At 39.5% G+C, this 143109-nt stretch overlaps 1 protein-coding gene across 1 annotated transcript; it reads right to left on the reverse strand.

Moving 5' to 3' along the window:
• Positions 1-5262: 5262 nt before the first annotated feature.
• On the reverse strand, positions 5263-106903 carry Frk (fyn related Src family tyrosine kinase). The gene is made up of 8 exons (XM_036168967.1): positions 105921-106903; positions 60165-60286; positions 27380-27543; positions 25789-25957; positions 19807-19965; positions 10600-10781; positions 8394-8559; positions 5263-8015 (listed from the first exon to the last, which is right to left on the reverse strand). Exons 1-8 carry the CDS (start codon positions 106283-106285, stop codon positions 7804-7806), a joined length of 1539 nt encoding a protein of 512 aa, XP_036024860.1. The 5' UTR covers positions 106286-106903; the 3' UTR covers positions 5263-7803.
• Positions 106904-143109: the final 36206 nt, after the last annotated feature.

A 143109-nucleotide genomic window follows, 5' to 3' on the forward strand; every position in this document is an offset into this window, starting at 1 on the left:
CCACACTCCACACTCCCGAGAGAAACTGGATTTCTTTCAGTTCTTTACCATCTTCTTCCAGTAGAGAGTCTATATGTCTTTGCCATATCTACTGTCTCCTGACAGACATTGACATTTTTTCTTCCTTCAGACCACAGAGAAGCATAATTTCCCTCCTTTCTTCCCAAGCCTCAGGTCTGATTATAGGATCTTGTTATTGACTCCCACAGTATGCCACATAACTTCTTTGTCACACTCAGCACACACTTAGTTATTTTTTGCATACCTTTTGCTTCTTTTCCCTACACAGCAGGTTACTACTTTAAGACATCATTTGACACACCTCCTAGGTATTGTGTGTCATGCTTAGGGTCTCCCTCCACAAGCTAATAGAGCACAAGGAACTATTATGCAAAATAAGGTCATTATAGTTGAAAAATAGGAAAACAGAAGTCAAAATCTTGTCTTAGAAGTTTTAAAACTAAGGCTCCTGAAATGCAGCCTTCAGTCTTTGAATCCACCCAACCCATTCCCAACACAAAAGGCTGAAGATTCCAAGGATACAAGGAAAAAGTGAGTTGAAGGAAATCACAGGTTGTCAGGGTCCTGTTCTGAGAAGGAAGAAGGGAAAATGTGAAGCTCTCCATGAGTGAGACAGGGATTTCCTGGTTAGTTCCTAACTTGGGTCCTTTCTCCTCTTAAGGGACATTTGAGTGCCTCTACAGGGGCATCATCATCACCAAGAAGGACCAGCAGAGGAGAAATATTCCAGAAGGCTTCCCCACTATAGAAATATTGTGGAGGAGAACCACTCTGGGCTGTGTAACATTTAGAGAGAGGGATCAGTTCCATGACACCATCCTTAGAAAGATGCATCATTAGACAAGGAAAACCCAAGGCAAGATTTCCTCCAATGGGAAGTAGATATGTAAGCAGATGGCTACATGGTCAGAAAAATAAACAGCAGTACCACAAGACGCATTCTTCCAAAGCTACACTTAGGGATTATAGGTGAAAACACAGAGTCAACTAATATTTGTTTAAAAGCAATCTTGGAACACAGGTTTGAAGCAGACAGGCCATTATGAAGAAATGAGCCCTGCAGATCCTTCACAGCAAAGATTAGAAATAACAGCTGGTGTAACACATTTCTATTTTCCCACAGTGCAGCCCAGGCTCCAGGGCACAGTAGCATTTCCTGTCATCAAACACCCAGGAGTAACTTCCATGTCCAAGTTTTCTTCATGGTTTAAGATGGCTACCCAGTTTCATGCTTCAAAGGTGCAAAAGAAAGGAAGACCAATGCTCTCTTTTGTCCCTCTCTAGGTCTTCCAAAGGGCATCCAAATGTTCTCTTGTATTTCTTTACCAATATCTATCTATAAAGGAGGCTTAAGATGTAATGTTTCTGTAGTTAATTTGTGGTTAAATGAAGTAGGCAGGGAAATGGGTACCGCACAGCCGATTGCAGATCACAATTTCATTCTCAGAGGGAAAACCAGAGACAAGTTGTATATATAGATTTGTGAGCTGAGACTCACAAAGCCCACTCTGATTCTGTGGCAGATTGAAAACTGAAAGAAAACAGGGGCAATGTCACTGCTGTTCAGTTTGATCCAAGTATATAGCCAATTGTCTGCTGTTCACACGCAATCAATAAATACTTATTGAAAGAATAATAAAATTATTAATGAAAAACAATGGATGATAGGGCTCAGAGAGATGCTCCATGAATAAAGGGCTTTCAGCACAAGTATAAAGAGCCAAGCTCAATCTCCAGCACCCATGTAAACACACACACACACACACACACACACACACACACACACACACACGCAAAATGAATGAGTACATACAGCAGTTCACCAATTGGTATCACTTGAAGTTTACTAAATGCCTTAGTGTATTGTGACAGTCTCTTGTGTTGGTCACTATAGTGTTGCTGAAGTCTATTTCTGGACACATAGTGGGACAGCAAAGCCATCTTTTTTGTATGTGGGCAAAGCCACTTGAAGGCAACCAATGAACTGAGCAAAGGTGAGGTATGTATCTTCTGAACCTATGGGTATACCTGCTGGTGTGTGGTAACCAAAGCCCTCATTCCTACCACCAGAGCAGCTGGCCACCTGGGTGGTGGTTTCCCCCATCAGCCAGACTTCATGCCCTGCAGTGCATATTTGACGAAGACAGCATCACATATCCAGGATTTCTTGGGCTTGCTTTCCATCCTACAAACTCTTTGAATGTAGACAACTGAGGACTCACCTTGCTTGCCAGGAAACATGTGAAGCTTATGTGGTACAACTAACTTAATTCTGAAGCACTTGAGTCATCTTCTAAAAGTCGAGTTCAAAATCAGCAATTTGATGTGACTCCCATATTAAACAAATCCACTGTAAACAAAGAACAGGTAGCATAAAAAGTATTTCCAAGTCAAGTGTTTTTCTTAGTGTTTTAGAAATCCAGAAGTGGAAATTATCATTAAATAGTTGCATTTGAATCAAGGCTAAATAATAACAATCAAGGCATTATAAGAACAGTACAATTAAAGGGGGTCTTTTTTATCTTTTCATTACATATAGAATCATATGTAAAAAATAATCATATTTAATTATGTAATGAAAGTACTAAAAGGTACTATTAGAGATACAAATGTTTTTAAAAGACAAAAAGCTCTCTTCCTTCTTTAAAAACAATAATCTGGTCAGCTGGACTTACTTCAGCTTCTCAATCTATAAATAAGCACATATTTTGAAAAGTGATGAAAAACTGTGAATATGTTTTTATGTTATGCTTTATACATTTTATACTTCATAAAATTTAAATGTAAAAGATGGTACAATATAAAGCCCACATTCTAATATCTGAGGAAATTATTTTAAATTAATCTTTTTGCTTCTTCAAAATAGAATAATTTAGTTGCTTTTAGCCATTTTTCCCTAACATGCAGCTTTGTGATTACTAGAGTATATGAGGTGAAGCCATGTACAGAAATACATTTAACAAAATGCAAAAGGCGTATCCGAGCTGGTTTCCTTTTCTGGAAAAGCTGACTACTTTCCATCAGAATGAAAAAGGTTTTATATTTGAAATGTATTGCCTTAGATGACTACTGTTCATAAATTAACCACTCAGGTAAAAAGAGTAACTAGAAATAATGAGGCATCTCTTTCCTTACAATCTACATAGATAATATCATCTGACTAAAGACTTCTAGTAAATTTGTTAAAGGCTCACAGATTCAGGGCTCACATACATTGTTGTTGTAAATGCACATTAAGTAAATTAATCAGCTCACTGGGACATTGCCATGGATGCAAATACCATGCTTTGAGCATGACCACCCTTCTCTCTACTTTCTTTCACCTTTTTCTCTCCGGCTTTTCTCCTTCAGACCCCTCCTCCTCTTTCCTACTCTATGTCTGTCTTTTTATTGTTGTTTGTTTTTGACTTTCCACGTAGCCCTAGCTGTCCTGGGATTGGCCTTGAACTCACAGTGATCTATCTGTCTATCTCCCTTCTTTTCTATTTTTAACATTCTCTCTTCTATGGTCAGGTCATTTTGTTAAACTTCTATGTATGACAGACAACATGCCATTATTGTCTTTCTGCACCTGGCTTGTGTTGTCTTAACATGGCGTCAAGCAACTCCATCCATTTTCCTGCAAATAATGTCATTTCATTCTTCTTTATGGCTAAATAATATATTCTATTTTCACTCTCTAGTTTATTTCTGAATGGAATAAGTAATTTTAGATATTAAGCAATACTCTTAAAAGAAAAAAAAAAGAGTCTAGGTTTGGTGATGCACATCTACAAGTACAGTATTCCAGAGGTAGAGGCGAGATGATTCAAGGACTAAATATAGCCTGAGCTACGTGAGAATCCCTGTAACAATAGATACATGGATGGATAGATAGATAGATAGATAGATAGATAGATAGATAGATAGATAGATAAAATGAAAGATCAAACTCAGAAAGGGTTAAGTAGGCAACTTGGGTAGTGAAGGATGGTACTATAGGCATTAAAATATTGCTGAGGTCAAGGGCTTAAAATATTTATGGGTATTCTCCATCAAAATTTCTGGCTTTGTTTTCCTATAATTCTGAGTTTTTACATCATGCTGATGATCATAACCAAAGCTTCCAGTAGTGCCATGAAGTACAAGAACCAACCATTTCCAGTAAGCCCACTGGTAGCATTTTCGCTATATATTGTCAGGTATACAAACACCTTTACTTTAACAGTGACGAGAGATAGTGATGCAGTTTGAATAAGAGATTAACTCATCACCATTCCAGTTAATATCCAATGCATCTGTGTAAAGAATATTGAAAAGTCACTAATAACAAACTACCTGCAAGGTGATTTGGCCCAAATATTGTGTGTCCAATTATATCAAGAAAAACTTGACTTCAGGTATAGCATGTGCTCGACATGGAGCACCACCTGGGTCCTGCTTTCTCTCTGAAATTGTAACTGGGTTACAGCAAGGTTTCCAGGGAATTATTTCCTTTAGACAACTAGAGTCAAAGAGTTAGTGTCTCTCATGGTACCCTAGATCCATGTGACTATCATGAAGACACCTGTATGTAGTGGTTGTGAGTGCAGTGGTATCTATCTACAAGCTTGTTCACTGGTGTCCTTTCAGGCTACCCATTCATACAGCGTGGTGGTACATTCCCAATCACTGTGGACTTGACTTTATGTTTGATGACAAAATATTCAGCTCTGTACAACTGCTAGGACACCACTCTGTGCCTCTTTGACCCTGAGTAATTTAAACCGATTTCCTTCCTTATGCTCCTATGAGGAGGCTTAATGGAATTGTGAATTTTCCTATCACAAAATTTCTTAAGGTTTTGTCAAAAACGATTTGAAATACCACATAAAATGTTGTACTCACATCCCTCACTACTACCTCCAAATAACTGGATTACATAAATAAAACATTCCACGAAAAGTGCTTGGCTACAATTTATGGGAGGTAACTTGAACAACAGCTGGCTCATTGTGGAAAACTCTATCTTTTTCCTGACCCTTTTATTCTATACAGGGAGAGAAATTTATGTCAACTTAAAAAAAATCTATTACTGATTCTCATAACTGAATCCATTCTTTTTCTCCATGATCCATCAGGGTAAAAACAGGAATAATAGATTTCTTTGACGGAACTTGAACATAAATGTCCCCGAGAATCAAACATAATGAGTTAAACAAGTTTCACACAGTATTAAAACAGGAAAGGATAACCACTTTATATTTCAAAACCAGATCTTACTACAAATTTATTATCAGCTACCACAAAAAAAAAATGTACACAGCATTTGAATTTGCACAATGAAATGGGAATATTTCCATTCGTTTATACATATGCCCCAAGTAGAATCTGCCCTGGAGGAACTAACTCAGAAAAGGGAGTCCTTTCATTCTATTATTTTAACCAACTAGTTGTTGAAAATGATCTCCTTGGTTACATTAGACCAGATAACTTGAATAACTGAAGTAACTCCATGTTCTGTCATCTGATTTAAATATTAATACTTTTACTTCTCTGAGTGCTTCTTTAGCTTTTATCTCTACATGATCCAGACTGCAGTCTTCAGAAATGCTTGAGATGATAAATGGATGCATTCATGTACATAGATTAATTCCAACAGTTAATTCATCTTAAATGGTTTTGTTAATGGACACCTATCCATCAACTAATCTCTAATTTTATTTGAATAAACAGCTTGTCTTGGAGAAATTCATATCCCCAGCTTCAGTGAAGACTTTCTTCTAAGCCAATCAACACACAACAGTCACATTCACTGTACTGTTTGTTGTCCAGACTTGGGTATAGAACTTGTGTTTACCACCCGCTTCCCCCCAAAAGATGTTTTGGTTTTTTTTTTTTTTTAGGAAGCTTAGAATAATGCCTAAGTGTGAAGCCATTTTTCTCTTGTTGGCTACAGGACAAGAAGGGGCCTCAGTTACTACTGATGGCTGTCTGTGACCACAGGAACACAGACAACAAAAAACACCTGTGGTAGATCAGAAAGTTTGATAGGCTTTGAGTCTTAAGTGGTGTGATGGCTAGCTGTACTTGACAGCTTGACACAACCCAGAATCACCTGGAAAGACAGATCCAATGATGGGTTGCCTATATTGGATTGGCCTGTGGGCATGTCTGCGGAAAATTGTCTTAATTAAGTTAATTGATCTGAGAAGATTCAGCCCATTGTGTAACATACTGTTCCCTAGGCAAAGGGTCCTACATTTTTTAAGTGCACAGAAATTAACCTGAGCACAAGTAAGCAAGCAAGCCACACAGACATGTACTTTTTTTCTCTCTCCTCTTAGACTGTGGATATGATGTAACCAGCTGCTTTAAGCTCGTCACTGTGACTTCCTGCAATGACGAAATGACCTGGAATTGAATGATAAACCCTTTCTCCTCTAAGTTGCTTTTTGTAAAGATTTTTACCATGGCAACAGAAGAGGGCCTAGAACAGTGACATCACCAAACCGCTAGTGGTTAGTCCCTGGAGCCCTGCCCCCTAGGTTCTAGTTAAAATAACTGACTTTTTTTAATTGCCAGTAGATTTTTGTGGCCATCTAGATATTCTCTTCTCTCTTAAGGAAGGATGAAAGGTAAACATGATATGCCCTGTTTCCTTTTGTTATGTTCATTCAGTGCTGTGCATTAGAAGGTCTTGAAATATATAAATCTTGACTTTGACATTACTTTGGAGAAGTCTTGTTAGTCATTCATGAGGCAGAATATTTGATACACTCATTGCCTAAGCAAACAGAGAAGTTCTTACCAAAGTTAGAAAAAAATTAAGATACTAAAAAACTCCCTGTCTTAACAGACAAACGCTACAGTTCATAACCAAGTTCAGACATTATCCCAAGACTCGAGAGCTGAAGCAGTGCTTAGCCTGTTTTGTAGCCAATTTAAAACTGGCCTGTGTGCCAAAGGAACTTTTTATTATTACTTAGGAAGCGGCAGCAATTCTCCATCTCTCTTCTAGCTCCCCTAAACCACGTTAATATCTATTTTTCAGACCAGGTGGGCAGTATGGTGGTTCCCTTATATTCCCAAACAATAATTCATCAGCTTTGCAACCTGATTCCTGACATTAAGAGATTAAAACTAATGCAGACGATTCTCTGATGGCACATACTGAGGTATAGAAAAACACCATCATTTCCTTCTACAAAATGAGAAAGATTTTCATTCTTTTTCTCAACAGCTGCTTCATTTACTTATGCATAGGAAAAATATGTGCAATTACTTCAAGTACAATCAAGTCATTTAACATGGCTTTGCCATCATTGTAGTTACAGGATATTTTAAAAGAGGGAAAAAGCCTCCAAGCACAGGTCCTGCTGTGCTGCAGAGCAATCAGATTCCTTCATAATAACAGCCTGATGGGATTCAGCGATTTGAAGAATAATGAATAACCATTCTAATCTGTAAACAGAAAAATGCTACAACAGTTACTGAGTAAAAACTATCATCTGTTGATTCTCTTGATCGGCATTTCCGATCAAATGTGAGTAGTTCTTACAAGGAAAAAAAATAACTTCATTTAGTGTGTTTGATTGTACCAGGCAGTGAGAAAATGACATACATCTTAGACTGTCCTGCAGTGTTCCCTAGTCAATAAAATACACAGATAATCTTTTTTAATATATAATACATGGCTGAGTTCACCCCATCACCTGAATATGTCAAAAGAAACTGATTTCACAGTTGGTTTATGACATTGCATTTATGGATTGATGATTCTGATTTTCTTCACATCTTTGTTGTATTTCTTCTTTTTGGTGCTCATTTTATGAAATTATTTGTATCTGAATATGAAGTGTCTGTTTCAAAGTAGTCTTCAAGTTTCCAGTGCAGGGTTTCAAATGTTGGCCTTTGCTTAGGCTCTGCATTCCAGCACTCCAGCATGATGCCATAGAATTGCTGTGGACAGTTAGATGGCTGTGGTAGTCTGTAGTTTTGACTCAACATCTGAATTACTTGAGCACCTGTCATACCTAAGAAACAGAATAGAGCAAAAAAATGGACAATCAGAGTCTTCAGTTTATAGACACTGAACTCTAGGTTACAATGCAAATTCTTTCCCTGGATAAAGCCATAAGATCCACCATCCACTTCCCAGGATGTAGACATTAAACTAAAACCTGCAGAAAGTAATGTCTATAAGACTGCAATTCAAGAGCAAAGGAGAAGAAAGCAATAAACCACCTCATTAATGCAAATTATCATCATCAAATTTTATCTGCCGAGCTCCTACAGGCACCTAGTATGGTCAGCCTCATAATTCTGCCCTCTAAGTCTGGGCAAAGCAGTTAAAATCACATCTAAGCAGGTGATCTGCAGCGGAAAGACCCACTTCTGAATTAATCACTCACCACTGTAAGGCATTTTGCCGTAAGTAATGATTTCATAGAGAAGGATTCCAAAAGACCACACATCGGACTTAATGCTGAATTTATTAGTACGAATGGCTTCAGGCGCAGTCCACTTCACTGGAAGCTTTATTTCATGTTTAGACTCATAGATGTCTTCATTCTCTACCTGTTAACACATCAAGAATTCATGCCAAGTTAGTGATTGGTTGTGCTGCCCTTGTTTAGTTGTGACTTGTTTCACATGAAAATTTACAGGGAAATATTCAACATGAGCTTAGATAAATCTCTATTGCAATATCACATATTATGAACCAGACATATAAAATTAGAAGAATCAGTGAGAAGTCATTAGCAAGATGTTTCTTGAGAACAGACTGTGTGCTAATAATAGCCTTGGAAGGAGCATCAATCTATTGCATACAGGAGAATTTCCGATAACTTGCATTTACATCAATCCTTGTAAATCCTTTACAAACTGGAAAAAAAAAGAAGAGGAGAAAGAAGGAAGGAGAAGGAGGAGAAGAAGAAAAAGAGGAAAATGAGGAGGAGGAAGAAGAAAAGGATGCCTCGTTTTATTTGCTCTTGGTATAGAAGAGCTCCTGATATTAAGGCTAGAGAGATGGCTCAGCAATTAAGGGCATTTGATGCTCTTGAAGAGAACCCACATTTGGTTCCCAGGACCTATATGGTGGCTCATAAATATCTGTAACTCCAGCTCCAGAGGATCTGGGCTTTCTGGCTTCTGCAGGCATTGTGCCCATGCATATGATACACAGATATACACACAAGCAAAAATATGTATATACATCAAAAAATAAATAAAACTTTTTAAAAGGCTAGCACTGATTATCATTTAAACCACTTGCTAATACCAAAAAAAGCAGTATCTAAATAATTTAAAATTTTATCAACAGAGTGTGTTTCTAATTAATTTCTAAAAAAGAAAAAGTGACATGAAAAAAGAATCTTTACTCGTTGTGTTCCATTTCTACAGTCATATTATTAGTAGATAATGTGGAAATCTAAAGTTCAGACTTAAACACCTCCTACGGTACCTTCTTATTGATGTCACAAAACAGGGTGAGTATGGGGAAATGAAACCCCAGTGGTTCAGTTTTGGAAAGGTGGATCAATGGACAAACTACTTTCTGGACAAGCATGATTCCCAGCACCCAAATTAAAAAAAGAAAATCAGGTGATGTGATACATGCTTGCAGCCCCTATGCTAAGGAAACAGGTGGGTCCTGGAAACCTGCTGGCCAGTCAATCTAGCCAATAGGATAACCACAGTTTCTATGAGAAACTCTACGCCAAAAATAAGGTAAAGCCCAGCTGGTCTCAAAAGGTTTGGAGAGAGAGAGAGAGAGAGCTCATGGAACATGAACATGACAACATGGAGTTGGATGGGTAGAGAGATGGGAGATAGACCTAGGACAATTTGGGGAGAGGATGAATATGATCAAGATACATTGTATGAAATCCTCAAAGAATTAATAAAAACATTTCACTAAGTTAGAGAAATGATTGAAGAAGTGACCTCAATGTCAACTTCTGGCCCCTACATTTACTCATACAGATAAGACCACTTGTACACACATATTTATAAAACACACACATGCCCACATACATATAAACATATACAGAGTTTATGACTGCTGCAGAATCTTGGTAGCAGCATGTATTGTCAAGTGAACAAAGGCAGATACAGTCTACTACTTTCTGTAAAAGATATGCTAAAGTAAATAGATGTGGCTGATAGCATTTGAAAAATAGGCCATAAATTCAACCACAAACTTAATTACATATTTATTAATCTACCTGATCATTGTTTTCCTTCATTGCCCCACCCTTTGATGAAGAAATAGAAATAGAAAGGTACTCTGTTGGTAAGATCCTAAACTACTTTGCCTTTATCCATGAACCATAGATAAACAGCACAGCTGTGCTTACTTGCTTGTTTTGTACATGTGGCTTTGTTACTTTCGTTGCAGTTATTATTTGGAGACCAGGGTCTCACTGAAATTCAAAGTCTGACCTTGAACCCAAAATCCTCTTGCCTCACCCTCTTGAGTGTTGGGATTCCAGCTTGGGTACCACACCAAGCTGAGAAATATAGTTTTAAATAATAATCATGAACTTGAGGCTCTATTAACCTGTTTGGTGTTTAACCCCCTATAAGAATTCATTAAAGCAAAGGTAAATCTACCTTAAAAACTCTGGCAAGTCCAAAATCTGCTACTTTGTAGATATTATGTTCACCAACAAGAACATTTCTTGCAGCCAGATCCCTGTGGATGTAGTTCTGGGACTCCAGATAGGCCATTCCAGAAGCCACCTGCGCTGCCATGTCTACTTGTTGAGTCAGGTGGATTTTTGACCCACCATCATCTAAACAAAAAGAGAAAATGGGAGGTTATTTGGGAAAATATTGAACTACCAAAGTGAATTCTGAGAATTCTGATAAATCAGTCATATGTGATATGACACCAATTTACCAGAAAAAAAAACAAAAAAACAAAAAACAAAAAAAAACCACCATCACAATACAGGTGCCAGTCTGTGTGTTTTCAAAAGCACACATGATTGATTTGCCCCTTTGTGGAAACTGTCATTTGGGAACTTCTGCCTTTAGGAGTTTGTTTTTGGTTTTTGGTTTTGGTTTTTTGTTTGTTTGTTTGTTTTTGTGTTTTTGTTTTTTGTTTTTTGTTTTTTTGTTTTTTTGGTTTTTTTTTTTTTGAGACGGGTTTCTCTGTGTAGCTTTGTGCCTTTTCCTGGAACTCACTTGGTAGACCAGGCTGGCCTCAAACTCACAGAGATCCGCCTGCCTCTGCCTCCCAAGTGCTGGGATTAAAGGCGTGCACCACCACGGCGTGGCGCTTCTGCCTTTTTAAAGATCATTTCCAGGATAGAGAGGTGGCTCAGTGGATGAGAGGCTGAATTATAGATTTCCAGTACCAATATAAAAAGATCCAGTTGCCGGGCGGTGGTGGCACACACCTTGAATCCCAGCACTCAGGAGGCAGAAGCAGGCGGATCTCTGTAAGTTCGAGGACAGCCTGGTCTACCAAGTGAGTTCCAGGAAAAGGCACCAAGCTACACAGAGAAACCCTGTCTCGAAAAACAAAACAAAACAAACACACAAACAAACAAAAAATCCGGTCATGGTTGAACATGCCTGAAATCCCAGTGTTGGAGAGGCAGAGACAGGAAGAGCCCAGAGCTTGTTGGCTAACCAGTCTCATCAATGAATGAGCCCCAGACTCAGTGACTCCATCTCAAGTAATAAAGTGGAGAGTTATTGAGGAAAGCACTCAATATTGACCTCTGACCTACACACACACACACACACACACACACGATACATAAACACTCAATTTTTTAACAGGAAAACAAACCACATAGTTGGCTTTAGTCATTGAGCTGATGAAGTGGCTAAGCCAAAGAAAAGTTTTCATCCTTCTACCATATTTTCCTTAAAAGTCAGATCACTAATAAATCTTAAGAGTATACCACTTAGAAAATGTATACATCCCATTTGTACCCACATACATAATGTGTTTTTAATTTCCATGCTAGGTTTGCTATTCCCAGAACTAGTTGTACATATCTCCAGTATAAAGATGCCTTAAATGGACAGAAATTCACCTATCGCTCACTCTATACAGCTAAGTACAGAAATTTACATAGTGGAATAGGCTTGATCGTTAGTAGAAGTGCCAGTGCTATCCTTGGAAACTCTGAAATTTCATAAGTCATCCTCAGGTTAAACCATACTGTGGGCTAGTATTCTGAGACATAGAGAAAGTCAGTGTTATTTCACAAAAGGGTAAACTCCTGCTCCCCTTGCCTTCCTAAATCAAATATTATTTCATATATAGTTTACTGGACTTGCAGTTATTAGAGTTAGACATAAGCCCTGACTTCAGAGATAGCTATACATAGGAAGTATGGAGACTGATATCAGGGTATCAGATTTGATGTCAGAGCTATTCTTCATATTGCTTTGTAACTTTGAACAATATGGTTAACATCCTGAGCCTCAGTGTCTTCATCTACATAGTGATAGCAGTAATTATCTCAAAGTATCCATTGTTAAAGTGGAATTTCAAATGAATTAATACATGTAAAGTACTTAACACGATGTCAGGTACCTAAGAAGAGCCCAATAGATCCTAGATGTTAATATTATCATTGCACCTATGCAAAACTGAAGCCATTTTAATTCCCCAGTGATATATGTGAATTACCCATGTGGAACTGGCTGGAAGAAGATAAGCCTGTGAGTCTGGAGCTCAGGATTGCAGCTAAAGGTACAAAATGCAATGGCTGTGTTAATGACTGGGAGCAAGTGTGTTAGATTCCTAGGAAGGAACACATTTCATGAGAACATCAGCGTTCAGAGTCAGCAGAGAAAAGTGAACCTGAAAGAAGAGTCATGAAAGACAAACACGCTAAGTTACTGTGTAAGATACATATACTTCCTACAAGTCAAAGGTGTGAGAACTACCATCATAGTCAAATTAGATAAACACACTCAGTAAGATGAAGGTGAAAGGCAAGGAAGGAGGAGCCATTGATGAGCATGGTCGCAGAAATAACAGTATTCCTAGTGGTGATGCACAGGGCTGAGGAAGGTGTGGAGACAGCCAGATGAAACAGCGAATCCCAAAATGCTTGTCTGAAAACTGGCCTGCAGTTCAGCTCAGTGGCAAAGCTCTTGTCCAGCAGGACACAGAGTTCAGTCTTCAACCAGGGATAAAATAAGGAGGCAAAAAGGGTCTGGTAAATGCTAAGTCAAGAGAAAAATAACTACTGTAAAAGGCAGGACAGTAAGAAGTTATGGGAGCTAGAATATTCAGACATTTCTGGGATGCTTGCTATGTTCAAATTCTTTGGGAGAGAGCTGCATACTTTCTTACTCAACTATTCATGTTATAATCACATGCTAAGTTACTGTATAAGATATATATACTTTCTACGTTTGTTGTGACTTTTCCAATAAAAAGGAGAATAAATAGAATTAAGAAATAAATAAATTTGAGAGTTAAATATCATGAGCATTTGTATATTATATATGAGTGTGTGTGTGTGTGTGTGTGTGTGTGTGTGGTGTGTATGCACACACAGGGAAACACACACACACATTTCATGAGACAAGAACCATTATTATGTGACTGATGATTCACTAATCATTTGAGTCATGATTTCTTTTCATCCAGGACACACACAGAAAAATCACATATAAGTTGGGCCACTTTGCTAATTTGGAACAATAGGATACATGCAGAAATCAACGGGGTCTTCAGTTCTGACCCTTAAAACCCCCTCAACTATGAAACTACAGGGATGAATTTCATAATGTAAAGTCATCCAAATCCTTGTGTCACTTCTCAGAGAAAGATACCTAAAGAACAATTTATCCATGTTAAAAATGGTTAATTTTGTGTGTGAAGTCACAAAAGCTTTAAATTGTATGTTATGGTCTCTAACATCAGTTACTCGGTTGAAAACCAAATAATATCATGAAAATGAAATAAAGCTCAGCATGGAGCATAATTACTGCTTGGATGGCCACAACAGCCTGCCTTTTGGTATCAAATCCACTCAGTAAGGAAAGAGAGGTATAGGCAATAGGAGAAGCTGGTGACTAGCCATAGGTGGTGGTAATGCTGGAATGGTTCCCACTGATCCTCGCTTCCTAGTCATCATCACCTTCCCTTGGGCTGGACTGGACCCAGTTACACATTGAACTGAAGCAATATGGAAACCAAGAGCACAGAATTTCCAAGATTAAGTCACAAAAGGCTGTGGTTTTGTCTTACTGATGCTCACTACTCTCTTGCTTTCTCACTTGCTCACACTACTGTGACAAGCTGCCAAGTTATGAGTCCTGTGTAATAAAGAAGGCAGAACAGCCTCTCTCCAAAACCCAACAAGGAACTGTCTTCCTCAATACAATAGCCCAGGATAGGCAGCTCCTGCCGACAATATGAGTTGGTTTGGAAATAGATGCAACCCTATTAGAATTTTGAGATAATTTTGTCAAATTCTGGCACCTTAGCCATGAACTATGACCCCTAAGCTATGAAACCCAGTTAGTCACAACCACATTCTTGATTGTCTTCATTGGGGACACCATTGTAGTGACAAAACACCATGACCAAAAGCAACTTGAAAGAGGAAAAGATTTATTTCCCTCACTGTCCCGTATAACAACAGTTCATCATCAAAAGCAGTGAGGGCAGGAACTCATACAGGGCAGGAACCTGGAGGCAGGAGCTGATGCAGAGACTGTTGAGGGGTGCTGCTTACTGACTTGCTCATCATGGCTTGTTCAGCCTGCTTTCTTACAGAACCCAGGCCCACCAACCCAGGGATGGCAACTCCCACAATGGGCTGGGTTGGGCCCTCCCCGATCAATCACTAATTAAGAAAATGCTATAGGCTGACCTACAATCTGATCTTCTGGAGGCATTTTCTTGACTGAGGTTCCCTCCCCTAAGATGACTTTAGCTTGTGTCAAGTTGACATAAAACTAGCCAGCACACTGACTACAGCAAGTAGCATAATAAATGTTTGCAAGATAAAAACAGACAACTAATTCAGGCTAGGGAAACAATATCAACGCTATCCATGGCATTAAAGCAGAAACCATGGTCCCAGACATTCACTTGAAATGGGTTGTTAACCTTCCCATGCTTGTTTCTTTAATTGTAAACTAAGAATATTTGCCTCATAAGATGTTAGAAAAATGAGTTAAGTTCATGTTTGTAAGCAATCTGGATAAACATCTGAAACATAGAAAGTACTACAGTATTTTTTAAAAGAAATAATGTACATGTCCTCCCCTGTTATTACCTCATGTACCTGATTTCCAGTAAATAATCTAATTAAATGCACAGACCAATATACAAACTGCTGTTTACTATTATTTCTACTTCACAGGGCTTCTGACTACCCATGGGAGCAGGCTGTAGAATAGACGTTCTAATCCAGGCCTGTTTGAGGCTGAAATGTTATGATCACAGAAGCTCTTCTGTGCTGCCTGCCTAAGCATGCCTTGCCTGTGACTCTAAACACACAACCGTGGAGGAGTATGGAGAGACCTCCAGGCTTCCGAAGGACAACAGTTACGCACTTCTGCTTGACTAAAGGTGACACTGATGAAAATAATACACTTGCCTACTGCAGTCCACTTCCACAAACTGGGCGTGAAAATCATGAACCATGAGTGGGAACCCAACTTACGAAAACAGAAAATGTTGGTTATTCCTTGAGGGGTACATAGATGCCTGATGTGTGTCAGATCTTTTTGTATGTATTTATTGAGAAAAAAGGAAGCTCAATAAGCTAAATCAAATACAGATGTTTACTTTCTTTAAGTTTCAGTAAGATGTCATTAGTAAAATATGTATGTAGGTAAACACATTTTGCTATATGATGGCCTGGATTACCTGAAATACCCAGGTTTTCTTCAATGGTATTTATTAAAGGGCCAATAAATCAGTCATTAAGTATTTATTTTGCCCCCCCAAATATAACATTATTCAGTTTGTGGATACCTGATATGTGAAGATTTCTTTTATAAATATTAATTCTTTGTTTTTCTACATGACTCCTCCTAAACGCTTGTGGCCAAACACTGGAAAGGACATCCCAGCTCACACGGATGCCATCCTGTTTGTCACATTAAACTGTCTGGTTTCAGTCTATAAAGAAACCTGTGTAACTTAGAATATACTCAAAACATAACTTCAGTAGAAAGCAATATAAAGCTAATATCCGTCATAGTGTCTTTTTTTCCACAACCTGTATGAACACCCATGTTCGTTTAAGTTTGTGTTACATGGGTTGAGTGAAAGTGTGAGACCCCTTTTTCCCCGAGTTCTTATCAGCAGAGCAATGCGGCTGCTCATTCTTGAAACCAGACATCTATCTGCCTCCCCCATGTTCCAGATCAGTGCCGAGCGACCCTGTCATGCAGAGAAATGCTATCACTTGATCATAGTGTGCATCGGGTGTGTTCTACGTCCTCCCCTCCCTCTGATTAAACACACAGTTATGAGCGAGACTGTCTATGTGTTTAGAGGTTGTTTTTTTAGAACGAACCAAGTGAAAAAATGGAGTTCTGAAATCTACCGCTTTCTCATATGAAGATGCAAGGGTGCCTTTACACTCTTCTGTAAAAGCCTTTAGACCAAGCTTCCCTCTCTGATTTCTTTCATCTCCATACTTATTGAGAGGTCTGACTGACATGAAATTTGGTACTTTAAGGTAGTCTTTTTCTCACAGAGTATATTTAATAAAAATGGTATATATGTAAAAAATAATGTCAGTAAGATATATAAATAGATGATAGATTAATTGATAGATAGATGATAGATAGATAGATAGATAGATAGATAGATAGATAGATAGATAGATGTTACCAAATATTCTCAATGCTAAAGTATTTTAATTGGCTTCTCCCATTTTGAAGAAAGTTATTACCAAAACAAATCAGCTAGAGACTACAAAGATTGTTATATAGAAAAAAAAGTATACATCCTTTCAAACATGCATTATACTGTAATTCTATTACAGGGGGCATGGAAGGTTTTCACCAACAAGCCCAATACTGGAAGACTGGCTAATAGGCTTTGCTATTCTGAAGAACTGGCCTACGAATCACCTAAGGTCACGGGACTTCCACGACCACCATGCATCAAAACTAGAGCAAAGTTCACAAACCTGCAGCAATTTATAACATCTTTTACATTAAATCTATTCTATTAAATCTATTACATGCTATCACTAAAGAGTTTTTTGGCTCAGCAAGAGTAATAGTATCCTTCAAGGTTATTTTATTGAGTTTTTACCTCCTGATTGGTAAAGACTTAGATGTAATAAATATACACTCATTACTCCTATCTGCAAAATATCCTTGAGCACGAAGGCCTTAGTAAATTTGCCCCTAGTGGCCAAATCCAAAGACAGGGCAATCCTGAGTAAATCGCATCAACAGGCCTAAGACATTCTCAAAGTCTGAGTTTTGGATGGACCGATCCGAGCTCTTCCAGTCGGTGCCTCAGTCTCAAAACTTGCTGACTCTGGATCCCAATCTTTTTAGTTGATGGGTAACCTCAACTTAACAATTCAGTCAGTCACCGTGTAAGAGTAAACACACCCCCGTGCATCAGACATTGCTCAAACACTGAAACAGAAACACCTTCCGGTCCTTGTGGGGTTAAGTTTAGGAGATGCTACACATAAGCGAGATAAACAAATCAGTAATGCTCTCAGATGATTAACAACTCAGGGTTAAATAGCAGAAGCCGGGAAGAGGAACATGAGGAACCAAGAGAGAGAGATGAAATGTCAGGATCTGACAGTTGGCCAGCCAAGGCTTTGCTTAGATGGAAATGTTTGTGCAGACTTCCAGGAATGGAGAAGTAAGCACAGCCTAGTCCCATCCACCAGATGAACATGCAGAGTCCCATGCATCACTGTCAAGCAGTAATGTCCACCCACCCTGGAACCCAGACTTCAACCCTGGCCACTTTAGGATCACAGAGATCCTGCTGAGCCTCCCCCAGCTAGCAGCACTCATCCCTGTCACAGCCCCAGCCACTACCACCTGAGAACTACCACAGACTTGCATACCTCCTACAAGTAGCACCACCCACTCCCACTATGACCCCAGGCCCTGCCACCTAAGGACCAGCTTCATAATGGCGCAAGCCTTCCATAGACATCTGAGCATCTGCAACAAGCACCTGTGAATTTTTGGGAAGGCCTGTTGCTATGCTCAGAAGCTGCAGCCAGCACTAGATAAGACTACTTCTGATACCTTACTTGCACATCAATACCTGAGTGGTCCTGGGATTGACTCTCAAGCACCATTCGACTGGCCTATAACCTGACAAGTTTGGGTAACAACAAATAGGGATCTTAACAGCCAGTCAACAAAGCTGGCACAAATACACATACCAAAAACACGACCAACAACCTAACTCCAGATGCCTAGGTCCTACCACAAAATAGAATGTGAAAAACCAGCACAATATATCTCCTCCAAAAATTAGTACTACTACAGTATTGTTCCCTGGGGAAATAACTCAGATGATACACATGAAAAGGATTTAGAAGTAACAATCATAGATATGGATGAACACAAGCATTCAAACACCAAGAGTAGGTGACAGTAACTGGAAAATAAATTACAGTTTATCTTCTAAATCTTAGAAGAACTCTCATTTGCTGGGAAGTCTGAGGATGGGCATCACAGAATGAGAAGAACCAAAAAGGAAAGCTAGGCCAGACAAAATAAATTGGTTAATTAGTTAAACAGGCCTACATATTGGGAATTCACAATTCCACCTCATGTGGCTGGTATAGGTGATATTTGCAACACACTTCATTGGATATGACGGAGAATCGCTCTTTGGCATTGTTGTAGGAATAAGACAAGTGACTGAAACTAATTCTTCTGTGGTAGGCCCATGTTCTGAGGCTGCTAATTTTGGTGAGCTCATGCAAGGGAGCTGAGGATATTTCAGTTTTTCACAGCACTATGTAGGACACATCATGATCTCTGTTCTTTTTTTGCTTTGTTTCTCAACCTCCCCCTTGAAAGCACAGTGCTCGTGTCTTCCTGAACCCTCCCCTCCCCTCTTCTCACCTGCTCATAATCCTCTCAGTTTACTCTGATATTGCAAAAAAAAAAAAAAAAAAAAAAATCAGAGGATGGCTCTGTTGTCCAAGCATGAATTATTCTCTCAGTACTTTATCTCAATTTTGAACATCTTGTTCCAGTGCTTATTGTTTTCCTATTTATTGAATTATTCATTTGTGATAAACATTGCAGTGCCCTTACTGTGACTACAGGGATCAAATGGAGCAATACAGTAATACTATATTTCTGCTGTTTAGCCCGAAAATTCTAATGGTGCCTAGTCTCGGAGGTAGCTTCAAATAACCACCACCACCCCCAGACACACAGACACACAGACACACGCAAGTACAAACTTAAGAACAAAGAGCCTAGGATACCTTTATCTTTTTTCAAAGTATTCGATGTCCACCAACTCTCCTCCATAGAACATATTGGTCTATGGCTAATAATATTCAACTAGTTGGTGAAGGAAATACACAAAATATCCATCCACCAATTATGCACACTATACTGAAGTATTCTGATATGTCTATTGTTAACAATTTCATCTTTCACTACATAAATATTTTCCCCCTTTTGAATACACAGAACATATTCCATTAAATAGTAGTTGAGCTGGCCAATGTTACAACATTCATTCCTACACATACACACATTGTAAACATCTTTTGGGTTATAGAAGGCTTGCTAAATTGACATTTATGGGACTAGCTAAACGAAATTCCTCCTTTCCTTCCTTTTATTGAGTCTTCAGCTTACTTTGGAGATATTCTTGCAGACTTCCATGTCTCATCAACTCTGTAATAATATAAATTGGATCTTCTAAAGTGCAAACAGCATACAGCTGGATAAGCTTTGGATGTCTCAGGCTCTTCATTATCTGTGCCTCCCTCAGGAAGTCATTTGGATCCATCGAACCTGAAACAAGAAGAAATCACTTCATGTCACTGAGGCATTTCTATCCCCACAGCAGCCTGGTGGGAATCACCGAGATTGCCTCTTGACTCTCAGTAATGTAAGAGCATCAACATCACAAATCTTCAGAGTTATCAAAGAATGGAATCAGTTCAGCCGGAGCAACCTAATTACTACATGCGCCGTTGTGTCAGGGGTATGTAGTTTATGTGCCACGATGTGTCAGTGGAGAGCAAGTGGATTCAGGTCCATATGAAAAATGAAAAGACAGAGAGGTACTGACAGTGTAATTGATGACATAAGGTGGGCATCTTCACGTAAGGAAAGAGTGCCTGTTAACACAAACACAGGCAGACATGGAATGTTTAATTACTCCAGGCAGAGTGCTTGGTTTCAGATCCAGAAAGAACTGGCTGCTGCCCTATCCTTGGTACTCACTGTCCACTCCAGGAACAGCTGGAAAACACCTTAATACAATGACTTTGCTGTATTCCATTGTGGAACATGCCTTTGTGGAAATATAGAGGATAGGCCAAATAAATGTTCTGGGACATTTCTAAAAGCTAACAGTTGTATTTTATCATTGTATATGTTTAGTGTGAAACTGATACTCAACATTTTCTCCTGCGTTATCCAGTTCCTCCATCAGACCCCTAAATGTTTGAGGCTCTGAAGCCTCCTTTGAAAATTCATTAACAGTTAAATTGATTTTGAATGACCGAACTCTAACTCATAGGCAATGCATTAAAGAGTTAATATCAAATAAAATGGAGAAGGAACGATGCTTGGAGTTTACATTTCAACAGTCATTTTTAAATCTCTTGTTTTTAGTATATAACATTACAGAAGTATCACTGTAATTGGTCACATCTTGATATTTGCTCAGGACACCATTCCATTCATCATTTGCACCAGACAGAGACTTCACAGTGGACAACTGACCCCAGATGGAGATACTTTTTGTAATGTATGTCCTGTAATGGTTGTCCTGCAACCAGTTTGTCAATGTGATGTTATGTTATACTACATGGTGAAACAGTCCACCCTTGCAAATTCTACAAGTTCAGCCTCCAGGCTCAAACTTGAATTTGAACCCATTTCAGGTCTACTACTGGTTTGCTTTGTAGTCTTAAGCAGGTTGGCTGATCTCTCTAAACTTCCGGATAATAGCAGTGCCCAGCACACTTGAACCCAATAACTGCTGCTGCTGCTGCTGATGATGATGATAATGATGATGATGATGATGATAACTATGATGGTAATGACTTCACATACTCTTGGGAAAACCAAACACATTAATTGTGGTTTTTGTTGGCTAAAGAGAAGAGAAAAGATTTTAAAGAGGAAAAGAAATGAACCTTTTCTGTTTTCATGACATATTTTTTAGCTCCCTCAATGTCAGCATTACCACTGGTCAGGAATATTAACATGTGGAATCGTAGTAGAAAAATGTAATTGGGAATAAAAGAGACACATAAATCCTAACAAATCGCCTGGTTCTTGGTGGTTAGAAATAACCTATAGCAAATACAGATACAGTGTGAACCTCTCTTCAAGAAAAAGTTAAGAAAGATGGATCTGACTCATACAGCAGTTACAATCATCATTCACACCATTTCTGCAGCACACTTAAACCGTCCCCAAGTCAGACTATGTACTAGGTGACGCTGCAGCACTCTGGGAGCCCTTGCAGCTGAGGGCCCCTCAGATCACTCCTTCATGACCAGGCCCACTATAGCTGACCAGAAATGGAGTCAGGCAGGCTCAATCTCCAGTCAGCTAGGAATGCAGCATTAAATATTAATTTTTGCTTGTCAAAGCCAGTGTGGGAGTTGATTTCAGGCTCATCTTTTTTGTGTGGTAGTCTGCTAGGCAATAAATACCTGCTAAGATTGATTAATGGCCCCAGGAAAGTGAAGACATTTAACCAATCACCAAAGCTGTTTGCTGCTATTACACTGTAAATCAATAATAATTATTCCTGTTGGGGAGCAAACTATCATGGCTTTTTCTTTTTGGTGTAAGAAATAGGACTTTTTTGTTATTGTTGTTCTCTTTTGACCTCTAGAGAGCCTTCCATAGGAAGTAATGTTAGAAAGGATAGCTTGCTGTTTATCTTTGGAAAAGAATAATTAGGTTGGACAATAAAGTTTCATGTCTATGGAAAACAAGATTAGCATTTAGAAGTGCATGTGTGTAGTAACTCTGAAAATATCAATGCTGGAATAGATTGTCCTCACTAACAGCCATTAGGCGGCTTCTAGCCACAAACAAATGTCTCTCTGATGTTTCACCTGGCAGAAGTGATCGATGGAACTGAATCCCTGTATGATCAAGCCCGAGCTCGGAAGCTGCATCTGCCTGCAGCTGGAAGACAATACTTCACTAAGAACTTGGAGCACAACCTTTGTGCCCACTGACCTAGTCTGTCCTCATAAAACTCTACTAAGTTGGACCTGTGTAGATTCCCACATGGCGATGAGGAAATACAGGAAGTTTAGTGAACTGTCCAGAGGCAAAGAAGGACAGAGCCAAGTTTGAACTCAGGGTTATCTCACCCTAAACATCTAGCCCTTACATGTTACACCACCATACCCCAACATTGTCAGTTCAAAGCACCCTTAATGACTCAGGTGGCTTTAGTCACAATGCCCCAAGTCACAAACAATATTGAACACTTAATTGCATTGTCAAGTTAGAGCCGAACAAATGCAAGCTGATGTCTTAGGAAGCTAATAGCTATCGGAGAAGGTGATGCAGGGGCGTAAAAAGGGAAAAGGGCAATCTATATTCCACTCTTAACTACAATACTTCCTAAAGTGACACAATTGGTGTACGATATTGTATAACTTCTCAAATCTTGCCATCATATTGAGTCCTGTTACCCTTTGTGCCCTAGTCCATGTTGATTTTTGTGTGGACTTTGCATTTGACGGTGGCAGTCATCAGCATTCAGAGATCAAACTGGAACTAAGATGGAAGATTTCCTCCACTGGCTAGCTATGATAGTATGGAGGATGGGGAGAAGATGTGCTGCCAGGATGCTGGGGGAGAAAAGTCACCATCTGTCTTGCTCGGCTATAGACTCAGTGGGCTACAATGCTGACCTGCCAGGAGGTATGCCTACTCGTGCAATAGTGGCAGGACTGTTATGGGGATAACCAGATGCTTTTTTTAAATTAGAGTTGAGGTCCTCTCCATGAGAAAAGATTCATGCATGTACTGGGAACCGTATAAAAACAAAAACAAACAAACAAAAACTATGGCTAGTAGGGTCATAGGCCCTAGGAAGAAACCTACTACTCTTGTTTTACTAAAAGGACATGTTGTCAAGTCACTCCTAAATGTTTATGTCTGTACCCCTAGATTCTTGCTGCTCTCGGCTGTAGGGAAGCTTCTTTTTGTAGTGGGTTATAGTTAATGCAGAGACTCATAAAATGTCAAAGTACTGAGATAAGTGACTGCTAAGAGACATCTAAACAGGACATTCATATCTCCCTCCACACCAAGGCTTGGAGAACATTCTAGAAGAAAGAAAGAGCGGAGGGTAGGCAGGAATCCTGGGAAACAATATCTTCTGAACATGCCATGGTTGTTGCTGCATTCACGGATTCACAGAAACTGTGGTTGCCTGTATAGGACCTGCTCACAATTGGGCCTGTCTATATTCCATTACAGATGGGGAAGGGGTTCATCTTTACCCCCTCCTGGGGAGCTACTGACAGCTACTGGCTTCTGGAGGAGAGAGAATCATTTTCTTCAGTTGTGTAGCCACTGGTAAGTTTCCCATGCTCTGGGAAATATCATCCCCACCCATGTTTTTTTAAAGCAATCCTGACTAAACTTAGTTGATCATCATATACACACACACACACACAAAAAAAAGACATGAAAATAGGAGATGTAGTTGTGGGAAGAAGAAACAATTCAATGGGAGAAAAGCGGGAAATGAGAGCTTAGTGGGGTATGTGAATATGATTTAAAAATACATCATATATATCTATGAAATTATCAAGAATATACCAAAATACGTTGTTTCACAAAAATGTGTTGTCAACAACAACAACAAAAAAATAACATTATCAAAAGCCGAAACTGAATTTCTTAAATGCAACAACTTAGTATTATATCCAAGATGTTACTTCCAATGTCCCTCAGCTCCTCTGGTCAATTCCCTGGGGTTCTGCAAAGGGTCTTGACACACAGTTTGAGAAGTGTGGTACTACACAAACTAGCATCTGAGAAATGCCAAATGCTCAAGTCCAGTCACTAGGAGGCTTCTGAAACTTTTAAGCATCATGGACTAGGAAACAACGAAGGTCCACAGAGCATGTAGTCTAGCCAGGGATCTTTGCAGTGTTATTAGAGGTAGATACGAGGTGGCCAGAGCCTCAGGTTGTTCTTCCACGGAATGTCATTTCTATGGAGTATGATACAACTGTGACAATGCGGGTCAGAAGCTCTGCCGCTACTCACGATATAATAACAATAATAATTTTTTTTCATTATTGATTTTGAACCAGACACTATACAACGTGTCTCTATTAATAACCTAATTTAATCTTTGTAATAACTATGCAAGAGTGGCCTCAGCATTATCTCTATTTCTCAAGCAATGTAACTGAGGAATGCAATGTTTCTAACAATTGCTTCGTTTATATAAGAATACCAGTACATGCTAGGAAAGTTACTTACTCTCTTTAACGTACCTAACCTCACCTTTAAAATAGAGAAAGCAACACCTGCATGACTAAATATTGATCTCATTCCACTACAGGGAAAATGGAAATTGAAGAGAAAATGATTTCTTTCCAAATATGAGGTCTTCTAAGTGGTGCATAGTAGCAAACGCCTTTAATCCCAGCACTCAGAAGGCAGAAGTAGGCATATTTCTGAGTTTGAGGCCAGCCTGGTCTACCAAGCAAGTTTCAGGAGGCCAGAGCTACACAGAGAAACTCTGTCTCAAAAAAAAAAAATATATAAAAAGAGGTCTTTTAGATGAACTATTTTTATTTTATCCTTAATCATGTACAGTTACTCTTTAATAAAAAAAAATATTCTTTCAATAACAGTAGTTTTTCATTTGACTGTGTGAGCACGTGCGTGTGTGTTCCTGAATGCATGTGAGTGTATTTGCACATGTACACGGATGTGTGTAGAAGTCAGAGGCCAACATCAAGGGGCTTCTTCTCTCACTCCCATCTTATTTTTTGAAACAAAATCTCTCACTGAGCCTTGAGTTCACAGATTTAGCTAGATTAACTGGCCAGCAACCTCCAAAAGTCCTAATATGTCCCTTAACAGTGTACGACCATACCTGGCTTTTCACATGGATGTTAAGGGTCAAACTAAGGTCCTTATGCTTGTGTGGCATGTACTTCACCACCTGAGCAGTATCTCCAGGCGCCACATCTGATTTGTATGTTTAGTCGGTGAGTTGTGTTTTTGTTTTTGTTTTTGTTTGTTTGGGTTTGTGGTTTTTTTTTTTTTTTGTTTTTTTTGTTTTTTTTTTAGCAAGATGGAATCCTAACTTTTGAAAAGACATGCATTGCCAGGGTCTTACACTGGGGGTGTTTTAAGCTTCGGTGACATGAGAGCATGCCCTTGCCTTCCTCTTTTAAAGTCACCTTTATATGCTTTACAGTCACCTAGTTCAGAATGATGGCAACATCTGCTCACTGTGAGCCCTGACTGTCCTATGAAGTCTACAGCATTTACCAACAGGAATCTGTCACACACACACACACACACACACACACACACACACACACACACACACGCACACGCACATCAGTGTATACCATTTAATCTCTGATGGTCTCCTACCTGGTTTTAATGTTTTTACAGCCACGGGAGTGGTATTATTCCACAGGCCTTCCCAAACTTCTCCAAACTGGCCCGATCCCAGTCGCTTCAGAAGCTGTATGGAGTTACGATCTATCTCCCACTGGTCCACAGTTTTATAAGACAAATCGAAAGGAGTTGGGACCTGTATCTGTGTCAGAGAATAATGAGAACACTCATCAAAACTAAAGATAGAGGACTGGCCTAGAGGGTAAGGAAACTTCTCACGCGAGTGTGATGACATGTGTTTGATTCCCAGAATCCACATAGAGGTGGACGGAGGGGAATGGCTACACACAACTGTCTTCTGACTGCTATAGGCACACTATGGCACTTAAGTGTGTGCGCGCATGCGCGCACACACACACACACACACACATACACCCAAAAAATATATATAACATTTTGATTGAACATGATAGTTTTGGACTTTTAAAGGAAAATACTGGTTCTAAGAACCAAATATGGTAAATTAAAATCTATACTATTGACTCTTCAAACCGACCCTCTCCCATATCCTACAGCCCTATGTCCATCCACCCCAGCACCCAGTGTCATCCTCACAGGAGTCTGCAGCAGCTTCTCTCTGCCTCAATGAGTCCTCGAAGTGAGAAACTGAACTAGAAATTCTGCCTCCCTCACTTGCCTTTCCTGAACTCTCGGCTGCAGTTTTTATTATATGCATCATATCTTTTTGCAAAAACAAAACCGTCACTTTGCAAATCCATCTTTGTCATTTCATTTTTTTTCCATTCACTCATTTACTTCATTTAATAACTAACTTTTAGGCACAAACTATGCACCATTCAATAAATAAAACTGACAAGGTCTCAGAGCACTGTAATGGTTATCTGGGTGGTCAACTTGATTGGATTAAGAAACACCTAAGAGATTAGTTCATCAAACCTCTAGGTACATGTGTGGTGGCATTTCTAAGGTCAATGAAGTTACAAGAGCGTGAGTCTAATCAAAGGCTTCATCCTTGGTGTTCTTATAAAACGATGGCATTCCTAGCAGGGTTTAACACAAGGACTAGAGTCTATTCAGTGGAGGCATCTCCTCGGATCTGTGTATCTCATCCTGGTCCTCTCCTGTATTCTCCGCTTTTATATACTTCCTGATCACCATGAAGGGAAGAACTTCCTCAACCACAAGCTCCTGTCACCATGATGCAGAGCCAAGAGCCCACTGCCTGAACCCTCTAAATCTGCATCCTTGGCTGTCTTTGTCCATTTGGTTAGAGGAACACTGCGGATAGTAAAACTCACTGTCAGCCTTACTGCATGCATTACGTATGTCTCTATTGCAACTACCAAACTCTATCTAATATAAGGGCACAAAACAATAAAATATAGTAAATAAATTGGCACATCTCCCATAAAATAAACAAACAAGCTTTCTTTAAAAATGAGGATGGGTTAATACTGATTTGCAGCCCATAATTTCCCTATTTCTGCTCTAAGCAACCAAGTGATTTTTTTTTTATGAAGTGACAGCAAATGGCATATGCTGGAATGTCTGAGAGGAAGATGTTAACTTTAAAGATGGATGAACTTAGCTGAAATCATTTCACCTTTAAGCATGGCTTTTCCAACTTGACGCATAGGCCGTCGCTTGTTGTGGTATAGTAGCTCACAAATTCATTCAAGGTTGAAAAGGCTTTCCTCCTGGTAAGGAAAAAACTGCCCCCATCCAGCCTTCGGATCCTGTAGTGCTTTACGACACCTTCATCTAAAACTAGAACACAAAGGGAACCCTATCAATAAAGGCATCACCAAACCCAGACCATCTTGTGGCCGTTTGTCGCCGCATGGAATGAAATTTTCACAAAACAGTAACTTTCAACTTTGTCACAGAAAATATGAAATGTACAGGGATACACACCCAAAAATTTGGTAGTGGGGACACAGGAGTACTCAGAGATCAGACCGAAGGAGAGAGAGAATAAAAACTAAAGAGTGAGGTTAAAACTCAAACATTCCAGGCTTGGAAGGCCAACACACATCATTGAGGAAAGCCATAAAATTAAGTCTGTCATTCTATCAACAGAAGGAAGAAAATCCTGATGTAGCTTGGAAATCACAGCAGCCAGAAGATAACAGCACCAGCTGTTGAAAAAAGCTCAACTTATGCTGGTATTTTGTCCCAGGAAATCTCATAATGGGAAGACTGAAAGAGAGTAAAACGGGCCCAGGGCATATCTTACAATATGATAAGGAATTCCACAGAGCCACTCTCTGTATAGACTCCCGTCTGTGAGGACTGATAACAGAAAGTCCCAGAACAATGTAGCAAGAGTGGCTAAAGCGTGGATTGAGTGTGCAACTCTGCAGCAGTATTGTTTAATTCACAGGCAAATCCTACGGTATCGGCGGCACAATGAACTGCATTACTTTCCAATAATCCGAGTTGCAAGGATAACATCATTCTCTTGTCTGCCACTAACCATTCTCTCTTGCTGACAGCATTCCCGTGTTCCCCAGAAAGTCCTTGCTGCTCTACTATCGTGAGATGCAGAAGGACCCCAAGCCCACCCTAAGTTCAGAAAACAAGAGCTATCAAGAAGCTCTGATTCTGCGGCATATAAAGAAGCCCAGAAAGGCAAGAAGAGTTTTGTTCCCATTTTTTCTGGGCTTGTTTGGCTTTTTATTTTTGCTATGGAGGTTTTGAACGATTGATATAATTTGTGTGTCCAGCAGGGAGGAAACTGACCTGAGAAGAGACCCAACCCAGTGGAAAACAGTGTTGATTGAGAAAGTAAATCTTTGTCCTTGGAGTCAGCCACACATGGCTTTTCAACCTTAAAAGTAGGTCTGAAATTAATTTGAATCAGGTTTTCTACAATTGTGTTCAAAACATTGACCAATACAACTGCTATCTTCCCTTCACCCAGCAAAGGCATTGACAGTCCTTGAGGAAAGAAACACATAGCTTTTTGGAGCTTGTTCCAAATACAGAAGCTAGGCTTGGAATAAGTAATCAAACAGCAGCAACGTTCTCATGAGAGGACAGAAACCTAAGCAGCCTGGGGGTGAGCTGAAGGCATGCCGTGGCTAAAAGATTTGTTCAGAGAACAATTGTTGCACACCAGGTCACCTAAGTAAAAGATAAAACCTTTAATTTCAAACAAATATCAAATGTTGAAAATGTTTCTCAGAAACATTGATGAAAGTATAATTTTGACAGCCATTTTGGAAACTGCTACTATCTAATAAAAGCACCCATAGTTATCATTACTTCTAAACATCATGTTAATAAAAATGTGGAATGTTCTCATCCAAGCACATGTGTAAGAATGTTCCTGGTGCATCAAGAAAGAGCCTGTACTTCAGAGCTGAAGAAATGAGTCAACAGTTAAGAGCATGGACTGCTTTTGCAGAGAACCAGTCTTCGATTCCCAGCAACCCAAGTTGGGTACCTCACAACTGCTTCTAACAGCAGCTCCAATGGGATCCAATGCCTTAACCTACACCCATGTGCACATGCACACACATACACATAATTAAAAAGAATAAAAACAAACATTATTAAGGGAGCCTATATCTCAAAATAACCCAAGCAGCCATCAACCAATAATAGAATTAACTAATAAATTATTGCTTATTTTCCCAGTGGAATACATACAAATTTATAATTAAATAAACAACAACTATTTGGTATAAGCAATTCTCATGAACATAAAAAGTAGGGTTCATCTTGAAAAGGTCTAAAAACAAGGAAAACCCCTGATCCGAGGAGTCCAAGCAGGAAATGATTGTCAGCAAAGTTTCATCCTACGACCTGGTGTTGGGAACATGGATTCACTCTCTCTGCCCAACTGACTTACTGTTAATGATGCATCACACAACAATTTAAATGAAGCCAAGGAATGATTATCTCCTATTCACATTCAAATACTCAAAACTGCTGTGTTCTCGGCTTGCTGAAATATCAAAGCCTGGAAATTTCATGCAATGATCTAACTTTAACCTTGGATGTACAATTTCTCAGTGAGGTGCTCAGAGAACATTAATGCTATGCAAATGAATGTTCTGGTGATGACTGTGAGAAACCTGGTTACAAGACATCCTCCTTCGTCACTAAAGGAACCAGCTTGGGATACAGAGCATTTGTTATGAACCAAAAGCATCAAAAGAAAGATCACACAAAGCTGAGAACCATCTGAATGCCATGCTGAAGCTGAAGTTGGAGATAGCCCTTCTACAACAGCATTACCCACAGTCATGTACCCAACGCAGCAGACCAGCACAACTGATGTTCGCTTGTATAGCTTTAATTTTCTTCCTAACACACTTGTAGAAATACCTGAATTTGTATTCAGCAAGGATTGCACAGCTGAGTCCCTATAGAAAACCCTGTACAGTTCCTCTGCTCACTTTTATCCATCACAAAGTGCTACTTTCAACTAAAATAGCATTTTCATTCCAACTTAAATTGCCCTTTCCAAGAGAGTACCGCAAGGTCCATTCCTTGATGCCTGTTTGTCTCCCCTCCCAGCTCACAGGTCTGCTTCAGGCTGAAAGGCAAGTGTGATGTGAGTGATTTCATCTCTTTTTCTACCTAGAGTTTCTCTTTCCTCTACCTTCTTCCTAATGAGCTCTGAATGGTCGGGTTTCAGGAAGCGGAGAGATAGTGAAGAAGGAAAGGTGGATGGAGATCTCATCAAGGCTAACGGGCTTCACAGTTGACCCCCGTGGCTCATTCCTTGGACACTCTCCCGTGTCCTCTGAACATCACATTCCTGCATGCTATGCCACTGCAGTGGAAGGGTAGGCATTCCCTAGGCTTGCTAGAATCCATAGGCTCTCAGCTTCTTCCTTTGTCAGCTTCTTTAACCATGTTCTCTTCTGAATGTGACCACTCATCTTCCAGTAGAATCCTATTGAGATGGAGCCCGAAATTTCCTCCAGACCTATAGTCCCTGGCACATTTGTTCAAGGAAGAGGATCATGTGTGTTTCTAGGAGATTATTCTCAATGAATGAGATGGTGCTTGTCTTCACAACTGATGATTGGGAGTTGCCAGTAATGCCACAAGGCACCTCTAATCCCTGGACACAGCCTGTGTTGAGAACCTGTGTTAGGAACTGCCAACTCCGCAGAGCATGGAAAAGTTCCAGAGTAGCCTTTCTGAAGATCCACAACTAGATTTGGGATCCCCATGTGCTCTGGAAAAAAGGGGGAAATGTATAATGTGCCCATGGCTATCCCCACAACCAACATGTCAAATTTCCTTTCTTCCACTCTGTGTACCCTTTTAAAGTCTTCAGCAAGCCAAAGGGCCCCAGAGCAACAGTGCCTGTCTTTGTCTCTAGCCAATTCCTTGCGAAGTCTATGTGAATCTGACTTTTGAATTTTACTTCTATTTTATCTGACATCCTGTCAAAAATTCCATTTAAACATTCTGTTATAAGAACATTTATTAAGTCAACAACTAGAGTAAGCTCCATTTTACATCATGGGGTATCTTTCCTCACAGGCCTATCAGGTAGAAGCAACTTGTTAGTCATAAAGAGAGGCACAGCCAAGATTCAGATTTGGGGCCTTGCTTCAGAGATTCTCTATACCAATGGTTCTCAACCTTCCTAATGCTGTAACCCTTTAATACGGTTCCTCATTTTGTGATTACTCCAGCCATGAAATTATCTCACTGCTACTTCATAACTGTAACTTTGCTACTGTTATGTATTATAATGTAAATATCTGATGTGCAGTGTATTTGCTATGTGACCCCCAAGAGGGGTCGCAACCCCCATGTTGAGAACCACTGCTCTATTCTATTTCCATAGAAGATCCAATTATCTAAGTTCATGATAATGAAAGGGCATCATCTGAATTTGGGAAAACTTGCTTTCATTTCTTTTTATTAAAATACAGAAGGCAAATGTACAATTAGCTCTCTTAAAAAGAATATCAGTATCTTAAATTATAAAGTATATAGCACACATCCTTATGCCCTGATCTGTCAAATTACCAATGCTGTTGACTGAATCTTGGGTCAAGGTTAATTGCCCTGTATCATCATCTCCAAGTAGAAGGCTTTTAATACCATGGAGAGGTTAGCTCATAATAGATTCCTGTATCTGGATTACAAGGCTAACAAAAAAAAAAAATCGAAGAGAGCTGTAAACAATACCATGTCAATCCCAATTCATTTCTCCACAATGTAATAAAAAATATCAAAAGTGGAAGCAAAATATAAAGTATAGCTGGAATTTATATAACTTATTGGCCTGAAAATTTAAGCTTTGCCATTTATCAAAACAGAAAAGTGCATCAATTATAGCTGTGATGTCTAGCAAGACACCAGATCTGTAATAGGAAATGATGAAAAGCAATTCTTTTAATTCCCACTTTTAAACAAGATGGACCATCTTGTGGCTCCAAATTGAAGTGGACTATGTGTACACTAAACACAAATTTATGGATTTCTCTTTAATGAGCCACAAAAGATGGAAAAGATTCCAAGCAAGAGATTTAAAACAATTGATGAATAAAGAGTTAAAATACTCTTATGTTATTTTCTTAATCAGGGATGAAAACCAGGATGATTAATACAGCTGTGGCAACTTCTATTGATTATAAAGAATGCCTGAGTAAATGTTTGCTGGATTTTTGTTAATAGAGGTTTGAACTCTCAACTTACTTAACCAAATACTAATATTTGGTCATACAGGAGAAGTTTCAAGCTTAGTAAGAATAATTTTATCTCATGGTATAAAGCATCACTGCAAAAGATGGGAGATGCAGACTAAAATTAATAAACAAGCAAAATGTGTGCCGGTCCCCACTGGGCCTTGATGTCATCAACACTGAATTAAATGCAGACTTTAGAAAGCTCTGTGTTCTCAAATGTTTCTGCATTAATGTTGAAATCTTTCCGATGCCTGTTGATTTCTCTCCCTGGATCCTGTCCTTTTTTTTGGTTTTCGACAGTCTTTTCATGAAACGTAATTCATACCTTAAACTTTTTGAATGTCATTTGAATGAACCCTTGTATGAATGGCCTAAAACCCTCGAGATCTTCATTTAAACCCATCAGCAAGCCTGTCCTGCCCACTCACGCTCCTGGCTTAGATCAGATCGCCTGCTTAAATGCAGTGGTGTGTATCCCAGTAAAGGTATCCCCTGCAGGGCAGAGCCTGTGCTGTGCACATCCAGTACCTAGCAGAGCGTGGGATGGAATGGCAACTCACCTAAAAGTCTCTGAAATGAACAATGTCATCAACCTGTTAATTTTAAGTGAAATGTAAGCAACTGAGGGGTCTGATTCAAACTTAAATGGGAAAGTACACAAATAATTTCAAAACATAAGAAAATTTTGCTAGAGTCTTCCTCTGTGTCTGTGAGTGTGTGTTGTCTGTGTGTGTTGTGTGTGTGTGTGTGTGTGTGTGTGTGTGCAGAAGCTTTGCCAGTGTGGGCACAGGCAGAGCGGCAAAGTCGATAGCATGTCTTCCTCTTTCCCTCTCTGTCTTATTTTTGAGACAATGTCTCTCATGTCACTGAGACTGGAATTCACTGTTTTTGTTACACTGACCAAAGAGGACCAGAGATCTCCCCAAATCTGTCCTCCTACACATACACACACACACACACACACACACACACACACACACACACACACAGGAGGTTACAGATGTGCACTGCCATGCCTGACTTTTACATGGGTGCTAAGAATCAAAAACCCAAAGTACAAGAACCACTTTATACACTACACTGAACTATCTTTCTAGCCCTGAAATCTTATTTTTAAAAGGAAAGAAAACAGACTAATAAAATACTATTAAAAGAAAGCTCTATTCAAGACAGCGTCTAATTTCTTGGTTTTTGAAAAACAGTGAAGATATATCATTATCCCATATTTTCTGGCAGCATAGGCCACATGAAAACTCAAATGTGAACCATTCATCTTCAATCTGAACAAAACTGAAAGATATATATTATTTTTTAAAAAGGCCACTGAAGTTACAGCAGGGAAATTCAATACATTGTAGTCAGAATGAAGGCACTTTCGATATTATATGTATTCTTGAGTAGTAAGATTAAATTAAAAAATATGTAACTGATTTCTAAAAGTAATTTCAATTTACTAGAGGTACAAAACTTACTAATTCTCATTCCAAATGACAATGAATCAGGGCTCTTAGAAGTAGGGGGGGGGGGGGGGGATTTAGCTCAGAGGTGGAGTGCTTGCCTAGCAAGCCCAAGGCCCTGGGTTCAATCCTCAGCTCAAAAAAAAAAAAAAAAAAACAAGAAATAGGGGGAAATGATTTTTATATTCCTTTTGTTTCCTGTGATTTGTCTTACAGAATCAACTCTATTCTAAATTCTGTTGCCTATAAACGGAGACTCAGGATTGGGCCATTCTCAGTGTGAGTTGCCGTGGGTTCAGAAAAATAAACACTTTAGTAGTTGAACTGCAAAAAAATATAATGAAGGTCAACGATAAAGCATAACGGAAGCATCCATCAAAAAGTCTGCAGTATCGTGACGGAACTGAGTGATTACAGATCCTGTGTTTACCTCTTTGCTCTCATTTGTGCTATTAGACCTGGGGAAATGTTCACCTGTCAACTGATTAATCTACCAGAACATGTCTAGGAATTTGGATCTACTGAAAGTTAGCATGTATGAGAAGTACAGGAAAGGTTTGGTGACTGTTGAAAAAGTTATATTTCTGCACCTAACTGCTGTATGGGCCACACCACAGACCACCCAGCTGCCCCCTTCATCCGCAGAGTAACCGACTAGGGAGTGCTGGGTATCAATGTGATTTACATGGTTTGCCACAGCCAGGTGCATTTATGTGTAATTGCTGACAGACCCAGCTCAGCTCTGTCCTAGCAGTGAGGTCTTTTTTTACCCAGTCACAAACAGTAGAAAAGGGTGGTCTGGTTCTAAAGGAATGTTGTGAGATTGTATAATTTAAAACCTACAAAGGAAAATCTGTCCCAACTCCATCACACCGGTAACATGGCATTCAAACAGATCAGGTAAGCAGGAAAGTGAAGACACTCCAAAATTAGATTTTTGAAAGATAGAGGTTCCCAAAACTAACTTTGGAACAGAACTTAAATAGAGTGAGAGGCACAAAGACGTCTAGTCATTTCAATGAAATATACCAGCATGGAAAGCAGTTTGTTGCTTTATGGATAAACCAATGGATGATTGAGCCAATTCTTATTTTTCAGCATGTCTTCTAGCATCATGTGGGTGCAGCCTTATCCCTTCTGATGATAGTAATCAGTTCCCACACTGAGTGAAACAATATGACCTGCTTGCTTGAACGAAGGATTGAAAATCAAGAACTCTCTACCCTAATCTTACTCTGCCAATGATTTGTTCTTTGACCTTAGGCAAGGAGTTTCATTTCAGCTTCCTTATCTACAAAATGAGAATGATGATCTTATCTATATAACCCCACAGGGCTAGTTCTAGCGTCATTGTTCACAAGGAATGATAGATCTTTGCCATGTGCAATGCATGGGCACTGTATTACAGTATCAGTAATATCAAATAGCCTTGTCAACAACTCAGGGATGCTTCTGGAGTAACATTTTCTACTCTTTGCACAAAGATACCTGCAAAACACAGTGGCTCCCCAACAGATTTGGTAAAAAGAAAAATGTTGTTAATTCAAGGTGACAGAAACCTGCACTTAGAAACTGCTTTTTTGGTTTGACTACAGAAAATTTGCCTATAAATTTTCAAAATTATGCCAGAGACAATCTTGATGACTCTTCCTGTAACAATGCCTCAGAGCTTAGGCTACATTAGCACTGCACCAATAAGTAAAGAACGTATAATTGAATTATGATGAGGTATCTCCCATCAAAACAGAATTCAAAATACACAGTCATTGCTTTTCTTGAGGACCTGGGTTTAGTTCCCAGCACCTGCATTTGGTGGCTCACAGCTGCCTGTAACTCCGGCTCCAGGCGATCTGACACCCACTTCGGCCTCCACCGATACCCAGCAGAAACACATACGTATACACACAGATCAAAATAAAATCTAAAAATTAAAATCACACTCATTGTATAGTGAAATCTTACTCTACAGAAAAGGACTAGGGCTTGGGAATGGGAAATTGTATCTGTCTTAAAATATTAAGAGGGATCATGTAAAATAATTGTTCTCTCTTTTGGAAAAAAATACAGAACAAAACTGAAAAGAACAGCGACAGCTAGCTTATATTATGGATATAACTTACTTACTGGGTCCCCAAAACACCCTGTGCTAGGAATTTTCAGTATGCTGTGGACATTAATCACTCAGTTTTGTTGTTAAACTGGTATTAGGTGAAGATTCTGTGTTAGCTGACTCAGAAAAGCTTGCTGAAAATGCTCTTTAAGGAAACAGGTGGTCACTCAGACATCTCTGGAAACTCCAGGATTATTCTGGTCTACGGCTGTGCCTAGGTTGCGACTGATCTTCAGAGGCAGCATAGCCAATAACCAGTATACTCAAACTCAGCCACCTTTCCCATGCTGTGTAACACAGAAATCATGATCCTGAGCCATGCAGCTTCTAAATGCTTATCACATGTTGAAGCTTATTCTGAAGAACCCTGTAGAAAAACCCCATATAACAGAAATAGCCCAATTCTCCTCCTTAATTTTCTGGCTCCCTAATTTAACCAACTCTATTTTAAGAAGAGATTGCTAGTTTTATTGTTTGTAATCTGATACCTAAAATAAATGAATATATTTTTTATTACCAATGCAAATTTTATATTCACTATTTAAGCTAATTCTAATGAAAATTATCTGTTGCATAAAATTTCACATGACAATCGCCCTTTCCGTGTTTGGTATTATGATGAAACCCTCCACAAAGCAACGAGACTCTTTATTCCTCTTGGGACTCTGACTCTTCTCTTGGTATTATGTCTGCAATAAATCACCAGATATTAGCATTCTGGCATTATATCAGCTCAGTTTCCTGCAGAAACTCTTTCACTAGGCTAAGATATGATAGGACAGACTAGCCAGTGCTTCTCCTTCCCAAAACTTACCCTAAGGAAGTGATTCAAATATTGATATGCTTTTATCTAGTTATGCCTCTGCCTTGTTTCAGAAAGGGCTAACGTCTTACATCTCAAAATAAAGAACAATTTAAAATAAATGGGGGGGGGGCTGGCATAATATCTCAGTTGGTGGCATGCTTGCCAGGCAAGCATAAGCCCTGGGTTCAAGCTCCATTACAGCACCCAAGATGAATAAAGAAATAAAGAACATAATGTTCTAATTGTAAAAAGAATATGAAGGTGAAGGAAATGGGACAAACAGAAAGGAAATGCCAAGATGACTCTGGCAATAGTGGTACCTTCAGTGGCCCATCCATACTGGTAAAAGCTGGGTCTAGGCTCTGACTTTGCTCCTTTTGAGAAACTTACAGTAAAGACAGAACCGCATTCAGCTATATGATTCCATAAAGCATTTAACAAACTATTTGTCCAAAAGACACACACACACACACACACACACACACACACACAGAGAGAGAGAGAGAGAGAGAGAGAGAGAGAGAGAGAGAATGAGCTAAATATGTATGATGTTAAAATGAGAAATAAATTTCTAGTACAGATCACATAAAGCAAACATGAAAAACATGGCAGTCAATAGCATCAAAGACATCCTGAATAGTAAGTATAGCAACACAAAGCAAAGAGGAAATTCTTATAAAGTCTATTACTGTGGACTAATTTGAAACCTGAAATCCAATAAAAGCATGTGCATGGGAAACTTAAACAGCAGTTAATCACCCCAAAGAGGAAAAGCAATATGAGTGAGAATGTTCACTGCATCATTTTATAGGACTAAATGATTGTTAAATTGCAGTGAATCTGGGAATTGAGACTTAATTGTAGAAACTGAATAATTGTAAAAGTTATGTAGCAGGGGGAGAAGATATGTATTTACTGTAATAAGTGAAATAAATGGCATCTACAATTAAGAGAAGATCATAATTACAAACCTAAGGATACAGCTGGCAGCTCACATGTTCCAGAACCTCTTCACTGCTGAAGGAATCCAGCTGAGGTTCCTTGCGGAAATCATAATTGCATAAGGACAAAGATGATTAAATTTGCCAACATGAAGATTACCCTTTGATTGGCAAATTTGTGGGTGTTTTAGTCCATCTGTTTTCCATGTCAGCTATAATAACAGTACACAGCCTTTAAAATAAGAGCATATACATCATGCTTCCAGTCGGGTTTTTTTCTTTTTGTTGAGAAACAATGTAAAAATTAGCCATCTAAAGCTAATTATCTATACCTTTGGCTCAAAACATTGTCTAGTGTGACACATAATGTTCTTTACACAAAGAAACAATGAAATCCATTTCTCTTTGACACTGAAAGTCATAACCCATTTTCTCTTTAAAAAGCAGCATTTCGGGTTTTGCCTCATCTCCTGGAAAATCCCTGGCTGAAACCATTTCTAAATTCTTATAATTATCTCCCATTACAGACTCAACAAGGGCCCATTCTTGTTTCTTCTCCATTGATTTTTTTATATTTATCTGTATTTTAAACTGTTTCAGCACTACAACTTAAATGATCACTCTTTTGTAAGTGCTTGCACAAGTTAAATGATAAACAATGAAATGGTGCAGTCCACTTTTTCATGTCAGGAAGAATTTCTTCTGTGCCACAGCGTGTTTCAACAAATAGTTTTTTAATGAAGGAACTGCCTGGTGAATTAATAACTTGGTTTTTTGTTTGTTTAGTTTTTTTTTTTTTTTTTTTTTTTGAGAATTTCTACTCATGGAAGTTTTAAGACTCCAGGGTATGAGAGGACCCTTAAAAGGACAACTTTAACTAGACATGCTTTGGAATTCTAGTATTCTATTAGAGATGAGACATCAGAGAAACAGAAGATAATATATGAAATAAAATTCTGTTGAGTTAGTGTATTTTTAAATTTTTAATAATGGAGAAAATGCCTGGATGTCTAAAGTAATGCCTACATGTCTAGAGTAATGTGTTAGTTGCTTGCAGGGCTGGGATCCAAGTCAACCCTGCAGCATGGTCTCCAAAGGCCAGCACAGGCAATGAAACCCACCGATCATCTACTACCCATTTCCTGAGTAAAGAAAATGTGATAATGTAGTAACTTCCAGACAGCATGTTACATCTTCCAAAGCTCTCTGTGGGATTTCAGATCTCCCCCAGAACTCTCAGAAAACCTTCCCCACGGTGAGGAACTCAGACTAATTCTTACTCGCCCTTAGAACTCATATTTTATTGTTACTTATTCCCTCTTTCCCCCATTGTATTTCAGTTAAACAGAATGAACATAAAAATACTGAGGGAAATGCAATCAATGAATAGCAAGAAAACTACTTGAAGTCAGTTTTGATCTCATTAATCAATGTTTCTGTCTGTTGGGATTTAAATACGGAAACATCCTCCAGAGGCTCATGAATTAAATGATCGATTCCGAGGAGCACAGTGTACAGAGGTGGAGACACTGAGTGGGCAGCTGATCATGAGGGTCCAGATATCAACCGTGGATTCATCCCTGATGAGCGAGGGGATGACTAGTTGGATGGAAGTCACCGGAGGTAAACCTTTGAAGGCTGTGTTCTGTCCCAGGCCCTGGCTCTCCTTTCTCCCAGATCCCTGAGTGCTATGAGGTGGGCAGCTTTCTTCCCTTTTGCCCTCATACATCCTGTGCTGATCCTGACCACATCTGAACTGAAAACTCTGAGACCAGGAGCCAAGTCAAGCCTGTGCCCCTTTATGTTGTTTCTCTTGTGTGTTTTATCACAGCAGAAGAGCTAATGCAATCTCCTGAAAACTCTGAGACCAGGAGCCAAGTCAAGCCTGTGCCCCTTTATGTTGTTTCTCTTGTGTGTTTTATCACAGCAGAAGAGCTAATGCAATCTCCTTTCAAAAGACTCATTTTTGCATATTAGCTCACTTGCTTTCACACTAGAACGCTGTCCGGTTCCGTTTTCAACCTTGGTTTTTCTATAGTTGTTAGTTATTATGAGGCACAATGTTATTCATTAAGCAGCGCTGTTTACCACGTGAAAAAAGCCATGTGAGGCCTAACAAAACCCACTACAAGAGCTTATAAGGGGAACAGAAGGGAGTGTTTAGGCCTATGGAAATGGTCGTGCAGGGAGAGAGGAGAGGTGTCCGTGACCTGCTTTTTATGAATTCCCCCACGCATGCGCATATGGGCTTAGTTAGCCAAACCAAGCATGTGCATAGATTACGTGATCACGCTGAGGGCAAATTACATGACCACTCAGTGCATGTATGGCCCCAAAAATGACTAAGTGTCTTGCCAGGTAATTTCCTAATTACACATTCTTAGCTATAAAATCATATATGTAAAATTTTATTTATAGTGGAGCCTTCAGGACATAGAGCCAAACCAAAGGAAGCTAAGCCTCTGGGGCTCTTGGAAGACATACTGGGTTGTGACCTCTTCTGGGCTTTCTTTGCTTCCCAGATGCTATAAGGGGGGGGGGGGGGGCAGCTTTACCCCAGCCCATGTTTCCCACAGCGATGCCTGGCTTGGAAAAGGCCCCCAAAACAATGGGGACCAATCATCCATGCATTGAAAGGCATGAAACCATGAACCAAAACAACCTTACCTCTTTTAAGTTATATTTCTCTAGTGTTTTACTGCAAAGACAGAAAAGTAATTCATGCAGACAGTAAATAACTTGCTTCTGTATCCAGGACAGGTAAATTTTGATTTTAATGGTTTGGTTTAAAACCAGCCAGTGCCAGGCAGTGGTGGCACATGCCTTTAATTCCAGCACTCAGGAGACAGAGGCAGGTGGATCTCTGTAAATTAGAGGCCAGCCTGATCTACACAATGAATTCCAGGACAGCTGGAGCTACACAGTGAAGAAGAAGAATGAGATGGTGATAAGGTCCATTTCTACCTCTGATACCCGCTCGAGGAAATGAAGGGGTGTCAACTGAGCACTCTTGGAAACATTGTAGCCATTTAATACCAGGATCCTACTCTTCATTTAACATCTCGGGTAACATCTTGGGCTGCTCAAAGCTGTCTTTATTTATCTTCTGTATCCCTTTAGAGACCTCAAATAAGACAGGTAAATATTTAATTCAAAGGAAACCATCAACTACAGACAGCCTACATAATGGGAGAAATCCCTGCCAGCTGCACATCTGATGGGGAATTAATATTGAGAGTCTATAAAAAAAAACTAAACACAAAGTAAGCACATAACCCGGGACTAGTAAAATGTAAAAATCGTTCTCAAAAGATGAAATACAGTATTTTCATGCCAATAAGCATGAAAAAATAGTCAGCCTCAGCAGCCATCAGGAAAATAGAAATGAAAACTTCATTGAGATTCCATTTCATCCACTCGGAGTGGCTATCATTAAGAAAATAAGTAAGAACACATGGTAGTAAACATGAAGGTAAAAGAACACATGTAATGTAAACTAGACCAGTCACTGTGGGGAGAGGGTATGAACACAGGACCAATACACGACCAAAACTAACACTCCTGGGTAATTTACCCTCACAACCGTGAGGCAACAAATCACAGAAATACTTGCACATAGATGTTTACTACAATGCTATTTAGGTTACAGAATCAACCTATATCAGTAGAGAAAAGGGTCAAGAAAATGTGGGATGTGCCACAATAGAGTTTTACTGAGCCTAAAAGAAGAACAAGGCTGTGTTGGATTCAGGAAAAACAGAAGCAACTATAGCTTGTCTTGGTGAGCAAATGAAGTCAGACTTAGGAAGACAAATGTCACATGTCTTTCTCATTGGTGGCTCCAGATTTTATTGAGATACATAGAACCCTGTGTGTCCATATGGCATAAAAGCAGCAATTAAAGTGTCTAGAGGAATGGAGGCAACCCATAAGAGTGAGGAGAGATCAGAGCAGGACAGGAACAGGGTCAAAGTACTTTATAGAATTGTATGAAAACATCCTTTGAAACCCACTCTGTGGACAGTGACCCCAGAGAAAAATTAATTCAAAATCATATTTTCTTTTCTTTCTTTCTTTTTTGTTTGATTTTTTTGAGACAGTGTAGCCCTGGCTGTCCTGCAACTCACTTTGTAGGCTAAGCTGGCCTTGAACTCAGAGATCTGCCTGCCTCTGCCTGCTGAGTGCTGGGATCAAAGGCATGCGCCACCACCGCCACCGCCGCTGCCACCACCACCCAGAATATTTTCTTATTCTCAAAGTTTCCTCTTAGCTGGAATTCCCCACAATCATTCTGAAAAGAAGACCTTCAAGCTAGAGACGTCAGGATAAACGCTAGAGGCACGGGATCATCTCTGACTCCTGTCTTTTCCTGATCTTCTAACTCTGTGAGCACTATGTTCCCCCATCTGTCCTTCCCACTGTCACTCTCTGGCTGAGGGCGCATCAGTATTTTGTTCCTGGGTTCACCAGTAAGGTCAAATGCAAGTTGTCTCCCGCCTCACTGTGTATCTTCCACCATCAACACCAAAATGCAAATATTAACTAATTGCTCTCCTCCATAATGCTCAAGTGCTTCCCATTGCCTGAAGTGCAGACCCCCTAACAGTATTTACTCCCATATTCTCTTCAAGGTTTAAATGCTTACTTACCATTCCAAGACGATAGTATTCTGTTTCCTATCCCCGTTCATTTGCATAAACTATTCTCTACAGTTAGAATCCCTTCTATTTATATATTATATATTAACTAATTTTTCAAGACAAGGCCCAGGTATCTCTTCCTTCCTTAAGTTTCCTATTAGCCTAAGTAAACCGAGTGGCTCCCTTGACTCCAAGTCTCCCACTGCATATCAGCCTCTAGGGCCTAGGCATTCCATGGTGTTGCTATTATGTATTTTCACTGCACCTGTCTTAAAAGGCTTTGAGCCATTTGATTGCAATGATCACGTCTTCATTGCTTTATCAGCCTAGTAACAAGCACAAAACTGTCTCATCATCGTAACAATCATTGTTTATTGAGCTTTTATTATATATCAAACTTAGTGCTAAGGGCCTAATATACATGATATCAATGAATCAGCCCTGATGCAGAAAAAAAATGAAGCTAAATTGGCTTTAATGATGTACTCAAGGTCACTCAGCAATTATGTGCCAGAGGCGAAACTGAAATCCACATAGGTTCAGATTGGTTGATGTCTTAAGCCTTTCATCTTCTTAGACCAGTCAGAGCTCTTGGAAGGACTTATCTGGCCCAGACTCAATAAAGATCAAAATTACAGGGCAGCACACCACACCTGGGAATTTAGGTCAAGCAGTGAACCTCAGTAACACTTTTCCACTGGTTTTTTTTTTTTTTCAAAGTTACTGCAATTGTCTAATACAACAAACCTTACAAGATATCTAACATTTATAAATCAATCAAATTAAACTGAAAGTTGATGGAATGTAACTGACTTTATACATTTGACATAGTGTACAAACAACCAGGTTCTCAGCACAGTTGAGGAAAAGGTAGGTACAGAAATGATGAGTCTATAGAAGACCCAAGTGTGTTCTTATATTTATCATTCTTTGTTCCCTGTATTCCCAATGGGAAGACCCTACACCTTGCTCCAACTCAGACAAAATCTAAGTGGCTAACATCTCCAAGAGCTGCTGAGTCAGAGTTAAAAATCACATGGCCAATGCCCAATCCTACTGTGAGCATGCTGAAGGCCAATAAATGCTTTAGTCTACTTTTTGAAGAAAAAGTTGTTTTAATGTGTTGACTCTGACTCAGTGGTAAATTAGAGATCCTCACAGAGAACATTTTGATATTTGGTAAACTTATTTATTGGGGTTTGTGAATGGAAACTACTTGGTGATGATAAGGAATTCACCTGTGCCTTACAAGCCTCTTCCTTGTGAGTCAGTTTGGGGTAAGGACAATCTTGGGCTTGGTCTCAAGAGAGTTGGTGTGGAAACCACCTTCTCTATAAGCTTGCGAAGGATTTTACTCATGTCTTCTAACTTCCATTTCCTCCTCTGTAAAGCAGAGTAGAAGATTCTCTGCAGGACCATTGTGACCACTATAATAAAGATACTTAAATTTGACCATATTTCTGTGCATAATAGCCACTGTACTGCTTCCAAACCCCAGGCAGCTGACACCTCTCAGGCTCCCCCTTAAGTGGACACTCAAGTCGCTTCTCTTCAAGACCCCTCCAGGAGAGGAGAGGGATAGAAGTCAAAGTATGATAAAAATAGGCAATGGTGCCTTGTTTATATTTAAAGAATAACAGATGGAATTTCTACCTTACATTAAATCTAACACCGCATTTTTGCATCCTTTTTTTCTAACATGAACTATATGTCATAGAAACCTCTGAATCCAACTGCCTGACTATATATATATATGCCTCTAGATTCTTTCCTTTCAGTCTGTATGATTCTGGACAAACTGCTTCCATCTCTCTATCCCTCGGTTTCTCCATCTGTGAATTGGTAACGGAGTGCAGTTCACAGAACGGTGAAGGCTAACTGTGTTAGCACATAAAATATGCAAGATGTGTCTGCCACATGGTGACCACCATCTAGCTCACTATCATGAATGGCAACGCAGCCAGTGGGGGAATCCGGCTGAGGCTCTAATGGCCTTGCCCTTCCAACCAAGAGGATTTTATCAGACAATTCTGCCTTCCAATTTCTTCCAAATCCCCAGTGTAAAGAAGCAATCTCCATTTCTACTCCAGCTCAGTATTATTACACAGAGAAAAATATCTTCTTTGACTGCGATGATTTGCTTACTGAGCTAGAAGTCAGAGAAGCTCAACAAATAAGTAAGTATCTCTCCAAAACGAACATACAACTTTTATCTATTTTGCATCTCACCTCTATTGCCAACTAAGATATAAGTTCATGAGTCAGGGACTATCTTATTTTCCATTGTCGCTCACCCCTCTTAATACTTCCAGGGACATGAAAGACATTAAACAACCATTTGATGAATGAATCGCATGTTCTCTTCACTCAGGATGGACTTACAGTGCAGATACAGAAAGTGCCTCTCACTATAATTACGTAAAAAGGGAGGCATAATTTTTGCCTATTTATTCTTCTGTACTGCTTTTGCCTTCTCCGTGTTTTAGTTTTCATAAAACTATTTTTTATGAACATCTGTAGGTGGGAAGAAGATAGGTCTGCGAGGAGAAAGGGGAGAAAGGAAGTCCCTACTCCGCTAAGCAACTAGGAAAGTAAATTTAGTCTCTGTCAGGAATAGGCTTTTAAGGCAGCAAAAGGATTTTTAAGAGTCTAGTTCCTGTGCCGAAGTTTCTGACAGATGCATGCAAAGCATGTTCTTAAAATGCATTAGAAATTACTTCCTGATTGATGGGACATTAATAAAGAGCTATAAATTATCTGATGCGCATGTATCACTTTAAATGCACAGTCTAACATTAGAACTCCTGTACTATTAAACTGGATTGTGTTTATTTTGGTCCCTTTTTATATAATGAACATATTTTGCATTCCAATCATGATCTAGACACTAGATGCCATAAGAAAATTTAAACTTTGGCCAGTCTTTCAAATAAAGCCAGATAATTTTAACCTTCCTATAAACTACTGGGTCATGAAGACTGAAAATACATAAAAAAATACGTTTAAAAAAATCCATACATTCGCATGGTGGCAGTGTATGGGAAAAAGTCAGAGTAGCTTTCAGTTGCTATTCCGTGGAAGAAAACACTAAATTTGGTGGGTCATGCACACACACAAATAAAGATAAAAATGATAAAGGATTTGTGAGAGAAAGGAAGAGATCCAATGGAAGAGGGGGAAATGGGATCGAGTGGTGGAGCTGGAAATGGTGTACATATTTGAGAAAATTAAATGAAACATATTTAAACATCATCTGGGAGTTTTATTACAACGAAAGTTTAGCAACTTTGTAATTTTGACAATTCCCCATTGTGGTTTATATTATTTGTCAACTATCTATGTGGGTATGCTTTCTCATTCTAAGAATGAAGATAGCGTTGTGGGGGCCGGGGGGGGGGGGGCGGGGAGAAAAAAATAAAATAATAAAATTCATTTTCTAGCTTCATAGCATGTGATTTCCTGACATACCACTAGAGGGAGTATGTGGTCAAAAGTCGGCCAATGGCAGCATTTCAGAAGGGAGCGGAGGAAGCTTTCAGAGTTTGGGCTTTTTTATTTTATTTCTTTCTTTCCTTTTTCTTTTCTTTCTTTTTTTCTTTTTAACGAGGGGGTACTCGTTCATAGGCTGCATACAGAATAAAGGAGTAACTGTCCAGCCTGTGGCTGGCATCTCAGCTTTGGCTGTTCATCTCTCTTCGCTTCTCTCAGTCCAGCCGTTCACCGCTCAAAACTTTGGTCCTCCGACTTTTCACCAACATGAGATCTTTAAGTTTACAGTGAGATGTGGGCCTCCAAACTAAGGAGATTGTTAGTTTTAATTCCTGTTGCTATTCACAAATACAGGCCATACTGACCTCAGCATGGCCACATTAGTAACACACACGATGAACTATCTTTGTTATTCAAGTGTGTTGCTGGTAATGGATAAACAATATACAGACCTATATTTTTTTGGAGTGGTGTTCAAAGTAGATTGAAGAAATCATTTTTCCATTCTCGGTTTAAGGAGCATGATATATATTTTAAAAGTAAGGAAGTCCCACTGCCTGGGTGTCTCCCAAACATTTCAAGCTATTCAATTGTCTCACTTATCCAGAGTGCCTGATCCAGCTGGGGGCTCCACAGCTTTTGGTTCATAGTTCATGTGCTTCCATTAGTTTGGCTATTTGTCCCTGTACTTTTTCCAATCTTGGTCTCAACAATTCACACTCTTACAGCCCCTCCTCTTTCTCCACAATTGGTCTCCTGGAGCTCTACCTGGGGCCTGGCTGAGGATCTCTGCATCCACTTCCATCAGTTAGGTTCAAGCACGACAGTTAGGGTGTTTGGCCATCTGATCACCAGACTAGGTCAGATCAGGCTTTCCCTCAACCGTTGCCAGGACCTGTCCTCAGTGCATGAGCTGGCTGCTTGGAACCTGGGCCTTACGTGGGGACACTTTGCTCAGCCTGGAAGGAGGGGACTGGAATTGCTTGTACTGAATCTACCAGGTTGAGTTGAATCCCCAGGGAAGTCTTTGCCCTGGAGGAGATGGGAATGGGGGGAAAGGGCTGGGGGGAGGAAGGGGAGGGGAAGGGAGGGGGGAGAACAGGGGAACCCATGGCTGATATGTAAAATTGAAACACAAATATCTGTATAAAAAAAAGTAAAACTTGAAATAAAAAAAAAGTAAGGAAGTCTTTAGGAATGGATATTATTTGAACAGAAAAACTTTTGTTTTAGGGTTTGTTTTTGTTTGTTTGTTTGTTTGTTTTTGTTTGTTTTTTATTTTAAGACAGGGACTCTACATAACCATGGCTGTCCTAGGACTCATTATGGATACCAGGCTGGCTCAAACTCACAGAGATCTGTCTGCCTAGTCCTATGTGCTTTGTTCAAAGAAAGTAAAAACAAACATTGGGAAGACCAGACTAGAAAGTTTAATCACAGTAGATGGTGTAACTCTAACAGGAAGCACAGGATAATTTAAGGTCATATGGAAGATTATCCTAGAACTATGAAGACTTTCAAAAGTTCACAGCATCCTTATCCATCAGAAAAAAGCAAGCTACTGTGAGATTCCACCCCACCCTTGTCAGAATGGGTACGAACCAGAAAAGAGGCAATAGCATGCTGGTGAGGACTTAACCCTTATTCATTGCTGCTGAGTGTGACTTAGTACATTTATTATGGGAATCTGTATGGAGGTCTGTCGAAAATGAGAAGTAGAACTACTCTGTGACACAGCTATACCACTCTAGGAAACTCAAAGGACTCAGTTCTACCATAGAGATACTCTGTACATCCATGTTTATTGCAGCATTATTCACACTAGCAATGGAAATAGAACCAGCCCAGACATCCCTAAACCGATGAGTGGTTAATGAAAATGTAGTATATAGCAATGGAATTTTGTTCAGATGTAAAGAAAAACAAAATTGGAGAAACATGGATGGATCTGTAAAGTGTTCTATTTAGCAAGGTGAGTCAACCTCAGAAACACAAAAATCACACGTTCTTGCTCACAGGCAAACTCTGACCTAGAGTCTCCACATTCATTGTGTATAGTAGGGGTGTGAGCACAGACTGTGACATGGGAGGGGATGCTACAGAGGTGGGAAGAGGTAGAAGGAAAAGGAGGGGACGGCAAAGCAGAGAGATGTGAAGGCAGAGAGATGAAGAGGAAGGGCTGGAAAAGCACTGTGGGGGTTGGTGAGATGACAAACAGGAGGGTGAGAATCAACAAAACCAAACTTAGTTTTAAAATGCTAGAAGAGGGCTGAAGAGGTGGCTCAATATTTAAGAGCACTGGTTGTTGTCCCAGAGGACCTAGGTTTACTTCCCAACACCCACATGGCCACCCACAACTGTCTGCAACTCCAGTTCCTGGGGAGCCAATGCCCTCACAGAGACACACATGCTGGTGAAACACCAATGTACATAAAATAAAAATGAAAATGATAGAATGAAAGCTGATATTGTATATGCCAGTTTAAAAGTAAAAATATATATATATACTAACACTGAAAAACAAGTCAAGTGGGATATTTCTTAGGTGAAGCCATGAAAGACTAAAATGGTAAGATAAGCAGGATTGTGTGTGCTTGTAAAGCGGGGCTATTGAATGCCTCTTTGGGGATCTAGAAAAGATTTAGTAATGCAGTAAAATGTGTAATGCTCTGTTGTATGAAAAGTAAACAAAGAACTTAAGGAAACATTTGAAGATTCTTGAGTAGGCATCAGTGGAAACCCCAGAGTTTAATCCTAAGCCTGCAGTGAAGGGTAATATGTGAAGGAGTCCTGTAGCTAAAGGAGGAAGAAACAGATGCACGCAGACAGACAGACAGACACAGCGGAAGAGGAGGTGACTACTTCAGTGTCAACAGCTGGAGAGCAAAGGCAAAACTATGTAATTTATCAACTTAATAAAATTGGACTAAAAAAATGCATGCTTTGGAAAATCAAAATTTATATCTTTATAGTGATCTTTTCTGTAGTTAATGGTATAAAAGGGAATTGTGAATTTTTTAAATCTTTTGAAATTACTTTTTTCCTGGATTCATGTGAAAATTATTTTCTGTTTATTTTTTATATTGAAGTACTTAGAAAATATATTCATATATAGAGAGATGTTTTCACTTATCTTACATGTAATCCTGAGTCATTTCTTCCTGAAGGGCAAGGCTGTTATTTTTTTTTTGGGGGGGTGGTGTTAAATGTTAGGGAACTTTTCCTTCTGTTACTGAATTACTATCACTTCATTACATCTAACACTTCCATTTAATCTAACAATTTTGGGGGATGTGCCTGCTTTCATGTGATGCGCGTCCTCACACCCTCCATCTGCTTCCTTCTCTTTCCACTTCGAGGAGACGCTTTAAGCCACCAAATGCTATCCACAGGGACAATTTTCTGCCTATCATTGTCTGTCATCATATCCTGGTGCGTCCTGTGCCTGGTTGCACAGAATTTTTGCTTTCTTGTATTCCAATATTTCAGATCAAATGTGCTCAAATTTTTCTTCTATTCCTTTTAGTAAATATTGTCTCTATATTTTCATAGGCTACTATTTTCTTCTTAAATTCTATTTTATATAAAAAGGAATTATTCTATGACTAAGAAATGTGAAAACCTTTACACTAAAATGTTTCATTTTATTGCCGGAGATCCCCCTTGCCCAAAGGCACTCATTTTTATTTGAAATTGTTTTGCTGCATACTTATTGTCTTTCTCTCTCTTTTTTTGAATTTTTTCTTTTACTTTGAGATAACAATGTTGTTATATCATTTTTTTCTTCTCTTTCCTCTGTCCAAACCCTCCCATGGATTCTTTCTTGTTCGATTTTGAATTCATGTCCTCTTTTTTCATTAATAGTTGTTATACACATATATGCTTACATATATCCATATGTATTCCTAAATACAACCTGCTTGGTCTGTATAAAGCTATTTGTATGTACGTTTTGAGTACCTTTTGGAAGTGGGCAACTATTTAGTGTGCTCTTCCCGGAGGAAGACTATTTCGTCCACTCTCAGCATTCCTTAGCTGTCTACAGTTCTTTGTAGAGGGTTGAGGCCTGGTGGTCTTTCCCCCTCCACTTGGGCATGTCTATTGCTATTGTCCTTCCTCAGGCCATGTCTAGGCAATCATGTTGGTGAAGCTTTATGGGTGCAGCTCCTGACATTCCTAGGACACACAATCTGACATCAAACTCCCTGAGCCTCTGGCTCTTCCAATCACTCCATCCCCTCTTCTTCAACTAATGTTCCTGATGCCTGGGGTGCTGGTGTAGTTTTATAGATGTCTCCATTGGGACCGGGCTATACAACTCCACATTTTGATTGGTTATGGTTTTCTGTAATGGTCTCCATCTGTTGCAAAGAGAAGTTTCCTTGACAAGGGCGACTACTTATCTGTGGGCCTAAGAACAAATATTTAGAGTATAGTTTGGCATTATCCTGGTTTGGTATTCTATGAAGTTTTTAATACAATTTGTCTATATTTCCATACAGAGGGAAGTAATATAGGGTGATTTAAATACACTTAAATGCTGACCTGTGCTCAATATAAGAATGTTGGCTAATCACGTTTTAGAACATAAGTTGGGAAATTCTTTCATAAGTAGCCAGAATCTTAGGCAGCTGTTGGTACTGAGTGAATAAAACAATCTGAAATCCAGGCAAAAACAACAGAGACACCATCTGCCCTCCTCTTTCCATTAGATGAGTGCACAGCTCCTCCATATGCAGCAGAGCACCCAGCCTCTAAATACATGCCAAAGGAGAAAACATCAACCCTCACTTTGCTAGGTGGATTGGTCTTCTACTTCACTGACATGAATACTAGCAATAAGAGGAGTTGGGGGACGGGTGAATAGGATCAAAACATGTATAAAATGCTTAAAAACTAATGAAAAGTTAAATTAAAAGGAAATGTAATTCAATACATTGCAACAGATATGACCAGAAGGTTTGCCTGTTGCAAATCAAAAAATTTGTACCTTGAGGCTTTAATTCCCCAAATGATGGATTTGGAGGTGAGGCCTTTGAGAAATTATTACAGGAACTCATGAGCATGGAGTCCTTTAAATGCTGTGGTAAGAAGAACCTAAGGGCCTATCTCTGTCATATAAGGTAGCCATCTGTAAAGCAGGAAAATAGCCCTTCCTAGACACTAAATATCCCAGCCCCTTTATACCACATTTCCCAGCCACAAGAACAGTGAGAAATGAATGGTTTTTTTTGTTGTTTTTTTTTTTTTGTTGTTGTTTTTTTTTGGTTTAAAACCACCTTAAATCGACTATGATGGCAATGATCAACAGTTAACATTTAACCAGACAAATGTGTGAGAACAATCCCAAGAGCCTTGTGCTCTTGCTCTTTTCCTGAAGATCAGCTCCTCAGACCAGTGTGCACTACACTGTTGTTATTTACCTGTTTGCTGGGAAGAAAGCTACTGTCCCACTCAGACATAGGAAATGAGGACACTACACATAGACAACTCCAGAGCCGTAAAATTGCTGCCACACAGGAGACCAGCAGCTGCCTGGCCTTTGCAATACAATGTCTTCCCTCTCTAAGACAAGGGTACATGCTGAGCACAGGTCAAGGAACCTTTCCACCTTCCTCCTGTTTTGCCCTCCTCTACAGCCACTTACATATCAACTCATCTTTGCTCCTGTAAGAAGGGGGTTGGTGGGATGTATCTAACATCGTGACTCTAATAAGTCACTATGAATGGATAGAGCTTACAGGGCTGCTAAGAGTCTGTCACTCTTAATGTGTTCCAGAGCAAAATAGAAAGTAGGATGGTGCTTCCTATAGAAACTATCAGCTAGCTACTACCAACTTGTGAAGGCAACATGAGACAAAATGTAATAAAGGAAAAATATAACTTTCCAGAAATAAAAATTTTAAAGCAAAGGAGTTCATTGTATCATGAACTACAAAAACACCAAATTCACTGACCTCCATAGGGTATCAGTTTCTGCTTATTTAATAATGGAAGTTGATTCTTATAGAGTTCCACTCAAAGAGCAATAATGTGGATCATTTCTTATGCTTTCCTTCAAGTAGCTCAAAATGACAACATGGAGAGTCTTTTAAATAAACATTTCAGGGTATTCAAAACAAGAAGACTTCAATGAATCAAACGTATGGCTTCACAGAAAAGCAGAAAAAAAGAAAAAAGAAAAAGTCCTGTAATGAATACCATAGCATCCTGAAACACAAGAATGAGTTTCCTTAAGAGCGTCCTCCAGGAGTCAGCACTCTAGAGAGAAGGAGGGTGTTTGCCTGTGCATCTGCATGTGTGTGCACACCCACACAAGCACAGATCCATGGGCTGCATAATAAAATGTTAATTTAACTTTATAGAGTATTTAAAACATTGGCAACACAACTTATCTGTAGTAACATTAGGAAAAGGCAGCATAAACCATAACTCACAGAAAAGTCACTAGCTATTACAGTCAATGATATTTGCAATTAAGCTGAACACAACTAAATTACGACTTTAATTAAAAGGCATTTTCTGAGATGGCACCAACATGTTTAAAATTTAATACATTCTATATGAGATAGTGGAGTTATTAACAGAAGATTCCCTTTCTGCAGTGTGTGCACTTTTTAAAAAGCAAAACATCTTTAACCAGTATCAAATGCTCCCAGAATCCATAGAAGTTTCACTGCTTAATAAATTCAAGGAACAAATTTTTTTCCAAGTCGTTTAATACTTGTTCATGCTTGGGATATACAATTGTATTTACATTCATGGTTAATAGTAACAGAATTGATGTCAAACTCTAGTGGCCACAAAGTCCACATTAATTTTAAATAAAGAATGAATAGATGACTCAGGAAACTGCTAATGAAACACAGAGCCCTTTGCCATGGGGCAAGAGTTGGCCTTAAATGACTCAGCATATCTGGAAAGTTTGGGAGTAATAACTGTGGTGGAGCAGGGTGTGTGGAGTGGGCTTGAGTCTGGACCTGGCAGGGTAGGATGCAAGGCAGGGGAACCCTGAGGAACGACATCTTCCATTTTTTTTTCCTCTACCAGAGCTATATTACTTGGAAAAGGCTGACCTGTTAGGGTATGAAACCATGCTTCTAAAATAATCTAAAACATAAAAGAGAAGAGGATTATCTGTGATCTTACAAGGCCCAGGCTTGCTAGTTTAAGGAAGTGTTGCTGGCCTTGTTTCTTTGTTCAAGAGACTACAGAATGAAGAAGAGAGTGTTCAAGTGTCTACTGACAGTTTTTTACAAATTATTAGGAAAATGTGGAGGGACAGAAGAATCATGAAACAGAAGCAACAACAAAGTTCCTCTGCCCTTTGCAATGCACTGGGAAAAGCACATTTTTACACTTAATAAGAAGGCTGCTCATAAATCAGTATGCCTTTACCTATATAAATTCACCATGAAGGATACACACAAGGTCAACATGAAGGACACACACGAGGTCATCAGGAAAGATAAAGACAAGGTAAATGTGAATGATACACACGAAATCAATGTGAATAATACACACAAAGTCAACATGAATGACACACAAGGTCAACATGAAGGATACACACAAGGTCAATGTGAATAATACACACAAAGTCAACATGAATGACACACACAAGGTCAACATGAAGGATACACATCATTTTCAAGGGGACTGCTTTTTTCCTAATTCTCTTTCAATTGTCTTTAACATTACTTTATAAGGCATGTGTAAATACTTAGTATATTAACATCACTCAGATTAATCCTCTCTTACAGTATTCAGGAAGTCACTTCACATCATGCTGGCCTCTTCCACATGTGGACATTATTCTCAACGAACATACATGAGATGATACTCTTCTTGCAAAGGCAGTTCTGTATTTATGTGATACTTCTAATAATGGCAACAAATATTTTGAAGGATAAAACAATTTGATTCTAAGAATTCTAGTGTATGTGTGTGTGTGTGTGTGTGTGTGTGTGTGTGTGTGTAGATATATCTGTGTGTGATATGTGTATGTATGTGTTAAAAATAGGCATTATTTTTACTAGAGAAGTATATCTTATAGGCTTCACAGCAACCATAAATAACCATAAGTAATGCCCGCATACTCCATGTAATCTACATGGTCAAAAGAATTACATTTTATCATAGAAAATGTGCTACTCAAAGTTGGTTTTTAAAAAAAGGTCTGAAACACTTCTGGTTTTGAAAACTTCTCAATTATTCTTTACTCAGTTAAAATGACTTGGTTTTCTTAAATAAGCAACTCAAAAAGGAGATACTGTGAGCCGGAGAGATGGCTCACTGGGTAAGAGCACTGTCTGCTCTTGCAGAAGGCCCAGCATACACAAGGTAGCTCTCAGCTGTTTGCAACTCCAGCCCCAAAGGATTCAATGCCCTCTTCTGGCCTTCTCGGGCATCAGACACACAAGTGGTTCACAGGCATATGTATAGAAAAAAAACACCCACCTACACATAAAATAAAAATGCAAAATTTTAAAGAGATGATGGTTTCTGCTAAATTCACCCAAAATTGTCCCTAACACCTCTGAGGTAATCCTCCTTCTCTCCACTTTCTCCCTACAAATCGGCCTTCCTGGATCAGGAAGCATAGGTTAGCTTGGCAAACCAGGACTCTGCTACTCACAGCCCTTTTCCCAACAAATTACTTAGAAACTTGATACCAACACCTGCATTAAACTTCAAGCACACTGCTTTTCAAACAGAGCCACTGATCACTCTGATCTATAGCGGCCTATAAATCTTTAGTAATTCTCCTGTCACAGCCAATCTTGAAGCATAGCCTGTGCTTGAGGTACATGAGCAGGAAGGCAAACTGTGTCCTCTGAATGAACTCTTAGTGAAAATCCATGATTTGCTTAAACTCTATGCGTGACTGGGCATACATGAACACACATATCCTTAAGGTCAGATGCATTGTGAGAAAAAAGATACTTGATAATCAAAGGCTTACATAACCCAAACCTACCAATCAAAATACAAACTACCTACACCCTAGCTACCAAACTCCTCTTCCCAGACCTACAAAAGGAAGCTCCTGGCAGTGACCAGACTTTTTGAACTGCATGCTTTGCTCGGGACCTGCAGCTCCCTTGCAGAACATCTACTCTGTACTTTCTCTTTGCTTCTGAATGAAATCCTTAGCTATTCAGCTTTCTGTGTGTGCTTCTTCAATCCTTCGGACAGAATACCAAGCACCTACTAAGCGCAGATGGAGAGCACCAATACTACTCCTACAGAGTTCACTTAGCTTGCCAGAGATCAGACAGGCATTCTTCATCTTTTTTCATTCCATGTCTGATTAACCACCAGCTCATCTTCAGATAAACCCATATCCTTCTTTCTAGTTTCCCAAACTGTCCAGGTTGGTATTTGTGGAGAGAAGGAGAACTACTTAAGAGTTCTTTCTAGATTACATCATAAAGATCCCACTGGGCAAGACCCAACATCAAGATAGGATACCCTTTAACTCAGCTTCCTATGGCCCCATGCTTACCTCCTCTAAGCCAAGAGGAACTGATATTTAATAGTGTGTGGAGCTCATAGGTTCTGGAAATTTTTAAACAACCCTGGAAATAGATGACACTAAATCAGACTACTTAATACCAAAGGATTTTTTAATCCCTACTTCTAGGTCCACTCCTCTACTCACTCTACAAAAAAGAAGAAGAAAGCAGGGAGTTTGTTGTTAGGGCCATGCAGCCCACTGAATCTAGGGCATGTCACCCACATCTGCAGAACATTAATGGGCATGGCTGGCCTTCCACCTGTGACTTCGGATAGCAGCAAATGGTGCCCCGGTGTTCACCTCTCTTTCCTCTCCCCAGACAGCTGTCTATTATAAACATCACTCACACATCTCACCAAATTCATTGTGAAGGTTAATATTCATTGACCCTTTGGCTGGATTTAGAATCAGCCAGAAGACACACCTCTAGGTATGTTGTGAGGCCTTTTCCAGAGAGATGTTACTGTAAAATAAAAACCCACCCCAAAAGTGGGGTTGGAATGGTCTCATAGGCTGAGGTACCAGTGTAGCTAAGAGGGAAAAGAGAGAAAAAGAGCTGAGTGACCGCAGTCATCTCTCTCTGGTGCAGATACAATATGACCAGCCACATGACACTCTGGCCACCAGGCCTTCCCCATCATGATGCACTGTCCCTTCAAATACAGAGCAAAATAAGCCCTTCCTTGCTTAAGCTGCTTCCTTTCACGTATTTTGGTCCCAGCAATGAGCAAGAACTAACGCGTTATCTATAACACAGATCAGGTCAATCATCTTCTATCTAAAACGTCTCTCTATAAAGTCCAAAAGTTCTCAGCATGGATACATGATCCTGAACAACATAAGGCCATGTACACACACACACACACACACACACACACACACACACACACACACACACCTGTACTATTCACCCTACCTACAAATCTAAAAATACAGCTCTGACCTCTGGTAGGAATAGTCCTTTGGACACTGCCACCTTGTAACACAAACTGATACAGAGCGCCGGGGCAGCCTCTGCTTTCCCTGACTTTCTCTGGGTGACTCAGCCTCTGCAGCCTCTTTTTTCATAGGACAACTATATTACAATCCTCCTCTAGATTGAATTCAAGGATTACTCCTTGCTGAGCTCTGCTGTCATCCACCTAGCAGAGAATCTAGTGTGCACTGTCAATATGCCCATTCAAAGAAAGAAACAAGAGCATAATTAGTAACATCATAAATAATAAAGAAGAAAAAATAATAGCCTTTGATTACCTTGTTTGCCTTATGCCTTTAATCTATTACTATTTTCTCTTGAAAGAATTTCAAAAACCATGAGTCTGATAGTTTGCTGCAGATTCCAAAAGCAAAACTACAATGTGCAGTGCAGAATCTCTTCTAAAAAACTCATCTGCAGCTGAGTGTTAGCCCTCAAAGCACACATCCTTTAAAAAGCACATCAAACAAGACTGTAAATGCTTTATAAGACACCAAACATCAAATTAATATTAATGGTAATAGCAATAACAATTTCCTTTTAAGTAATTGATTGATGTGGAGAAATAGCCAAACCAGTTGACACGCAGTCCAAATTCTATATTTTTCTTCAGAAAAACAATTCACCACCAATGACAAATAACAATAGAGCCACTAAAACTACCTGTCATGTGTCTAATGAAGACAGATTCTCTGGCTACCACGTATAATATGTAATATCCAAAAGCGCTGCTGGAATTCATAGCTAATTAGTGTCTCGACTTTATGAGAGGTGTCATGCCCTAAGTCTCTTTTCTGATCCTCTCAGACCTCACAAGATCCGACAACCATGCGTAGATCACAACAACCCAATTAGCACCCATCCCAGCCTTGGACCACTGCTTCCCAGAGCTGCCCCAGCCTCAATAAATCATGCTTTGTCATGAAGCTCTTCTCTGATAGCTGTAAGCCATTGCTGCCCCAGGAATAAAGACAATACTTGTAAAGGAAAGTCATGCGGGAGAGACAAAGATAGAAAAGGGATATTGTTTGCCTTCCTTTAATGGCAGAGCAGTCAGCAAAACTGAAGACCATCAATTCTGACCGATGAAGAAGACAAGTGCCCGAGGAAATAAATCTATGAGTGGTACATCTGACGCTCCTTAGTGATAACCAACTGTCAGCAATTGGACTGTTTGTTTGTCTTCGGTGGATCGACTGAGCCTTTTTCCTTTCCATTTCCCATTGCATAGTCTTCCCTCTGACTAATAAGAGAATTTCCCTTTCAGCAAAACATAATCAGATGCATTCACTTTATCCCCTGTGAATACCCAGCAATCAGATAATTTGTTTGAAAGACTCTAACTTGTTTGACTTCATTGAAAAAAGAAGCTATAGTGATTTTCTGGTCTCCAAAACAGTTCTACAGAGCTTCGCAAGTCCATAAGCAAGCTCTGGAGTATTCACAGCTCACGGCAGCCAATATCCTTGTAATTCTCTCCTAAGCCTGTCAAGCTGTTTTTTGTTCCATAATACTCATAGAGAATGTTCTGAATAGTCACTGGAGCTTCAAAGATATGTGTGAGTGAGATGACTCTACTTAACAGTTTGCTTTCCTCATGGCAATATGCTTCTAGATCTTATGCTAATCGGAAACATTTCATCTAGCTTTTAATAAACAACTGCAGCCAAACTGGATATATAAATAATGATAAAGGCAAGTAAACAAATATGGATACATTAAACAACAAACGCTTTTATACCTCTTTTTATTAAGTATCTAGACTTCAAAAGGATTTGATTTTCCTCCCGTGAAAATAATATTCTCATGGAAACATTCAAATATTTATCTACAGAGACTCCCGGTGCATCATTTTTATAATAGAAAAATAATTGAAAACAACAATGTATGGAATATGAAACAAGTCAAATAAAGTGATGATTCCCCTCATACAAATGTAAAGTTATGTACCTTCTAAAATGGTAGTGGAGAATAAACACTAAGGGTATGTAGGAACATTCACAGCATACTGCAAATAATAGATAAGAGAAATGGAGACTGGCTTCACATCATACATATGTAATTATGTGTGTCCATATGTTTATTATACACATACATGTTAGTGTTATAAATATAGATATATGTAGGTATATATTTCATGATTACCAGATCATCTCTGTTTTATTTCCTGTGTATGGAAGTGTATGTGTATAAATATATATACATAAATAAATATAGGCTATTATAGAAAGAAGCTGGTAGGAAGAGATTTCCATATTAAAAATATATCTCCAGTAAGTAATGTTCAAGATCATTCTTTATAAAATATTTCTGTTTACATATATTTGTTTCATAACCAGGAGAAAAGCCCTTATATAAAATATTGGCATTTACTTCAATCATTTAGATTTACACAGGTCTATATTAGTGTGAAGTCCCATCCTGCCAGGGGATCTCTTCCAAGTGACCAACCCCAATATTCAATAATCTCATTACCACCGTGAGTGTCAGCAACGTCTTAAAAATCTAGGATCATTATACTTAGACACAACTCAAGAATGAAAATCAGAGCAGCATTTTCGTCCTCTTATCCATGGAGCTGAGCAGGGATGAGGTAGTGTTCATCTAAGTCTCAAATACCATGTAAATTCAGTGCCACAGTCGTCAGGAGTACAGACCCACCACCAACCTGGGTCTGCATCACTTACATCATTGCCCTTGATTCTTCCTAGTGCCAGCCCATCTTCCCAAACTTTGGGACCACAGGTTTGTGAAAGGATGAAGGGTGTCACATTTGCACAACCTGGCCAGAGTTCCTGTCTGAATTCTTAAAAGGTGACAGTGTGAAGGTCACCACAACTTCTAATGAGCCAAGAAGACATCATGAAATACCCAAGATCTTGATTAACATAAAACAGGGAAACAGAAAAGAAGAGAAGCAAAATCTATCCCCCCCCCAAAAAAAAACAGGTTTTATCTAGTCAAAGAAAATCAGAATACATCCTTAAAAGGATAATAACATGTGTGTGTGTGTGTGTGTGTGTGTGTGTGTGTGTGCGTGTGCATGTGCGTGTGCGTGTGTGTGACATATAGAGATCTAGACAAGGCAAGAGAGAGAGTTTCGCACTTAGAGGTGGGTTGGTGTGGGAACTCTAAGCAGAGATATTCTGCATTGGTGCATCTGGCCTGGAACACAGCCTTGTGAAAGCAAACATGTGTGTCTGCAGCTCTGGAAATGCCTCTCCAGTCCCCCAGGCTTCTGTTCTCTTAGAACAGCCCAGCAATGCATTTTGTCTTGAACTGAAAAACCTGTATTTGACAAAATTATGCATCTAGTAGTTGACTTAATGAATTTTCATTCAACGTTTCAATTTTTTTCCTTCTTCTCAGATAAAGACAAGTGAAAATATAGAAAGAGGAAAGGGAAAGAGAAATTGAATTTTTACAAGACTGGTTTTGATAATAGTGCAAAAGGCTACTAGGTAATGCAAACCCCAACCACACGATGCCTGGGCTTTTCATTTCTTATCTATAGTTCATATACTGGGAATTGTAGAAACTTCTAGCTGTAGGGGTTTTATCTATTTTTTTTTAACTTCTGAACAGTTCAGAAGGTTTAATTTTGGTGAAATTGTGAATAAAAGAAATTGGGAAACTTTATCATTAGCATCCTCGGGTACACACAGCAAGCTCCTGACCACGAACTTCCAAACTCCTACTCCACCTCCCCACCCCACCTCCACCACCACCACCCCACCCCACCCCCCCACCCCCCACCCCACCCCACCCCGCCCCCAGCAGCGCCCTACCTGAGAGGGAAAAGTCTCCCTTCTGACTTTCACTCTCTCTGATGAGAAAGGCGCCCGTCTGGTTTTCCGAATACAGTAGCTGCTTTTCTGCATCTGCTCTTTTGATTGCTCCAAAAAACCACCTGAAAAGGAAAGAGACGTTAGCCCCAATTAACCAATCAGAGTCATTTTTAAAAGGCCAAGAAGAGAACAGTACAACACCAGAAGCATTTGATATTGCTTCATTGAAATCATCACACATGTAGATGGTAGCTTTTGATACTTGAGATGACTTTTCAGGCATCAATAACCCACTCCAGGATTCCTAAAAATGAAAGTGCAAGCAGAAATCTGATTGATGCCTGCTCCATACTCTTCCTCACCCTTAGTTATTTTTAAGATCTTATGCTTGTATAAGCATGGCCCCAAAGGGCTGTGTGTTACACTCACCACCACCATCAAATTTCCACCACCATTAAGGTCAGAACAACTGAAAACACTTTCTCCATTCATTAATTCTTCCCCCCGCCACCTCCATTACTACCAAAGCCCATGGCAATATGGAATTATTCCATATGCTTCTGAGAAACTTATTAACGTAAGGAAAACTTTGATCAGTAAGCAGACTATATAAAGATACTTCTGCCTGGCAATATGTTCTCTATACTCTGCCTTTGTATAAGCTTGGCCCCTTACATTCTCACACACACATTCTCACAGATAGATACTGTGAGACAGATACTGAACACACAAGCTTGTGAGTGTGGTCAAACTAAGAATTACAGATCATCAGTGTCTCAATCAGTCTAATTCTAAATACAACTGTAAAAATTCAAACTCAAACACACAGTTTAGTGCTAGGGATGAATGATTTAGTGAATGATATTGGGACCATTAAAAATTCATGTGAAATAAATTTATTTACACACACACACACACACACACACACACACATACACACACACTGCCTCCAGAATATACAATAATTTCACACACACACACACACACACACACACACACACACACACACACAAACTAATACAAAAGGTGAATTTTAAAACTTTCTGAAGATATTGGGCCAGAACAACACCACTCCCCCCACAAAAAAATCTATAAGAATGAATAAGCACAAAAAAAAAAAAAGATTAGCTGGGTGGTGGTGGCACATGCCTTTAATCCCAGCACTCGGGAGGCAGAGCCAGACGGATCTCTCTGAGTTCGAGGCCAGCCTGGGCTACCAAGCGAGTTCCAGGAAAGGTGCAAAGCTACACAGAGAAACCCTGTCTCAAAAAACAAAAAAACAAAAAACAAAAAAAAACAACAACCAAAAAAAAAAAGAATAAGCAGTACTATTTGGGAAACCTGATAATATTTTGAATATTCATTACAACACACCTTAAAGTTCAATTCCAAAAAATTACTATAAAGTAAAAGTAAAAACACACCCCACAAACCTTTGAAAAAGTATTTACAAAGTATATAACCAAAATGTGAGTGGGATTCATATTATACTGGGGGATAATCAATAAAAGACAAAGCAGGAGAAAATTGGCAAAGGTTATATGTGGACAATTTACAGAAACAGGAAGCCCAAGAAACTAATCAAAATAAGCAGCATGGCCAGGGCCTGTGCCATAACTAGGTATTGTACATGAAATCACAATGAGGTATAAATTTGTACTTTAGAACTGGAAACTTATGGTCCTCATATTGTTAGGTACTGGGGAAAATGTCAGACAATGTTTATGCAATTACAGTGGCACTATAATTTGATATAGCCTATTCAGAGACCATCCTGGCACCAGCTGGTGGAACTGGGTATTTGTAGGCAGCTCAGATTCACTTCCTGACTCTGTGTGTAATGTGCTCAAGGAAATACGCAACAAGAAAATCCACTGAAGAATGTTAGCATTGGCACAGAAAACAAGTGTGGGAGTGTTGCTCAGTGATAGAACACATGGTTAGCATGCTCTGGGGCCTGGGATGGATCACTAGCACCAACAAGAAGGAAAAAATAAAGAAGAAAGGAAGGAAGGAAGGAAGGAAGGAAGGAAGGAAGGAAGGAAGGAAGGAAAGAAGGGAGGAAGACGGACAGACAGAAAGAAAGAGAAATACAAAAGACAGAACTGAATATCCATCGCAGAGAATGAACAGTTACAGGAATTAAGTGGAATTCTACACAGATGTTAAACTAAGTAAATCGTAAGGGCACAAAAGGAAGCTGAAAAATGAGTCCCCACTGTGATATCATTTGTATAAAACTTAAACAAGCACATTTTCAAAAACTGTACACATATTTATAAATATGTACGAGATTATTGAAAATGAATAGTTAAATAGCCAAGCATTTCCAGAAATGGTGAAAATTTTCCATGTATTTCCAGCAAAGAAGCAACACAAATGAAATATACTGATCAGTTTGGTGCATTTCCCTAATTCTAAGTGCATTGATCATTCATCAATTTGTGTAACAAGATACATTTTTTTAAAATTATGGTATCTCCTATATTTTATTTTCATGCATAAATATTCCATTATATAAGTTTTATGTGCATTCATTACATTTGTATTTGGGATACTTGTCTATGAGTGATGTGTTTCTTCTGCCCAAGATACACACAAGCAAGAAACTTGTGTAAATCCAATGATTAAAGATAAGGCAATCTTCATTTGTAGAGAAACTTATTCACTAATTTTCAGAACTTCTGTCTCAGCACTTCTGGACTTTTGTTTCCTACATAGATACAATTTAACTGTTTGACTGAATGTATCCGTTTATGTCATACTTAGAATTTTGCTTGGCTTCACTCCCATCAGGAAGGGAAGACTATAAATAAAAAGCTATTTGCTGCTTGCAGTGGCATTATAATGGCATCCTTCATACTCAAAGATGACGCACCTGCTGTGGATTGTGACCTGTAGAGCATGTGATGCTGTCGAGCCTAACGTGGGACCAGTAGCTCATCCCACCCTTTGCACCTGCAGAAACTCTTCCTGAATTTGAAGTTGAAGCTCCTGGCAGGGCTATTCCTGTCATCGGCTCTGATTTTTAGAGACCTTGCTGGCACCATTTTTGGAAGGACATGAACATCAAAGCCATTTCAACCCTCTTCAAGGCTGTTGTTCTGGGCAGTGAACAGGGGGGACCAAGAAGGGATCCAGACATCACAGGACATGTGAAATGCCAGAGAGAGTCATGTACTTCTACAGACCTCAAAACAAGGTCTCTAGGCCAGGAATATAAGCTTTGCATGGAAACACTAAATGGGAACTCTCAGGCCTCACTCCCAGACCTGCTCAAATAGAGATGCTGGGGATGTGGTCCAGCAATCAGGAACATAAGAAACCTTCTGGGTGAATTTGATGTACCCCAAAATCTGATAACTATGAATATGTAGAAATAGTGAAGAAATTAGAAAACTGTACATGATACCTGAAAATAAGTCAGAAGTCTGACACGTAGCTGTGAAAAAGGATTATCGTGCAAATGACATCACATACTTCCAAACACATATGCTTTATGACACTTAATGAAAATACTGTTCTTATTACACCATGCCACAGCATAGAGGAGACACTAACAGAAACCAAAAGAACAGATCAATACTAACTTGGATACTGAGAGAAATAAGTGCTTCCTTGAAAAAAACCGAGAAAATAAATGCCTGTTGTGGAATTAAGACATATATGACCAGAGCCTGAAATGTGTTTTGCAAATAATTGTCAGGCGTCTATCACACTGACATCAGAACATCTGGAGACCACTGTTGGATGAAAAGGGAAGACTTCAGAGCGACAGGAACATGATATTTGTTTGTATTATATAAACTAGTCAGATGTGTAGACATCTCTGAGATTAATGAGAGATGACAAAAACAATAGCAGAGGACCCTCTGTTTTCCCTCTGTACTCTTTATGATGGGGAGGTTTCTAATAAGATGTAATTGTAGAACTCGTTAGTGTCTACTTAAATATAGACAATTGAAAGAAGTCACTTATGAGTATACTACAAGATTCAAAATGTTGACCATCAAAACTGATAGACATAGCCAGGTGGTGGTGGCCCAAACCTTTAATCCCACCACTCAGGAGGCAGAGGCAGGTGGACCGCTATGAATCTTCACTGCAACCAAACTGGTAAAAGTAGGCACCTAGGTCACTCATAATTCTAAACAGATGTATATAATTTCCTGCTACAGTTTAAAGAACAGCACCACTCATGAAATGCTGAGTGAAGTGGATAGGTGTTGACCTCTACTGTCTTATTCTGTCTCCCTAAAGGCTAAGGCAGCTGGTCTCCAAATACCACAGGCAGATCCTGGAGGTGAAGGAGGAACTATGTGTCATGAGCAAACAAGAAAAGGAAAGTCCAGGTCGACTTGGCAAACTGCATATGTGGAAAGTAGGTTAGAGCAGCATGCCAATGGAGTCGGGGTTAGAATGTCTCGGCTGTCATCATCTATCACTACTCATACTACCATGAATAAAGTCAACTACTGTCCCATACCAGTGTGGCTGAGGAGGCTTCATGGCACTGTTACAGAACACCTCCAGTTTGCAGGGCACACTCATCCACATCTAGTCACTTACCATATCTAAACAGAAGCCTTCAACCTAGAGCACCCTGGAGCTATTGTGGTTCTGTATCTCTGTATCACTCACCTGCATCTGTGTTTAAATAACACTGCTGGGAAGGCCTCTGTCAAGTTCCTGTTCCAGGTAATTAGGCCTGCCCCTTCTATGAACTCTTCCTGGATTCAATGTCCCCTTGGCTCAGGGGCCGCTACCCTTGCTTCTCTTCCCCCTCACATGTTACGATCACAGCTAACAGAAGAAAGTAATTCCCAAAGGGATTATGTTGCTCATTCCTTCCTTTCCTCCCTCCACCCCCATACCCACCAGAACCTTTCTCTAATTGGACCCATACAGATCATGGCAGTATGTTATTATCTTTTCTCTTTAATCTTAATCATTTCTACTTCTTCCTCCTAGGCAGGAGCCAAGTATAAGTGTCACAAATATCATATGTAACCCCTGTCTCTTCCTTCCTCACACTAACACCACTGGATTCAGCCTCTGAAAATATGACCAGGTACATCTCATCACATGGACCAGGTTGTTTATTGTAGTTGTTGGTTGGTGAGTTGGTTGTTTTGTTTATATTCAGCTGGCTGTCTTGTTCAGAATGTTTATGGAATGAAGCCTACTGACATGGAATTTCAGGCCTTTGCACACATGGACATCAGCCATCATCCTGCTTGTCTCACCTACATCTGCTGTACTTAAATTCACACTTAAACATACTTCCCCAAAATACCTACAGTATTCAGCAACTGAGCTTCAGGTTTGACACAAAGCATGACAAATTAGTGCAGCAATTTTTAAAATTTTTATTTATTTATTTTACATCCCAACCACAGTTTCCCCTCCCTCCTAGCCTCCCGGTTCCCCACCACCACCTCCCTTCTGCCCCCTCCAATCCACTCCTTCTGTTTCTGTTCAGAACAGAGCAGGCCTCCCATGGATATTAACAAAACATGGCATATCAAGTTGAAGTAAGATTAGGCGCCTGCCCTTGTATTAAGGCTGGGCAAGGCGACCCAATATGAGGAACAGTGTCCCAAAAGCCAGCAAAAGAGGCAGAGACAGCCCCTGCTCCCACTACCAGGACTCTCAAAAGAAGACCAAGCTAGGCCAGGCAGTGGTGGCACACGCCTTTAATCCCAGCACTCAGGAGGCAGAGGCAAGTGGATCTTTGTGAGTTCGAGGCCAGCCTGGTCTACAGAGTGAGTTCCAGGAAAGACGCAAAGCTACACAGAGAAACCCTGTCTCAAAAAACAAAACCAAACAAAACAAGAAGACCAAGCTATACAACTATCAGGTATAAGCAGAGGGCCCAGGTCAGTCTCATTAGTGTGCCAATTTTTAATTTACTTGTTTATTTTAGGTAAGTCACTTGTCGCTAAAGAACTATCTAGGCCAATGACCACATATAATACTCTCACAAACCTCTGGTGGCAAATACTGGCCATATGTCCTTTGGAGCTGTTAACTAAATACTTGATAAACTTATCGATGCATTGAACTTTGACATGGGATTTATAGTCATGTTGATTCTGAACATTGAACCTTAGATAATGTGTTTTCATGTAATCTTCTGTGCTTGTCAAATAGCCTGCAGTATAAAATGCCTATGTGCTATCATCCAACGGCAGTGCAGGTCTGATGTTAATTAGCCTTAGACCATAGATTCCTATTTGAACTCCTTTTTCTTAAACAGAAAAAAAAAAAAATCGGACTTTTGTACAGGGACGGGAATATAGAAAATGAGGCTGACTACTCCATCCTTCGAAAGGAGCCTATCGGCTGCACACATGTAAGAATGTCAATCGGATGACATCACTCAGGGTCAGTGTCTGAGGTAGCCCTTGTAGTCACATTTGAAACTAGGAAGTTCATTCTTGGGTCACTTAATAAAGCATTTTTTGTTGCTGTTGCACACCTAACAGTCACCACCAAGGGGGAAATTTGGAGGAACTGAACTGTTTCCTCATTGGAGGAGGTGAGTGCTCATTAAAGAACCTGGTTATAACCTGAGCCCACTTCCCTCAGTGGTTACAAGATCAGGGAATACAACAACGCTCAGATACACATTTTGGAGGGGAACTAGGAAGCTAAGAGGTACTACACTTTCAGAAAGTAATGTTCCACACATCCATGAAGAAATACACTGCTCTGAAAAGTCTAACAGGAACAATGAGAATAAACATGGGAGATACTTTGTGAAATCACACATTGCTGGAACATTGTAACATCATGCCCTTCATGAAACATGAGGAAGAAACTAATGATTAGGGCTTCTATCTATTCTTCTAGTTTCTGGAGTATTGGGACCACACAAATACAAAAAACTAAGCATATGCATTAAAATTTACATTTTTATTTGGGGATTGATGATTGCTGGTATCGTTATAGATGGGCACTTGACTCTTCAGATTTGTGGAATTACAGGCAAGCTACCTAACTTTTTATATGGCTGGTGGAAATACAAACTCTGATCCTCACTCTTACACAAGTGCCGCTTCAACCACTGGGCCCCTTCCCCCGGCTCTCAAGAGAATGTTTTAATTTATTTAATTTTAAAGAAATCCCAGTGGTATGAATGTTATCATTCAATTTTAGCTAAAGCATTGAGTATGCTGAAATGATATACAAAAATAGTCTCTTCTTTGAGAATTATCATTAATAACACCAGTCTAAATGTTGAGTTGGACGAGCCAGTTAGCAAGCACACCCCACCATGAGTGCAGACAAGCCCCAGGCTTTGAGGTATGCAGTGGTGCCTACCATGTCAAAGCTAAATGACAGCATGAGATTTCTGATCCCAAATGAAATACTGTAAACAACTTGAAGGCACTGCAACCGTTTTTTAACCTGAAATACCTTGTTACCTAGATAACTAGTAATTTTCTCATTGTCCATGTATTTAACATGCTGGGATTCATTAACTATTTCATCCTAACTATATTGTGAAAAGATGAAAACGCAAAGGGCCTGTTAACCATTTCTTTGAGACTCTGAAAGCATCAAGGAAGAGATAACAATTTCAGTTTTGACTTAAGTAGTAAGTCAAAGGTGGGGCATGTAATTGTAAGGATGCATAGTCAGAGAAATTCACAGTCAGTGTGCAGGGAGAGATAGGAATAAGCTGGAAAAAGAGGCCCGTTAAGACCCTCTGGAACGATACAGGGTAGAATATTCTATTTCCTATTCAGTGATCACCATTCAATTGCAGCTTTAAAAATGTCTGTGGATTAAATGAAGGGGAAGAGTGAGCAGATGTAGGTGACTAACTGAGAGAAGCCAGAAAGACTGAACAAAAGCCCTGATGAACTGCACAGCGTGTGTGAAGGCAGCCTTTGTGAAGGCGTGGGTACGAGACAGAGACAGAGAGAGAGAGAGAGAGAGAGAGAGAGAGAGAGAGAGAGAGAGAGAGAAAGGGAGGGAGGGGGAGAGGGAGAGGGAGAGAAAGAGAGAGAGAAAATAACCAAGAAAGGAGAGGAGGTTTTAAGATGGGGGAGGGGGGATGTCGGAGAATCACAAGTAAATGCCTACTGTAGGGCTGAGGCCAGGATCCAGATGCCTCAGCCTCAGTTTGGACCTCTAACAGTATTTGTCTCTGATTGAGAAATAAACCAAGGCCACACCCTCACATGTTTCTACCACTGATGTGTGTAGAAGTGTGTAGAAACGCAAGACAACAGAAGCCGTGGACTTCTCAGGGGAGTTCCTTGGGCTCTATGATTGTTTAACCAGGGAAAGGAGGAAGCTGTTTAAAAGGGAGGGGAATGTTTTATGAAAACTAACTGTACACGGGATATAAAAAGTATATTGAATTATAGTGGAATAATTAAAGTAGGATTTTTTTTCATACATCTGCTTTAAACATATGAAAGTCAAAATATTTAAATTAAATTATGTATGTAAGTGTATGTGGGGGGGGTGTATACATGTATGTGTCTATGTTTATATGTTTGTATGTATCGTGTGGCATATATGTATGTGTGTATGTGTAGTGTCCATATGTGTGTTCATGTATGTGTTTATGTATGTATATATGTGGCATATATATGCATGTATATATGTGGTGTGTGTACGAGTATGCTTGTATGTGTTTATATGTGCATATGTGTACCTCTGTATGTATGGCATCTGTATATATTTGTGTATCTCTTTATGTGTAGTGTGTGTATGATTGTGCATGTATGTGTTTATGTGTATATGTGCACTGGATATATACATGTTTATGTGTGGCATGTGTGTATGTATAAGCAAGTATGTGTTTATGTGTATACAGGGGAGTATGTGTGATGTCTGTCTATGTGTGCATGTACCTGTTGTGTATATATATGTGTGTGTGCATGTATGTGTGGTATATGTATGTGTCTATGTTTATATGTTTGTATGTATCGTGTTTGTATGTGTGTATGTGATTATGTGATGCCTGGTGTGTGTGTGTGGTGTGTGTGTGTGTGTATGTGTGTGTGTGTGTGTGTAGGTCACAGCATAAATGCACAGATATGTACTTTTTTCACTGATCTTTAAGAGTACATTAAATTATGTTTCCCAGGCAGCCAAGAAAGCAGACACAGAGTCCACTAAAGGGCAGAAGAGGTTTACCAGTTCTCTCTTTTTAAAATATAATTTGGTCCTGTGCAGCCAGATACTCACTAAACACCTTTTAATTAATAACTACCCATTCTAACCTTCCCATCAGTAACTCGAGTTGTTTATGTCCCATGAAAGTGCAGCTCACAAGACAGTAAAATATCAAACACTGAGCAGGTCCAGAAACTCGCTTGTCCCTGTCAGACCACAGAGAGAGCTGGTGCCAGAAAGTTCACCCTCTGTTTGGGTGTCCACAAGCTGTTTGTCAGGACACAAAAGACCGCTCCCCAACGCTGCTGGGTTGGTGGTTTCTTTTGTTTAGTTGACTGATTAATTTTTACATAGAATTGATTGAAAAGAGAGCTTCACAAAAACAATATACCCCACTCCTCAGAGCTGCCATGGGAAAAGCACTCTGAAAAGTAACCCACTCCAGTCCCCAGTGCCCCTCAGTCAGGGCTAGATGTCGGGGGCTAACTTCCCCCAGGTCTCAGTTCTCAACCTCCAGTTTCTGAACTTCATCTCAGAAAGAGTGTGTACAAGGCAAACATTGCTAACTGGTCTGCTAACTGAGGTGGTGCTCAGGGTATGCTCCAGGTCCCAAGAGCAGTGGGGAATTCTAAACCAGGTCACCCAGGGACTGCATTCTGAACAGCATAGCCTTGTTTATGGAAAAGAGGGCCATGGGCATATTTTCAGGAAATGGAAACTGTCTCTTTTCATCTGCTATTAGTTAGCAAACCACAATAAAGTGAGATTTGATTCCACAATTTTGGTCATTGGTAGAACAACTTCTCTGAATACTAAAATGCCATGCTAACCTCTTTATCTAAGACTGAGGGGCAAGAGGTGTGGCCCTCAGCAGCCTACATAGTAGGCTTTGACCAACTGTTCTTCATGACCCATGAAACAGATGTCTATATCTTGCAGTTTCATGTCACCTGCTGTTGGAAGATGGGCATGCAGAAACCGAAGATCCAAGAGCTTTGGAAATGGGAATCAAACAGGCCAGGGGAAAAGATTCCTGCAAGGTTGGTGATGGCAGGTTAATTATAAAAGAACATTTTCTTCCCACTGATGTCCACTCACTACAGGGCTACAAGGTGTGGCAAGGAAGCCATCAGATCAGGCACACCTGAGCACTGTGAGCCTTCTCTTCGTGTCATATGCTTTTCCCTGATTTACCTCCGTTTGGGTAAGTTTGATTAAGTCCTGCTCTCTCCTACTACATTTGCAAGCTCTAATCAGCTATGACTTTAGCCTGTCACTCTAATCCCCAGGCCCAGGACAACACCAGACATTAAATACATTCTCAGTACTCTAAAGTGAATATATGAATGATGAGCAAATGGGTGTTTGGGGGTTATGAATCTTGTAATCAAAACGTAAAGCTGACTAAATAATTTAAGATCGTAGAAGCTGAACGCAGAGAGAAGCTTCAAAGTATTCATACAGAACAAAGCAGCAAATCAGACCTGCCAGTCATGAGTTACCCCTTGTCGGTCACGTGATCACAGGCACACAAGCACGGTGACTAAAACAGTCACCAGATGAGTTCCACTTCAATTCTACTTTAGACTTCACAGTGCCATCATCTACACCACGGCCTCATTCTCATGGTGAGCACAGGGCAGTTGGAGCAGGGGCCTCAACCTCAGATGTTACGGAGGGGGAGTCGGGGAGAAGGAGCCGAACTGTTTGTCATGCAAACAGCAAGCAGAGCCCATGTTGGCACATGCACAAAGCGTTTTGTGTGGCCTGTTTAAACTGTGCAGACTGGGGACTGAGAAACGCGGGTTTGTCCTCAAGTTTTCCAGGGTAGGTCTGAAATAATCAACAGTTTTGAGCTGTGAAGAGCAACCCTTGGGGTTCTAAACATGCTTCTGGAGAACAGCACAGTAGGATTCTATGATGCTAAACATTAATTTCTATCTGTTGTTTAGATGTTGGTTTGGCTGCATAAGAATCTGAATATGAAAGTGGGAAGTGAAATGGCATTGAATAAACATTCGAGCAACCTGAAAGTTACAAATTATGCTGCATAGAATCCATGCCAACAACTCAAGAAGCTTTTCTAAAGTCCTAACAACAATAAAAATATTAATCAAATCTTTCAAACCATTCTTCAATTTTTTTGATTAAAAAAATTTTTATTGTCGGGCTGGTGAGATGTCTCAGTGGGCTTGCCACCAAGCTGAATGATCTGAGTTCAATCCCCAGGACCTCCATGGTGGAAGAAAAAAAAAGTCTCATTCTTACAAGTTGTCCTCTGACCTCCACACATGTGCTATGGCATGGTGCACTCACATGCATACACAAGCACACACAAAAAATAAATAAATGTTAATTTTTTTAAAAAAAAATATTGCAAAACCATTGTCATGTGAGGAGTCAAAGAGAATTAAGCTAAAGACAATGGAATACTGTATAGAGTGAAGTTAACCAAAACCTTCTGATTATTGTAATAGATGTTACTAGTCACCTTCTCTAGATGATATGGAATGATTTCTTCCACGAGTCTACTATTATCTTCTGATATGGTTTGAGTATGAAATGCCCCCATACTCATGTTTTGAATATTGGATACCCCTCCTGTTCTCCTGTGTTGAAGGCTATGGAGTCTTCAGAAGTGCTGTCCACTGCCAAGGGCTGCTAAGTACAGGACTTTCACAGCAGTACCAACTCCTAACTCTAGACATCATTATGTCACCAATCCACCCCTACATTCTCCCACTGCCACAGAGGTGCTCATACCACAACAATATCACAGTCATCTGACAACCTGAAATCCCTCTGAAACTGAGAGCCTGAATGAACTTTTCCCACTTACTTCAGTGGGGCATTTTTGTCTTGGTAATACAAAAATAACACAGCCTTCTTATCAAATTTTCAATATACAACTTTGTATTATTTTTCATAAAAAGAATGTCCTTGCCATGTTGTCAATGCTATAGACCCATAAGATCTTCTGCTGTGGAGAAATACTTTGATAGACAAAAAAAAAATTCAAGGATAAGATGTGGTTTCCCCAGCTTCCTGAGTTTCCATGCATGTGCTTACCACAAACATTTATAAAGTTTGTATTACAAGAATTTTTTAATATATTTTAGTTAAAAGTAACATATACATGTTTGGGGCTGGAGACATGGCTCAGCAGTTGGACCAGGGTTCAGTTCCCAGCGCCCACATCAGACAATTCACAACTGTCTGTAACTACAGTTCCAAGGGATCCAATATCCACATTTGGTCTCTAGGGGTCTGCAGGGGTACCTGCACACATGTGGCATCTAATCACACCAATACTCACACTGGGGTACTTGTACACACATGGCATTCATTCACACAGACACTAACATGAGGGCACTTGCACATAAATGAGGCATTCACTCAGACAGACAGACACTCACATAGACACATAAATGAAAACAAATAATCCTGTTTTAAATATGCTTTTCCCCAGCACCCAGATTCAACAATGATATCTTTCTAATCTTACTTCTCATAAATGTCTTATAAGTTTTGTAAATGTGAAAAATCTCCCAAAGAAAACTGTAGAGTGTGAAGAAAGCCCTGAGTGAATGTGTATTGTTGAAATGAGCTGGCCCGTATCAAGAATCCTTAGAGCCTCAGACCCATGGAAAAACAGAGAAGCTTTGCCCCAGGGTGAGGCTTAGAGGGTTGGCAAAGCCTTGCTCTGGTCCAAGTGTGGATGTTGACAGTGTGGGCAGGAAATATCCACTGTAGCTTTCTTTTCTGTTCCTCCTCATTGTCAGCCTGAAGAAGAGTGCTCCCCCACAAAGACTGCATCTACCCAGATTAGCCAAATTGTCTCCTTGATCCAGCTGCACACTGTAAACCTGTCTCCTTGTTTATCTATCTGTAATAACCCACCTCCTTGATTAACTGTATCCAATAGCCATGTCTCGTTGTTCAACTCTATATAAAAAGGACCACACTGAGCTTCCAGAGTACTGTGGCTTCCTCATCAGAGAAGCCAGACCACTCAATCCCAGCTTCTATCTATATGTCCATCTTTTTCCTCTCTGCTCTGGATATCTGTATGCTGTGAATGTGTTGCTCTGATTGGTTAATAAATAAAATGATGATTGGCCAGTAGCCAGGCAGGAAGTATAGGCAGGACAAAGAGAGAGGAGAATTCTGGGAAGTGGAAGAATGAGTCAAGAGATGCTGCCAGCTGCCATCACCATGAGAAGTAAGATGTAAGGATACCAGTAAGCCACAAACCACATGGCAAGGTATAGATTTATAGAAATGGGTTGATTTGGGGGATGTAGGAACTAGATAACAAGAAGCCTACCACGGCCATACAGTTTGTAATTAATATAAGTCTCTGTGTGTTTATTGGGATCTGAGCAGCTGCAGGCCCAGGAGGGACTGGAGAAAACTCCAACTATACCTCACCACTCTGAGACAGCTGCAAACCCCTGCAATCCATGCACAGACTCCATAGAACACATATTTAATACATAAATATTCACTGAGGTTTACTGTGAACTAGAGCAGTAATGACAGCACTGTGCTCACTTACACATCCACACTAGTACTGGGAAAACACTCCTTTAAAAAGGACAAAAGAAGCTACTGAACTGGGCCATTCATCATTTTGTCAGATCATTGGAGAAGCACACTTCCAGAGGAATGTGTCACAAGGAAATGCTTCATAATTGACGTGTGTGATCAATATGCCAATGGTGTGGCCACAACCTCACACAGCAACTGGACAGGCAGGGGCTATGAGAAAAGGCCCGTGCAGGGCAACAGGCCAAGACGCATAACTGTGCCTCCAGCTCCTACTCAAAGCACTAGTTTTAGTGATCTAGTTTGGCAAGAAAGGAATAAGGATTTTCTGCCGTGTGGTCTCTCTGTGCCCCTTGCCATCTCCATTGCATTGTATGAAATCAGTCAAAAGTCAGTTTATACCCATGGTCACGTTGCTTTTTGTGAAAACAATGATGAGAAGGTTGCAAAATTTGTGCAGCATACATGGCCTAAGACTATCCTAATGCAAATATCTCTGTTACTTTTTAAAAGCCATAACAGATATATCCCTTTGAATGAATTAAGGAAGAAAAAATAACATTGAATGTAAAGGAAAACTAAGATAATAATGAAGAAGGGTCACAGGGGAAAATAGAGGCTAGAAGTTGGAGAGATGAAAAGCCAGAGTTAGGGAGTGATGCTGTCACAGAAGCAAGCAGAGGGGTAGAAGGAGGGAGAGAAGCACAGAGATGCTAAGGTCATAGGAAAGTTCTACATGTTAACTGTGTGCACAGTATACGCATCTACCAAACTTCATTGCAAAGCTACCTAAGACCTGTGTCCTTCACTGTAGTAAACTGTGCTTTATAAAAGTTAGGAGGGTGGACAGATGTCTCCATAGTTAATAGTGCTCAACTTGGGTTCTGTTCCCAGCACCAACGTTTGGTGGCTCACAACTGCCTTTAACTCCAGTTTCAGGGGATATGGTGACCTCTTTGGACCTTCATGGGTACCAGGAATACATATGCTGCACATACATACATGGACACCCTCCCACAAACACATAAAATGAAAGTAAATTTTTTAAATGATTTATTTATTTTTATTTAATGTGAATTGGTGTTTGGCCTGCATTTACGTCTATGTTACAGTGTTGGATCCCCTGGATCTGGAGTTAGAGACAGTTGTGAGCTGCCATGCAGGTGTTGGAAATTGAACCCAGGTCCTTTAGAAAAGCAGTCAGTGCTCTTAACCACTGAGTCATCTCTCCAGACCCAAAACTTCAATCTTTTTTAAATTTTCTTTTGAAAAACTGATTTGTGAAGGGTCATTTTTTTATATGCAGCTACTCTCTGATTGGACATAGAATGCTGTTGTAACAACTGTAGGTTTAGTCACTGTCTCTTGAGAATTATTGTGCTTTTTTAAAATTGGACAGTGAAATAGCCTGGACTTGAAATATAAATGTTTGCCTCCATCAGAGTCTGTAATGACAAGTAAATCTCTTCTGTCCTTGGTTCATTTGAACAGAAGGTCATGGGGAAACATGTTTAAAGTATGCTGTACTTTATATGTTGTAATCATAGATAAAATGTCACATTGAAACCCATTATTTTTGTGCATTCAGTGTATACTAATAAGAATTTTAAAGCAATAATACTCTGCTGTGGTAGATTTCTTATTAGCTTTATGCTTCCTTACTTTAGACTTAAAAATAACAGCACTGACTTTGTTTGTAGGTGTATCCAATCAGAGGATGACCTCAGGAAGCTTCTTCCTATAGTTGTGTCTCTGCACCCACAAGCATCTGAAACCTATACACACGTACCACCAGAAAAACACCACACAGACTTTGTCTTACTTTAGGCTTCTATTGTTGAGGTGAAACATTATGGCCAAAAGCAACTTGGGAAAGGAAAGAGTTATCTTGCTTTCACTTCCACATCACAGTCCATCACAGGAATTTGGGGCAGGAACTGAAGCAGAAGCTGTGGAGGAGCACTGTTTACTGGCTTGCTCATCATGGTTTGGTCAGCCTTGCTCATTAAAAAAAAAAAAAATGCTCCACAGGCCAATCTTGTGGGAGCGCTTTCCTCAACCAAGGTTCCCTCTTCCTAAATAACTCTAGCTATAGCTTGTGTCAAGTTGGCAAAAACCAAGCTAGTACACATACACACACACACACACACACACACACACACACACACACACACACACACCCCATCACATACTGAGAATCACAGCCTCACCCACACCACCACATACACCATCAGACCCTTAACTGTTCTGTCTTCTGCTGAATTAAGATCTTATTCTCATCGAAGGACTAGATATGAAAATGTGAGTTTCTTGGAGATAATATCTGCTTCCCACTAGAATGGTTACCTTTAAAATAAAACAAAAAGCTTCTGGAAGGAGGACATTAAATCAAGGAATTGTAAGAATTCTAGACTTGAGGAAAGGAAGGAATTGGAACCAGCGAGGCCTGGAAACCTGTGTCAATGATCTCTTTCATCGCAGCTGTGGCTGCTGCTTCCTTCTGGAAGCTACAGAAACTTTCACAGTGCTAGAAGTCTACCTGGAGCTCAGGCCTGGGGACAGGCCAGCAGCTCATCTATGACAGCTGCAGTAAAATATGTTTCTCACAGGCTGGGGAGTAGGAACGTACTTACTAAGACCAGGAACTAAACGAAAATGTATTCTCTCATCTTTATTAGAAAATTGAATGAAACCTCCTCTTTAAAATCCGTGTGGGTACCGCTGCTGTAATCAGATGTAATGTTTCGCTAAAACTCCTGCTGGATGGTGAAGTCATCATAAACTTTTGTCTGATCCATAAGCATACTTTCCACATAACCAAGTTCTCTCTGGAAATGATCAAGCTTGTAAATGCATGCTTGTACATTTGAGCTTTTAAATTGACCCATCCTAGTCTGAGACCCCAGTGATCACTGGGCATGGTTATTTCCTTCTTTATTATACTCTATTTCTCAATTATGTTTTTCCTATCAATAATCTGTGTACGTTGTAATGATCTGATAGTAAGGCCAGCCTGACCAAGTTAGTTCCTAAACAGAGTAAGAAGGAATGAGCTGCTATTCTATTCATGCTTTAACCAAACTTAGCTACTTGACTCACTGTTGACTAGAATGTTTGTGGTGTTCCATGACCTCTGACTCTAGTTTCCTCACCTGTAAAAATAGGTGTAATAATTCTGTGTTTATTTTTCATTTCATACTGTGCTGCCAATTGAATGCAGAGCCTTGCCCAGGTGAGACAATCACTATATTCCCAGTGTATACTTCTTACACGACTATTGCAAAGACGGAAGTCGAACTCAGTAGGGAAATACAGAGCCTCTTAATCTCATTTTGACATTTCTATGGAAGGCCCTTCATTCTAGTTACCCACCAATGACCATACAATGCGCAGAGAACGGTGGTCCTGTCTTTCTGGCCCTTCCTTTCTCTACTGACCACACCTACAGAAGAGGCACTTTGTAATTCTTTACAATGCTTGGGCCCATCCAAAATATTTTGAAAGGAAAGACTCCAACTGTGTAGACTATGGTCTTCATAGTCTTTCCTCCATCAGCTCATTGACACAGGTTTCAACTCTAGGACCAAGAGTATTGGTCCCTATTGACAAGTATTTAGTGGGCTGCGGGGGATGACTCAGTCTGTAAAGTGCTTGTCACAGAGCAAGAAGGACCTGTTTGACACCCAGCATTTACGTAAGAAGCTGAGCATGTCAAGTTATGTGTGTAATCCCTGCAATGGGGAAATTGACAGCAGTAGATTCCTAGAGATCGTTGACCAGCTGGCCTCACCAATTTGATGAGCTCTAGGTTCAGAGATCCTACCAAAAAATAGTGTGAAGAAGTGCTTGAGGAAGGCACCCAGCATTGACCTCTGGCCTATATATAGAAATGGGAGGAGGGTAAAACTATAGAGGAAATAATTCATTTATTAAAATTCCACATCAAAGAGCTAGAATAAAATCTTCAGAATCCAAGACTAGGCAAATAATCTTCTCTAATTTAAATCTGGAGTATTACCCAAAGGCTTCTGTGTTAAAGATTTAGACTCCAGTCTGTGGGAAATGGTGGAACCTTTAAAAAGCTGGGCCTCCTGGGAAGAAATGGGTCATTGGAGGGGTGCCCTTGAAGGGTAACGGGCACATCTCTCTTTACTTCCTGGACACCGTGTGAACAGGTCTCACTCACTGTACACTCCCACCTGGATGTACTCTGTGTCACAGAGCCAAGACAGCAGAGCCAGGCACCCATCGACTCTAGTCTCTGGCTAAAGACACCCATCTCTTTCATCTCAGGCTATGTATGCTGAAATAACACAGTTCACTGTGAGTTGTTCATCTCAAGATTTTGCTGCCCTAACAGAAAGCTATCATAGAGAAAAATGAGGAATTAAACCTCAACACAGAGAAAAACTTTTGTTGTCTAAACACTTCTGTTAGAGACAACGTACAGATTGGTAAAAATTGGATAATGTGTTTACAGATTACATATCTGATAGAATTGCTATCTAGAATTGTAAGAAATTCTTCAAAGATAATAGTATAAAAAAGGCATCCTAAATGGTTGGGCAAAAACATTCAGAGAATTTTTTTGTAAGTTAAAATGTGGAAGCATAAACATGAAAAGATGTTCAACATAATTAGCAGTTAGGGGAACAACTTAAAATTAGACACTACCATTACTACATAAATGACTAATATAAAAACTAGTAACTATTAAATGCTTATATAGATGTGGAGAAACTGGGTCATTTACACATTGTTTGTAGGAATAAAATGACAGAGTCATTTGTAATAATTGTATGGCAGATTTTTATTAAAAGGAAACGCACAGTACCATATGGCCTAGCAATTACACACTTGGGCATTTACCAAAGTGAAATTAAAATTTATGTTCACACCAAAATCTGTAGGAAAAAAAATGTCTGCAGTGTCTTCATTCATAAAAACCAGAGACTGGCAACAACTCAGCTCTTGTTCAGTAGATAAATGGTTATTCATTCTATGTACATTCAAGCCATGGAATCTTATGAAACAATTAAAAGGAAGATACAAATGTCTAGCAATCCAGGAACTTTTATTTGATGGGGAGAAAAAACAACCTCAAATATTTTATATGATATTCTTGAAATTGAGTTACATAAGTAAACACTGGCCCTTGCTGGTAGCCAAGGCTGGAGGCTGTAAGCAAGACAGAGGAGGTGGGGTAAGAAGCAGAAATGGGGAAGGGCTGCTGTATCTGAGCAGAAGGCAGCCCTGTGCAGTGTAGATGGAACATAGTGTAACTTTGAAAGTTGTTCGCCATTAGCAAAGTGGGATAATTTCTATGACCTGCAGCTAAATAAATCTATAATCATCTATGAGAAAGATTAAGGGTCAGCTAGAAGACTCATCAGGTAAAGACACCTGTTCCAAGCCTGAGGCCCTGACTTCAATTCTTAGGTCCCAGGTGGTAGGAGAGAAGCCACTCCTGCAAATTGTCCTCTCATATCTTCACATGCACCACAGCATGTGTGCATGCACGCACGTGTGTGTGTGTGTGTGTGTGTGTACACACACACACACACACACACACAAGACAGAGAGAGAGAAAAATTAAATAAATAAATATGAAATGCAATTTTATTTTAAAAATAAAAATAAACTGGTTTAAAATTTTAAAACCCACAAGATCTTGGGCTCAGTGGTAGAAGTTTGCTAGCATGTGTGAAGCCCTAGGCTCCATTATCAGCCAGTACCACAAAAAAGACATGGATGCTTACAAATAACTCCTCTACTCAAAAACTCAGTATAACTAAAAGTACTAGAAAGAAAAAAATTGAATCTCCTTGTAATATATATATATATATATATATATATATATATATATATATATATATGTTTATGGTATTACAAATTACTGTTATGCAAAATTCCAAAATATGTATGTGCTTTGTATGCAAAATATTCAAATGAAGGGGTGAATTTGATCAAAGTTTGTTATACACATGCATAAAAATTTCACAGTGAAACCCATTATTTTATCCAATGACCAGAAGCTAATAAAAACATGAAAAGGTGTTCACATCATTATTCAAAATTGATTTCACTATCCACAAGGAAGAAAATGTAAAGAAAAAAATAATAGCTTACATTTGTAAGGCTTGGGAGAAGTGACACACATTTGCTCTCAAGAAAATGTCGAAGGACAAAGTCCCAAAGTGCTAACATGCAAGCCACAGCTTAAAGCTGGTAAGATGGTAAAAGTCAGGCTGAGCAGAGGAAATTCAGTGCTGAGGTCAAGAGCGATACTTGACGTATAGTGCTCAGAAACTACGTGTCTTCAAGACTTTGCACACATGACAAGAATACAATAAGAACCATTAGAGGGCCAGCATAGATCAAAAAGCTCAGGGCTTTGAGCATCCCTGGAGGAAGTGGGTCATTGTGGGCAGATCTTGGGAATTTATAGCCAGCCCCCCTTCCTAGCTGATACTTGTTTCCTGACTGCAAAGGCAATGTAATCAGTCACCTTACACTCCCGCAGCTGTGCCTTCCCCTTTGAGGCTGACTGTATCCCCAAAAACTGTAAGACAAACAGATCCCTCCTCCTGTATCTGCTTCTCAGATATTTAGTCACAGAGACACAAAAAGTAGCTAAGGCACACTAGTAGATACCTAGCCAACTACATAGCCAGTCCACTGGGTTTGTTCTTATTGGTGAAGTATTAGAGATATGGATTAGCTGTATTTCAAATAGCCAAGTTCTTTAGAGAGAGCTGGTTTCTGTGTCCATCCGAATAATCAGTAAAGGAGAAGTTTTGAGGAGAGAAAAATAATGAACAGAGTAATTATTTTACAAGTGACTTTCCAGAAGGGAAAAATGCAGTCTAAAAAGGGAATGATGATGTTCAGTTGACTCTCAAAACTGTAAGGATTTAACAGTAGAGAAAGATGAGTGAAAGGTAACGCCAAACAAGAGCATGAAGCAAGGAAGCAATGATGAGGAGCTCACAGTGTCTCCCCAAAATAATGGATCCTGGCCGTAACATCTGCTTTAGGTCCAAGTAGAGTCAAGTCCTAAAGAGTTGAATGTGGAGCATTCTAAGCTCTCAAATGCACCAGTGAAGATGTGTTAGATGTGTTGAAGACTTATATGGAGTGAAGGCAATAATCACTATGTCACATGGTGATTTCAAAGACAAATGAGAGAACAGTTCTATCATTGAGCAGTGTCCAAATAACGTCTGTTACTGAGTTGAAGTGTGCTTGCCCCTCCCTGCAAAGTTCACGAGTTAAATTTCTAGCCCCTCTGTTGGAGCCCATTTAGGTTTCCTAGTGGCTTTACCCAGCAGATCTGCATAAAGAAGATGATTGGATCACGGGCCTGAGTACCGGGTATCCGAGATGGTCTGTACTTGGCTGTGCTGTGGGGAGGTCTTTTGTTCCATCCCTTGGCATTCCTTTAAAAACCCCTCGGGCAGAGACAGACCAAGGGATTAGGATCCAGGCTATTCTGTATTTTCTATCTGTTTCTCTCCCTTCTAATCCTTCTAACTAATATTTCCTGCTGCTCCTACTCAAGAGCACTCTGGAGAAGAGTGGGGGTGGGATGGCCTCCCACACCCCTCCCACCTCAAATGTGACCCTATTTGCAGTGAAGTCATTACAAATTTAATTAAGATAAAGTTATCTCAGAGTATGATGAGTCCCCTGACCTGATACAAGATAGTAGATTACCTTGTTACAGTATCCTAGCAATATATTGTACTTATTATTCTCTTTAGCAGAGTCTATAGTGAGGGAAATTCCCAATTTAGAAATAGTCAAAGTCTAAATGTAATTAGGGAAAACTGCAGTTATAAGAAGCATGTACAGAGCTCGAGATATGACTAAGTCAGCAAAGTACTTTCCAGGCAAGCATAAGATGTGAGCTCTATCCCATGTGATCACATAGAAAGGCCCAATGTGGAACATCCCTTGGAAATCCCAAAGGTAAGGAGGCAGAGGTGGGGGCTTACTGCCCAGGCAGCCTCACCTATTGGCAAGATATAGAAGACTGTCTCAAAAACCATGGTGGGCAGACCCTGAAGAACAATACCTGAGCTTTATCCTTGGAAGAGGCTAATTCTTACTCCTTTAGCAATCATTAGTTGTGTTCAAGAGCTTCTTAACTGGAACTATAGTATTTATAAAAAAGAAAAAAAAAAGTTTAAACCTAGAATAGAATGATATCAAATCTCAACTGCTCCAAACTACATCAAAAGACATTTATCAGCAGGCAGTATGAATCTGGGACTCAGACACTGGGCATTTTCACAAAGGCACTAATTGTGGTGAGATACCCAGTGGGAATCTATTCCTTACTACATTGTGCCTTAATCAATCAAATTATTCTATGACAGCTATGAAAAGTTATGTTTTTTTAATAGAAATGTTCATAGAAAATGTAACCAGTTGGCAAATTGGAACAATAGGTTAATTTCAAATCAAAAAAATAAATAAATAAAACAAAAAACAATACCTAAGCTTGCCTCTGGCCTCCACACACATGGGCACATACATCATCACATGAGCATGCACACATATGTACACAGATATACATAAACACACAAGAACACAAGGAGGAATTCAAATTCATTAATAAAAAAAGGTTTACTACTGTTAGAAAAAAATATTATAATAAATCCAAATAGCAATAAGGATTTTTATGAACATAAAACCACCCTGTTTGGACTATTTAAAAAACAAACAAATTTGGCAAAAGCAGAAGAGACTGAAAACAAGCTGTGTATCCGATTGGTTTATTCATTCTGATTCTGGGAATACATGCTAACAAAATCCTATAAAATATGAGGGAAATCTTTATGTAGGAAGATAGTTACTGTTATACTATTCAAAACACTGTAAATAATAAATAATGCCCCAGAGCTTAAATGCTGATTGTTGAAACAAGTTCCAATAAGTAGTACATTCACTTGACAGGATCATAATGAAAATTATAAAAGCTAAAGGAAGACAAAGTAGCAGCTTAGAATGAGATGAGTGAACGCGTAGACTATGTAAGCAAGCCACTTTGATGTGGAGGACACCTGCATGCAAACATCGAGAAAGTGTTCCTAGGTCTGTGTAGTATTCCTGATGCAAAACACTTGAAGACATCTTAATAACTGTTTTAAATGTCACCATAAGACAAAGTGGAATAAAAAATTACAACCACCTCAGTCAGTTTCTGAGAAGCAGAAAATCATGTGTAGAGGCAACGGCTGGAGGAAGACAACTTGAATTTAAACTTGAACTTTTAAAAATTTAGATATCAGAGAAACCAGAGCAAGCATGCTCAGAACTATAAGAGCTAGCTAGCTAGCTATACTATCTATCTATATCTAACTATACTATCTCCTTCCAGCTGCCATTTCAGTGTGGGTAATAAGAACTCACACCAGTGGTTTTGAATACATCAAAGCCAATTATGATTAAGGTCCAGGGAGGGTCCTACAGTCCTGAAACCTGTACCCACAATATCAAAGTACCTTGAAGTCAGCTATAAGTAGATACAACCTATTCTTTTTAGAATGAAACTGTTATGAACTTGGTCATATCTTAGGTAACTGTAGCTCTAAAATATGATGTAATGGATCAAGGATGAAATTCATTTTAGGAAATGAAATTAATTTTAAAGGAAATTATACCAGGTATTCAGCTATTCTGAATTCCTGCAGTGGTCACATTTCTCAGTGTTTCCTGAAACTCTCTGTAGTGAGCATTTTCTAGTTTTTTAACAATACTTATACAGATTTTTGAAACACACAATATTAACATAAGTGACATCAACTCAGGAAAGGTGCTTTGTGTCCCTAAGTACCACCCCTCCAGCTATCCCCTCACCCTGAGAAGGGCTTTCGGTAAACCATGTAGACAGAACTCACAGAACAGAGCCTGTCTCTGGTGCCAGAACATCCTAGGGAAGCAATGATAACTACAGAACAAATGAACAGAACAGAACAGTCACATCCTATGTGATAGGTTTAATAAACTCAATGGCTCCGCATTCAATAAACATGAGGTAAACTGATAAATGTTCATGACCCACTGAGCATTGTTATTATACTCTGTGTTTAAACACTTTACAATGGTAATTAATGTTGGTTAATACTAGAGGTCCTGTTAATTACAACTAAAATGTCAAGTGGAATTACAGCAAACTCATATCCATTTCTATTTCATGACTGTCTTTAGTTTCTTAGAGGAGGGAGACCCATCTTTCAAGCAATGATTTTTGTGGAAGTACTGGGGATATTTTTCAAACCTATTTTAGTAATATGTATATTGCATTGAATTCACTAGAAAATCAAATCCTTCTTTAAACATATAAATATTGTTAAATGCCTGGTATAAAATATACATGCCTGTTTATTGATAACCTAGAATTTTATCTTGTTAGAAACAGTAAAGACCACTGTTAGACACTCAAAATTTCCCCTTTTTGACTCAAAAATCAATGAGTGAAAAAGACTCTTTTCATGAGACTAAGCAGTGAAACACAGGCAGCCAGTTTTTAATTACAATCTGTTTGAAATGTCAAACATAGATGAACCCTCAACACAAGCTAATTGAAAATTTTAGTTAGAGGTTTCCCCACAATATCTATAAAATTTTAAACTGTTTCCCAGCATTTTAGGATGACTGTATACATACAAAGACAAAGAAAGAAACTGCCTTTTATGATGAAACATTTGGGATCATTTGGGGCCTGCCATGGTATGTCAGTGGCCTAAGATAAGCAAGGTCCCTTTGTCTCTAAGACCATTCACAAAGGTCTCCAACTGCCAAATGGTATTTGAGCCACTTACTCTCTATTTCTTTATCATTTACTGAACAATAGGAATCAAGCATGATGCTCCAAACAAAATGTACTAATGAATTTTTAGGTCTCTGTGGAAGAATTAGAAGTCAAACCTGGCCTGTGAGATGGAACTCTAAGAGGTAAGTGGAAACAGAGGGTCTTCAGGATCTGGTAAGTTACCACAGAGAAATTCGGGGTTTACCTGAATAGGGAGCTGCTGGAGAATTTGCAATGGGAACGAATTTTTAATTTTCTGACAGCTCAACTTAGGTTTGCTATAGGTTTTTTGTAGAGGATGAGCTATATCAAGAAAATTGGTGAAAAACTAGCACACCTAACCAGACTGAAAGATCAAAGGGGTTTTTTAAATATGTAGTGAGAGAAGGTGGGTTACAAGTATATAAATAAAGGAAAAAGCAAGATGCTGTGCTGATTGACAGGAAGTGAAATAGGGAAGGTAAATGGGAGTCAGAATGATTCTGTGATACCAATCCTTACTTAGCAAGTAACCCTCCACATGGTATGCACAAAGCTGAACAGGCTTTTGTAACTGTCTCATTAGAGGTTAATAAAAAGTAGAAGACTATTTTAAGCTTCAGAAGTATGTGCTATATTGTGATTATGTTTATTTGCTTATTAGCCTTTCATATCTCTTAGAGGCACAAAAAATATTGAGTAGAATTATATTATATACATCTACAACCTGGTTCAAAATACTTCAGGGACAGAGGTGAGAAGCAGTAAAAAAAAAAAAAAAAACAAGATTCCCTGGTATTGTGAATTTCTGTCCTAACCATAGAAGAAGCAGGTGCTTAGTCATAAATGGGGTATCTATTTCACACCCTCTTCTTCAAGGTTTAGGGTACATGAGAGGTGTGGATGAATGAGAACCAGAAGCCAGGCAGGATTGGGGCAAAGTAGTGTCTCCCATATACAACAGGGCTGCTGCAATCATGAACCCACAGCAGTTGAGGTTGCCCACACAAGACCTAAACAAGATCAAGCCGGGTGCTATTTCAGCACGAGGGAGAAAAGAGTCACAAGTCCCTACCTGTAGCTAGGAAGCTATTGACTATTAATGGCTGCTAGAATGGGAAGAGTCAGTTTGAATTAATGTTGTGTGGTCCCTGGTAAGTTGACTATGCTCCAGTAGATGACCACACACCATACATCTGTGCACAGCACACACAAATTGGACTAGTGATTAGGTTACAAAAAAAGAAAAAAATCAAAAGGAAGCCATGAAGGTGGTATGGAGAGGGAGCAGATGGGAAGAGGTAGATGGAGGAGAGTGGGGGTGAATATGATAAAAATATATAATATACATTTATGAAATGTGCTGGCTAGTTTCGAGTCAACTTGACACAAGCTATAGCCATCAGAGAAGAAAGAACCTTAACTGAGAAAATGCCTCTGTAAGATTGGCCTTTAGGCAAGTCTGTACAGCTTTTTCTTAATTGGTGATTGATAGGGGAGGGCACACCCTACTGTAGGTGGTCCACCCCTAAGTTGGTGGTCCTGGGTTGTATAAGAAAGCAGGATGAAGCCAGGTGGTGGTGGCGCATACCTTTAATCCCAGCACTCAGAGGCAGAGGCAGGGGGATCTCTGTGAGTTTGAGGCCAGCCTGGGCTACCAAATGAGTTCCAGGAAAGGCGCAAAGCTACACAGAGAAACCCTGTCTCAAAAAAACAAACAAACAACAACAACAACAAAAAAAAAAACAAAAACAAAAAAACAGGATGAGCAAGCCATAAGGAACAAACCAATAAGCCACACTCCTCCTTGGCCTCTGCATCAGCTCCTGGCTCCAGGTTCCTGGCAAGCCTGAGTTCCTGCCTTGGCTTCCCTAAGCAGACTGTGATTGAGGCTGTATAAGTTAAATAAACCCTTTCCTCCTCAAAGTTGCTTTGGTCATGGTGTTTCACACAGCAATAAAAACCCTGAGACAATTTTTGAAAAATTAATACAAGTACTACATTTTGAAAGATTTCTATGTGTGATTATTTTTGAAGTTAAGTGATGGATTAGAGGCACTGTTTTCTATAATTTTGCAAGTGTTTTATATTTTATTATAAAAAAATAAATAAAGGTGGCATCATGAAGATGTCTTTGTGGGTAAAGGCAGTTAACCAAGACTGACAGTCTGAGTTCAATACCTATAACCCATGTAGAGGAAAGAGAAAACTGACTCTGCAGTCAGTCTCTCTCTCTCTCTCTGTAGTGGATAGCCATCCCAGCATTGGCCTGGAAGTTTCAACCTCCATAACCCCCATTGAGGCTTCAGTACTGATCACGCCCACAAGGCGGGGCAAAGGAGGGAGCGTCCTCCGTCTTCCACTCCCACATATCTCTCTCTCTCTCTCTCTCTCTCTCTCTCTCTCTCTCTCTCTCTCTCTCTCTCTCTCTCTTTGTAATTTTTTAACTTAAAACTAAAAAGAAAGAAATAGGACTCCTTGTTCAGACAATTTTTTTAAAGAACTCCAATTATTTGGAGCACAAGCAATAGCCAGAGGGGAAATGGAGTCAAGAATTGTTTTGTAAGAGGTAAGAGTATTGATTTTATTTGTCTGCCTCTGTGTGGCCTTCCCACCAGAATTTAAATTATAGTGGTGAACTCAAGAGCAGTCAAGAATTTTTTATAAGAAATCAATACCCACATATCACACTTCAATTGAGCCTGGAGAACGCTTCAGAATCATGTACATTCTAAATGTACTAACAACCTTATTCTTCTCCAATTCAACCTACCCATCCACTTACAACACACTTGCAGAACCCTCTAATAACTGATTGAAGCTTCTTTTCAAAGGGATAATACACTATTATATTTGGCTACCAAATGGTTGGTGCCTGGTAGCAAGTACTTACACTAAACATAACAGGTACCTGAATCCAGAGGGGAAGAGACACAAGAAATGTCCTACTACTCAGGAGCTACTCCATAGAATTGAATGCTCGACCCACTTAGCTCTTAACAGAGTAACTGTTAAATGTTTTCTTTAATCCCTACTGTACTGATTTTTTTCAACATTGTTGACTGAGCTAACCTGTCCGGAGTTTCTGTGTTGTAACAACTACCTGTGAATAAGTAGTGAGCAGGTGAACATTGGTTTCTATGGTTTCTATTTATAGTAGAACACATTCATGGGTTATGGACATTTGCCACTTTGTAATAGAGATCTGAGCACTGTCTTTCTCTCCCTTAATCCTTCCTGGTTTCTTAAAATTCCCAGATTCATGTCCTCATACCATCTACTTTCTCCCTCCCTCTCGAGGGAGAAAATTTTTTCAAAGAACTCTGATTATCTGAGAGAGCAGTTACATAAGCAATGGCCTTTCTCACTGCCATTATCTGCAAGTTCCATTAAATACGATTTAATTTTGTTTTTCAATCCCAGGAAAAGCATTTGGATAGGAAAGAAACTGCACAGTGGGGGCCAGTCTGATATTTTTAGAGGAAGTTTGAACATAAGCTTTGTTTCTGAAAATTGGATCCGTTTGCTTCCCTGGCTGGACAAAACCAGGGACAATGAGGAACTCGGCCCTTCTCTCTCAGGACAGGCTACAGAAAGTTCTAGAGTCTGTAAAGCAGGAGCTACCCTCTCCTGCTGCCTTCATAAACACACTGGCCATCTGCTGGATCAAATTAAACCATCCATCACTTATGCATGCTACCCTTGCTTTCTGGTGGCACACAAACATGGCAACCCAAATTTACTAATATACATCAAATGACTAACAAAATGTAGGTTTGAAAAAAAAATTGAGTTCTTTTCATAATGGCCACTGGTCAAAACTCAACCACTGCACCTGCTCAGTGGCCCACTAGGATGCAGTGATGCAGTCAGAAATGGGAAAAAAACAATGTGCCTTAAGGAGGATTTTATCTTCGCAGGGCTGTTGAGCACAGAACCTCCTAGGAGATACTGTCCCTTCGTATCTGAGGGAGATCAGCTTCTGTGGATTTGTAAGTCCAATCAGCTGAAAACGTTTCTTTGAGAAAGGAGAAATTTGTATTTTGTTCATTAAATAAGTACAAGAGCTTTATGAAACAAATATCCCTCTACTTAATTGTATACAAATGAGTGGACATGTTGCATGGCAGAATTGTGCAGAATTTTGTGTAAACCACCTCCGTGTTTAACTTCTCAAAAAGCAATTTCCCATCCTACTTATAAATGTGTTTTTCTTACTGTTTGCATGGCGTTTCTTTGAGCATTCAGTCATTGACTGGCATATATTTCATGCCTGCCTGGGTGGAGATGATCAGATCCATCCTAACGTATTGGTAGTTTTCTTTTCTGATTCCTTGCATCTTTGGGTACCAAAGTAAGACTATTAACTTACTTTCATTCCCAACAGAAGTCTTTTGTTTGTAATAGTGTGGCTCTACTGTCAATTTTCCATTAGCCAATATAAAAGAGTTCTCACATCAATACCAACTTGCTTTAACCAGTATGCACACTGTATCAGCCAATGCACCTTTTAGTGTGTCACTTCATTGGTTTTCATTGTCTACACAATAGGGTTGTACATTGCTGGAGGTTTTCTTTCTTCTTTGTGAAAGCTTGCCAATACCCAGACTAACAGACAAATTGAATGGTATAAAGGAGACAGAATAAAGGGGAAGTGAGCTTAGCTGTGTAGGTGATGATAGCCATTGTTATATTTACTTCACTTCGCCTGTAGTACCCAAGCATGGGTTAAAATTTGCTCATCTCCTTGGTGTATACGCTACATAAAATGAATACAGGCTCCAGGGATATTTTTCATTGCAGTTAAAATAACATAATCATCAAATCCTCGGCCTCCATGGATGTCCACATCTTCTCTGAAGAGCCACCATTTGTCAGACTCAGTTCCATACTTGGCACAGATTCCTGGGCAAGTCTTTTCAACCACAAACCAGTTAATGCTTTTATCTCCTTATCAGTCCTTCTTCTAATCTCTCCACTTCCTCATACACTCCAGCTTTACTGTTTAGCTTAAATGTTAACTTACCGTCCTTTAATTTGCTTACGCGGCTACCGAGCAGAGTCCTCTCTCATGTCGTCTTTCCATCAGCCCTTCTCTTCACCCGCGTGTTAATCCGTTGTGCACCCTTCTTGTCTCAGCCTCCTGTTCTCCGTATGCCCTGTGTTCCTCATGTAATGGACTTGGCCCTCAAAGAGGACTGAAATCCTTTAGGAGGCATGTTAAACGTCCCTACCTGATTCTTTTGATAGGAGCCAAGCCAAGAGAGCGCAACACACACATGCACAAACTTGGAAACGAAGAGAATATGGTGAGACGTTTGTGTCAAATTCTCCAACAGACAATGGCGTTTCCAACCGATGCTGAAAAGGGAAGGAAAGGGACAAAGAAAGAGGCAGAGGAGGCAGAACCAAGCAGCTCAAGGTCCAGGAAAGCCGGTGACAGGGATCGGAGGCTGGAGTTACAGCCCACAGTCCAACAACCGGCCCTGTTGTTTCGGTAGTCGTCTCTCGAATACACTGAGAATGCCTATGTGTTTAATTGTGCACATTGATTAGTATATAGATTAGCATACAAAATTTGTTTGGGTTTATGTATTGTTTTAAAGTATAAATTATATTTATACTGATAATTGTTATATATTCATTGAAGTAGATTACAATACAGACCCCCCCATCCCCCAAAGAAACCCTTAGCATATACTGATGAGGAATTGTAAACATATTTTAAAAGGAAATAAATGGGACCGAGAATAAACCATATTAAGGCCAAATAAAGTTATGACTAATAGGCATATAATTGGACTCTGAGCTTCTTGGCAACTTAGAAGACCATGGGATGTAATAAAATTCTAGTGCCTAATATAAAGGAGCAAATCAAGTTTTCAAAGGAAACAAACTTTCAACTTTAGCCACACTAATTCCAGAATGCCTTATCTTGTACTTTTAAAACACCGTTTCTTGAGTCTCTCATCTTAAACACACCACACTAATTGCATGCATAATTTCAGAGGTTCGTGAACTATCAAGGTATGTCACTGAGCCTGCAGAACCTAGAGCAGGCATGGTCTATAGAACAAGGAGGACCCTTGGTATCAGGATGCGAACAGAGGAATCTTCGAAGTCATAGTGTGTAAAGACATCACAAACTGTGTGATGACATCAGAAACTGTGTAACAACATTAGAAACTGCAAAGTCATCCAGTTTAGATCTTTCCTACTCGTGTTAGGAATGTAACATTAAAGACTACTTTGGTAGAACAATTTTGTGAGGAAGAAAGCTTCGTGTGCTGCATGTGCAGTTACAATGTCTGTGTTTAGTTTTATGGTCATCAGATGTGCCGTCCTTTGATGTTGTGCTTAAGGAACTTTCAGTTTTGTTGTTGTTGTTGTTGTTACCTTTTGTTTTCCAGTGCTGTGGACTGAACTCAGGACCACAGGCTTGCAAAACAAGTGCACCTGACTCCCATGTCTTAACATTTTTTTTAAATCTACAATACTCAAATGAATAAATCAAACAGCAATCTACTCAGCTACTCATTGCTCCTTTATTTTTATTTGTAGCTTTCCAAAACACACATACCTAAACAATATATTATTTAACTTACTTGGAGACATTAAAAATAGACCCTTTTTTCATTTTAAATACATATATACAGTATCTTGAAAAAATGTTCTCACATGTATATATGTATGATATGAGTGCATGCGTGTGTGTATATATATGTATATATGCACATATATACACACATGTGTGTTTGCATATATGTGGGCACACATGTGTTGGGTGCATATGTATAGAGAGTCTAGTGCTAACACTAAGTATCTTCCTCACCTACTCTCCATGCAATTCACTGAAGCAAGGGTCTCTCAGTCAAACCCAGAACTCATGAGCTAGCCATGTGGTGGTATTGTGTTCCCCAAAATATTGTGTACCCTAATAAACTTATCTGGGGTCAGAGAACAGAACAGCCGCTAGATATAGAGACCAGAAAATGGTGGCACACACGCCTTTAATCCTATCACTTGGGAGGCAGAGATCCATTCGGATCTCTGTGAGTTTAAAGCCACACTGGAAACAGCCAGGCATGGTGACTCACACCTTCAATCCCAAGAAGTGAGCCTTTAATCCCAGGAAGTGAGGGTAGAAAGTTATATAAGGCATGAAAACCAGGAACTAGGCTGGTTAAGTTTTTAGGCTTTCAAGAAGAAGTTCAGATGAGATTCATTCTGGATAAGGACTCAGAGGCTTCCAGTCTGAGAAAACAGGATCAGCTGAGGAATTGACAAGGTGAGGTGGCTGTGGGTTGTTCTGCTTCTCTGATCTTCCAGCATTCACCCCAATACCTGGCTCCGGGTTTGTTTTAATTAAGTCCTTTTAAGATTTATGCTACATAGCCATATTGCCCTGGAGATCCCCTTCTCTGCCTTCCTCACCCCAGAATTACAAGTGGGCTCCCACACTCATGTGCTTGTGTGGCAAGCCCTTTATTCACTTCCCCGTCTTCTGAAGCATGTTTTAGCTCAGTGTTATGCTTTCAAACTTCGTCCTCGTTGGTGCATGTTATTCAAATCATTATTTTCATCATAGTGTAACGTGTCACTGAACAAATAAACCAAAATTCATCCTTTTTTCCTCAGTAGGCATTTGGATTGACCTGGTCATTTCCTTTCAAAAACAGAGTTTCCATCAGCATTTTCTCAGGAAAACAGGTTTTGTTCTAAGTCTGAGAGGAGAACCCTCAAGGACCTGCTGTTATAAATTGCCTGTTGGACAAGCTGGGGATGATGTTTATCAATCACAATTTCAAACCTTCCCTAAAAGTTGCACATATGCTTTTATATTTATCAGATTTATCTTAAAGATAAAAAAATAAGTTATTGCTAAACCAGAATATTGTACAATACTGCCTAACTTTGGGGCTTTAAAAGGGATAGGGAGTTTCTTTTAACCCCCAAATTTTCTTTTCAAAAGTGAAAAATCACTTAGTGTGACTCTTTAGCCTCCACTAACTAGCACCTACATCTTTTGCTTCCTATTATATTACCAGGACCTGGCTTTTCACAAACTATAACTTCCTTAAGGCTGCCAGCCCTCTGCTAAGACAGAGCCCGGAGCCCAGAGCCCAGTGATTCAACCTCAAAACCAGTTTGGCTTGTTTGGTTATCAGCTATTGATAATTCAGGGATAGAAGCTACTGAGTCACTTTTATATTGTTTTTATCTGAAACATCACTGCATCTACTGTATCATAACTGTAGAGGCAATGACTACATGCCAGAGCAGAAACCAGGGAGGGCCTATCTCAGTGCCCAGGGATTTCCAGAAAGCACAAAGGCTCCTGTATTGCTCTTATATATAGACGTTTCCTAGAATAAGTGGCAGAGTGCATTCTTTTAATTTCATAGTGATAACTAATATACCACAGAAAAGGAATTCTTCCAATGTACAGGCAAGGTATATTACTACATATTGGGGCATTTTCAAAGCTGTTAACCTGACTCAGTGTTTCCAAACAAGCTCCAATCCTGACATCACCTTAATCTAGTGCAAATCAAACTTCTTTCAAAGTAATATCTGTGTCCTGCTTCTCTTCATGATCTAGTACCGGGTACACTCTTCACACAGTATGGTCCCTCAAAGGGGGTTATATCATCAGAACATTCTACTGCATTTTCAAAGTGTTTGGAGACAGCCAATATGATCCAAGTGAAATACATCCTCATTCTGTTCTCATTCTTTCTCAACTGCCAAACACTCAGTCCACTAGATAATAATGAATAGCTCCCAATTGATACCCTAGAGACAGGTCACAGGCTATAAACCCTAACCAAACAGTTCTGTAAGACACTCTAGACTCTGCTTAGAGGTGGAGGCAGCTGGATTCCACTGAGCCTTTTGTGTTTCCTAATGCTGACTCTCTGGATTGACCCAAGTCTCATATCACTATCTTTACTATAAGTCAACAGGCCTAAGCCACCAGTACAGAGTCCCGGACAGAAAAAAGCAGTGCTCCTTTGTAAGTCTGTATCTTTATTGCATGCTGTCACCAGCCAGTGGCCATTACCCCTTTCTCTCTTGTTCCATTGGCCTTTCTTTAGCAACTGACCCAAAGCCTTCTGTTTGCATTCTATTAACTTGTTTTGAGGAAGATGCCTTTGGTTTTCATCTACTTATGAGAGTTCATTGTTTACTTTGGTGGCTCTTCTTTCTGTATTAATCACATTTGGTTCATAGCAACTATTTAGTTAGCTCCTAAACTAAAGATTAGTTACTTAGGATGGGCTCTACTCATCTTAAATGGGCTTAATCATGGGTCTTCAGTCAGCTGACAAGACAGGTTGACCCAAGGGAGCTCTTGAAAGTTTTTACCCTCCTGCAGATTGGCTTGTACATTGATACCTGTAGAACTCTAAGAACAGAAAGCAAATGCCAACTTACAGACTCCTAAGTCTCTACTCCTGCCACATTTGCCACCACCCCATTGAGCAAAACAAGTCAACTCATCCTGATAGAGGCAGTTGCCAGAGAGGCAGGAGGTTGCTTAAGACTGTGGGCATACAATGCACAACCCGAAGGGCATTTTACCAAAATGTATACATCGCTCTTCCTCAGCTGACTACAGAGGTTTCTAACGACTTGGTCTTTTCCTTCTCTGTTTCTTGGGCTTTTACTCTACAGTCCCTATAATACTTACAAAGGCTACAGCACTCCATGATTTTTAAATTTCTGTGACATTGTAACTTCTCTGTGTGAATGATTTCTCCAAGATCCATTTCCACAGAACTAACTTGTCCCTCTGTCTGGACCTTTCTGTTTCTATATTTCTTCTAGATATTTCCATTCTGTACTTTGCCTTAAAAGCTGACGTGTCAAAAAAGGAGGGCATGATAAAGTTACGTCTCAATCAAAAACATGCTTTTTAAAAAGGAAAAAAAAATGCTGTACCCAAAATTGACGTATGAAATGTTTCACCTGTTTTTAAATGACAGTTTTATTCCAGTCCCTTTCTCTTTTTCATCAGCTAATTTAGTTCCACCTCCACTACTCACCAGATAAGACAACTCTAGAATGTATTTAATGTTAGTTTCAATTTTCTAGCCCTAAAAACAGTGATATGAAAACTTGCCAGACAGAACTATCATGTAAAAATTAAATGGGTTTCATATGTGTGTAGTATTTTGAAAATACACAAAAGAAAACGTTCATATTGCCCTCGAGTCCTATATTAAGCCACGGGACTGCTCACCTCTCTACTCTTCTGTTTTAATAAGACCTAGAAATCAAAATCAAGTCCTAATAAAATCCTGCTGAACAGTTTCCTTAGCTTTATCCTACACATGTACAAATGGTTACAATGAAGCGCCCACGTCACGAGGACGTTCTAAGATAAATGACAGTACAAGCTAAGTTATATGTATTTGGGGAAGGACAATGATAACCCTTCTTAAACGACAGTTACTCTAACTTCTTGCTCTACTAACAATAAATACAAAATTATAGGGAAAACAGATTACCAATCCTTCTTAAAAAGAATTTCTTCTAGAAAGAAGATCGTGTAAGTTGAGCCTTGAAAAAAAATAAAGTCTGATTTCCTCCAAATCAAGACTGTACCTGTTCACCATGTATTGATCTCTTCATTCACATATTAAACAATTATTTTTTCAAATGTGCATAACATGACAGCTTGTGCCTATGGCATAAGCCATCATCTATCTACCCAAGAAACTTAAAAGAAGTTCCTCCATTCAGAAGCTAACCCAGCACTTATGGCTAAGTCTTGGTGGTCCCTATTAAACATAAACAGTTTCATAGGCCATCAACATCAGACAAGATCACTTTGTGATGAAGATAGATCACAAAAAAAACAAGATCAAATTACTATATTACCATATTTGAACATTCGCAAAAGCATATACATTGTTTAATGACAAAAAAAACCAAAGACTCATCATCTACCTTGCTCACTTGGGTGACTCTTACTTCTTTGCCAATTGCTTCTTCTGTCTCTAACTAGTTTTACTTCCTCAAGATTTACTGATGCTCAAATACATGTGCATCTCTACTTTCTGGTAGAATTCAAACCGGAGCAAAGTCTCTCTTCCTTACACCCAGAGCTACACTTTCAAATAAAGTAGTCTTTTCTAATGCTCTATTTCTGAGATAATCCTATGTTCTCTGTGCTATGTGCTTTCTCTACAAACCACTATAACTGTGCTACTGGAGGGCTTTTGCTAAAGAACATTGGCATAACATTCTCTACATATTCTTCTGACTTTCTAAGACTGGAAAATTTTCTGAAGAAAAAGAAGCACTGTCTCAATAATATTGACAGTACCCATGATAGAAACTTTTAATACAGTGAGCATACAAGAAAAATGTTTGTTGGGTTCCCTAGAAATTGTTTCCTTCAATGATCAGAAATGGTGCAGAGACTGAAGAGAAAGAATTCTAATCACACCAGTCAGAATTACCAAAGCTCCCCCACTCCCCAGAAATGCTTCCTGAGCAGCAATGGAGGAAAAAAGTAGTGTTGGTCTCATGGCATAGCATGTCAGTATATTATAATTAATACTCAGATATGTGAGATCAGAATATCATTATAATGATCTGATATCTGTCAATAACACTCCTCTGTCAGAAGAACCATACAAGATTCCTATAAACAATTCAAAGCAAGCTGCCAATGACCTATGCAACATTTGTGCTAGAGGAAATATTTTTCAATATGATTCTAAATTCCTTCCAAATTACTATGTACATGATGTTCAGAAGTTCCTAGTAATTGCATTTCTTGAATTATTCTTTTCATTTTACCCTCAAAAAGGCAGAGAACTCATGAAAAATTCTTATTAAAATTTTTCCAAAACTTGAAGGCTTTATAAACCATCCTATGAATTATAAAAATACATATAAACATTAAAATCTTTGACATACTAATTAACTCAATTTTTAAATAGAAAAACATCAGTAGAAAAAGCATGACATAACAGAAAATCATATGCAAGGGTAGTATCTGAATTGAGCTAAATAAGCAATAAGGTGGGTAATAGAGATCACATGATCTATATTTGCATCTATGCATTTTAGCAAAATTCTGATGTTCCATTAATCTTCAAAGAAACAGCCACATAAACTAATACTAAAGTTGCAGGCTTTGGGAAAATAGCTTTAAGGAGCCCTGAAACACCATTAAAGCTGCTATTAATCTGCATAACTACCTTCCCCAGAGAAAGCAGCTCAATGTTTTCAGTGCTAAGAAGTGCTAAGGACCCCATTAAAAATGGAAATCAGAGAGTATGCTGTAGAAAATGTAGCAGTTAATTAGCAAGGAAATTAGCAAAAAGAAGATAGAATTATTTTGTTTGGTAATATTTAGAATGTAACAGTGAAACTCTATTAATATCCACTCCAGTCAACTTTCAGCATGTATAAGCTGAAAATATTTCATAGACATACTAATTTGAAATTATGTATGTTGACCATAAAAACTGAGATTACAAGTCTGGCCTACAACATTAATTTTGTAAATTAGGTTTTGGTTTGCTTCCCATTTTTAAGATCTGCCCAGTAATTCCTTTACTTTTAATAAAATAACTAGGGGATAGTTTAGAGTATATGTATGTGACTTTTAGATACTGCCTCCCTCAGAATTATCATTTTTTCTGGCTTCATATTCATTCTATGTTATGAAAAAATATTCTATCAGTCCTGGGGGTAGAGTACAGCAATTTATTGTTGTGGAGGTTTGAGATTATGGTACTATGACTGTAAATCTAACAAAACATTAAAGTATGAACAGCTCACAGAGATGATGCATAATGGTTAGTACCCTTAATATAGATTCCCTAACAGGTTAAAAAGAAGGTAACTTAGACAGTTTGCTCTGTTAGCTGCTCTTTAAAAACATTTGAGAATTGTAATAGTGATGCACTGAACTATTCATTTACCCAGGTAGTCTTGGTATGCATATACTAAGCTCAGAGCAGAGGCAAGATGATCGCTTTCCTTCTGCCCACCCATGTCCCCTGTTCTGCAGAAAACAAAGTTTCCACAATGACAAAGGATGCTAAAACTGATAATCAGAAATTCTTAATGTATTCTAGAAGCTATGGTGGGGCTGAAGAGGTGGTAAGTTTCACCACATCAGGTAATGAAGAGGAAGGGTCATTATGGAAAGGCAAAATGGAATAATCTGTCTGAAGACGAAACCTACAGGTGAGGGACAATATTGAACTGTCTAAGACAGAAAGGTCCCCAGTATAGGACTCCGGCTACAGAGAAAGTATATTATAAGCCTAGATTAAAACAGTGCTATCCTATTCTATAGAAGTGGAAAAGAAGTTGCCAAGTAAATAATACGTAACATTTATTAAACCCTTACAGTGGAGAGGTTCTTTGCACTGAATCTTTTTGGACAGTATCATATCAGAGAATGAATCCTGAAGAAAAGGTGTCATTATCATTCCCATGTTCTGTATGAGAAAGTAAGATAGAGGTATCAATAGTTTGCTCAAGGTTACACAGGTAAGTGATGGCAGCCATTTGGAAACCCAGATGCCATGAAGCACATCCTGTGTAGGTGAAAAAGAACAACCAGTATTATATTTCCATTAAAATTCTATTCCATCAGTGCTCAAACTTCACTCAGATATTTGCTAGAAGAACTGAGTCTTGCTTAAGGTTAATGTATATAATAATAGAGATTATTACTGTAATATTCGGAGTTGGATAATACAAAAGGAATCTTTTTCGTCAGTTAAGGCAAATTGTTGTTTGGTTTTTTTTTTCTTGGTAGTCACAAGTCAAATCAAAAAGCATGGGGAAAGTTAGCTCTTATCTTACTGTGCACAAAGTTGGGTATGAATGACATAGTTACCTTTTATTTGTTAAAAAAAGAAAGAGAGAGAGAGGAAGGAAGGAAGGAAGGAAGGAAGGAAGGAAGGAAGGAAGGAAGGAAGGAAGGAAGGAAGGAAGATCAAGATCCCAAGATACATCAACAAAAGCAATCTAAACTCTGAAATGAACTCATCTTGACAAAAATAAGCTACCTGGGGGTCCACTAAACTATTGCTATCAAAAAGCAAATTCAGTCAAATTGAAATTTAGGTTCTACTCTTTAACTATCCACTTTAGTATTAGTAGTTTATGATTTATCTTATTCACATAGAATTTTCCATTGTTTGTAATTTGTTAAAAATCTGAAAAAAAGACCAATACTTTCTTTAAATAGAAAACTGTCCTGAATGAAATACTCTAAGTGACTTTTCCAAAGTATTATCAACTGCATTATTTTTTGTAGAGAAGATAACTCTCAACTCATCTTAGTGATTCCAAATGCTTAGTGATTCATCAATGCTCCTCAAAAATATAATGAGATGCATGGAATCAAGTCTTTCCCCTATTAATTATTTAGGACCCTATTAACTCAATTTTTAACTGTAATTTCAATGTAGTTTAATTGGTACCATGCCTACTTATTTCATTATATCTTTGTGGTTTTTCCTTTGTTTTTAATTTGAAGGTTCCTAAACAAGATCATTCCTCATAGTTTTGGATACTTATCCTTCCAATACAGTTGAAACTAGTAGTTGATTATCATTTCCCATAAAGTGGTGGCAATTATATAAACACATATTCTAGAAAATAATATAAATATATTTATATTCTATAAAATAATATACTGAATATAAACAGTTTCATGAATGCAAGCATAGTATAGTGTTAACATGAAAAATGACGTTAAAACTGAGATAAAATTTTGGTGAGTTAATTCCTTCAGCAATACATTTGCCATACTCTTGATTCAAACCCCAGCAAGAAGCAGATAATAACCAACAATTCAAAGGAAGAGGAGGAGTGTGAATCTATAGGTAACACAGTCATCTAGTGATATCTATTCCCAATTGACTTCATGATGTCTAACTACTCATTTGTCTGATTTGAACTGTTAGTCCTACATTCTTACCTTTGATTTATCAAATACACTTGATTTCATAGATATCCTAATGTGTATTCAAGATGTATTTCACTTTTGTGGATATAAACCTCTTCTTAGTTGATTTCTAGATTTATAATATTTAAATATGCTTTATCTTGGGGAAGAACTACACTATTATTTTTATTATTATTTATTTTTATTTATTTATATTTATTTATTTATAACTTATTATAATAAAATCCATTCTTTTCATCTCAACACACATACATTCAATATTCCCTGAGAGTAAGCACAAAGGGAAAGAAATAGCCCACACAAAGAACAATTATATGATTGGCTGGCTGCCCATGGGGATTTTCTAATGACTTAACTACTCAATAGAGGTGAAGTCTATTATGTCAGCATGGTTTACAAACATTTTGAAGTCTCTTTCTTCATTCATTTATTAATGAACTCTTCATTTTGAAACTCCATTGCTTATCTTCAACTAATATAATTTTCAAAAGTTGGCTTCATATCCTAACTGAGAAATTGACTGACACCTAGGTTGAAAATTGCTGAGTACATTTTCTATTGATAATTATTAAATTCAATAATATTTGATTCATCAAACAGTAAATGATTCATCAAACTCTGCTCTAAAATGACAGAATGAGACTATTTCTGAAAATATCCATTTTATTTCCCCAGGCTACTGTCTTCAAGCCAGACAATGGCAATGGCCTTAGATTATACAATATTTTAAAAGAACTCTCATTTAACACTTTTAAAAGATTACAAGTAGAAACATATATTCTAAAAGGACAGGGAAAAGTTCCATTATTTTTTATACTTCAAAACATTCTGATATTATAGCAGGAATCTTAAACGATCTTATTAATAAAATCAAACCTGAGGCCAGGTATTGGGGTGAAAGCTGGAAGATCAGAGAAGCAGAACAAGCCACAGCCACCTCACCTTGCCAATTCCTCAGCTGACCCTGTTTCCTCAGACTGGAAGCTTCTGATTCCTCATCCAAATGAATCTCAGCTGAACTGTTGCTCCAAAGCCTAAAAGCTTAACCAGCCAAATGCTTCTAGTTTCTTGTCTTCACGTCTTATATATCTTTCTACTTTCTGCCATCACTCCCTGGGATTAAAGGCTCACTTCTTGGGATTAAAGGTGTGTGTCACCAATCCTGGCTGTTTCCAATATGGCCTTGAACTCACAGAGATCCAGAGGGATTTCTGCCTCTGGAATGTTAGGATTAAAGGTGTGAGTGCCACTGCCTAACCTCTATGTTTAATATTGTGGCTGTTCTGTCTCTGACCCCAGATAAGTTTATTAGGGTGCACAATATTTGGGGTAACACAATACCACCACAGTTTTTATCCTGTAAGCATCAATTACCAATAATCACAAATTATAATTACTGGGGGCTGGAAAGATGACTCTGAGTTAAGAGCACTCACTGCTCTTCCAGAAGACCAGGGTTCCATCCCCTGCACCCACATAGCAGCTCACAACCATCTGCAACTCCAGCTCCAGAGGGTCCAATGCCCTCTTCTGACCTACAAAGACACCAGGCATGTTCATGGTGCACTTGCACACAATGCAGGCAAAACACTCATACACATTAAAAATGAATTAATAAATATTGAAATGCTACAAATACTGATTCTTGCTGTCTTTTTCAAGATAGACTCTAAAATAGTATTTAGACAACAAAAGAAAGGCAAGGAGGAAGAAGAAGGAGGGAGGAAGGAAGGGAGGGAAAATCTACATTCAAAAAGGAGGCGGGGAGGGAGAGGGGGAAAGAGGGAGGGAAGGAGGGAAGGAGGAAGGGAGGGAGTAATCTATCTTTGAGAAGGTGGGAAGCAGACAAGAGGGCAAAGCTTCCCACACAATGTTTTGCTTCTTGTCCAGGTGATCACAAGAAATCCAGGACTCTCCTGCACTGGTGCTTCCCCAGCACTCCTGTGCACTAAAGTAAGCCATCACCAAGCTTAGGGGGCCGAGAGAAACTTCATGTCCTTTATAATTTGCCTTGTAAGTGCTGAGACACTTAAGAACATAAAGCCAAGTTATATACCTAACAAAGCAAATACCGATTCTCCTAACTTTGCTGAGTCCTTCTCCTAATGCAATGGATGGTCACAGAACATAGCAGTTGATTCTTAAGTAAGAACACACACACAAACATGAGACAAAAGGATGGGTTTTAATTTTTAAAAATGACACTCAGAAGTTACTGTGAGGATTGATGTTTTTATGTTGTCGCTGTTGACTTTGTTGTTGGCAGTGCCCATGGGACCCAGGGCCTTGTAAGCATGAAGATCTGAGTGGCATCCCCAGAACCTGTGTGAAAAAATGGTAGCATGCACTGTATCCTGAGCTCTTGGGAGGCAGAGTAGGCAGCTCCCTGGTTCTTAGTGGACAGCTAGCCTAGCCTGTTTGCTGAATTCCAGATCAGTGAAGGATCTGTCTTACAAACCAAGTGTACAGTAGCTGAGGAAAGCGAAGCTGTCCTCTGACCCCCACATGAAAATGTATACTTGCACACAACATGCAGATCAGAAAAGGAAACATGTTGTTCATGTCATAGTTTTGTATACTCCAACCAAGACCAAGTTGACTCCAGCGCTATGGACCTCAGATATAACAAAACAGGACAAGTGGGGGCAATGGTAGAAAAATAAACGCTCACCTGGTGAGAGCAAAGAGAGGAGGGAGAGACTGAGATCCCACAGTCTTGGAGGACGCAGTCCCAGTGACCTAAGGACCAAGCCTTTAATACATCGTAACTAGTATATTAGCTGTCTTTAAAAACACCAACTACTATTTTCTAAAGGAGCTCTGACTATCGAGACCTTAAGCATAAAGTTTTTGATGGATTCTGGAGTGACGGTGTTGAAGAAAAGCACTCATCTATAAGAGGCTCCAGGAATGAATTCAAATTGAAGATAATATGAACGTAAGGGTTCTTCACTGAAACAAAGTCTTCTAGAACTGGGTCATTGTCAATGTGAGATACTCAGGGAACTTAAAGCATGTCCAGTGTAGTAATAATCTATTAGGACAGTGGTTCATTTTAACAATAGTGTGGCTCTTGTAAGAGCTCTACTCCCAGGTATCAAGGAAGTTGAGGGTAGATTTCAACAAACTGAACCCTTCTATGGATTTGTCCTGGTAGTAATAACTATAGAAGTACTTACATTGTTTTCCTACTAATGAAAGTCATGATAAGGACATAAACAGATAAACACTACTGTATGTTGAAGTAAATAATTAGAAATTAGATGACTCCTCTTTCATTGGCTTCCCATTGCCTACTCCTACCCCTTCAATGAACGTAGGCAACAGTCTCTCTTCAGGTCTACTTACTTAACTCAATTAACCACATTAATTTTTACAGTGTTCAAAAGGAAAACTGGAACATGAGCTGAAAATCTCAATGAAAATATTTAACTTTTTTCTATGATTCCTTTGATAATAAAGCACTGTGTGAGTCTCTAAAACATCCTCACTCTAAAAACTGGTAAGTTAAAATCACTTCTGTTGCTGGAATGAAAGGACTTTTGGCAACCTGTGGAATTTAGCCAAGTGGTGGCAAGAAACCAGGTATCTAGGTGACTCTTCTATGTGTGCCTAGAAAGAAACAAGTATCCTGTCCTGGCAAGGCAGACATCCATCCTGTTTCTACTGAAGAGGGTACAGGGAAGCACACTATGGAGACCAGAGATGGTGGTGACGGTAACACAGTTGACCACGAACTCCAAGAGGAAAGGTCTAGAGTTAGGTGGAAAGTAAAAAAGAATGTTCTTGACTACAGACCATCCCTGTGAATTGAAATATGGCCACAATACTTTGGCTGCTTCGTTTTGTATTCGTAGGCAGACACTCTAAATTAGTCCAGACACTGTCCAGCCTTTTAACCAGGGTCTATTCACCGTGGGATAGCTCATCTTCTTTCAGTACACTAGCCAGCAGCATTTGTAGAAGAATAAATGTAGCTAATGTAACACATGAAAAAATTCATTCACACATAGTCATGAAATGAAGGAGTCTAGGCAACCCCAGAGATCTCACAGAGGAATCAGTGTCCCTGAACTGCAATGAGTCAGATATATTTAAACACTGGTATACCACAAATTCAGGCATTAAATATTAACACTAAAGTGTTTGTTCTGATAATGTTACACTTCATATAAAATATGCATAATGCTTGACACAGAAACAAAGTAGTAAGAAACACATGTAACCAAGCATTTGGTGGATGAGGAAAAGACACATTTTTTTTTTCTGTTTAGGAGTGCCTCAGATATTACTCACTTTCATGAGAAATTAGGTGAGAGAAAATCTAGGAAGATCTAGATCACAGAAAATGAGGGTTTATTCATGTCTTTCTTTTCTTTCTTTTTCTTGAAGCAAGGTTCTTAGGCTGGCCTTGTATTGACTGTGTGTGTAGCTCAGACTGGCCTCAGACATGTAGCAATCCTCCTGCCTCAGGCTCCTGAGTTGCACCAGCTAGAGCATCTTCTCATTGATAACTTATCAATTCTGCCCACTCAAAATCTAAGTCAGTTAATATCTAGTTAGGCATAAATTATAGCCTTCTTAATTTTAAAGGTTCTTGATGTTGGGGGGAAAAGTCTCAAAAATCACCCGACTGTCCTTCCTTTGGAAATACTAAGTTTGGACATCAGTGGCAGTGGCCTATGTCTGTCCTTGTCATACTGTTAGTGGAGACAGTAAGAGATGTGCAGCTCACAAAGAAACAAAAACTAGGGAGGAAAGGGAGCAAAAATGATCAAATTAAACAATATGTAATTCTAAAGAATTAATAAAGATATCACATTAAAATAATAACACAAGCAAGTAATCAGAAAGAAAAATCCCTAGATAAGAATATGAGAGGATTCCTAGTGATCTCCCCTGTAAGGAACCTCTCTTTACATTGAGCCGGTTCCTTGAGTTAGATGTCATTGGAATTCATCACCAACATTGAATCTCCTCAACTTTCTTCCTAATCCCCCAGATCCTATAAATCCATTGTCAAGATTACACTTTATCCACTTCCTAATCAAACAGTGTTAGCACATCCACAACTATGCCTGCTGTTTGAATGGATGAATAAACTCATAAATTTTTCCTCTTTCATGCCATTACAAACTGTAGGAATTATTCAAATACTAGAATGAATTCTCTCTCTCTCTCTCTCTCTCTCTCTCTCTCTCTCTCTCATATATATATATATATATGGAAATATTTATTTTGGCTCATGGCTTCTGAAGGTTTTCATCTATCATAGGAAAGCAGGTACAGTGACTAAATTCAATGTGGAAAGAAGATGTGACTGATGGGTCATATTATGGTGGAGCAGGAAACACAGAGTAAGATGGAGAGTAAAGGCTGGGTATACCCTTCAAAGGCATGTCCCTAATGATGGACTTCATCACCTAGGCACAACCTCTGAAAGCTTCCACAGACTTCAATAGCAGCGCCACCTGCTGGAGAAGAAGATTCAAAACCGGAGCCTGTGGAGGACATTTCAGATTCAGACCCTACGCAGTGGTAATCAGATTTATTCAGCAACCTGTTGTAATCCATCTTTACAAGGGCAGATAATTGTTTAACCACTGCAATCAGACACAGGTAACTGGAACTAGGTCTGCTCATCATCAGGCCCCCTAATTAAGTAGTTTCTCCAGGATGAAATAGTTACTGTTCTGAAGAAATATTTCCATGACTTTTCTTTTTAAAATTTGCTGTCGATATATACCTGGCCAGTTTTTAATCCTAACAACCAAGAGCTATCAAAATATGAATAGTATACCTCAGGATCCAGGAATTCCAAGAGAGTTCTCCCTGTTAAGATTTCACCAGAAGAACTAATACCGTGTAGGCGTATCACTGACTGTGTAAATCAGCCCACTCGTGAGCGTTCCAGATTGGAAATGGTTGTGGTTAGCTAGAAAGTCTGTAGCATTAGTCAGGAATGCTTGGAAAGTTAACACCAAACAAAAAGCCTCAAAGTTTAGATTTAACAGTAGGTTTAGGGGAGACTAGGGTTCCCCATAAATGAAAATACAGTTCTATTTAAAGTGAGGCAGAGGGAGAGTATTAAATGGACCAGAGGTGTGCACACTGTAATCAAAGTCATTTGAACAGTGATCACCTGCCCGGTTCTCTCTCACTTTTCAAGAAAAAAAGCATGTTTCAGTTAGTGGCTTCTGACCAGTGCTTCCACACATTGAGCCAATCTGCGGGTGAAGGGCAGTGGATAAGTAGAAGGTAGTGCTCAGTATCCAGCCCCCAGTGAATCGGGACACAAAATGTGGTCTGTGCTACTCACGGCTCTGCCTGGAGACTCCGGTCTTCTGCCACGTAATTGGAAGGAATGTAGCCCTGCAGCTGCTGACCCAAGCTGGCTCCCTTCTTCTCCAAATGTCTGGCCAACCACCAGCCTTCATGCGAAGTGTCCAAGACTTGGAGTTTGTCGCCTGCACGGAAGCTCAAGTCCTCTGCAGTACGCGCTTGGTAATCAAACAGAGCCACAAAGTAGTGGCCAGGGCTTCTCTCCGGCTCCTGTGACCTCGGAGCCTCTGGGGGACAGCAAGCCCCCGGATTCTCAATCACCACTGACTTGTCTGCCTCTTGGGACCAGCAGGGGAGAAGAGGCTGCATGTATGCCCAGAGTCTCACACAGACGCTGCCCATGGTGCCCTGGCTGAGAGTAGGGGAGAGGGTGTCCCTCTCCCCACAGGCTGTGCAAATCCACTGTCTTCCTCCACCAAGCAGCTTCCAGATCAGCTCCAACTCACCATACTGTGCAGAGGGGATAGAGTTCTGCTTCGAATCTCTCCGACAGATCTGGGCTTGGCCGAGACAGACTCACAGCTGGCTTTCTGTAGCTGCTGCCCTGGGGCAAAATCAAGCGGGGGACTGGACAGGAGGTCCAGTGGGAAGGTACTTCTTCCTGACTGCTTAGGCGCCAAAGATAAATAAAATAAATAGTGGGTTTATTTAAGCAGACATCTGAGAACAAAAAACAGCCACCGCTCCCTCTGTCCCAAGAAAAAGTTAATAAGAGACCGATACTAACTCGGGGCAAAACCTCCCGACCTGGCCTGCTCCAGCGGCTCTCACCCTGCTTCAAGCCAACAGCTGCACTGGCCCTGCTCTCCCCGGGGTTTCCTTTTTGCTAATGAATAACCAGGCCGCGGAGGTTATCGCCTTTAACATCCTGAGCTGGACAGACTGTAATAATTCCTCCTTACTTCCTGGTTTCTTTTTTGTCTGATCTAAAAGGAACTCCCAGGCCAGCTTTTACCCTCCCTCCTCCCACACCTAGGATAGACCAGCCCCCTTACCAGGGAGCCAGACTCTTAAAGCAACCGAAATGCCAAACTCTAGAGAAACAAGCTAGCGCAGAGGGCTCCCTGTCTTACTATACCCCCTAGCAGAATGAAGGGCAGAGATTTATTTCCCCACAAATATGTGCAGGATTGTTTTGATACTGGTAGAGAACATTTAAAAAACAAAAAAAGACAGAGAAAACTGGGCATTTAGGTATTTGCCGCCAGACAAGGAGCAAGTGGGAAAGAGCCCTTGAGTCCCTAGCTTTTTTTTTTAATCACTGGGAATAGATTTTTAATAGCCTCAATAGTTTCTGAAAAAGTAGAAAAGCAGCCGGATAAAATGCTGAGAACCCGAAAGGCTGCTTTTTCCCACAGAAACATCCCATTCCCCATCCCTTACGTCGCTATCTATGTCTGTGGCGTGCGCACCCGATCACACACGCAGACTTAGAGACCATCTGCTAAAGGCATTTGTGAAGGTCTGTTGAAGTTAGACCTCAGGTCCATATTAATTCTGACTCAGCTGGTGGTAGTTGTGACAGGACTTCAGAACAACTGAGGCTGGGATCGGGATCGCCATCGAGTGGCCACCAGCAGGCTTTGCCCTGAGTCCCCTGGTTCAGGGCCACTGTCTCCCTAGAGGTCAAGGGCAACTGTGCAAACTATCTACCTAGGCCCTGTGCTGATGGAAAGCATCTTCAAATTTTCTCATGGTGTATCATTTGATTGAAAATAAAACATTTTTCTTTGTTTTGTGTAAGATGTTTTTAAAAATTCTTTCTTGGACCTGGAAACAACCTAGATGCCCATCAACTGAAGAATGGATAAAGAAAATGTGGTACATTTGCACAACAGAGTATTACTCAGATGAAAAAAAAATCATGAAATTTTCAGACAAATGGATGGAACTAGAAAAAGTCATCCCGAGTGAGGTAACCTAGACCCAGAAAGACAAACATGGTATGTACTCCCTCATAACTGGATATTAACTATAAGGTAAAAGATAACCATGGTACAATCCACAACCCTCGAAAAGCTAGGTAATAAGGAGGGCCCAAAGAGAGATGAATGGATGTCCCTGGGAAGGGGAAATAGAAGAGATCTTCTGGATAAACTGGGGGCGGTGGGAGGGAGGGAGATATGCAGGTATGGGAACATTAAGGATCGGGTTGGGAGGGTTGGGGGCAGGACAGATGGGGAGAAAAATGAAAGAGATGTCTTGATGAGGGTTTATCCCTTTGGGGTTAGTGAGAAACCTGGTGCCAGGGAAACTCCCAGGAATCCACAAGCATGACCCCAGCTAAGATTCCTAGCAACAGTGGAGAGGGTGCCTGAACTGGCCATCTACTGTAATCAGATTGGTGACCACCCTAATTGTCACCAGAGAGTTTTCCTCCAATAACTGATGGAAGCAGATGCAAAGATCCACAGCCAAGCACTGGACTGAGCTCTGGAAGTCCTGCTGAAGAGAGAAAGGAGGGATTATAGAAGCCAGGGGGCTAAAGGTCATGACAGGGGAACCCACAGACATAGCTGACCTGAACTTGTGGGACCTCATGAACTCTGGACTAACAGCTACATAGCCTGCATGGGACTGACCCAGACCCTCTGCATGCGTGTGTCAGTTGCATAGCTTGGTCTGTTTGTAAGGCTCCTAGCAGTGGGATCAGGACCCATCCCTGGCTCTTGAGCTTGCTTTTTGGAACCTGTTCCCCATGCTGGGATGCCTCACCCAGCCTTGATGCAGTGGGGGAGGGGGAAGGAAGCTTGGTCCTGCTTCAACTTGATGTGCCCTGCTGCGTTGAGGAGGTCTGCCCCTTTCTGAATGGAGATGGAGAAGGAATGGATGGGGAGGGTGGGTAGAAGGGAGGTGGGGGAGAGAACTGGAAGAGAGGCAGGAAGGGGAAACTGTGGTTGGTATGTAAAATAAATGAAAGAAAAATTTAATTTAAAAAATGTTTTTAATTCTTTTCTGTGATTTGGTATGCACTTAGTAGTTGATAAGTCTTGGCTTCAACCCACCAATACACCCTAAAATATGTCTCTCTTTAAACAATTATTCAATATATTGACAGAGCCTCCAACCTGGCTAACCTCATCCTAAGACAATTTCAAAGCTCCTTTCTCATCGACATGCCCTCAGGTGGCAAAAGCAGGCAGATCTCTGTGAGTTTTTGAGGCCATCATGGTCTACATAGTGAGTTCCAGGACAGCCAGAGCTATAGAGAGAGATCTTGTCTAAAATAAGTAAGTAAATAAAATATCCAACTCAAATAGAAAAAAGAAAAGAGAAAACAAAAAATAAACCAACAGAAAGAAAAAAAAAAAAAAAAGAAAAACAAAAACAGAGAAATGTGTCTTGAGTCCCATATACTGTTGCTTGTTCCAAAGCCAGGCTCTAGTGGACAGAACATCTTGAGTCATGCTTTGAGATTCTTTAACTGTCCCCAGAATCAGAGTAGAGGTAACATTTTCCAGGAGCAGAAAAACCACAGGTAGGGTTGAAGAGATGACCTGATGGGTAAGATCTAGCTACATGAGCATGAGAATCTGAATTTAGATCATAGCGCACAAGTGGGGGGGGGGAAGCATAATTAGAGCCCTGTAGCCCCAGGACTTGGGAGACAGAGGCAAGAGGCAGCTCCAGCCTTGCTCCAAGGACAATGAGAGACCATGTCCAAAGGCGATAAAATGAAGAACGACAGAGCAAGACACCCAGTGTCCTCCTCTGTCCTTCACATATGTGTACCCCCATACGTAGGCACATATGCACCATACATGTCATACACATACACACACAAAGAAAAAGACAAATCCTGAGCCACATTTTTTATTCTAATTGCATGAGACCTAAAGTAGAAGGCACATGTAATTCCATATTTTATTCAGAAGTAAAAATAATGATCATGTGATAGCAATCAATCATAACAAATATTCTGTGCCAAACACTATGAACTGTGAAGGTGTGGTGTTCTCTTAGGTCCTTTAAACAAGGCCGCAGAATCTAAAGTCTACCCCAGGACATCTACGGGATCTAGAAACCGAGAAGGGTTAGGGGCGTCCACCAAGCAGAGGTGGTGCAAACCCAGCCGTAAGTGGGGTACGTGGGTGCAAGACTCCAAACCTTCTGCTGTTCTGAATTTAAACACGGCTTCGCTGTGACTAGGTCAAAACATGGTGGGAAAAGACGGTGACAAGCAGCACAGAGCAGCCACTGAGCCGCTGAACAAAACTGAAATGGTACTCATCTTCCAAGGATGTCAGGAGAACGGGGGCCTGAGAAACTGAGCCCAGTGTGAAAGGCTTTTCTCATGTCCACGACACTGGAGCTCTCCCAGGCCCCCAAGCTTGAAGCCTGGCAGGCGGTTTTCACTCACTCTCTGGCTTCTGTCATCTGGTCAGTCACCCGTGTCTACTCACTCTTCCTTTTCATTTATCCCACAAGCTTTTTATTTGTTTATTTTACTCCATCCAATGACAGCTGGTCACTGACCAGAAAATAGAATCTTTCCCCTACATTACTCCGGAGGTGTCTTAGCTGGCCTCTCTTCCTCTGGTTTAGCCTTCTCTCCAGCTTGCCTTCCACCCTGAGGTGAACGGCGTTTACAATAGAGGGGTGTTCCTCATAGTGGTGATGACTGTAGCCAGAGGAACACAAACAGCTAGATCAATGTTGAAGGGCTTCTGTGTACCAAGAACCAGAACGTTGCCAATGATTCAGCATTTCAAGAACATTGTCTACCAAGGTAAGCATTTGGGTTTTGTTTTGAGAAGAAACTGAGGCTTAGAGAGGTTAGGTAGCTTGCCCAAGGGCGCAGAGCCACCAAGTGGTTGAACCAGGAGTAGCAACCTGACTCAAAGGCGGCACTCTTAAAAAACGAAAATCCTCAGCTTTGCAAACTCAAAAATACATACATACATACATACATACATACATACATACATACATACATACAAACAAACAAACAAACAAAAAATAAATCTGACGCCACCGTTCAAGGCTAAATTCTCCAACAGCCTCCAGCTTGCTTGGAATGATGCCTAAACTCTTAAACATGGCACCCAAAGTCCTAGAAACTGCTCCAACTTCCTGGTCCCTCACTCCTGAATGTGAGACCTATCACTCAGTTCCCAAAACTACCTGGTACCAGCAGCTCCTGAGGACAGAGTCCATCTTCCCCACTACGGCACAGTATCCCTCCTCTTACTCCATTGATGGCTTCCTCATCCTTTCTCCATGCTGGCCTCAGCGTCACCTTCTCTGACACAATAGAGTAGTAGTACTTTGTGCACCCCTGAACCCTGGTGCAAACGTCTACTTGGTTGCTCTCTGGGCCTCTTGCTTCCCTTATTGTTCACTTTTCTCGGGAGAACAGAACCGGGTTCTCTGAACGTTTGGTGCCTCGGACAGGATCCAGAATGCAAGTAGTAGATAATAAGTATCCATGAATGACCCAGACAACAAAGACAGAAAGTGAGAAACAGAGATTGGGGGGTGGAGAGGGGGAGGAAAGAACGAAAAGGAGGAGGAAGTGAGGGAGAGAAAGGAAGGGAAATGGGTTAAATGGGTTGGAGGCGAGACAACCCTTAGGAAATACCCACTCAGAGTGAAAGTCTGGAGGGATTAATGGCCTCCAGCACAGTGCACCAACAGGCTTTAAAAGGTGCTTCTCAGGCCCTGATTTCAGGCTTTATTGAACCAGCTGCCCAGAAGAAACCAGCATTCCTTCCTCTGGTCACTGCCCCTTCTCATCCCTACACAAACACCCAGAATACATTAATAATATCACCCTCTTGCACAATAACCTCCAACAGATCCTCGGTGCCTGAAACTATGGCTTAGAATCAGAGCTGAGGAATGCATGCTTTATCCAGGCATTATCAGACAGGGCCTTTCAACATCCCATTCCATTACGGCCGGTATTAGCCTTCTGGCTCAATCAAAGTGGTTTATGGAGGCTCCCAGGGCGCCTTATCTGTTCCCACATCTGCTTCTGTCTCCGTTGACATTCCATTGCTCAGCATTCCTTCTCCTCCAGGAAGATTCTGGCCTGTATTTCAAAGTCTGAATAAAAATTCTATTACCTCCTCTAGGCCTTCCTCTGCCAAAAAAACGATTTCCCTTCCTCTGAGATTTGTTTCTAGCTCAGTATTCGCTGCTCCCAATACCCTCAGCCTTAAGTGAATTTAACCCCCCTCCTGTATCTGGTTTTCAGAGTGTTGTGACATCAAATCCCACTGCTGTCCATTTTATGTTAGGCCTTGGTTCTCATCACTCCTTTCTGTGCTAGGTATTCAGCATGTCAGTTCCTTCCATCTCTCACAGTACTGTTAAATCACTCACTGGTCTGCTGGACTCAGTGGATTCTACCTTCTCTGCTGACCTTGTCACAGAAATGCACTGAAATTCCCAAACTGGCTGACGTCATTTCCTTTGCTCCCATTAAAAACAACGGTGAAATATCACCTGGCTGACACACGGTCTTTCCTCCAGGGACAAGCATTTCTACTACTTACCAAAAGCCCATTTTCTTTCTTCCCTTTCTTTACTGACAATGACACCTTTTAAAAAACAAAGGCTAATGAACACATTTTCTTTAAAACTTCCCAAAGTCATAAGTGACCAAAAGAAAACTAAGTAGAACTCCTTAGGTGAGAAAGTCCCTTAAGGGAGTGGACTCAGCTGGACAACCTATTCTTTTCTTCCTCTCCAATCTCTTTCCTCTTCTGTAGAACTCAATCGAGATAGGAAAACAACAACAACAACAACTCCTGGCCAAAGCCTGGGTGAAGACTTGATATTGCAGGTGGGCTGAGTCAATCGCCTTGACTAAGGGACCACCCTTGAGAAGACAGGCTCACTTTAAGCAATGCTAAAGTGCTGGTTAAATAACTGAAGAATAACTAGTTCTTTAATGAGATACTGTGTGTTTCCACCCAGAATCCCTGCCCCTAGTGAGGCACTGGGAGTTAGACAGATTCCCTGATAGGCAGACACACAGGGAGAAATGCCATAACTAAGTCATGAAGATGGTCGACTTCCAAAATGGCTGACTTCCTCTTTTCCAAGATGGCTTCTTCCTCAGCCTCCAGACCTAAAGCAAAAGGCTTGCAGACTAAAAACAAAGGCCTGGGGGACTTCTTTTCTTCCTCCAGTATGGCTCTCCTACTGATAGACCTATTTAACTAGTTCACTGCCAATCAAGACATGTTTATACAACAACTGTGGACCAATCAGCCATCCTGTCTTTGTTCAAATTAACCAGCTCTTACCTGGGGAAGAAAAACCCATCACTCAAGGAGAGGCTGAATTTGGGGCTCCCTGAAAAACCCCTCTGCGGTGATACTGTGTTTCAATATATTGTGCATCCTAATAAACTTATCTGGAGTCAGAGGACCAAACAGCCACCAGATAGACATAGAGGCTAGAAAATGGTGGCACTCACACCTTTAATCCTAGCATTCTGGAGACAGAGATCCATCCGGATTTCTGTGAGTTCAAAGCCACACTGGAAACAGCCAGGCGTGGTGCACATGTTTTAATCCCAGGAAGTGATGGCAAGAAGCAGAAAGGTATATAAGGCATGAGGACCAGAAACTAGAGAGAGCCTGGTTAAGCTTTTAGGCTTTTGAGCAGCAGTTCAGCTGAGATCCATTTGGATAAGGACTCAGAGGCTTCTAGCCTGAGGAAACAGGATCAGCTGAGGAATTGGCGAGGTGAGGTGGCTGTGGCTTGTTCTGCTTCTCTGATCTTCTAGCATTCACCCCAATACCTGGCTTCAGGTTTGATTTTATTAATAAGACCTTTTAAGGTTCGTGCTACACCCCTCTAAAAAGCTATCTTGGTCTCTGTGCGCTTGTCGTGTGTGTTGGTCCATTTCCTTGTTCTTATGAAATTCTTTCTTCACCAGCTGGTTCTGTCTGCACCTGTCTGCTATGTTAGAGAATTTCCCCAACCTTTCCCTGCCTTTTAATTCTTTAACTGGCTGAGAAAAGGAACCCAGTCAAGACCCATAAGTGGGTAACATGAGTGCAGCAGCTTATGGCTCATAGGCTTGTGGGGTTGTAAATCTGCCCATTTTTCCGACCAACTCATAATTGTGTGCCTTCCTTTTCTTTTATCTCTTTTCTAAGGATACTTTTCTTAACACTTTAGGCTCCCACTCCCTGACATTTTGGGTGTCTTTACTCCTCTAAAGCACCACCACCATGTGACGACCTTGATGCCATCTTAAATAGCATGGTTTGTCCTTTCCTCGAGACACCCTCTTCCAAGCAGCCTGTCTGACCTGAGTTCTTTCTTTTAAACACTAATAAAATTTACATTGAACTTACATGAATCTATTCTTAAATTCTCTCATTAATAAAACTAAGAACCCTAAAAGTGGACCCTAATTTTCCTTGGATTAATTGCTGACTACAATCAGACATCTTGAAGCATATAATGGCCTTAAAAAAATTGAAACAGCAATCCAGCCATGGTGGTGTACACATGTAATTGCAGCATTCAGGATGTAGAAGCAGGGGAACCTGGAGTTCAAGTACAGGCTCAGCTACCCAGTGAGTTCAAGACCAGCTTGGCCTACAAGAAACCTTATCTCAGCACACACACACACACACACACACACACACACACACACACACACCACAGAGGAAATAGTAAAATATTAAATAAATCTGTGCTACTAAAAGTGTCTAGAAACATCTATATTCAAATTTCTTTGCAATATAAAAGCTAAATTATCTTCTGTTGACATAAAGAATAATTATTGTACATAGTTAAGACTCATCTTACCTGTTTTTGATGACAGAAATGATGCCTGGATCCTGTACCTATGCTCTGAATTCCCTTGTAAACTTGATTCTGTCAATTAGCTCTCATCATTCTTAAAACACTGTAGTCAAAGTCAAGTCTATTGATCAAAAAATAAAACAATAGAATGTACAAAAGAAGAATGAAACAAAATGAGGCGTGGAGGGAAAGTTTTTAAATCCCTTTTTCCAACTGAAATTATCACCCCCGCTCTCTGCCTTTCATCTTTGGGAAATACTGAGTGTTGCCTCCCAGACTTCTTTGAAGTTCTTTGAATGAAATTTGGTTTCACCTCATGCATTGAGGTAAACCCATATAAAAATTGCAAGTAGCATGCTGCAAACCATCATCTGCCTCCAGCCTCCTTTCTGTAGCTGACCCTCACTAGTTGATGAAGGCAGAAACTCTAAGCCTCGTGGAACGCTTAAAGCTGTCTTTGTTTACTACTGTATTACCTGCCATGCTGACCAACTAGCAAAGAAATGCTTTGCTGGGGCTTTTCTTCCTCTGGCACACACTGAACAAACATGCAGTTTGCATTTCCACTTTCATGTCTGATACTTCCCACAGCTACATTTCCACCTGCACTGACTGACCTGCTGAGGTTCCAACTCACTGAGCCATGGCCTTGGTGATTGGACATAACCTTCTAGAATATCGCAAGTTGAAGTTCAGAAGATTCAAAGTACCACTGGTTATCATTCTTTCAAACCTTTCATTGTCATGTACTCTGCCTTGGAGAAAAGCATCCTCACCCTCAGTCTTAAGAAGCCTCCTGGATGAAAGCAGAAGTCTTGAGACGTGGCATCACTCAGCAGTTTAATCTTCCCGTTTGCTTCTAGATAATACTCTTGATAATGCCTTTGGCTGAAACCTGACAGGGTACCTATTTCAGTGCTCCATCATTCGCCAGCTCCTTGTTTAATTGTCCTCTGTGGGTCTAGATATCAGCCTGACACTAGAATCTGTTAGATGAGCTGCAGAGTGTGAAATATGTTATGGAAAGGTCGAATTATATTCAGAAGAAAATGATGGTGGTGGTATGGATGCAGTCTTGTGCTTTGATACTTAAAGTTTCCATTGCTATGGAGAGACACCATGAACCACAGTAACTCTTATAAAGGAAAACACTTAATTGGGGCTGGCTTACAGTTTCAGAGGTTCAGTCCATTATCATCATGGTGGGAAGTGTGGCAAAGAGCAGGCAGACATGGTGCTGGAGAAGGAGCTGAGAGTTCTACATATTGATCCACAGGCATCAGAAAGAGACAGTGACCCACTTCTCCTAACAAGGCCATGCCTACTCCAACAAGGCCACATCTACTCCAGCAAGACCACACCTACTCCAACAAGGCCACATCTCCTAATAGGGCATTCCCTGTGGACATAGGGGGGCCATTTTCTTTATTCAAACCACCACAGAGACTACCAATGAAACTTTGTTTTTAACACTTGAAAGCTCATTAATTATTCCCATACTGACTACTCACTGAATTTCTGTACTGATAGGAGTTTCCTTGATGCCAGTAAATAAATTTATCTTTCATTGAAAAAGATTAAAGAAAGAAAAACACTTTACTGAAGTCTTTGTTATGTTCTTTGACACTGGGAAAGACATGGAATAGGCATAGAGTATCCAGTCTTGTATAAGATTTTGAAAACAATATTCTATAGCTATTTATACAAGATAACTGAGTGGATAACTTATTTCCAATAGGATTAATAAAAAAAATCTTCTATACAGAATCTTCCAGAGACAGCTGATTGTTTTTCTAAAATGGAGACTGGCCTGCCATGTATCTTAGGTGTAGAACACATGCTGAACATACGTGAGGTCCTGCCTAGACGCTATACCTAGCATGCCAAAATTTTAAAAAGAAAAGCCAGCCAGAGTGGCATATGTGTATCATGCCAGCATTTAGGAGATGGAGGCAGGATGATCAGAATTTCAAGGTCATTCTCAGATGCAGACCAGCCTGTGGTATATGATAAACTAAATAGAGATGGGTATCTATGGTCCACCCAAGTGTGATTTGTTCTTGACCATCATACAAACACTTCCTCTATCAAGGTTCACATTTCTCTAGCAGCAAAGTTACTTAATAATACTAACCAGCTACTGTATTAGGAACCACCACAGTTTCCCCAAATGATGTAAGACTAGATCACCTGGAGAGTACTTCACTTCTCTCTCTCTCTCTCTCTCTCTCTCTCTCTCTCTCTCTCTCTCTCTCTCTCTGTGTGTGTGTGTGTGTGTGTGTGTGTGTGTGTGTACAGAGATAGATAGATAGATAGATAGATAGATAGATAGATAGATAGATAGATATTCCTTTCAAGGACATAGCCAGTGCCAGATACATATTACCAATCAAATCATTTATAGAGAAAATTAAAACAGGCAAGTAGGAGACATGGTGTACCCCATATACCACTAAAAATAGTTATATAAAATGATTTTATTCCTATATATTAAATGGAATTTTCCTACAAATCAAAACATTCCCTCTAAGAGGGGAGAGAAGCTCCTGAGACTTAGGAATAAACAAAACATCAGTTGTCTGAGACAGTATAAACTTTCTCACTGTCCCTTACACACACACACACACACACTTTAGGAGGCATATACAGCTGTTGGGGGACGAGACTAAGCATCTGGGTGCAGAGGAGAGATTTTCTGGCTGCTGAGCCATCTTCAGAGAGCACCAGGGCTGGCGTTTTCATGAGTCATCACCTTTGTTGGAGTGGGCTTTTCAGTAATGTAGCTGACGACTTTTGAGTCATCTTTGTCTGCCCCTGTGGTAACCTCTCACCCATATTTCCATTAGTTTCCAGAATATCAATTTATGGTTCACCAACTTTGACTTGTGTGGAGGCCCACAAAGGTTTCCTAGTGAGACCTGAGCTTGCTTTACCCAGCAGGGCTGCATTAGAGGATTGCTTGACCATGTGCATGGTTACTAGGTGATTGGAAGGGTCTGCACTTGGCTGAGCTAGGGGGAGGTCTTTTGCTCCACCCCTTGACATTCCTATAAACAGCCCTTTAAAAGAGCTAGGGGGGGCTGGTGGGTATTGATCCAGGCCCTCCCAAGCCTATCATGTGTTTCTATCTGTTTCTCTTCCCCTCTACCCTTCTATTGAATATTTCTTATCCCTCTCTCCTCAAGAGTACCCTGTCATAAAATGTGGGAGCTGGGCTCCCAGCTGGGCTCCCACAGACGTTGTGCAGTCATTACTTTGATCTGTTGCATGTTCCCTACCTAGGGTGAGTAGGGATGTGTGTGTGTGTGTGTGTGTGTGTGTGTGTGTGTGTGTGTGTGTGTGTGTGTGTGTGTGTGTGTGTGTGTGTGTGTGTTTCTCCCTAGGAAATGTCTGTCGCATAATATCATATTATCTCCCCCCCCTGTGCACATAAAAGGAAAATCTATACCATGCATCCAGTTCCTAAAACATTGTCAAGTTTGCTAACCTATGGTTCTGTGATTATGTTACATTGTTACACTGTAGTGTGTAGAGGAAAACATCCCTGACAGACATACTTTAAACCCTTCTACTTTTCCCTAGAATTTATTTATACATTAATAATAGTTCTTCCATCACTTGATAATTCTCAACCTCTCCAGCTATAACCCTCTCTATTTCTTCTCAACTCTTTGTATATTCCTCTCAGCAAAACACCAATATATAAGCTTATATGAACTAAGTAAAAACTTGGATCCTATATTATTTGGTAATGCGATTCTGAAATGCATTACAAGAATGTAAAGACTAGAATGGTTTTCTTTAGCACTAAGATATATCTCTTGAGGTCTGAGAGTGCCTAATGAATAGCAAGTCAGCATACCAGCCACAACAGATGTTGGTTGCCTGTTGTCCTCTCGAGGGCCAAGTACTCTACCATGACAGGAAAGTGCTTTTAAAACAGTGTTCTTGCCTTTTAAGAATGTTCAGAAACTCCAATAAGGAAAATACTAGGCAAGTTTCCCTTTTCCCAGAACTCTCTGGCAATGAAGTAGTAGATATGCACTAGCCCCAAGGGGGAGGGGGATATCTTTCCTGCTCTGGCTTCCACACCTCAGGAACCCTGGGAACTCTGAGAACATGTCTGTATGAGCCACATGGGTTGGTGGCATAATTTAGCAAATAGATTCTGGATAAGTTCATATAGAGTCTATAATTTCTCTATTAGTGCAAAGGGAGCCCTTTTATTGGTATACTTTGGAACATATAGAAGGAAAGTTTCCCAAGACAGTCATGGGGAAACAAGAAAAGTAGCCTGCAGGTGGAAGGAGTAATGTCTAAAGAAAAATCTTGAGCTACCCAAGTTAAAGCAAACAAACAATGTAAGCTACAACGTGTACCAGAAAAAAATGAAACAAATAGCAACCCGAAAACTGGTATGATTCAGTGATTAAGGTCCATTTCACTGCGTACTCCCAAGGTGTCTCATCAGATAGAAAACTAGCTCAACTCTGCATAGTTTCATAGATGGATGAGAAAGGATTCAGTCTGGAGAGACCTACAGATAGTCATGGGAATTGCACTGGGAATCTGAGCTTCCTCACTTTTAAAAGTATCCTGGGTGTGCATCAGCATCTACAAACTTGATCTAGTGTAGGCTTTTCTCAAACTTTAATGAACGTACGAACCCCCTGGACATCTTGTAAAACAGATTCTGATTCAAGACATCTTGGGTGAGGTCTGGGGGTCTGTAATTTCAGCACACAAGTACTTGGGATAGAAGAAAAAAATAATACAGTAAAGGGAAGGAGGAAGGTTGATGTAGAAATGGTTATCTAGAGACCACAACTAGAACCCCTCATTTCTCTTTCCTGGCCTATGTTTTTATTGTGGTAATAGCAATTTAGCAATTTACTTAACTATAGTGATATTTTATTTGTACTGAAATGTGATTTTATTTGTATATTAATAAAGTTGCCTTGGGGTCAGAGCAAGTCATAGCAGAAGCTGGGCGGTGGTGGTGCACTCCTTTAATTCCAGCACTTGGGAGGCAGAGCTAGGCAGGATCTCTGTGTGTTCAAGGATACAGGCCGCATGGCAACACACGCCTTTAATCTCAATACCAACCATAGAAGACCTGGAGGTCTGTACAGACAGGCAGTGACGAGGAGGTCATGTGGCTGGGTTTACAACCAATGAGAAAGCAGAACAGAAAGTCTATGAAAAAGAAAAACCACACAGAAGTAGCTCTTTTGTGGAGAGGAAAAACAGAGCAGCAGTGAAGGGTAAGGTTTTCAGCTCTCAGCTATTGCTCTGACCTCTTGGCTTTTAACTCTGCAATTGGCTCTGTATTTCTTATTTAACAAGACGGTTACATCTATACTTACGCTTAACCTTCTTCAAATTAGGATTACCATCAATCATATAACCTGAAGCACAGGCTTTCCCATCGTGTGCCTTGGGCAAAATCCCTATAAAATGAAAATAATTTTCACCTAAAGGAGAAAAGACTATTGCTATAAGCCTAATTAATACTTCTTACTTTTGTTTCTGTTTTTGTTTTTCGAGACGGTGTTTCCCTGTGTAGCTTTGTGCCTTTCCTGGAACTCACTTGGTAGCTCAGGCTAGCCTCGAACTCACAGAGATCTGCCTGCCTCTGCCTCCCGAGTGCTGGTATTAAAGGCGTGTGCCACCACCGCCCAGCAATATTTCTTACTTTAAAAGATATATAATAATGTGTATAAATAAAGATACATCTTTAAATGTGTATAAATAAATACATCTTTTAAAGTAAGAAATATAATATATATGTATATATATATATATAAATATATATATAAATAGGTTTTTCTCTAATACACAAACTTCCAAATGTCTAGTCATTAGCAACATCAGCAACAAACACAGGTTCTTTATTTATACATACATGGTTTTATATGGAAACAAAGAAAAAAATCCCTATACTTAACTTCCCAGATTTAGAATTTTCCAGTGTCCATGCCAAGCCATTGGGCAGGGCTCCAAGAGCTCCCTGGCTGAGGCCTTTGCTTAGACTTTTGATGAAATAGCAATATGTCCAGAATTTTTTTTCTTTTGATAATGGACTATCTCTAAGTAGCCACATTGAGATTTCTACTGCTTGCAATATTGTTTAAATGTTTGCATGCCTTTAAGCACTTCTTTTCATTTGTTCCTTGATTTTTAAAATAGTTCTGCTTCTCTTATTCATTTCTATCATTGAAAGCCAAGGTCAAAGAAATATTGTGCTTAGATACAGTAGATATTTCTAATACTACAAACCTAATGAAAGGCCCCCTAGAATGACTAGGTGTTTGTTATGTGTCTAGGATTGTATTAGCTGAGTTCATAATAAGTTTTACAAGGTTTATAATGAAAAATATCTGTTAAGCTGCCTTATGCGGGTTGCTGTGTATGGAGCAGAGATATGGAAATTGGCAGTTGGTGTTTGGGGCCTTCAAAGTTGGAACTGCTCATTTTGGAAAAGGAACAAAGTCCCCAAGGCTTAATGTGCCTTGGAGAATAACCAGAGTAAATGTGTTCATGTGTAATGAAAGCTCACTTATAGGTGGTTTGCTTTTCCTGGGTTAGGGTTAAGCCACACCATGCTTTGTCTCTGTGAACACAGTGACATGCGTGTTTGGTTCAATGTAAGTGCAAAAAGAGCCTGTAACCTGTGTCACGTGCTCTTCTTTGTAGGAACGTGACCAGGTTGACTGTGCATGTCTATCTATGTGGTTAAGAGACCTTTCGGAATATAAAGCCTTAGGAACGTGTGTGAGTTGTACAATAAATTCATCCCACTATTCTAGACCTAAATGGATGAATGTCTTACTCTTTTTTTCATTTCCCACTTTTTCCCCCAGCAGAGGGTCCATGGTCTGTTGCTGGAGGTCATTTGCTGAAACTGTTTTGCCTAATTAGTGTCAGAGGCAGTTAGAATTTTCCCAATGATAGAAATACTTATCCGATGGTCCATCAAACGCAGTTATGTATAACCCATCTACCGTCGGAGGTTAAGTTATAAGATGGCCCAGTGGAAGGAAATGCGCTCTAGTGACCACTGTAAAGTGCTGGCCTTTTTGCCTGCATCTGTTTCCGTCATCCTTGAAGCTTACTTCCTTTGCTTCACTTACTCAACAAACACTTACTGGGGTCTGGAATGTATTAGACACTGGTTGGTGTTGGGAACACAAAATTAAATAAAATAACCAAAATATCCTCTATACAAAGGGCACCAAACAAAAGTGTAACTGAATAAATATAAAGGGTTATATCGACCTAAATAAGGCATTAACCTGTTTAGGAGTAACATCTTCCTCTTTGGCTTCCATTTTTCCTGTTTTGACTTCCGGTTTTTTTTTATTATTTATTTAATGCATGGTTATCAAATATCACCTACTAGATACAACACACTTGTACTTGTTGTTCATTATGTAAACATAAAAATAACAATAGTACTTATTGTTCATTATGTAGACATAAAAAGATGGGATTTATACTCTATACAGAAGTTATAGACCAATGGAAGAGATGGGATTAAACAATTTTTTTCAGAAACAATATCCATCTTTATAATAGCTATGAAAAATTGTCAATTACTATTAGAAAGCTATAAATCTCAGTTTTACACAAAAGTCTTCAAATTTGGCCCTGATTCAACCTTTATCGTCTCCAGAACTTGTAACAGAGCACTAAAAAAAAAATGACTCTCAAGTGAATATTTGTTGAGTTTTGAACTCTGAACATGAGAATAAGACCAAAGAGTAAATACTTAAAAATTAAAATATCACACAAATAAAATTCAAAATTTAGAAGAAACACATTTGTGAACAAATGTAATCTACCAAAACTGAACAATGAAGTCATAGAAAACCTGAACAGAGCAATAATGAGGAATGGAATTAAACTGGTAAGAAAAAGTCCTTCAACAAGTAGGTGCTAGGTCCAGATGGCTTCCCTATTGAAATCTAGAATACACTTAAAGAACTTAACGCTAGGTTAGAAGCGTTCTCTAGTAACACAGTACTTGTCTGCTGTGTAAGAGGCCATGGATTCAATGACTAGCAAGAGAAAACTAAAGAAAAGCCTAAGGAACAGACCAATTTATCTCAAAATACATTTTTAAAAAACTTTAAAGGAAGTTAACCTTTCCAAATTCATTATGAGGCTAGCATTAATCTACTACCAAAACCAGTCAAGAACATAACAAAACAAGGAACCTACAAGTCTGCGTTTATATCTTAGTGGTAGAGCACTTGCCAAGCAAAAACAAGACCCTGGGGTCAGTTCATAGTCACAGAAAAAGAGGAGACTAAGACCAATCCCTGACCTACATTGATGCAAAAATCTTAGCTAGAATACTGTCATCCAAAACCCAACATGTTGTACATCAAAGAGAATACACAAAATGGCCTAGTGGGATTTACCTCAGGGATGTAACATACACCAACCAATAACAATATCATATGAACAAAATAAAAGACTAAGTCCACTTCATCATTTCAAGAGAAACAAAAAGCGTTCAATAAAGTATATAAGGAACAAATAATACAGGATAAACTCCATAGTTACAGTGAAGAGTGAATAGGGAGGAGCTGAAGTAGTTCCTCAAAGGAACAGAAACAAGAAAATGGTGAGCACACTCACCACTCTTACTTAAGGTGGTATAGAAGACATAGCCAAAGCAGTAGGACAAGTGAAAAATTAAAAAAGCATCTAAGTGGGAAATGAAGTAAAAATTATAATACCATGCTATTTTTGTAAATTGAAAACCCTAAATGCTCTGCAGAAATTATGAATAAATTCAGCATTCAGTAGTATTGCAAGATAACAAAATCAAAATACATTAGTAGTATTTAATACCATTTTACACTAGTCATGAGCTTGCTGAAAAGGAAATCAAGAGAGCAATCTAATTCAAAAGAGCTACAAAATAAATAAATAAGTCTGTGTCGAGGAATACATTTTACCAAAATAGTAAAGGAGCTAAAGGATCTGTACAATAAGAATTACAAACCACTGATGAAAATGTTGAGGGAAAAATAACTGAAAACAATGCAAGATTCACACATTGAAATAATCAATATTATTTAAATTTTCACATTACCTAAGAGAATTATAGTCTATTTGCCAATTTAACAAATTGTCATTTGGTTATTATAAATTGACAATAGAATTCTTCTCAGAAGTAGGGAAACAATCAGAAAAGTTACATGGAAAAACAAAATACTGCAAATGGCCAAAACAGTCTTAGTCATGAAGAGCAAAACTAGAAATATCCTATCTAACCTCAAAATACAATTTTTAAAAAAGGAAAAAGAAAAGCCTAGCAGCATGGCCTTGGCATAAAACAATGAAGTAGAAGACAGAGCCCAGAAATAAATGCATCCATTAGCAGTCAACTCATCTTTGATAATGTCAAAACATAAGAAAAATAAAACAACCCATACAAACAGCCATTTCAATAAATGATCCTGGGAAAACTAGCGAGCTATATGCGTGAAATTTCTGTCTCTCACTATTAAAAGAAATCAAGTACTAGTAGATCAAAGTCCTAAAACTGATAGAGGAAAACCATTATAAAGCCATGAGAAATAAAAACAGAGAGGATGTTTATTACAATTGTTTATATCTAGTTTTGATCTTATTGTCTATGATTTAGGGATCTTGCTCAAAGACGTCATTACCTGTCATGATGTCATGAAAGTTTTCCTCTCTGTCCTCTCTGTTTTTATTTCTTGTGGCTTTATAGTTTATAATGGTTCAAGAAACATCTGTAAAGCAAAGAAAATGTCCAACAGAGTGGAGAGAAAGCCTACAAAATGGAAGAAAAAAATTGCAAGCTATTCATCTGATAGCGGATTAACTACAGAATATACCAGCATCAACATAAATAAATAAATCAACAATGAACACTGAATAACCCACTTTAAAAATGAGCATATTGAATTTTTTAAAAGCCATTTCTAAAACAATTAAGGAAATAATATGAATAGATAGTTCTCAAAAGAAGATATTTGAGGAACAAGGTCAAGGAGCATGAAAAATATTTAACAGCAGTAAGCATCAGAAAAATGTAAATGTAAATCCCAATACAACATCATCTCACTACAGTTAGATAGTTGAATCAAGTCCCCCCCCCAAAAAAAAAATGTAGAGGATGTGTCAAAAGGATGTGGTGGAGTATACATTGTGTCAAGAAGGATATGCTGGGTATATATTGTGTCAAAAGGGACGAGGTGGGTATATATTGTGTCAAAAGGGATGTGCTGGATATATATTGTGTCAAGAAGGATATGCTGGGTATATATTGTGTCAAAAGGGACGAGGTGGGACCTACATCAGAAGAGTGAGTGTAGATAGCAGTATGACACTACCTTAGGAGACTAAATTTATAGCTAGCTGTCTATTCTCCTTGCTTAAAGATACACAATAAGGAAATCAAGGAGATCCACACATTCCAAGCTTATTTCCAGCACTACTCACAATGGCCATGGTTAGGAACCACTACAGTGTTCAGGGATCAAGAAACCACATGTATACAAAAATGGACTATTCTTCAGACCAAAAAAAAAGCAGTGTGACCAGAAAACTTTATGCTAAATAAAATAAAAATAAGTAGTTCACTGAAAGGTAAATACCACATCTTTTTGTTCATATGCAGAAGCTTAAAAAAATAGATTTTATAGAAATAGTGCAAGACTGATAGCCAGAGAACATTAGAGTAGGAGAAAAGGATAGTTGCACACTGGATACCCACTGTAACTATGGAGAAGGAGGAAGAGTAAATGTTAGTGCACAGCACAGAGGGGTGACTACAATACACAGCAATTTATCATTAGACATTTCCTGAGAGAGCTGGAGAAAGGAACTCAGAGGTTCTTACCACACAGAGGACGTGACAAGGTAGTGAGGTTCAGGTGTTGACTCTGGTGTGATCGAGTGTGAGTGTGTGTGTGTGGGGGGGGGTTGGTTTGTCACATTATGCCTCATTCAGATGTGTGAGTATTGTATAAGTGAAAATATTTTTTAAAATAAAGAGATTCGCCAGGTGGTGGTAACGCACGCCTATAATCCCAGCACTCGGGAGGCAAAGCCAGGCAGATCACTGTGAGTTCAAGGCCAGCCTGGTCTGCAGAGCGAGATCCAGGACAGGCACCAAAACTACACAGAGAAACCCTGTCACAAAAAAAAAAATAGATAAATAAATAGATTCATCTAATTTAGTAGGTATGATATGTATTATCATTGTTTAGAGTTATCTCCAGTTTTCTCCTTTCAAGGCAGAATTATCCTTTTCTGTTTGTAAAAAGGGGTACAGCCATGTGATTTGCTTTGGCCAATGAAATGTTATTAGAATAGATGTCCCTCAGTTCCAGGTAAAAGCCTTCCAGAGGAAGGAAATGTGCACTTGAATGTGTTTCCTTTCCCTTCCATGACGGCAGCATTCTCGGGGAAGAGTGATGCATTCACCTGCATCCGTGATTAAACAGACCTTGAGAGGCCCTGCTGATGGATCAAAGACTTAATCAAGGAATAACCCCATGTTTTCAGCCTCATAGATTTATGAGTCCTCTTTGAAAGAGTGGAATCTAACACTGCTGATGACATCGATAAGGCTAGATACCTATGGTAAGCAGGAGGAAAAAAATATTTTAGGCTTTTTAATAAACAGCTAATGCCGGTAAGGTTAGTGTTTCCTAAATCTCTGCAAAAAATATAGGGCATCCCTGAAAAAGAAATATCCCTATGAAGTGGGGCCTAAAGTGGGATCTATTTGTCATGAGGAAGTTCATTAGGAACTAAAGGAGGATTTTGTGTGAGTGATGAACAAATATTGAAAAAAGAAGAATTATATCAAAATAGCATACCAATGTGTCTCTAATGCATTCTGATTTTAATTACCAGATATTTCTGTGGAATTTCAGTAAGAATGAGAAAGGGTCATCTTCAAGTGTGCATTAGGAGGAGATTATCAGCCAGTTGGTAATATCCATTGCCCCTATCAGAGTCTCTCTTCATGAGCCCCCTTTGTTCTCTGGGTTAGCTTTTTTAATACACCTACTAGCTCTTTCCAGTATATACTTGTTACTAGCAACTAATACTTTGAAATTGTATTTATTTATCTGCTTATGAACTTCATTATCTAGAGTATATTTTATGAATATGATCATTTCTGGGCAAAGATTTTTAAACGTACATTACTGAGGATCAGGCCCTGCATTAGGGCTGATTCTACTGAAGTACTTAAACTATCTATAGGACACTAGGTCTTAAATAGCTGTTAACCTTGTGTGGCATAACATTCCGTGGGGAAACACAGTGTACAAGACCATGTAACTGTCTCTACTAATGTAGCCAAAGTGTGGAAACTGTTCAGTTTTGGGAAAATTTGTGCAATAGACATAATATATAAATGGCCCCCAGAGATTGGTACTATCAGTAGGTGTGGCCTTATTGCAGGAAGTGTGTCACTGTGAGGCAGGCTTTGAGGTATCTTTTGATCAGGCGAAAGAGGTCTCTTTGCTCAATGTGACCCTCAGATCACTTCCTGTTGCCTGCAAGATGAATGACCCTCCGCTGCCTCTCTAGCACCATGTCTACCTGCATGCCACCATGTCCCACCATGATGATAATGAACTGAACCCCTGAACTGTAAGCTGCCCCCCAATTAAATATTTTCCTTTATAAGAGTTACTGTGGTCATAGTGTCTCTTCATACCAATAGAAATCCTTCGATAGTATAGAAGTTCTTAAATATTAAAATATTAAGAATGACAATTACCTCACCACTCTAACAGCATGAGGAAGGAATTTTTAAGAAACATTTCTAGCTAGGCATGGCAGTGAACGCCTGTAATCACACTGAATAGGTGAAGACAGATGAATCAGTAGTTCAAGGTCATCCTTCGAGGACATAGTCAGTTCAAGCTAATATGGTCTTAGTGAGAATGTGTCTCAAAACAAAACAGAAATGGTCTTGATCTGTGCTAGTTTAACATTTAACATCATAAAAAAATGCTACTGTAAACATATTGAGGCTTATTACTGATGTTTTATGAGAAATGTATTATTTCTGTCTTTTATGAATTGCAAACTTAACCAAATACATAAGTGTAATTTTATTATACTCAAAATTCCATTTTTTTCAATCAAATCTACTTCTAATTTTATGCTTACAAATTCAAGAATGCAGCAAGCATTTCCATCACAAGATATTTTTTTATATACAATAAAGCTAAGTAGAGAAGTATCTGTTCTCCTCAGTCAAGTGTTTCCATACCCATTCTTAGGTAATGACAAATATCCTGAGTGTGCTGGACACATTTCAGAGCAGGAAAATCACAGTCAATGATTTACAAATTGTAACTGGAAATAGAAAGATGGTATTGAACTTAACAGGAAACAAAATACATCAATGCGTGACAACAATAAAAAAATAAATTTAGCAGAAACCATTGTTGAAAACATTAAATCACAAAAGCTCTAAATGTATACGAGATGAAAGGGGGAACACAGGTAACTGATCACCACTTAAAAATTGTTCCAAGAATACTACAGTCCATGGCTTATTTTCTTTGTGCATAATACTATGTAGGAAACAACCTTTCAGTGCATGTAGTAATATTTATACTGCACTTTTCCACTTAAATGTGTTCATAAATATTAATCAATTCCCACCGCAACACTATGACATAGCTAAGAATTATCCAGAGTTGACAGAATGAGAGCTTAAAATTACATTTGGCTAAGATGTCAAGGACATGAGGAAATTCTCAAGAAGGCTAGCAGTAGAGTTCAAAGTCTGTGTTCCTGCCTGCCACAGGGGTGAAGGGAGATGTCTGAGAGTCTGCTTATCTCTGTCCTCCACACCAACACACAAGGAACCAAGAGCAGAGCATTTGCTGGACATTAGACATGCCTGGTCAGCAGGGCTATACTGCAGAGGATTTGTACAAGTGAGGCATCTGAATTCTCCTTAGGAAAGATTAGCAACATTTCAAACCAACAATTCAGAGATCTAATGTACAAGGTCTTCTCTAGATTCACCTAAGACAAACCAACTCAGAGTTAAAGAATATTGTCACATTCTAAAAAAGCAAAGTCCAGAAGACCGGTACATCTTAAAGACAGGTACATTAATTTTCATGCTTTTTATGCCAGCAAGTTTACAATTTGTATGTTGACTTGGTAAACAGCCTGCTTACCAGAGAAGAAGGGGCTTTTAGTGTTAATACTGGGTAAGTCCCAGGCAGATAAATGAATTCAGTCAATTGTGTTTGCTCAAGTATTCAGATACACAAGAGTCAAAATTAAATTTGAGCTAAACATTTGAAGTGTTTATTTTTTAATATATTTTAGTGGATTTCATATATAAAAACTTCCTGTGTGATATTAAAACTTCCATGAGGTGGGGCTTAGTCAGCCATCCCTTCATACCCATGAGTTCTGCGTAGGTGAATCCAACCAAGTGCCAAGGTCATCTGATTCTATTCTTCCTGTTTGTTGAAGTCTTTTCTCCTTCACAGCAAGAGACTGAATCTTACAAACCAGCTGCCACATGTTTCTCTACCATGAAGCCAGAAGTCAAGGCTGTGATGGGTCCTCCAGATGTTACCTTTCCTATATCTACTTCCTGTCAGCAAAGTGTTTGAGGTGTTTTCTTTTGATCCTATTATGCTCAATTTCTCTTCTGCCAAAATAAGGAAAACAAAAGAATCTCCACCATAAAGATCATTGTTATAATTAAACAAAGTAGTAGTTATAAAATGCTTTGATAGGATGGCACAAAATTAGTTAACTTTTTTTCCTTACTTTGATCTACTTTGAACATCATGGGGTTCTTTTGTACCTTCTTTTCCTGGGGACTTAGATACTAATCTTTTACTCCACCTTTAACAATTAGAGTGATGACCCCACCTTAGATAAAGAGAAAGGGATATTAGTGATATAGTCTTCTTTGCCAGTTCTCTAACATTAGCAAGTGGCTTCACTTCTGAGTCTTGGGAATCCTCATTTATGAAATAGGAATAATAGTCCCAAATATTTTAAAATATTTATCTTTGTACATGTGAGTGTTTTGCCTGCATATATGTATGTGCATTATGGGTGTGCCCAGTGACTGCAGAGGCCAGAAGAGGGTGTCAGAGCCCCTGGAACTTGAGTAAGCTGTCATGTGGGTACTAAGAACTGGACCCAGGGACTAGGAACTGAGGCCAGGACTTCTATAAGAAGAGCAAGTATACTTAATCACTGAATCATCTTTCCAGTCCTAATAATACCAATACCAATTATTTCAGGTTGAGTAAAATACAATGTATTAGCTATTTTTCTATTGCTATGACAAAACACTGTGACCAAGGTAACCTCTAGAAAGAAGAGTTTATATAGGCTTACAGTGGAAGAGGGGGACTGAAATGATCCACACAAAATAGTTATTGACAACCATGGTGGTTGAGCCAATTAAAAGTTTTAAGTCCTTTTTATTGATGGCCAGATGAAGAATAGGCTTATGCTTCTGAAAAGTCCCTCAGTAAGAGCAAAAGTTCAGGGGTACAGAGTTTTTAAAGGCAAAAATCACAAAGGCCATAATTTACATCAAAGTTAGATGAGGCCAAACGAACCCTGAAATGTTCATTCCTAGAAGAGTATAGTAATTATTTTAGACATAACATTACATGCCAATTATTTTTAACTTATAGCTTTTCTATTTATTTTAGATTACTTTAATTATTTTGGTCAATAGATCTGGATCAGGGTCAAGGCCATGGAAATTTCAAAAGTGTTGCCAAGACAAGCATGACCACGGTGGTGGGGGCGGTGAGCACTGTCTAAGCCAACATAAAATGGAGTCAGAAGAAGATGAGGTTACCTTAGTCATTGGGGACATTTCATGGTGATGATGCCATGGATGGCACGGGATCAAGAAACAGGCCTGGTGTCAGGAACAGCAGGCTGGGAGCCCACCTCTTCAACCACTAGTACAAAGCAGAAAGAGAGCGCAGGAGTCTCTAAAGTTTTAAAGCCTGTGACATAATGCCTCCAACAAGGCCACACCTCTTTAGCCTCCTCAAACAGCACCAGCGGGGGACTAAGCATTCGCATCTCCAAGACTAAGGGAGAGACATTTCTCACTTAGACCACCACGGTGTCTTTATCACTCTCCACTCATCTTTTTTGTTTATTTGTCTGTTTGCTTTGGAGCATGGGTCTCTCACGGAACCCAGAGCTTCCTGAGTCAAGCAAGACTAGATGGCCAATGATGCCCCGAGTTTCTCTTATCTCTATTTTCCCAAATCAATTGGATGAACACTTTACCGACCTTTTCCAATGCATACAGACATATGTACAAGCATATACATGCATTTTTTTTATTTGAACATGCAAGTACTTCTTTTTCTTTCAGGGTTACAGGCATAAGGGACTATGCCCAGCTTCTTACATGGGTGCTAGAATCCAACACCAGATCCTCAAGCTTTCCCTGAAAGCTTTAACAACTAAATTCCTCCAGATTTTAACTCAACTCTCATATGGTACTATGATCTGGCTGCACAACTGGCCTGCAGAAAAGGCAGTATTTGTACTTCTGTGGTCCTATGAGGTGTCTCTAAATTAAAATAATAACAATAACAACAACAACAATAATAATAATAATAATAAAACAAGGACCATTAATGCCTTCTATTTTCCTGGCAGTTTTAAGCTGAACTTCTCATAAAAAGACATCCAGAAGATCAAGAAAAGGAGGGTCATGGTAATGTGAATTAATTTTAGTATGCTGCATCCACACTTTAAAAAATTTATCTCCCAATTAATATACATTTTAGTCACTCAAGGATAATTCCAAATCACTTATATATTCATATTTTCTAACACAAAGGGAATGAAAACAAAAGCTTTAGGTGATTTCCACATTTAAATTAATAAGGCAATTCATTTAAAAGTAGAAGCAAATTAAACATTCCATTTTATGTGTTTTCACGTGAAGCACTGTGACTCACCTTATCATAAAACACAGTCTTGACTAACTTCCCCCAGGATCCTAGGGAAGGAACATTCCCAAGGCACCTAAAGCAGGAAGGTTTTAAGTCTCTATGTTATTGTTGGTGCAGCTATTTCTCATGGAGCTCCCTTGTGCCCTTTATGAAGACTACCCCTTACTTCATCCAATAGGGAACAAGACAGCTCAGCACCATAGCCTGCCTCCCAAGTCACTCATCTTAAAGCTGATGTGGGATGATTTTTCTCTAAATTATGACCTCTAATGCTAGAAGCACTCTTTTGATTTATTTATATGGAATTACCCTCTAACCTCTTTCTTGATCCTTTTTTCCCATATGTATAGTATATTCTCTTATTTCTAGAAGAAACAGAGACCAGCCTCATTTACATAATAGTGGAGAGCGCCCAGAGAAAGTTGTAGAATCCCAGATGTCTTGTGACTTTCGCTCAGAATTGGTAAAATGTCACTTTTTGCAGCATACTGTCAGCTGCAGTAAATCACAAGGTTAGATCTTTTTTTTTTTTAAATGGAGAAACAAGGTATCTCTCAATGAGAAGGACTGCAGAGCTATAGTGTACATGGAAACAGGAAGAAAGAATGACTAGTTTTTTTTGTTTGTTTGTTTTGTTTTTTGTTTTTTGGGGTTTTTTGTTGTTGTTGTTGTTGTTGTTGTTGTTGTTGTTGTTGTTGTTTTTGGTTTTTCAAGACAGGGTTTCTCTGTGTAGCTTTGTGCCTTTCCTGGGACTCACTTGGTAGCCCAGGCTGGCCTCAAACTCACAGAGATCCGTCTGGCTCTGCCTCCCAAGTGCTGGGATTAAAGGCATGCCCCACTACTGCCCAACTAGTTTTTAAAAATCAACCACTACCAAGACTCTGATTTTCTATAAAGAGATGAGAAGACAGACAGACAGATAGATAGATAGATAGATAGATAGATAGATAGATAGATAGATAGAAATTAAGGATGTATCAGTGAAGTGATTATGATTGCCATGAATATTCAAAAAGCAGTGAAAGATGGTTTTTAAATGTAAGAATTAATTAATATTACAGACACCTCTGGCTTAAAAAGAATTGTTGAGTACCTGAAAATATGGAAAAATAGAAGAGTATTAAGATACATTGCTTTGGATATTATGGAAGAAGTAGAAATAGGAATGTGGGTGTTTACATTGTTTGTCTGGATAATTTCCAGTGGGTAACTGAGGTAGTGTGGACAGCAAGTTCATCATAGAGGGAGAATGAAAGGAACTGAGAAGTAAAGACATTGGAATCATTAAAAATTAAGAGCTATGTGGAGTCGGGGATGGTTAGTTTTAAATGTCTACTTGATACAACTTATAATCACCCAAAAAGATGCCTCAATTAAGGATTTGTCTAGATCATGGGTCTGTGTTAAATTGTCTTCAGTGTAAGTTGGTGTAGAAAGATCCATTGTGGGAAGGGTCATTCCCTAGGCAGAAGAGCTTGTATACGACAGGAAAAAGCCAGATGATGGCTAGAAACAAGTTGCAAAGGGGCAGCAGGGGTGCATTTCATCTCTCTCTGCTCTTGAATGTCGATCTGAAGTGATCAGTCTGTGTCTTGACTTCCACTGGATGATGGATCAAAACCTGGAATTATTGGCCAAATTTACTGTATAGTCTAAGTTATTTTTGGTTGGGGTGTTTTGTCACAGCAACAGAAATGAAACTAGAACAGATGGAAAAATTATTATAATGAAAAGCTAAAATCTTCAGTGAATGGAAAATGTGAAAACTGGAGGAAGACTGGGGTAAGTTGATGTATATGCAACACATGCACACATACACACACACACACACACACACACACACACACACACACACCAAAAGAAAAAAGTATTTGCATGTTCAAATTTTAAAAATATGCATATATATGCTTGAATATACATCTGCATTTTATGTATTGGCAAAGGTCTATAGAGCACTCATCCAATTGTCAGTAACAGTTACTACTGAAAACAAGAATAACAGATGTGTAAAGTAGTGAAAGGGGATTTACACATTCATTTTCCTTGCTCTTTTTGTGTCTCATGAAATGCTTATATATGCATGAATAATTATAAGAAGAAAGCTCGAGTTAAAAAGTGAAAAAGCTTTTAAGAAAGTGTCAGACATTTTGACAGAGTAGAACTCCATTCATCTATGTGTCCTGTATAGTTACCTAAGTAATGAAGTCATTATCTAATTTCTTCATTAAATTAATAGTTGCATTTATGTCCACAAGTGTTTTGCCTGCATGCATGCCTCTGCACCAGGTATGTGCAGTGCCCAAGCAGCTAGGAGAGATCATTGGAACCCCTGGGATGGTTGTGAGCCCCTGTGTAGTTGCTGGGAATAGAACCAGGTTCTTTGGGAGAGCAGCCAGTGCTCCTAACTGCTGAGCCATCTCTCCAGGCCCTTCTAATATTCTTCATACGATTTCCTCTATATGGAAGAGTTAAATAATCTTTGTTATTACTCCACTCACTGACAAGCTCCACCTCCATGCAACACAGTGTGTCTGAGTGAATGTGTATGTCACAGAGATGAGCAGAGAAGGAAAACTAAGCACAGGGATTCTGTAGCTCTTAAATGTTTTTCTTCACGTGCTCTCCTATTTGCTTGGAAAAGGGAGAAAAAGAGCATATTTGTCTAATTTTCTAGAATGTGACTAGAAATTCTGCATGTATTAGTACCCGCTATAAACAGTTTTTATTCTACCATTCTCTTTACAGAAGTTTCAAAAGGACTGTTAGAAAGAGTCTCTATTTACAATGAAGACAGTTTAACCAGGCAGTATCATCCATATCATCCCCACAGGGGCAAAATGCATTCAGAGAAAGCAAGGGAACCCTATGAGACATAATAAAATATATAAGCCTAAGTTTATAAAATATTCATTGTTCCTATGGCAAGTATTATTTTTTAAAAGTAAGTGAATTATTATTGTGTTCCAACTAGGTTGGCTCCAGCCATCTTAATATTACCTGTATTTGAGTTCTTGGTGTGGGCAATGGAATCCACTAACAGTTAAATGAAAAGTTAGAAGCTGATGCATTTATACTAGTACGTAATGGAATGAAAAATTAATAGTTGTCAAAACATTGTCTGTTTTGTGGCTCTACACAATTAACATCCTTGTTGCCTGTGACAGGTAAACCCCGATTGATTACTGGGAACATAGGTTGTGAGCTTCTGTAAATATGGTACCTCTTCCCCTAAGTAATGGTGTTTTGTAGCCATTCTCGACTCACGGTGGATAAGACAGAAATGAAGAAACAGCCATTATTTCACACAATGGGCATTGTGAGGCAGGCTGCACAGCTAGTCGGTAAAGTATAAAGATGAATGGGGCAACGTATCTAGTCCAAAATAACTTACAGTTGGTATGGAAGGCGGTCATAAACACAGGTGTAATGCAACCACTTGGATGTAGAGACATCTTCAGGTTTCCCACAGCTAGACCTGCCTTTCTTTCTAAGAGGAACATGAGGAACCGAAATAAAGGAATCAAAAAGGGTCGGGATATGTTGGAATGACCACATACCATTAAGCATAGAAGATTGGCCAGCCTAGTTGCTTCTTCTAGTTTATTCGTATGAGTGTGTGTATGTGTGTGTATACGTGCACATGCATGAACATGAATGCAGAGGCCAGAGGTTAGTATCCAGTGTCTTCTTGATCTTTTAACTTCATTACAGTGATTGTGCTGTAATCTACTAGTGGGCCCAGGACTAAGGCCATAGCCTGGGGGAATTCTGTTCCCCCAGACAATGGCTCTGTTGCTGCCACTAAAGGTAGTTCCAACTAAATCTCTATAGTTCTAATAAGACTGGAGATTCTAAGGCTAGGGTGGAAACCTGGGAGCTTAGGGAGTTAGAGCAGCAACTGGTTAACTTTCTCTCTTTGTTGGAGTCTGGAAGCCACTCTCTTCCACACAGTCCCAACTTAAAAAAAAAAAAAAAAAAAAAAAATTCCACAAGAAGCTCCTCCCTGCTACTTCCTGTCAACCAGTTGCTAACCACGCCTCTCTGAGCCCAGGTTAATTTTATTTAAAATTAATGCAAATGCAACACATCTTTACACTGTTAATAAATGCAGCATGAACAAATGTAACACAACGTTGCCTGGTTAAACAAATATTTCACAACATCTTCCTCTCTCCATCTTTCACTGAACTTGAGAGTTCACTGACTGGCTAGACTAGCTAGCTAGTGAGCTTCAGGGACCCATCTGTCTTTGTCTCCCTGGTGTTTGGGTTACAGGTACCATGCTTGGCTTTTTATGTGGGGACTGGAGATCTGACCATGGGTCCTCATGCTTTACTGGCTGGGATTTCATCCACCGAGGCAGCTTCACAGCCTCTTTTTCTCTGTATTTCATGTGCAGGGTTTTATTGGGTTTGTCAAATCATGCAGCATTTCTTCCTTGAACTACAGGCTCTTCTAGGGAAGCTGCCATGTTGTCTGCTATTATATTCTAGTAACTCTTACATGTCTAGCACATAGTAGAGATGCAGTAAACATTTGCTCATTTGAACTCAGAAGTTAGAACTTAACAATTTACTAGCAATTAAAAAGGAAAGAAAAATAAACAATGGGTTCAATAGAGTTTTCAAACACTGTGTCCTGTCAATACTCAATTATATTTATGATAAGATACTTATCGACCCTTTCCTGGGTCTAAAGAGGGTGACCAGAAGTTCATGAGCCTTGGTTGCCCCACCTAGCTGGGCCAGGTTTTCTATTTGCCCCACCATACTAAATAAACACTACCAGTTTCTATGTACCCACAATGCAAACACATTTGGAAAGCAGTGGGCTAAAACATTTGTGGTATCTCCCATTAAGTTTTATTACTTTTTATTTGGAAAGAGAACACACAGCAGATCACAGATGGACAGAAAGAGAAGATGGGATGAAAAGTGGGTTGCAAACAGACTGACCAACAGATGGAGACACCAATCCCAGATAAATACTTAGTGAAATAAATTTTTGCAAACGATGTTGAGGTGATTAAGGTTTACAAAAATGGCTGCTATACCAGATGGCGCTGATACCCCATCCTCACCCTTTCAAACCAGTTCTGATTTAAGGCATAGTTCAGACATGTAAGTTCAGATTCGCAGCACTGGCAATAGCCTACTTCAATAGATCTCCCAGAGGTCCTTATGCCTGGTACCCAGGGGCTAACTCTGAGGCCATAGGAACCCAAGGTCATTTACAGCCTAAAAAGCTGGTGTGTAGGCAACTCTCAGACAAGACAGAAAAGGAGCTAGTAGATAAATATTCAGCCTTTCCTCATCCTAGTGCTGGTTCTGAGGCCCTTACGTGTTCCATGGGACATCCTAGAAGTATTGAACCATTGCAAGCTACAGTGGCCTTGATGTTAACCTTACATTAGTATATAATTATATTATATTGTATTCACTGTCATTTTCTCCTCTCCCTTGATTTCTTGCTGATTTCTGGGATCACTTTCAAATGTACCACCCATAGCCATGTCTTTTTTTCAAAATACTTGGTAAGGGAAGCCCACTCATGAAAATGATGCAAATCCTAGTTCAATGTGAATTTTATGCAAATCTTCATAAATCAGACTAGAGAATTTCACGATGATGGGGCAAACAAACCTTAAAATCCACTAAATCTGCAGAAGAGAATATTGTACCTAAGAACCTCCTCTTCCCATAACTAGACTCCCCAGCAGTTTCTGAGGGAGGAGGGAGTTGGAAACAACGTTACAGAGCATCATACAGCATTTCTGTTTTGTTTCAGGAGACCATGCATGCTGATTGTGAGCCATAAGCATTCGACATGGGTTATGGCATTTTAGAACTGATGTGTTCAGTCACGTCCTCAAGACAGACAGCCATTCAGTTTTCCTCTTAGATGTGGCTTATCTGAGAGGAACTCACTTCTCTACTCTAGCTAATATGGTAGGTGGGACCCATCAATGTGTCAGAGTAAGCAAAGACAGGGTAACGCTCGAAAATGATGCCTTATTGTGGCTCATTCTCCTATCATGCATTCAGTCACTTTAAGTTATGAGCCTGAACTTCCTGCTCAGAAGGTTGGGAAACGAGAAGCTATAGATTCAAGACTGAGTCACAAGAAACCAGTTTAGAACAGATTTTTAAAATACGTTTATTTTTGGTTACTCTTGAAGACTCTAAACTTCAACTCACTTAAATGCTTAAAATTTTTAAATCAAGACATGAGTGGAAGAAAAGGAATGTAGAGCCATGATCTAAGAACCATCTTGGTCTCTCACATTTTATTTGCTACTGTTACCACCAAAAGACTCATCAGACTCCAAGACCATCTCACAAATCTCTCATAAGCCCTTGGGAATGCCAATCTTACTCAAGAAGGGCGGGTGTGTTCCCATTATATTTTGTTTATAGTTTGCTCCCATAGTATTTAATATTAAAGAATTCAGTGAGCTCATTGTACCATCAGAAAACAGCAATAGTATCTTCTTAGCCTAAGCCCTCAAAGGGAAGATTTCCTGTAACAGAAAAGAGTGATGATTTTTGGTTTTGTGTTTCTGAATGGACTCGACTCTTAGAGTCGAAGAACAGTCTTGAAAGCTGAATTGTTTAGCCAGGCTTAAATACCACGGATGAGGCAACTTACAAACAAAACACGTTTCTTAGGGTTCTGGAGGCTGGGAGTCAAAGTGTCATTATGTTCTGGGTCTTCTGAGGCCAACTTAGCAGACAGATGTTACTTTCCCTCTGTCTCCTCATTTAATCTTCATGAGATCTTTTCCTGTGCATGCATGTGTCTCTTCAGATGTCTAAACTGCGTCTTATAGGGATACCACAGGACTGGATTTGAGGGCACCCTATGCCTTCATTTTAGCCCAACCAGCTCATCAAAGGCGGTATCTTCAACTACATTATGAACCCATGAAGGTTAAGGTTCCAACATATAAGACAATTCAGTTTATTTAAAAAAAAACAAAACAAAACACTAAAGCACATTTGATTTTAAATTCTGAACTTTGTAAATGAAAGTACATGTTAAAAAAGTTTTTGGGGGGCTGACAAGATGTTTTATCAGATTGACACTTGCCAATCAAGCCTGGTGACCTGAGTTCAACCCTTGGAATGCAAGCAAAGATGAGACACTCCAAAGAGCTGTTTCTCAACCTCCACATGCATCCTGTGACACACACACACACACACACACACACACACACACACACACATACACACCATAGGGTCTGGAGAGATGGCTCATGGGGGTAGGGGTTAGGAGCATTTGTTGCTTTTCCAGAAGACCCAGGTTCAGTTCTTAGCACCCACATCTAACAGTTCATAAGCACCTACATAACTCCAGCTCCAGGGATCCGATGTTCTCTTCTGGTCTCCAAGAGCATCTGCACTTACATATGCATACCCACAAGAAGATACATACACAGACACATAAATAACAATAAATCTTAAAAATTAAAAAAGAAAAAAAACTTCTCTGCCAAAACTTGATTGTGAAATGGGTTGGAGTTGCCAGATTCAGCAAATAATAGCAAAAATAATAATTTCAATAGAAATAACAGAATAGGTAAGTTTTAGTGTTAATTTACCCTATGGAATATTTGAGACAAATATAATTAGGGATGATACATTCGATCTGGTAATACAGTCTCGAGGAAGCAGGCTAGAAAACACTAGTAAGCTTTTGGACGAGTGCTATACTGCCCATGCAAGGGTTTCCCCACATGGGAAACAACAGCCCCTTCCATAGGAGCTTGGGAGCCCAGAGCAGGGAGAATTTGATCTTCATTTGTTTGGGGAAATCTAAGAGGAGGTGGCTTTCCACAGTGCCCTGTGACAAAGAGGAAAGTGACTGGGCCTGCAGAAGCTGTCCCATCAGCCAGTTTTCCTGTCTCCTTTTCTACCTCCATGTTTCCAGCGTGGCAGGCTTGCTCTAACAGTAGAGAGGTACAGCCGTTGGCTGAGTTCGCAGTGGCATGTATGAAGTGCTCTCCTGAGTTGTATTAAACTTGGACTTTTTTTTTTTTCTGCTAATACCATAACTTGAGGTGTTTTATGGTTTACTCACCAGGGATTACTACTCATGGCCAGCCCAGCCAACAGAAACAAATTATTACCAGGGTATATACAGTTCAGGAAGAGCCAGGTGCATATTGAGAAGTTGCTGTCTGTTCAAAATGTATGGAGTGTACCTTGAGTTTATTGGTATGTCTTTTCTAACTGTCCTGCTAGTGAATCAAGATTCTTCGCTATGGTGTTAAAGTTGGTCACTTGAACCTATAATTAAAACTTAATATTTACCTTACAATCAATTGCTTCACCTTTTGGGATCCTTTTGAAACACAGTTCTGTCTTTTAATGTTTTATCTCTCTCCTCAAGATAGACTCATTTCGTATTTTAAACACCACCATCAAAAGTAAGCACAAACACAAAAACCTCAGTGAAATTTCTAAGTTTCTCTTTTTGTTGCAATATCAGAACCAGAGTCCCCAAGATTAAATGGTTTTTAATTAAGAAATGTAAAGATCTAAAGAGCACAAACAAAATGGAAAATGGTCCCATGCAGAGATACTGCCACCTAAAGGTCTTGCCCAGTATTACAAGAATGCCTTTTCTTAGCTGAATAGCTAGTATTGAGATGCCATAAAGATTAAGAAGCAGTTGTAAATTTTATCATTTTTTCTGAATAAAGTTTGTTAACACAATTTAATCAACCTATGTATGGCACAGAATGCGTGTGTTAGCATAGGGCATATAAAAATGTTGAATGTTCCAATGCTTAACAAGGAATATTGAGAAAAAAGTACATTCTAAACTAATGAAATAAAGACAATGTGCTTCTCTGTGTAAAAGAATATTTCCACAAATTATGTTTGCAATTTATATATTAAGAGAAAGTTGTAAACCCATGGGTGTTCATTTTAATGAGTTGTTTCACAACCTAAAACTTAAGCTAATTAATCAGAGTTATTATTTAGGTAAATACTGGTGAGTAAGTGAAAGCCATTGACCACAATGGCTAAGTGATGCTATTATTAAAAGGCGAGGCAGGGTGTGAGGTTTTTATTCCAGGCCTGTAATTCCAGCACCTGGGATTAAACAAGAGGATTATTCGTTTGAGACCAGCTTGACATAGCAAGACAGTGTCAGGAAGAGAGAGGAGAGGAATGAGTTTTCATGATAAAATTCAATTGTAAGCAATATTACAAACTATTTCTGACTATTTCTAGATTATTATGTCACTGTAGTTACAAAACTCAGTAAGTGGAATACTATTGTTTTTGTTTTCAAGACAGGGTTTAAACTATTTCTGACTATTTCTAAATTATTATGTCACTGTAGTTACAAAATTCAGTAAATGGAATACTTTTGTTTTGGTTTTTCAATACAGGGTTTCTCTGTGTAGCTTTGTGCCTTTCCTGGAACTCACTTTGTAGACCAGGCTGGCCTTGAACCAACAGAGAGCCACCTGCCTCTGCTTCCCAGGTATGGGGATTAAAGGCGTGCACTGCCGTGCACTGCCGCCCAGCCCCTGGAATATTTTTAAAAGTATCTAATTTTTTTTAAATGACAAATGGCATAAAACCCGTTTTCCTTATGGATCTTTGAAATGGCCAACAATGCTCATTATACTTAACACATCAATATTGATTAGAGACCAATCTCATTATTGACTGTCTTAGTCTAGTTAGGCTGTCTTAGGAAAACCACATACTAGGAGGCTCCTAACAACAGAGTATTTCCTCATAGTTCTGTAGGCGATGGCTAAGACCATGGAGCCACAGGACCTGGTTTCCCACAGAAGCCTATCTACTTGGCTTGCAGCCTGGTCCTGATTAGATTCTCACATGACCTTTCTTCTGTGCTTGAGATCTCTGATGTCACTTCATATTATTGCAGGAAAATAAGCCTGTCTGACCTTATGACCTTATTTAACAAAATTATGTCCCTATAAACTCTGTCTCTACATACAACCACGTTACAGGATATGGCTCCAAAGAATGACTTGGAAAGGACACAGCTCACACCATTATTCAACATGGTTCTTCAAAGAAACAATTCATGTATGTGACGGACAGTTAATCTCCATTAACAACATGACAGGATTGAGGATCACCAGGAGATAAACCTGTGGGCTTGTCTTCAGGCTGTTTCAGGAGAGGTTTCAATGAGATAGAGGGCGTTTCCCTGAATGTGCACCGTACCCACCAGCTTTGGTCCAGGACAGGAGAAAAAGGAAAACAAAGAAGAGCTACACACAAACATCCATCTCTTTCCGATTCTGCACTGCTGATAGAATATCGCCAGCTGCCTCACTCCTGCCACCCCAGCTAGATCTAATGGGCCGCCACGGCTTCCCTGCTGTTTCGTACTGTACCCTCAAGCTGTGGGCTTGATGCGTTGCTTTTATCACAGCAATGGGAGACAGTAACTATTACAATATTTAAGCAGATTCAGCTTTTAGCCAATAACAGGCAATCCATGTTATTTGTGTTGAAGTTGAATGTGTGAGGAGAGGACCTATCTTTATTTTAAAACAATAAGCTTTATGAGCCTGAGCATTTGTATTTAAGCTCAGTGTTCAGTAGGGGATGGAAGAAAAGGAAGGAAACACAGTCTTGGAGGAGCTGAGATGAGGTTTGGGACAGTGGACAGCAAAAGGTGGGTGGGCCTCAAGAATACAATCTTCAGGGGGGAAACTGATTAACTAGCAAAGTTCTCCACCGAGTGAAATAATCTAGACAACAGCCCAAGGACTCTCTGAGTAGACATGAAAAATATGAGACATAAAATGCTGGTTGATCAGCAAGGATCGGATTGTTGCTGAACACGTGTGATGGCCGACTCCAGCTTGGAGCCTCCTGGTTACAGATGGGGGATCTTTTTCTCAAAGAATGACTTATGTTCCCTCTCCTCCAGTAAAGATTTCCTGACCCTGGATCAGAACATCCGGGGGAGTTTGTACAGAGAAGCTCCGGCTAAGTCATGAAGAAACCAACCTTTGAACACTCCTGACCGTGAATGCTGGTATCCTGACCACAGTAAGAGAATCTCTAAAGTGCCTATTAACACACATACCCCGCCAACTCTCTCTCTCTCTCTCTCTCTCTCTCTCTCTCTCTCTCTCTCTCTCTCACACACACACACACACACACACACACACACACACACACGCGCCATTAAGTTTAAGCTGAAATAGAAGTCAGATTTGGTAGACCTTCCATCGAAGATTCAGAGAAGCATATGGAGGTCAGCGCTTCCAGTACTAACTCTCGAGGGAATGTGTGTTGGTAAGAACAAGGAATAGAAACTAGTCTAGCAGAGACCTCAAAGATTTCTGTCCCCCCCCCAAAAAACAAACAAACAAAACCACACTTTGCTTCT

Source organism: Onychomys torridus, chromosome 19 (assembly GCF_903995425.1).
Source record: "Onychomys torridus chromosome 19, mOncTor1.1, whole genome shotgun sequence".
NCBI classification, from domain to species: Eukaryota; Metazoa; Chordata; class Mammalia; order Rodentia; family Cricetidae; genus Onychomys; species Onychomys torridus.

Excerpts from the sequence above, each read along its gene's own strand:
- Frk (XM_036168967.1), bottom strand. The coding sequence starts at position 106,285 with ATGGGCAGCGTCTGTGTGAGACTCTGGGCATACATGCAGCCTCTTCTC. Across the intron at positions 27,544-60,164 it reads GGGAGACTTTTCCCTCTCAG|TTTTAGATGAAGGTGTCGTA; the intron begins GTAGGGCGCTGC and ends TTTGTGTTCTAG. Across the intron at positions 8,560-10,599 it reads GACTTGCCAGAGTTTTTAAG|GTAGAGAATGAAGACATCTA; the intron begins GTAGATTTACCT and ends ATGTGTTAACAG.